The 121,896-nt window shown below is 42.7% G+C and overlaps 3 protein-coding genes and 1 non-coding gene across 9 annotated transcripts in view; 2 read left to right on the top strand and 2 right to left on the bottom strand.

The window, feature by feature from the left end:
* The first annotated feature begins 7,962 nt into the window (after positions 1-7,962).
* Positions 7,963-79,659, top strand: SH3D19 (SH3 domain containing 19). 3 transcript variants are annotated; one of them, XM_035114009.2, is made up of 22 exons: positions 8,538-8,580; positions 26,735-26,774; positions 35,239-35,279; positions 38,701-38,741; positions 39,866-39,908; positions 41,269-41,416; positions 41,609-41,816; positions 42,448-43,416; positions 48,912-49,019; positions 50,503-50,615; positions 52,349-52,407; positions 55,141-55,399; positions 55,831-55,899; positions 55,990-56,130; positions 56,870-56,942; positions 58,214-58,344; positions 68,469-68,527; positions 70,838-71,025; positions 71,291-71,334; positions 72,587-72,773; positions 74,467-74,564; positions 75,660-79,659. In XM_035114009.2, exons 4-22 carry the CDS (start codon positions 38,726-38,728, stop codon positions 75,774-75,776), a joined length of 3,030 nt encoding a protein of 1,009 aa, XP_034969900.1. In that variant the 5' UTR covers positions 8,538-8,580; positions 26,735-26,774; positions 35,239-35,279; positions 38,701-38,725; the 3' UTR covers positions 75,777-79,659. The 3 variants fall into 3 exon arrangements, with proteins under 3 accessions (XP_034969898.1, XP_034969900.1, XP_034969899.1); XM_035114008.2 differs by lacking the exon at positions 8,538-8,580 and adding an exon at positions 23,164-25,323; XM_035114007.2 differs by lacking the exon at positions 38,701-38,741 and having other exon boundaries at positions 7,963-8,580.
* Positions 79,660-80,868: 1,209 nt separating this feature from the next.
* Positions 80,869-86,328, bottom strand: RPS3A (ribosomal protein S3A). The gene is made up of 6 exons (XM_035114013.2): positions 86,183-86,328; positions 84,985-85,088; positions 84,424-84,611; positions 83,577-83,785; positions 81,328-81,437; positions 80,869-81,027 (listed from the first exon to the last, which is right to left on the bottom strand). The coding sequence occupies exons 1-6, from the start codon at positions 86,242-86,244 to the stop codon at positions 80,906-80,908; spliced, it is 795 nt and encodes a 264-aa protein (XP_034969904.1). The 5' UTR covers positions 86,245-86,328; the 3' UTR covers positions 80,869-80,905.
* Positions 81,204-81,270, bottom strand: LOC118084590 (small nucleolar RNA SNORD73). The gene has a single exon (XR_004692512.1). It is a non-coding gene; the product is annotated as a small nucleolar RNA SNORD73 (small nucleolar RNA).
* Positions 86,329-105,693: 19,365 nt separating the features above from the next.
* Positions 105,694-121,896, top strand: part of LRBA (LPS responsive beige-like anchor protein) — a 357,361-nt gene continuing 341,158 nt past the window's right edge. For all 4 annotated transcript variants that reach the window (XM_035113958.2, XM_035113959.2, XM_035113955.2 and 1 more), the window contains exons 1-2: positions 105,694-106,045; positions 106,484-106,846. In XM_035113958.2, coding sequence (XP_034969849.1) covers positions 106,607-106,846 — 240 coding nt within the window. In that variant the 5' untranslated portion in view covers positions 105,694-106,045; positions 106,484-106,606. The remainder of the gene's footprint in view (positions 106,046-106,483; positions 106,847-121,896) is intronic.

The raw sequence follows: 121,896 nt of genomic DNA, 5'->3' as shown, positions 1-121,896 counted from the left end.
CCCTGACCACTGGTCCTACTAGCTAGGGATCATGGGAGTTGTAGGCCAAAAACATCTGGAGGGCCGAGGTTGAGGAAGCCTGAATTAAGGTCTCTCCGTACTTATGCTGCTCAGAGTGTATGCTGCTTCTGAATGGAAACGAATCCATGTAGGAAATGTATCATATGAAATAGTTCTAATTTTCCTAACACATCAAACCCCCATCTCAAGGCCCGCTTCAAAGCCTTATTGTGGTGTTTCGCAAATCTGTAACTTGTCATAATACACAGGAATCCAGATGATGGAGGAGACAAGAAAAGGCTGAAGACTATGGATATGTCATTGTCAAGTTTGTTTGTTTTTATTAAATAAATAAAAAAGAGCCAACAGGCTCAGTGAACCCACTGAATCCAAACAAAAATTAAACCATCAGTGCTTGCCCTCACGGAACCAGAAGTTATTCATATTAGTTAATCTGCTGAACCAACCATTCTTCTGGACAAAGCCTTGTGTTTAATCAAGTAATATCATAATAGTATCAATATTATTGTCACATTCATAAGTAACATTTTCCATAATGGAAAGGCCCCTCTTATTTCTTGGCTTTTCTACTTTCTTAATCCATTAACCTTTTGTTCCTTTGTGTACAGGGATTTCCCTTCCACATTTTGATACATTAATTCTAGCTTTAGGCTGCCTTGGAGCCAGAAATTGATTTAATATTTAGGCTACGTAAGCAATTCTTAAAGGGTGGCAGCTCAACTCTTCCTGCCATCACTGCTAAAGAGACATTTTCAGAACTCTAGGTCAGCTTGTAGAAGTGCTATTATGTTTGCTAGCTCTCTCAAACAGAAGTAGAATCCTTATTTTACTAATTTCCAATTAAAAGTTTGAGGTGCGACTGCTTATACGGTTACGTAAAGTGCCACTACTGTATCGACAAAGGAAGCTCAAAAGAGTAAGTCTTAGTAGAACAACGAATCAGCAAAGTAACTATTTATACTTCTCAGACCACAGCTTTGTGCATTTTCCTTGTTCAGGTGATTGCAAGAACCATCAAAAAGTCCAGTCAATGGATGCTGGATGCCCTTTCTCAGAGGAAGAGAGAGCTGCTACAAAGCCATTCAGCACACAGTAATCTACATTAGCAATATAAGAAGACATACATCATTACTATCATTATTATCATTATTACTATTATTTATTAAAGTTCTGTACAGCCCTTCCTCCAAGGATCACAGGGCGGTGTACAATTAAAAATAAATACATATATACCATAATAACAAACGAAAACATAACGTTCCCCCCAGTTTCAAAGGCTATAGATGAATTAGACAAAGGCCTGGGAGAAGAGAAACATGTTTGCCTGGCACCTAAAGATATGCAGTGAAGGCGCCAGGCAAGCCTCCCTGGAGAGAGCATTCCACAAATGGGAAGCCACCATAGAAAAGACCCATTCTCATGTTGCCACCATCCAGACCTCTTGTGGAGGAGGCACAAGAAGGCCTCAGATTATGATTGCATGGGCCGGGCCAGTTCATATAGGGAGAGGCTGCCCTTGAGGTATTGCGGTCCTGAGCCATTTAAGGCTTTATAGCTAAAAACCAGCATTCTGAATTGAGCCAAGATACTAATTGGCAGCCACTGCAGTTAGGCCAGGACTGGTGTTATATCCTCAAACCATCTTGCCCTGATAAGCAACCTGGCTGCTGAATTCTGAACCTGCTGAAGTTTCCGAACAGTCTTCAGGGGCAGCCCCCCACATTTAACATGTAGTAATCTAAACCTAGAGGTTTCTAGAGCATAGGCAACAGAAATTAGGCTGTCCAGACAGGGGCACAGCTGGGTCACTAGCAGAAACTGATGGAAGGCACTCTGCACCAGCACCACTGAGGCCACCTGTACCTCAAGCAACATAGGAAGCTGCCATATATGGAGTCAGACAACTGGTCCATCTAGCTCAGTAATGTCTTTGCTGAGTAGCAGCCACTTCCAACTCTGTGCCAGTTTCTCCCATGGAATTGCCTGCCCTCTTTGGGCTGGCTCATCTACTTTCCTACAGTAGCACTAGAATTGGTAGCCCCTGCTCTACAAACAACAGCTGTGACCATGCAGTCAGCAAACCACTCCTTGTGGTTTTTATATTCATCCCTTTCCAGTGTTCCCTTTTTATTCGGGTCTTTATTTTATTATTCTTTTCTCTTGTTTTCTGCATTTGAAAACCGTTGTAGCTTTAAGAGACACCTGAACTAACAATTCCTATCTGAAGTACTGCGTAGTAGAAATTCTTAAGCGTAAAGGTTGGTCAAAGGATCAAAACCAGAATAAACAAATTCTGTTTTAACTCTCTGTCTTAGCTAAGTCCTGTAATAACATAAATAGAATTTATTTGCATTACTGCTACGGGTCCAGACAAAGAAAATAGTCTATGAAGGCTGAAGCATAAGGTTCCGTGACAATTATAAATGGGAAAGAGCAACTTTGACAATCTCTGCGATCAGTTCTTTTGTGTCACTTTTGAGATTTCTATGGCTTTTATGATTGACAATCTCTGGCATTAGAATTGTGTTAGAATTGTGTTTGAATTTGTTCCAGCTTGGCCAGCAAATGCATCAGCTTCTCTTCGTCCGGCTCTTTTTCGTCATCTGAAGTGTCCAAGTTCCTGACCTCCACCTCGTCGTCCTCTTCTTCATCCTCCTCATCATCTTCCTCCTACAACTCATTTATTTCGACATTGGGGGTCTCCACCTCACCTTGGAGTCTCTGAATCTCCGTGAAGATCTTGGTCTGCTGTGCACAGGCAAATCTCTCGTCTTCCAGCAACCCTGCTTGCAATTCGTGGGAATCCCCTTTATGCTTGAGGGCCACCTCCCGGATTTGTTCCAGCCTGGCCAGCAAACACATTAGCTTCTCTTCATCCGGCTCTTTTTCGTTGTCCGAAGTGTCCGAGTTCCTGACTTCCACCTCGTTGTCCTCTTCTTCATCTTCCTCCTCCTCATCTTCCTCCTCCAACTCGTTTATTTTGACATTGGGGATCTCCACCGCACCTTGGAGTCTCTGAATCTCCTTCGTGAAGATCTCGGTCTGCTGTGCACAGGCAAATCTCTCGTCTTCCAGCAACCCTGCTTGGAGCCTGGCCACCTCTTCGGAGGCGCAGGAGAGACGGTCGTCAAAGTGTAACACCACCAGCACCTTGGGGGCAGACTGGCTGTCCCCGATGCCCGGCCGCTTCATCTTGATCTCGGCCCGCAGGGCTGTGACCTCCATGTCGTACTCATCCTGGTCCCTCTGCACACTCTCCAGCTCGGCTTTCAGCAAGCAGATCTCCTCCTGCAGCCTGGCCACCTCGTTCTCGTGCAAGGCGGCAGTTTCCTCGGCGTCCAAGCGCAGGCTGTGGATCTCCTCATTGGCCTCCACAGCTTTCCCCTCCTGCAGCAAGTCATGCTCTTCCTTCAAGGAGCACATCTGAGCTTGCAATTCGTGGGAATCCTCTTCATGCTTGAGGACCACCTCCCACTGGACCGCTTGGAGTGCGAGCTGCGGGAAGCCAACGAGATCCACAGCCTGCGCTTGGACACCAAGGAAGCGGCCACCTTGCACGAGAAAATGCTATCCACCCTGCAAACTGCATTCCCAGTGAACTTTTGGCTGCCTTGGCCTGTAACTACTTCCAAGAAGAACAAGAGACATATCTGCATGCTACGTAATTAAGTGAACGTCATTATGGCCTTCTGAATCTTTTAACTCTACTAAATGAAAACCAAAGTAAACAAAACCTTACTGCTTCGGTAATCACAAGCTCTTGGAATTTTTATGGGTGTTAGAATCATTGCGTTCTTTAGTTTTATCTTAGGAATGTAGACTAAACTTCTACAAATTTGTTTTGCAAATCTATGAGTCTCTGGGTGTTGGCAGCTTCTGTGCTAGTTGTGGAGCAAGTGGTGAGACTGGGATTTATTTTGCTGTGTTTCCTGAGCCTTTTCTGATTTTCTTTATACAGTATGTCATCTTGTAGGTGTGTGCAGGTACCCGCAACAGTAAAGCTCACTTTGCCAAGACAAATGCTAATGGAAGCAAGATATGTGGATGTATAGAAAAATGAAATAGAAGCTTCTGTTTGCATTTCCTGGTAACTTCTTGTTATCACTGAATGGCTCTGGAGAATATCTCAGAAAATGCTACAGTTATCAAAAATTCATTTTTTGATGAGCCTCTTACAAAGATCAGGAACGCCAGACTGTAGCAACATGAAATGCAACTTGTCACCCTCTCAAAAATACTGTCTTCACCCAGTGGCACCTGCTGCCTACTAGACTTGGTGGAGCTGCCAGGAGGTTACAAGGATATGGCCAATGAGGTAATGGAGACATTGCCAAGTTGCTCTGGTTTTCTCCCCATCCATGGGCGTAGGCAGGGGGGGCGGGGGGGGCAGCTGCCCCCCCCTAGAAGCAAAAAAATTAATGTATTTTATAGACCATAACCAGCACTTTTCCCCTCCAAAAACTGAAGTGGAAAGGGCTTTGCTTTAGCAAGAGCAGCTAAGTCTCCGCTTGCTGGGGGGGGAGGGGACACAGCAGTAACAAAAACACATCAAATAAATAAAGCAAAGTGGCTACCAGTAGTTAAGCAGTTAAGACAATGGAGCATATATCCCCAGGCAAGATTCGATAGCTGACCATTTCACCCTATTGTTCTTAAGTGGGAGTTGTTAATGAGCATTCAGGAGCATTAAGAGTTCTATTGGCGATTTAATGAGGGTGCAGACTCAGAGGATTCAATTTGACTAAGGTGGCTCTGCAAGGCTAAAAAGAAGTGAATAAGAAAGGGGGGAGGCTGTAGCTTTGACAGACACAGTGATGTTTATAAAAAGCATTGGTGTTCCAGTCTGCCCCTCCTCCTGCAACTGTATACTGTAAATCAGGGGTGGCCACCTCCCAAGAGACTCTGATCTACTCAGAGTTTAAAACTGGGGGTGATCTACCCCCTTTTGGGGGGTTCAGGTCAAAGCTGTTGAGTTTTTTTTAAAGGAAGGGAAGCCCTGTTTTGGGGGGTTTAGGTCAAACCTGTTGAGCTTCTTTTAGGAGGGAGGGAGGCCCATTTTTGTTTAGGGCTTCAGGTCATAGTTCAACTTTTTTGAGGGAGGAGGAAAATTTTGGGTGAGCTTTTTTTAGGGGTGCCAGTGACCTACCAGTGATCTACCACAGACATCCAGTGATCTACTGGTAGATCACAATCTACCTGTTGGACGTGCCTGCTGTAAATCAAGCAGAGAGAAAGCTGCTTACAAGGCTCCTGTACATGCAGAGTTCCAGCATCACAGCGTCACCCAGAGGCACCCACAAATATGAGTTATCCCTCTCTCTATTTCTTCCTTCCTTCCCTCCCTCTTCCATCCTTAATAAAATACGGGGGGGGCAGATAAGCCCCACATAGAAAGCCCATCAACATGGGGGGGATGACTCTTTCAAATACGGTATTTACCAGTAATTGGGGGGGGCACCTAGGCCTCTAGGAGTTGGATGCTATGCCTAGGAGTAGGACAATTCAAGAAAGCAGAATGATGCATATGCTATGGTAATATATCAATAGAATCATAGAATTGTAGTCGGAAGGGACCACAAGGGTCATCTAGTCCAACCCCCTGCAATGCAGGATTTTTTTCCTAAGGTGGGGATTGAACCATGGTTGAAATATTATGCTGATATGCAGCAACGCCTCGGAGCCGTCGTGGCTGCGGCCGTGTCTTGCCTCGCCCTCGCCCGCCCTGCCACCCCCTCTCGCCTGCCCGACCCTCCCGTCCTCTCCAGCCAAGCAGGGTAGCCGCCAACGCTACCAGCCCCAGAAGCACAAGGTGGCCGCTGCTGCCACCGCCACGATGTCATCAGGCCCGCTGGCCCTTTAGCCCCGCCCACTTCATGGCCCCTCCCCTTCCATGCCTTGGCCCCGCCCCTGAACGACCATGGCTTGGCCCCCCCCCCTAGTTTTGATCCTGGCTACGCCCCTGTCCCCATCCTGCTCCCTTGCAAAAAAATTGTACAACTACTTGGCACCTACACTGAAAGGTATCTTACTTTGGTTCAGAAGGCATCTCTGCTGTCACAGTTGCTCCTCTGCTGGGAGAAAAGTTATAGGGTCTCCACCTCTTCTGGTTCTCTCCCTATCTTCCTCCTTTGCAAAGAAACAGTGGCTCCTTAAACATTTCCGTTTTATTAACACTTAACACCTAATATACCGTAAGTGTTTTTCCTCAGTTCATGAGGACTGTAATCTCATCCACATTATCCCAGGGAAAATGTATCAGTCTACTTAATTTGTATTTACTGTTCACTGGGACCAATACAGCCACAAATACCCATACCATGTTAACCATGGGCTGCTTATTCCTTTATCTTCCTTGCAGATATTGTGTCGGCTGCTGGGCTTTGCTTACTCATTTACCACTGGTAGAACTTCACAGTGTTAATGAGCTCATGACAGCCACCTCTCCTGCTTTGAATGGCGTCTGCCATACTGTAGATCAGGGGTAGGCAGAGAATTGGTCTACTGGTAGTTTTCTGGGTGAGTGAAAGTAGTTTGGCAAGTTTTTCTGACTCCCAAATATTTAACAATAGCAACAACAAAATAAGTATCCCACCACCTAATAAAGACAGTTTGGTGTAACAAGGAGCTGGTTTTTCTGTGAATGGACAGTGAGCTCAGTTCAGTTCAGGTACTTGAATATATATATATACCGGTATATATCAATCTCTGCACTCAGAAGCCACCATGCTTTTTAATTCTAAGTGCATGTTTTTTTCAAACCTGGCTGTAGTTGGCAGCTCTTCAGGGTCTAATAAAACAAAAAGCAAATTCCACAAGCCTGAAGTCTGCCTCTCCCTGCTCTGGATACTGGAGAATAAGTGGTAAAAGGGATAAGAAGCCTCATTGGAAGGAACTATATGTTGTTGGAATAAGCTAGAACTGGCGTGATGGCACAAAGAACCCTCTAGGGCACAAAGCCTCTAGGGCACCACCAGTATTTCTAGGTTCTGTGCTTTGCAGTTTAAGAATTACATTCCGGTTTTTCTTGCAGTGTTACACATATCTTCGCATTCCAAAAGATCCTGAGGCTGGAGTGGTGCACCTTTGTGGGGACATCAATGGGTTGTACTAACATGGTGGCAAGCAGGATGCCACTGGTGCTTCTTATGGGAAACTATGTTAATTAACTTTGGAGGGTTCTGGTTAACATCTCTTGGGTAGCAAATCCAGGGCACAACACTTGAAACATGTGAAGAGAGCTAGGAGACCATGCCATGAAATCCAGAAGCCTATTATGCCAGGCTTAACCACATTATAGCCAAATCATACCCTTCTGTAACCTCCTTAAAAACAATAACTGAGGGTTATTGAGCATTGACGTGTTGGCAGAGGTGGCTTTTGGTTAAATGTAAACAGCACAGGTGTTGATATGATGCCATGATTCCAAAACAGGTAAATTCCTGCTTGTGGGCTTCCCTTGGGCATCTGGTTGGTCACTGGGTCAGCATATTCACAATCAGTAAAGTGAAAAAAGTAACACAGTAATCGCACCCCTTCCTAGCCGGCTGATATGGTCTTGAAATAAAATTGTCAGCATAACTTTTGTGAAAATTATTTATATACTTACTTATTTATAAGACTTCAGTGATCCCCCCCCCGGGGGCGAGCACATTATCTGCCTGGCCCGGGCCTCTGCCTGGTTCTGCGAGGGCCTGACTGAGCAAGGGCCCTTCCCTAAGACTAAGAGCCTCTCAGGACAGGAGCCATTCACGATGGCAAGGCCCTGTTTTATTTCTTCAAGCGATTCAATCACTGCTAAGGAGTGCTGTTGTTTTTGCGTTGGGAGGAGCTTTCTGAAATGCCTTTGGGGAGCGCGCATTGCCAGAATCCAGAAGAGCGAGAGGGGGGAAGAGGGGGTCCCAGATTATACCATTAACTGGGGTGGGGTGGTGGGGATGCGCTTCAGAGACCACCTCTCGTTGTTGCCTCTTTCCCTCCCTGCCCACCTCAGCCACGAGGCCGCTCTCCCCTCGCATTCCGCCGCTCTGATTGCTGCTCGCTGCTCCAGGTACCTCCCCCTCTTCGCCTTTTGTTTTAGTGTCAGGCAGCAGCCCAGTTTCCTGTTGATACCGGAATGTTGTGAATGGCCAGGAAAACGCCACCTTCTTCTGCTTCCCGCTGCCTTTCTCTTTCTCTCCCGGCCACAGCTGGGAGAGCCCCCCTTTGCCAGCGCTCTCCCAGCTCTTGCAATTCCCTAGCCGAGACCAGAAAGAGAGAGAGGCCTTCGCAGCCTCCCCGCGAGCGCGCTTGAAACTTTCGAGGAAGAGGAAAAGCAAGAAGCGGCGGCGGCGGCGGCCGCGCAGGAAGGACGCTTTGCCTCTCCAGGCGGCGGGAGAGGCAGGTGCAGGCGAAAGGGCAGCTCCAAGCCACGCCATGGAGGAGCAGACGGATGCCTAAGAAAGGGGTCGTCCTCTTTCTCCCTGTCGTCGATGGCTGAAGCCTGGAGGCTGGAAGAAGAAGAGGAGGAGCTGAAAGAGCTCGGCAGGAGGCACAGGAGACCCAGCTTGAACCCAGCAACAGGTAGGCGCGAGAGGGCAGGGAAGGTTGCGCCGAGGGAGCCCGGGAGGCGAATCCCGGGGCAGGGGTCCGAAGTGGGGAAGAGAGGCATGTGCTGGAGGGGTGGGGGAAGAATTCAACGCCTTCAGGAGTCAGGTTCACGCAATCCAACGAGCTGCAGAGTTTACTTCGATGCACGTTTTTAGGGGTTCGGATTGTCTCTGGTTGCCTTTCCCGACAGCATCTCCACATGCTTAAGTCTCTCTCTGGAAACTGAAGGGATTGCAATGTGACATGGCAAGGGGTTGGGGGACAGTCAAGGTGTCTCTGGTGATAGGATCAAGCATCCTTTCTGAGTCTGCCCTCCTGTTTCTGAATGTGCATTTAAACTCCTTGACATCTGTGGACGTGCAGTGCAGAGATCAGAACACACTTGTGGTCATGTGGGCCTGGCCCTCAAATCCAGTCAAGACATGGGCTATTACGTTGCACCTTAGCTGTGCCCCAGCAGCATACAGTTTGGACTCTGTCAGAAAGGAGTGCAGGCGCACTGTCTGGAATATATTTGGGGTTCCCCCCACCCCATTTCTCACTGCATGCAGCGGTTTGATCTAGGGATTGGTTTGAAATTACTGCCTTCCCTGTGGTGCCCTCCAGATGTTTTAGACAGACATCAGCTTCAAGCAGAATGGTCTGGCGTAATGGGAGTTGTAGTCCAAAATATCTGGAGGCTCCATTTGGGGAAAGGCTGCTGTAATAGATAGGCAGAAGTCTTGTGGATGGGCTCAGTATAAGTGTTTTGACTGTGGTGTTGCAAGCAACAGAGGGTTATGATGTCTGGGTCAGGGAATATCCCTCCCAGTTGGCTGTTAAAGGGGGGGAGGACGTTGTTAGGTCTTCATGGAAGAACGTTCTGGAACAACATATCTTATCTCATGGTGAGTCAGATGTAATTCATGGTAACTCATGGTTCAGTGAAAGGATCATATTCCAATACTGTACATTTTTTCTTCCTGGTTGGTGTAGTCTACTGTACACTTGAACTTTCCCTTTAGTTCTTTAGAATTCTGAACATTTATGGCACATCCAATGTATCTCTAGTCAACATTGCTAAGTTTTTCACCAAATATTTTTGTCCTTAACTATTTCTCTGTTTTAAGACCAGAATGTGGCTCTTATGTGAAATAGGTATTCCTCCTAATCTTAGCAGGAGAACACTTAGTGATATAGGACATGTTTTGCATGCAGAGAATTTCTGGTTTAGTTCCTGGGATGCAGGTTGGGCTAGGAATCTCCCCTGTCTCAAACCCTGCAGAGCCACCGCCACTTGGTATAGACTCTGAGAGTAATGAGCTAGATACGCCATTGGTGTATTTGTGTAAGCTTTCTATGTAACTGCATGCCTGAGCCAAGCCACACATAAAAGGAGAGGGAACACTGAAGGGTCATCTACTTTGCAATTTGGCATACTTCAAGGTTTGCACTCTGTTGACTTTGGACTGCTAGCTTTGCTGACTTCCCAGAATTATCAGTAGTTTCTGTGTTTGAACAGTGGTAGACTATTCCATACCCGAAAGGTGTTACTGTATTTTCTTTCCTCACCTCTTTGGCAGGGAACTTCCCTGTCTGATACCCTCAGAGGTATTTAAGAAACCTTCACTGATAGTTATACAGCTGTGGATTCTTATTAAGCTGGAGCAGCATAGTTGCAGAAATTCATGCTATAGATTGCAGACTTGTAAAGAGATTGTCAGATTTTTACACACACACGCACACACACACAGAGAGAGAGAGAGAGAGAGGGAGGGAGGGAGGGAGAAGGAGACCCCTCTGTCCATTCACTGGCTAGAAGACTGACTTGGGATCCTTTGTGTTTATGGTGGATCACAGGCAGAATCTATTTTATGCTCTTGTTGCCTACCGGTAATTAAACAGCCGCATTTGGAGCATTTTGCTGGAGCCACCTTGGGCTCTGTGTTGTAGAAGGGCAAATGCAACTTCAGCAAACAGTTTTAATTAATAAGCCTTCTACGCATACAGTTTACTTTCAGCTGTGGAATCTTGTTCCATCCAGACCATTCTCTGGGTTATTAGTGGCATGCCTTGAGGAAACAAAGTCAAGAATCTGTGCTAGAAAAAGGTACAATCCAGGAGCTACCTGTAAGTATCAGGTGGTCAGTGACTCATGCCACTATCAGTAGTAAGTGAAGAGTCAACTGGCAAGGAAGCAGGCCATGAGTAACTGCTATGCATTAAAACAGAACTATGTGTAATGCATGACTGGGAAAACTCAGGCCTAAGGCAGTTCTCGAGGCTGCTCTTCCAGATCCTAAGGACTTTCTTCAGACCGCTCCCCAGGTCACACCCCCTTATCCCAGACCACAACCCACACCGGACTTGCTCCATGTTCCTTCCCAGTAATTTTATCTAGCTGGAATGTGTCCTTGGACTGTGATACCGCCTCTTCCTTGCCTAGATGGATTGTGAATGTGTGTAAACCTCTGGCTTTTTGTATGGCCTACTTTAAGGGTCATGTTCATTGCTGTCTCAGTCTTCCCTCTGGCCCTGTCCACCGCTGATATGTGGCCTCCTGAAGATTGTGAGGAAATGTGGCTCTCAAGCTGGAAAAACGTTCCTCATGCCTCATGTAAAGCTGCCCCATGCTGTTTGTGCAGATGTTCCAGGCTGCGTTTCCACAGAAAATTTCCTCAGCATGATCATAACTGCTTGAATGTGTGCAGAATTGTTGCCTAAATGGTTGTAGTCCTAAGCATACTTACTAAGGAGTAAATCCTTTTGGCCTGGTATTTATTTATGAGTAAACATTCTTAGGATTGTGAAGTTAAATGTGTTGATGGATGCATCTGTTGTCGTTTGTTTAATGTCCTGGATTTAGCTCTGGCCTTGTGGTGTCTATGAATGTTGCAAAACAGGCACTTGCTGTGCTTATAAACCCCCTGTTTACATTATGCTGCTGTTCTAAGGCTGTTATTTTTAAAAAGTTATTCTTTATAAACTCATCAGTCACCTTTCTGTTGTTCAGTTTTGTAAGGGCTAGAAAACTGGCAAAATGTGTGCTTATAATTTGTGTCCAATTTCCTCTAAAGCAACATTCAGTTCATAGCAGCATTATTTTATCTTAGCTCCCACATCAAACTTGTTCTAACTTGATTTCTAAAATGCTAGCTGAGTCTTGGACAGCAAAACAAGATTATATCAGAGAAATTAACTCACCAGTCAAAATATAATCACAGAAATTGCACAGGTGATGGTAAGTTGGCTGAAGTGAAATCAGAGTTGGAATAGAATACAATTTTGAAAAGCAAATTTGCTCTATGTTTTAAGCTACTTGGTGGTGTATTATTCTAAGAAGAATCCTGAATTCTAGATATACGTATATTCCTGTGTATAAGACTACTTTTTAACCCAGGAAAATCTTCTCAAAAGTAGGGGGTCGTCTTATATGCCGGGTCATATTTCTTATACAGTGGTACCTCTACTTACAAATTTAATGCGTTCCAAACATTCCATTGAATTAATTAATGCGTTCATTGAAAATGCCTACAGTCCTTTGCACACTGGGCTATATGCTTGTGAAGATTTACAGAACTCTTAGTTTCTCTAGCATAATCCAAATAATGGAGCAAAATCACAAATGATAAAATTGCATGTAAAGAACCAGACTGGAAATCGGATATAGTTATAAAAACAATTGTTTACAAAGGTTTATTTGAACCATTTGGCAGTGAAAAGAACCTAATAACGTTCAAGTCTGAGAACTCATATAGATAATTAAACCAACCTATGGCAAGTTGTCTCACTTAGGGTTTGCTTGAATTATGTTTCCAAATGATCAGCGGCAGAGCTTCATGCTCCACCACCGGGGGCGGAGAGCAGGTGCGCTGCCCTCAGGGACATGGTGTGCGTTATGGGGTGGGGCGCAGCACGCGTTTTGGGGGCGGGGTGGGCAGCTGCAAGGGCGCGTTCTGGGCCCGCCCCCACCGCCCCTATCTTCCTACGCCCCTGCAAATGATAAATGAACTTTCTACAACCACCAGGAATGGAAGATTGCAAGATGCCCATTTGTAACAAACCAGAGCTGAATATAATAATGATTTTGAGTCCCATTCCCAACACCCACAGTTCCTCCAGAGCAGGGGTTGAGGAGCTGATGTGCCTGGTAGTAGCTTCTGTGGTGCCCGCAAAAGTGAATATCTTCTCAAATATACACAAAAGACTGTAACTCTTCCTGAGGTTCCTGTTTGAACAACCCCTCCTTAGACATGCCTACCTTGCGTTGGATGCCAGGATTGGACACCCACCCTCCATTTTTTCTGAACAGAGGGAAGGTGCAAAGACTTTCCTTCTGTGAGTAAATATGGCAGGGGCCATTGTTGATGCCTCCCTGTTTCTAATTGATGGGGGCTACTGGGGGACAAACCCATGCCATTTTGTGGTTCTGCCTCCTTTTATGGCCGCCTTTTTGTTTTACGCCACAATCCATGGCAGCTATTTTGTGACTAGAGCCTTTATCACTTCATCAAGTGCCCACTGGCCAAAAAAAGATGGCAGCTCTTCTCTGGAGCACCAGAACCTTCTTCTACCAAGGAATAGGGCAAGGTATTTTGCCAAATAATTTATTTGGGGCGGATTTTGCTTCTGCTTGGGATATGGCTGATGACAAGTCAGACAATGATTAGAGACTTTGTGCCTGTGTGCAGTGTGTTGTTGTTGTTGTTGTTGTTACATCTTCACCTCCAGCATGTGACTGAGCTATTTGGATTTGTTCTGCAGCAGTAATTAAAAAAAGATAGGATCAGAGAGTTGCAGAATACATGATGCACCCCACCTTCTTTGCTGCTTTGTAACTACCTTTCTGCATGGCACATGGTCCTTCCTCTTAACATTTATGTGATCCAGATTGTATGGGTTGATTTGTGAGGAGTTGCTTGGTAGATAACCTTCCTTTTAGGCAGAGGGTTAGATGATGTGTGCCTTTGATCCCTTTCAGCTCTTTGATTTCATGATTCACTCTTGGGTAGCAGTGATTATACATACGTACTGAATACCTGGCTGCATCTAAGCTAAAAGAATTATACTTGTGAGTCTGCTCCAGAATCCAAGGAAGTCAGTAGGAAGAATCCATTGAAGTCAACTGGCTGCAGACCAAGCACTGTTGGAATAAATTAAGGATGGTAACAGAGGCTCTTTTGCTGTTATCTGTTTGCAGCTTGTCCTTGGAAATGAACCAACATCACTAAGCATAAAGTCTGTTTTTATTTTACAGAAAAGCACTTGTCTGCTGACATTTGTACCAGGGCGCAAATGGAACCATAAAAGTTGCATTTTTCAAGCATCTGTTAAAATAAAAAAAAAATCATGCTGAAAAATGAAATATTCTTTTTTTAAAAAAAAAGGTTAAAAACTTATTAACTAGGAGAAAGCTATCTTTTTAAAAAGAAAATAAACGCAAATCAAAGTTGGCCTCTCCTATATATAATGAAAAGTATCTTGTTTATCTGGGCAGAGTCAAATGAGTTGTCAGGTTGCCCTTTTGGAAAGTGTTGGACTATGAGGAGTATGACCGTGCTCCAGATAAAGTCTTGTTCACTCCACATGCGCACTCCAATAATTTACATTAGAACGCTCTTGCTTCTGTCCACAACAAGTATTTTAATGCTGAAGAGATAGCATGGAGTATTGAGAACATGGTTTATTGACGTATATTCACAAACAGATGCTGCAATATGAATAAAGGAGATATAAACAGTGGCATAGCGTGGGTTGCATTCTATTGCCTAACAGTGTCTACATCACCCAGGAGATCACAGCTGCAGAGATAAGAAAAGAGTTGTTCCGTTGTCTGGAGAGGTCATTTCCTAGTTTGCATGAATAAGCCATTTTCAATGGAGCCTAGAGACGGAAGTGCACAGCTGTATTGCAGCAGCACTGGGTGTTGAAATTTTGCACCCCTAAGAATTTTGCACCCAAGGCAACCGCCACTGTGGCTCCCCCGCATGCTGCACCCCTGGATATAAAAGCTCATGTAGAATTAATTCATCTTCCCCTTCTGAAGCAAGCCATCGGGTCTTGTGAAGGTGTTGGCTGTAATCTAACACTAACCCGGGCTTTCTTTCAACTGGGATCTCTGACCCTTGGACAGGCATTCAGCCAAACATGTAAATACTGCAAGTGTTCTTAGTTCCAACCTTGGCCTTCCCTGCTAGAACTGGAAGGGACTCCTAAGCATGTTTAGCTGAATGTGCTTAGAACCTTCGTTGCAATCTGGAACCTTGAGTACGGACCCATTGTGTATGGAACCATGCCAATTGCACTGTTTGTGCCCTCGTGCATTTGGCTGAATGCCTGATGTCTATTCCACTGTAGCCCCTTGTTATATTTAAAAACAGTTTGGGGAGGTTCATGCATGATATGGAAGAGGCTGATAGGAGTGAGCATGCAGTTGTGCATTTTAAGCCTGATCACCATGTGTATTAGATTTGGAATTTTTCTAGTTTCTGAGCTGGTTCAACCTTTGGTACATCACTTAGAGGTGCATTACTTACGACAATCAGCTAAATGCGCGTGAACTGCTTTTCTTGAAAAGCACTGTGTGTTTTATACTATGAGGTGATACGTTGGCCTTTTTCAACATGCAAGTTGAAGTTGCTGCCATTGTGTGTAATACTGCATAAACTTGGTGTTTCTTTTCCAGCGCCCCCCTCCCATATCACCTGCTCCATCATCACCTGCTTCTTGACAGGTGGTTTCAAGAAAGTAAATTATGAGGTGCTCCCTGGTTAAAAATACAGGGTGGATTTCTCTCCCCTTTCTGCCTGCTCCATGGGTTTGGTTGCCAGTTAGCAGCTCAACAGAGCAAGTTCCATGCCACTTCAGGAGAAGTCTTGTTAAATAGTTTATTTCAAAGCCTCAGATTGCCTGCTTTTAATAAACCCTTTAAGTGTGCGAACCTTCCTTGTTAATGCATGTTCATTTGAGATAGGTGGGAGATTAAGGATCCCTCGCAGCAAAAGCATAATGAATGAAAGGCTGTTAAAATAACTGTGCATTGTGGACTTGTGCAGCAGCTTTTTCAAAAGATCCCAACATTTTTAGTAGACTTCTTTATTTCTCCCTGCAGAAAGAAGTCTGCAATGGTTATTTCAGTATCTAAGTTTGCATACCTCTCTCTCTTTCTCTGTTTTTCTGAAATATTTTAAAAAGTATGTTTACATTTCTGAAGTTCTCTTGTGGTCAGAAAGATCAAGTTCAGTGTTTTATATAGGACTTTACAATTCACATTACCGTAAATTCAGTTGAAAACTGGTAAGTTGGTGTGTTAGGTGCAAGTTTCTAATGTTTCTTTCATAGTCTAGTGTAGGGGTGTCCAACGCCCAAGAGACTGTGATCTACTCCCACTATAAATAAACTGGCAGTGAGATATCTACCCATTGGATTGACCAGAGTTGTTGAGCTTTCTGGGGGGAGGCTTCGCCAAAGTTGTTGAGCTTTTTTTAGGGGGAGAGATCAGAGTTGTTGAGCTTTTTTTACAATAGTAAGTCAGTGGTTCTGAAAAGTAAAAAATTAAGGCATTTGTGTGGTTGTCTTCAGGGAGTTCCATTACTGATTGCTGGAAAAAACAGACAGGTGTTACATTATTCACTTCACAACTTAATCCTCTAGAAATATGGCAGACTATTGTAGCATTTGAACAGATGTAACAGCAGGTTTGTTTTTGTTTTGAATTTGCATGCTTGTTAAGTATAGCCTATGGCATTGTAACATAGACTGAAAAAAGAAAAGCTGTTAACAGAACACTTTCCTAGTTTTCCCCCCTCTTGGCAATATTGTAGCTTTACTGCAGGGGTCCCAAACTAAGGCCCGGGGGCCAGATGCGGCCCAATTGCCTTCTAAATCCAGCCCTCAGATGGTCCTGGAATCAGCATGTTTTTACATGAGTAGAATGTGTCCTTTTATTTAAAATGTATCTCTGGGTTATTTGTGGGGCATAGGAATTTGCTCATACAGTGGTACCTCGCAAGACGAAATTAATTCGTTCCACGAGTCGTTCCGTGTTGTGATCATTTCGTCTTGCGAAGCGCGGTTTCCCATAGGAATGCACTGAAATTTAATTCATGCGTTCCTAATGGGCCGGATGTTTTTCAGGGGAAGCAGGAGGAGAGCAAGGGAGAGGCTCCCTCCCTCCTTCCCCAGCAGCCGGAGCCTCGCGCCCAACCAGACAGACAGCCCGTTCGCGCGCAGGCAGGCAGACTTAAGGTGAGTGAGGGGGGACCCGGCTGCTGCGGAAGCCGGGCGATGACGGCGGCAGAAGCGCGAGGCGGCGGGCTCCGGGCCATGGCAGCGGCGGAAGCGCGAGGCAGGCAGGCTCCGGGCCATGGCAGCGGCAGAAGCACAAGGTAGGTGGGCTCTGGGTGATGGCGGCGGTGGAAGCGCAAGGTGGGCAGGCTCTCTGTCTGACTTTCTCCTCCTCGCGGCGCCCTGCTTCGTCTTGCGAAGTTTTCTATGGCACGGCCATAGAAAACTTCGTCTTGTGAGTCTGCCAAAAAAATTGCAAAACATTTTCGTCTTGCGATTTTTTTGTGCCGTGAGGCGTTTGTCTAGCGAGGTACCACTGTATTTTTTTTTTCAAAATATAGTCCGGCCCCCCCACAAGGTCTGAGGGACAGTGGACCGGCCCCCTGCTGAAAAAGTTTGCTGACCCCTACTTTACTGCTTCCATTATTGGCCTCTTTCACACATAAAGTAAACCATAATCAATATTTTACTGCAAATATACTGATCTTGTCCACTTTTCTCCTCCCTGCTTACACTGAGAACAAGCAAGCAACAACCCTTGGCTTAGCATAATGTCCAAACTACAGTTTGCGGTTTGTTTCACTCTCCAAAAACCACAATAGTTGATCCTTGGCTTGCTTATTCTCGTTCACTGGAGCAAAACAAACCATAGTCTGTGGCTTGGATGTAATGCTGAAGTAAGGATCATCAGCTTTCCCACCCCTAGTAAACTATGGTTTACTATTATGTGAGAAATGGACCATAGTGACTGTGGACTAATTCGCAAGATGCCTGGTGTGGGTGGTACTTTCCATTGTACTCATCACAAAGGAATGCCAACTAATGTAGCTACATAATACCATTGCCCATTTTGTCATGGTAAATAACACTGTTGGTCAGCAGCCATACTGAAGCAGATGTTTAGATATTCTGTGGAGGAGGCCCACGGAATGCCTGTTTGGGACTTTTAAAGGAATGCCATACTTTTCTTTGGTTTCCTGATGGGTAGGTTGCCAGCTTCTTGGAGGCAAAATAATTAGTAAACAATGGGCCTTGTTAGAGTGAGCTGTCACCATTCATTTAATTAAGGAGTCAAATTCAAAGATATAAGCTATGCTAAAGGTCAGTGTTGGATAGTTTCCTTGCTTTTTATATGTTTGGTAGAACATTTTCAGCAGTTCTGAGATAATGAGCAGTTTGTAATCCACAGCTCTATGCTACTTCGTTCTTATTACCGTAATTTGAGGGGAAACAGCAGTTGGTGCATCGTGCTAATAATTGTTCGAAACCTATCCTTTTATTCTCCTTCACCGTATTGTAGAATTTATTAAGAGGAAACTAAAGTTAATTGTGAACATTTTGCAGACTCACTTAAAATTGCATCTTAACTCCCTTCCTCCCCATCACCCAATATTCAAATAACTGTTGTAATAGAGTGCAGGAGTGTAAGTGATTTAGCTTAATTGGAAACCTGTGAGGTACTATAGCTCAGTGATGTAACTCTAGCACAAGTCCTGCTTATGGACAGTCCAGGTCCAGCAAAAACATTTAAGGTAGCAAACTTTGGAAAGATCTGAGGTCTGAGACCTTGGAACTGGAGCAGCTCCCCTATGATGAAAATTTACTGTACAACATTTTGGGCTTTTTAGTCTGGAATAGAGGAGGGATGTTGGTTATTATGCATGGTCTCGTCTAATGAAACTTGAATATAGGACAGACAAAAGGAACGTCGGGTAGTTAAGCTGTGGGATTTGCTGCCACGTGGTATAGCGATGGGCACAAACATGGATGGCTTTAAAAGGGGTTTAGAGAAATTCGTGGAGAATAATGCTGCCAATGGCTGCAAGTCAATATTGGAGGCAGTATACCTCTGAATACCAGTTGCAGGGGAGCATAAGTAGGAATGATGCTGTTGCCCATGGTTTTGGGCTTTCCATGTAAATCTGGTTGTACATTTTGAGAACAGGAAGCTGAAATAATGTGCCTTTGGTCTGATACAGCAAAGCTCTTCTTATATTCTTATGCAGGCAGTCAGCTGTCTACTCTTAGGCAATATTCAATGGGACTTGCGTACTTCTCAGTGGAAATGTATCACTGTGGAACCATGAAGTCCCCCACTCCAAGTCATGGTTGTGCTATAAACTCACCTGGTGAACATAGGCACCCTATCCTCTCTGTCTCCAAATCCCAATTCCCTGCCGCCAATAATAGCACAATATCATACGTGTGGCAAAATTTTCATACCTTACAACCACTATGTAATTAAATGCTAAGCCTGAAGTTTCCCCACCCTGGATTTAGAGTGCTGTCTGCACTATTAACTATGATGCTGTCTCTCCCTGACTGTGCTGCATTTTTCAGCAGAGTAACCCAATCCCTGATAGTGGTCCATCCAGGTATTAAGGGGCTACGTAAGAGAAGATGCATTTGGTGACCTTTAAGGGGGGAAAGATGGGGTCATGCTGCCCTCATAGGGCCAGTGCCATATGGGTGGGATCTAATTGGTCCTCACAGCACTGTTGCAGCAGCAGAGCCATCCATCCACTAACAGACGAGGCAAGGGGAATTTTTGCTCAATTTCCTCTACCTCTGTAGCTCCCCCTTCCCTGCAAGTCTTTTCTCTCCCTGCCTCCTTTGTCAACAGACACTTCTGCTGCGTCAAAATACCAATTGTTTATATAGCCCTGCGTCTGTGGAAACACAGTCCTTGTTAGTTTAAGGCAGGAATCGGAAAGTGTGGAAGGCAATACTTTCTTGAAACTTTCTTCTGAGAGATCTGCACTGGCTCCCAGTACGTTTCCAAGCACAATTCAAAGTGTTGGTACTGACCTTTAAAGCCCTAAACGGCCTCAGTCCTGTATACCTGAAGGAGCGTCTCCCCCCCCCCATTGTTCTGCCCGGACACTGAGATCCAGCACCGAGGGCCTTCTGGCGGTTCCCTCATTGCGAGAAATGGGGTTACAGGGAACCAGACAGAGGGCCTTCTCGGTAGTGGCACCCTCCCTGTGGAACGCCCTCCCAGCAGATGTCAAGGGAATAAGCAACTATTTTACTTTTAAAAGACAACTGTTTAGGAAAGTTTTTGATGTTCGATGCTGTATTGTTTTTAATATTCAGTTGGAAGCCGTCCAGAGTGACTGGGGAAACCCAGCCAGATGGGCGGGGTATAAATAATAAATTATTATTATTATATATGTTGTGCTGCTGTCTGCTTCCCTGCAACATCTTGTTTCTTCACTGGGTGGACTGAATACAGGTAGGTAGCCGTGTTGGTCTGGATCGAAGTAAAATAAAAAAAAATTCCTTCAGTAGCACCTTAAAGACCAACTAAGTTTTTTATTTTGGTATGAGCTTTCGTGTGCATGCACACTTCTTCAGATACGGGTGGGCTGAACTAATCCTTGCTTGCAGCGAAGGAAGATGAGTGAGGGATGTGCCCTGGGCTTGCATGAGCTGGGCGTTTGGAAGAAGTAGATCTGGTCTCCAAAATCAGCCTTATGAAGATCTGTTCACACAGTGCCAAAATGTAACCTTTGTCCAGTTTTAGCAGGGTATGTTCTTAGTTGTCTCCTGAAAAAGGAACTGTTTTCATGTGATAACTGATTAAAGCCACTGTCCTATAGGGTATACTGTTTCCTATAGGGGGAGGGGAGAGAGAGAGTTTGCAAACATGTTATGGCAAAGCCTGGTTAAAGTACAGTGTACACAGCATGGTATCAGAAGCATTAGGGAAGTATGCTATAATGTTCCCTTCAGGGCAGGCTTTATCAAGGGTTGCAAATTAACTAATCCTGCCCACTGTTCAGGTTAAGATTTTGCAAAACCCCTGCTGGTACACAGCTTTCTAGTACAGTTTTGCTCTTGCAGTATACAGAAACTTACAGTTTCCCTCTCCTCCACATTAAGTTTTTAAAATGAAAGTGTTGTTACATACTAATCACCGTAAGACCAAAATGTGTAGATGAGCTATACAATTAGGATGCAGTTTGTTCCAGTTAATGTTGTGTATAATCTCTTATTATTTATTTCTCATAATTGCACCATCTTGCAGTTTGTTATATGTAGGCTTGTCCACTTCCATAACCAAACAGAAATAACTGGTGTCCAAGTTCCTTTTCTGTAAGTATGTAAATTAAGCAATCACTCCTAGGTTGCAGCATGCAACTTTAAAGAGACACCACAACACATACTTACAGTACTCGTTGGAGACTAAATGGGATTCATTTATGAGTAAACTTGCATAGGATTGCTCAGAACAGAAATTTCCAAAAGGATACAATGTACTTTAAACCATGGGCCAGATCTAGAGAACAACATGCTATCCCATCTACTTCTCCCCACTGAAGCCCTGCCCCACCTGAAAAGCCTCCTTGGAAGGTCAAATGCAATGTAAGATGGTGTACTGGTAACTACTGGTGGAAGGAGTAACTGACCAACATCACAGTAGAGGAACCGTGCATGAACAGCAATATAGAGACATAGAAAGCTGTTGTGCTGAGCCAGATCACTGGTTTGTCTGGCTCAGCCTATGATAACTTTCCAGAATTTCAGACAATAATCTCTCCCGGTCCTTCCTGGACATGCCAGTGATTGAAGCTGGGACCTTCTGCACGCAGAGCTGTTGCACTACCACTGAGCTACAGCCCAAACTTCTCCTACAAACTTCTTCCATCCTTTTGGACAATTTTCCACTGTCTCATCTTGCACTGTTCAGGAGTAGTATCAACCAACCTGCCAAAAATGAGTTTCAAGGGGGCTGCAAACTTAGCTTTCCCCACCTGCTTTACAGTTCTCATCACTGGACCAATTAGGGAAACAATGGATCATACTTGTACAGAACAACCTTATGCATGTTTTCTTGTAGAAAATCGTATTTAGATCCCAAGTAAGTGTGCATTGGATTGCAGCTTTAAGCAGCATGTTACAAGCCAAACTAAGTATATATGGTATTCAGTAATTTCTTTACAGAAAGTAAGATTAATTATTTTAATAAGATACTGGAAATAAATGCCGAACTTCCTTCTGCTCCAGGTTTTCTGGATCCAGCCCAATGTCAACAACAAAATGGACTTTGTTGTGAGCTGGCCTTGGAGTTTTATGAACTGAATGTTAACATACAATAACAGAACTACTGGGATCTGCTTTGTAGGTTGGCACCAGCCCCATCAATTTGCACAGGGAGAGTATTTCGTCTTTTATTAACTGCGTAGTCATTGTTTATATGCTCCATTTTTTAAAAAAAGTACTCAAAGAGGTGTACAAAAAATAACAGTATAAGTACAATAATAACTTACTACTTAATAAACTTTAGAATATTGGTAGAGCACTATCGGTTTGACAATTAATTTAAAACATGTCAAAGAAAATTAAGTGAGCATAAAGCTTACCAACAGGCTGTTTAATTTCCAAAGCTGTCTTAAAACTAATTACAGCAGTAGCCAGCAACCCACCCATTTTAAATACCTCCTAGACCATGGGTAGGCAAACTAAGGCCTGGGGGCTGGATCCGGCCCAATCACTTTCTAAATCCGGCCTGTGGACAGTCCGGGTATCAGCATGTTTTTAAATGAGTAGAATGTGTCATTTTATTTAAAATGCATCTCTGGGTTATTTGTGGGGCATAGGAATTCATTCATATCTTTTTTTTCAAAATATAGTCTGGCTCCCCCACAAGGTCTGAGGGACAGTGGACCGGCTCCCTGCTAAAAATGTTTGCTGACCCCTGACGTAGACTCAAAAGTCCAGAAACCCCCCCCCCCTCACAGCACTTCTGGCAGCTGTTCCCTTATCAAGGCTCCTGTAACAGGTAGATGAGGCATGACAGGTGTAAGCAGTATGTGTCAGGGGCTGGCAGGACACTGACAAGTGTGCACCAGGAGAAGGGGGGATGGAGTTTGACTCAGGAGATGAGGGCAGTGATCTGTGGGGGCCTGTATAAGCCAAGAGGCAGGAATCAGAGGCAGGGGAAGCTTCAGAGCTGGTGGAAGAGGAGGAAAAGGCAGGCCAGGCAAGTGAAGGACCGGGTGCTTCCCACCCTTCCCTGCACCGCTGTCTCTTCGAACCAGGAGAGAATTGAAGCAAGAAGATCAGAAGCAGCTTCCATGCAGGTGTTGTCTTCAACAATGTACAACACATACTATAATCATTTGCTAGGAATGGAAAGATAACATGTGATATGCTCTGCCAGAACTTACTGGCGTACTGCTAAGATTGGCACATGCCTGATAGAAAATCCTGAAGAATGTTTGCATACCATTGAGAAATTATTATTATTATTATTATTATTATTATTATTATTATTATTATTATTATTATGGTGGTGGTGTATCACCTCCATTGATGTGAAAAATGCCAACAAGAAACTGTTTGCAAAGTTGAAGGTGGCATGGTGGTTCCACTAATGGATGCTGCTGCAAAGCAGCATTTAAAGAGAGTAGCCTGTGAGAGGCTGGTCACACCTGGGGCCAGACAGGGCTTCCTTCATTCATTCTCCAACACACTGGGTCTGCACTCAGATGATGGGCCTTATAGAAATCAGTCCCTGAGGTTTCTCAGATTTGCTATGAGCTGCCCTCTTGTGGCCACACAAAAGGCTGTCAGAAGTGCTGCAAGAGGGGGGGGGGAGAGCTTTCCATGCACAGTTCTGCTCCCTTGTGAGGGAAAATGCTCCAGCAATTAAGTTCAGTAACCTGAAAACATTCAGCATAGATGCTTATTAAATTAAAATCTAATGTCGCCTTTTAAGTGCCAAAGTTTTACTTTATTTTTATGAACCGGTGCAGAATTATATATCCAGTTCACATGGGCATATTACCGTATTGCAATCAAATACTGTATCTGCAAATGACTATTGTTTGGTTGTTCAAAGATACCTTGGTGTGTTTTAACTATTTCAGGAACTGTGACCATATAGTCCTGCTTCATACATGAGTCACCCTGTGATATACCACACTCAGAGAGAGAAAATTATTTCAGTTGGCTGCACATGCACATACATATGTGATTCACGTTGTTGTTGTGGGCACACCTCTGTCTTGAGAGACAATGGAGTAAGCCTCCAGGGGTGAAGTGAAAACGCTGGGTTAGTAGCGCCAGTGCCTCCACAGGGTGCAAGCCTGGGCAGTGTGTATGAAGGTCCTGGGCTGACCAGACCACAAGATGCCCTGCATTCAGTCTCATGGATGTCGTCCAAAGGAAAGCGGAGCAACACATTTGGCCTAAGCTTGGCTGCAGGAGTTGCTGGAAAGAGGTGTAAAAGGCACCATCCAACCATTTTTGGGACTCCACTCCAGATTTGTGTAGGGTATTGGTCTCGTCTGCTCAATCCTCCGGAGCTCGTCGTCACGTGCAGGGGAAGTTCCTGATGGTTTGAAACTCGGCGGCTACCCTCACATGCACCATTGTAAATATATGTGGTGTATTTGTTGGTTTGCTATTTATGAAAGGTTTCCCGTACAATTTCACTTTATTGTATTGTCAGACCTATACTGACTCTCCAGAGCTGTAGTGCTGTCTCCTCTCAGCATGACCCAAAGCCACCAGGGGTGGAGAGCATAGCTGCCAAGTTATCCCTTTTTTTAAGGGATTTTCCCTTATGCTGAATAGGCTTCCTCGCGAGAAAAGGGGAAACTTGGCAGCTATGGTGGAGAGGCTGCCTATGTATTATGGTGTACATAGCAGTATCACTATCTAATCCTTTGGACTTGACTTTTGGCACCGTTGTCAAAAAACCTTGGCCGCTGCTACGCTTCTTGAAGAAGTACATTTGTTTTCCAGATATGGGAAATATTTCAGATTCCAATGTGTCAGACTCACATTTTTATGTGCCTGAGATTTATCTGTCCTCTTTCTGTATATATTAGCAGCAAGTTGTGGGACTAGTACAGCTATAAAAGTTTGGTTTTATAGAATGATTATCCTGTGTAAAACTGGAAATCTGTGTGACTTGCCTTTAAAAACAACATTCTTTCTTGCCAGAATCAAGTTAAGTAAAATGTATATGCATTGTTCTGAATGCATATACTGTAAGCTGCACAGATTTTTATTTCTTGAGTAATTCTCTTTTTTTAAACTCATTTTTTCTTTAAAAAAGAGTTTTGACACTGTTGTGTTTCACGTGCTGTCCGTCCTCCCGTTTTAAGCAGCAAATTGCAACTCCATCTGAACCATTTCCTGTTTAAACAAAGAATGAAAGGGGAAAGGGAATAACATTAACTTCCTGAATGACAGCATTCCAGTTCTGAGACTGGCCACGATGCAGCTGCCAATCAGAAACAGGCCTTGGAGGGAAGCTCTGGGATGCTGTTTACACGTTCTGTGATTTCTCCTTCTCGCTTCTGATGTCGTCCAACTTGGAAAGTTCTCTTGGTTTGTTGCTGTTACATGTCTGTGTAAACATCTAGGACTTTAATTCCCGCATCAAATGGAAATCAAACTAAAAGGAAAGGGCTGCTTGTACCTCTGTAGCTTCAGGTAAGATGATTGCCAGGTTAAATTGTTGTGATGAAAGAGAGAGCTTTTCCTGTGTCTCTGAGCAACTTTTTATGATTGTGGCTTGAAAAGTTGTCGTTAAGCAGTAATGTTAATTTTGATGAAATACAGTGAAAAGCATGTCAGAAATAAAAGGCAGAAGTGTCGTGTTGCTGTAGTATAGATGTAATATTGGTGTTTATAAACTGAAAATGTATTGGTTGCCTAGGAATAGGTGGTAAATCAAAATAGACAGACCAACTAGACTGAAAACTACAGCAGAACTAGAGGCAATATTTTGTCTGTGCAGTGTAGATGAATGTGCTTATATGTTGTCTTTGTGTGCATAGTGTCAACATTTATATTAATGCAAGATAGTCGGGTTTTTTTAAAAAAAAAAGAAACCTAATTTGGCATGAAATAAAAGAACTTTTTTGGTTAAGAATTTCATTAAGTTAGAAAAGCATTTTTAGAAGATTGGTTTTGATATAGAAAAGAGACATTGATTGGTATGCATCTATTTTTGTTGGATATATAAAATATAACATACTTATATAGCCTTCCAAAAAGGAACAGAGGGGAAAAATTGTGGGCTGATGGAAATAAAAGGCATTAAAAATAGATGAGCCTTTGTCAATAAACTGAGGGATCCAACCAATCGAATTTGTTGCAATAGAACATTGCGTAATTCTCTTGGGATTTACATACTGGGAAGAGTATCTCCCCAAAATCCCTATCACACTATAGTGATTGGGTGGGTCCAGTTATAATGAAATGAACTACATACCCGGTATTCCGTCGCCTGTGCGATGAAATCATTGTTTGGATTTCTGAAAATAAATTTTAAAATGCTTTGAACCACAGCATGCCTATAGAAGCAACAACGGTGCAAGTTAACTGGGCTTCATCCGAAGTCTTGTCAGACAAATTGGAAATGCCTGTTAATGGTGGCTGTCTGTGCAGAGATGTTTTTAAGAACATAAAAAAGGACTTCGGTTAAGGCAGTCTGTCTTTGCAGGAGTTTTAGCAGAGTCTGCCAGCTGTGATTCATGGAATGGTGTTTTTTTTTTTAATGTGCTGACTAATCCAGTGGTTTTCTTTTCCATTACTCCCTCGCTTTCTTTGCGAAACAAAAATCTGTTGCTTTTCATAACGGCAAATGTCGAGCACAAAAGGCAAAGTTGGTAAACATGGGCAAAGTTGCGTTCCAAAAGGCTGCGCTTAACAAATGCTGAGATCGCAGGCCTCTTCTTTGCTCTCAGGCAAACGGCTCTTAAAGAGGGCAAGCAATCTCTACCTTCTTCTTTACATTTTTTTAAAAAAAGAAATGTAAAGTGAATCATGATGGTGTGCTTTACTTAAGCAGTGCTAAATTTAAACTAACACATTTCCCTGTATGTCTTCTCTCTTCCAGATCGTTCTGAAAGAAATAAGCCCGACCACCGCTCTTCAGGGTGAGATCTCTGTTACTGCTTTTATTTCTTTTCAGTTGTACTTTTTGTGTGCTTTTGAATAGGATGGAAATCTGGAAAGTATATATATATATTTTAAAAATCAGTTTTCTGTTCTAGTTTTCTATTCTGTTCCAGTAATTTAAGTAAGTACAGACTGTCGCATTGAACCTTTTAATTTTTTTTATAAAAGACTAAATGTTTCATAGGGTCCAGATGTGTTCTCTTTGTACTTCCTGCCCCCATTTTGACTTTCTCATCACTGTACAGAAAAAAACACATAAAGGCTTACTTTAAAAGGTGCACAGATTTAGCAGTTGGTGACCAAATATTTTTTGATAAGGTAAGAATTGAAATAACAAGTGGACTCCTCTTCCTTGGGGGTTTCAAAGCAGAGGTTTGATGGCCATCTGTCATGTATGATCTCATTGAGAATCCTGCATTGCAGGAAGTTGGGCTAGTTGACCCTCCGGGTGCCCTTTCCAACTCTGCATTTCTGTGATTGTAAGTTCTGTTTTTAAGCCAAAGAGTGAAACTAGGCAGTAATTATTGGGGTTCAGCATTAAGGTCCACCACAACCCCAAACCCAATATTTAAGCTATAAGAGGAGTGTGCACATCAATAACATCTCATAACTTTTGGATTCTCATTTGAGTTACTTGTTTACCTCAGAATAATTCAACTAATTGTTTTAAGACCTGAGGCTGTATCTAACGCTGCAACTCTGCAGGTACAAGGTACTTTTGTGTATACAGTGGAATTTTGACCCTTTGGGTTCCTTTCCAACCCTACAATTCTGTGATTCTTCTTCCTCTCCTCCCCACTCCAGACCTGAAACAGATTGGGGGGGGGAGCAGAGCTGGGGAGGAACGAAGCAGTGCAGCACTCTATACATTTATCCTAAATGATCATGTTCTTTCTTTTGCTCCTGCTTCTTACCGGTACTTTTTGTACAACATTGCACTTCCTTCCCCCTATTCATTTACCTCTTTTTTCATAGTCAAACTCTTCCTTTTTTGCAAGAGAGTAAATGAAACAGAATTAATATGGAACTGAGAAAGCTGCACTCACGCAATAGTCAGCTGACATCCTCTCCCTCAAGGCCTTTCCTCTACTAAATTCTGGGGCCGAGTTAAGTTTGGCTTCTTTCCAAAGTCTCCAGCAAATTCCTCTTGGTCAAATCTCACAGCCAGCACCCGTCTAAGCTATGGTGGACAAACAAATTGTGTATTTTAGGACAGGGCCGACCTTTAAAAAGTGCTAACAGGGTAATGATGCATGCTGTCACAGGTCTCTGTTGTTGGTGGCAATATTGTCAACGAAGCAGCTTGAGGTGGCAAGACTAGGAGGAATGTTAAAGCAGCAAAGAGATCTATGCCTGCTGCTTATTCTCCTGCTTTGTACTGCCCCTATCCCTCTCATCTTTAGGATTGGGTTTCCGTACGTATTCTGTGTCTTATAAATATTCATCCTGATCATGCAGATTTTAATATGGAAAAATGATGGAACACAGTGCGCCATGCTAGAATCACAGTGTTCGACTGAAAGAGCCAAGGATCTGTCTATTGCCATAGGCTTTTTAAAACCCCAAAGAGCAAAAACAGGTTGGGGTGATCTGGCTGGGGTGGGGATTTGTTTCTGTTTCCAGTAATGGTAGTTAACGAGGTTCTGAGTGTGATATGTGTGCTATTCACAGGAATGAATGCTAAACAGTTTTAATGTATTTATTGTAAGTCAGCTATGACACTTGTTGTTGACATCATCTCTCTCAGAAGACAGACAGGAAGAATGTGCCTTTGGGGGTAGAATCAAACCATTGGAGAGTTACAGTGCCTGCTGTGGCTATAGAGGAAAACATGTTTTGTTGCAGTGGGGGCAGATGAAGGCATCCAATTTTGCTGCTATTGGTGGTTTTTATCTCTGTGCGCCTCCCAACAGTTATTCCTCCTCTGGTTACTGCTGTGCATACATGACTTGACTGCCTGTCTCCAGGCACCACAATTGTCTACAAAGGATTCTCATACATCAGGGTTAATGTTGCCAGCATTCATGTCACGCTTGCAGACATAATTGTAACACAGAGTTGTTCTGCCAACAGACCTAGTGCCTGAAGCCAGCTCCCTGCAGAGCATGTCCTTGCTGTTCCTACCATCTTCTGTTCTGCATACATGACCAAGCTGGCATAGACATCACTGAGACAGAAGTGTGAACATGCTTGGAATGTGGGCTTGGGATAGAACAGCTTTGTTTGAGACTCTTTTATGTGATGTGAATCTTTCTGACGCAGCACATGTGGAAGGCATTGAGACCTCGCCTCCTGGCGGGTGTAGGTTGCCCATGTCTCACTTCCATAAAGCAGCATGCTCAACACACAAGCCTAGTAGACCTTGGTCTTGGCCATTAGTATAACATTCTCTCATATCCTTTTGTAGATACAATTTGTCTAGACAATTGGTTTGTGCTTGTAAAAGTTTCCGTCAAGGCAAGATACGGCTCATATTAGTGAGAACACCAAAGGCATAAATGGACAGTCTGCTTGTCTGGAGAAGAGGGTTGTTTTGGAATGTTTTTTGCACAATCTTATGTCTACATCTGTCAGCCGAAAAGCTAGAACCTTAAAGGAGGGCGTGGAATCCTGTAGGGAGAAACATAACCAAGCTATAAGGTGGTATTCAACTGAGTAGACCCACTGAAATGAATAAACATGACTAAGGTCCATTGATTTAAATAGATATATACTCTGAGTGAAAAAAGCCCTTAACAACTTGTGAGCAGTTTACCTATGAGATCATCTTACTACATGTGCCCACTCAACTGCTTCAGTTGCTGGAATAGGCACTACTATAAACCATTCCATTGTGTAATGTGGCAGAACCTTCACTTTGGAACGCCCTGCCTGTTGATATCAAGCAGATGCCTTCACAGTATTCTTTTCGGCACCTGCTAAAGAGACTCTTCTTCAGGCTGGTCTACCCAGATACTTATTGGGATACGGGTGGCACTGTGGGTTAAACCACAGAGCATAGGGCCTGCCGATCAGAAGGTTGGTGGTTCGAATCCCCGCAACGGGGTGAGCTCCCGTTGCTCGGTCCCAGCTCCTGCCATCCTAGCAGTTCGAAAGCACCTCAAAGTGCAAGTAGATAAATAGGTACCGCTCCGGCGGGAAGGTAAACGGCGTTTCCGTGTGCTGCTCTGGCTCGCCAGAAGCGGCTTAGTCATGCTGGCCACATGACCCGGAAGTTGTACGCCAGCTCCCTCGGCTAATAAAGCGAGATGAGTGCCGCAATCCCAGAGTCGGACACGACTGGACCTAATGGTCAAGGGTCCCTTTACCTTTACTTACACAGGCGCACGCTCCCCCGTCCTCCGGCCCGCTGCGCGATCGGCGCGGTGGGAACCGGCCCAAACGCCGGTAAGTCTGGGGACCCCTGACCTAAAGGATAAATGATGAATGAAGTGGGGGGAAATGAATGTGTTGACAAAGTGCAGACTTTCAGAATGTAATCTCTGTAATGGCTGCTCCTATTGTTAGGCATTCCCCCCCTCCTTTCTGAGGCAATGGGAAGTTCAGAGATATTGCTATGGGGTTTCTTGAGATATTACTGGAGACTGTGCCTTTTGTATCATGTGCTTATTTATAAGCATAAAAATCAGCATTGAAAATGGTCAAGCAGCATTGATTCCCCAGAGAGCATTCCCCTTTATGTCCTTCAGTCAGCCAAAAATCTCAGGCTGTGTCTATCTAGTTGGCTATTTTGCAACTCCACACTGCTTTTCTTTCTCTGCCGCATAAGCATTTGCTGCAGAACTTTGGCCTGTTCCCCCATCCTGCCTTGTAGTAATCTCAATCTTAATGTGCCATGTAGGAAACATTTTTGAGAGATAAGTGCTTTCTGAAGAAACATCATCAGTAAGCAAGTTAAAGCAAAGAGGCTTCCCTTTTCTGTCTCCTCTAATCCGTCCCCAAGAAAAAGTTTGTTCCAGAGGGTCTCCCAGTCCAGTTGGATACAACCCAGGGATTTGTACTTTTTAAACAGACACTTAAGCTTAGAACTAGAATCTGCTTGCCTTTTGCTTTTTAAACAAAATATATTTGAGTTCTTTTAAAGCTTAACATTTTAAGGATCCCCAAAAGTTTTTGTTTTGAAAAGTGTACTTTCAGAAATCACTTTGTTAAATATAATCTGTGGAGTACTGTATAATCTATGGAATTTTTTTAAAAAAATACAATATTTGTACCTATTAATCTTATTTAATGTTATTTTTAAAAAGCAATTGAGAGCTAAGAAATACGCAGGAAGGGTGACTTGAAATAATTTTCAGAAAATTCAGCTCCATTAAGAAGATGCATACTAAACAATACTGTATCCACTTTCCAGTTTGCTTTCAGCATATTATTAGAGATACATGATGTTTTCCAGGACAAAAAAGAATTGTGATTCCTTGCTTGGTATTTTACCTTATAGTACAGTACTGTATATTATTATCTAGTCCAGATGACTTTCAAATAACTGGAGTTTTGTTTGAAAAGCATCGCTAAAATGAATGGAGAGCTGTAATTTAGGAATGCAGACATTGGAACAGAAAGAGAAGCAAATTTCCAAGTCAGATTATTTGATGACCTCCTGACACCATAGAATAGAGGCCCTCTCATAGCTAACATTTTAGGAAATTGTTTACTGCAGGCAAAATTACTTTCTAAAGGCTGCATTGAAAGTACATTTAAGTGCCCAAGAGGCACCTCTGCTTTGTATATTTTGATACGTGCAATTAACATACCGTATTTTCCCGTGTACAAGACTAGATTTCCGCCCTAAAAATAATGTCAAAAATTAGGGGGTGTCTTATACATGGATATATCTCCCCCATTTTCTTAAATATTAGTCCCCCAAAATAGGGGGCATCTTATACATGGAGGCATCTTATAGACTGAAAAATACGGTAATTTGGCATTTCATTTCCATAACCACAGTAGGTATCAGATGCAGTTCAGGGACATGTTGTTGGTATATTGATCTTGAATAGTCGCTGGAGGGTAAGGAGATGAGTTGGGGGTGAAGGAAAACCAGTCTTTAAAACTGTCAGTATCAACTGGGAAATCAGCTTGGGCTTCTTGTATTTGCTTTTTGTTTCTGATTCTTTAGCAGCAGCATCCCTCCTTTCAAACATCTCTCTACGACCGTGTGCTGTCTGTTCAAAATTTGATGGTGGATTTTATGTTAGATGCTTTTTATGTTCTCCAACCAGGATGTTTGTAAGACCTGAGAATTCCCATGCCCCCCTTCCTCCTCCCAGACAGGTGCAACTGACGCTCATAGGGTTACTTCAGCCTAAATAATTTCTGGCTGTCCTGCTGTAAGTGGAAGTGGAGGAAAGATAGTCAACATTAACAGTTTTGGTGATTGCATTTCAAGTTGGGATGTAAGAGGGTTTTTGCTTTGTTAGAGGTATTTTTCTTTCTGGTGAAAATTCCTTTCTGGGGCATGGCATGGTAGAAATGTAGTCATGGAGAGTTAGCACAGCAAAGTTTGGCCTTTCATTAGTACAGCTCTGCATGCAATGTTGCTGCATCTGGAAAGGCAAGTTTAGAAGAGGTGTGGTTGTGTTACACTAATTTAGAATTTCTGAGCCAGGCGTCTTCTTCAAAGGTCACACGCTTACAAGTTTGTGTTTCTAATGTCATAAAGGGTGTAACTCAACTGAGTCTGCAGCTATTTGGAACAAGTTGTTACTGTGTGGAGAGACAACTTTTGCTTTTTGAAATACCGGTTCATCTTAAAGTATCACTGGTAACAGATTCCAGAAGGCTAGCTAGGTTAGTCTGTTGCAGCATAAACAGTGTCTCCTTTAAAGAGAAAATTCAAAGGCAAGAGGAACTGGTTGCTGGTTGGTTGATCTTGCAAGCTCATTTAGAGAACTCCTATTTGCACGTGACAAAGACATGTTGGGCTCTGGTGCACAAAACTATGCTGCATGGTATCATAAATCTGCCAACATTTTATAGTGCCATGGGACTTTGTTGCTAAAAATAATTTGTTTTTTTTCTTCTTTTTCTTTTCTATTACGTACAAATTGGGCGGAATACCATTTTTGTGTGTGTGATGTTGTTGTTTCTAAGACACATATGTGTTATTGTGGTGATGTTGGCGTGCAACACATGGTGTCTAATGTAAAGCTTTTATCCCAATGATTACTGTTATTGTTGCACGATGTTGAAATGGGTGAGGGCTTATGATTAATGTGAGCCTTTTAATAGTGTGCTGGAACCGCAAACGATTCAAGCCCTCTGCCCTCTGCTTGAACTAGTGTTTAAAAGCTAAACTAATCAGGGTAGACTGCAGCTAACACTCATGAAGGGCAATACATAATTATATACGCTCACAGGAATATTGGTATACAATGGAAACATCAACTGGAATATAGAAAGTAAAAAATGCTTACGGCCCTTCTTTGCAAACAAAAGTTTAACTGGAGTTATAGATTGAATTGTCCAAGAGATAAAGGGCCAAGAAACCACCCAATGACTCACTCCTGTGAAAGCCAACTCAAATCAATCACAGGGCTGCTTAACCCTCTCGTTCATAATGTGAACATCAGCAGATGTTTTGGCATAGTTTTCTCCCCTGTCGCTTGGGTCATGCTTGGAAAGGATCAGCTACGGTTTGCAAGGCTTGTGTGTGTTGCTGTTGAGGGGAAAGATCCTTTCGTCTGCATCACAGGATCTGATTTTTGCCTAGAGCTGGCAGACTGTACCATCTGTGATCGATGGTGAGAATACCATTTTTTGGGGTGTGTGGCAGGAGGGGAATCCTGTAAGAAAACAAGAAAACACTTAGCACACCTGATTCTAATATAGACTGCTGCCTGTCGTGCTACTTTTCTACTTGCAGGGAGTTGGGGGTTCATTAAAGGAGCATTCAAAAACGTCATCTACTTTCAATGTTCTACCTCCACTGTCAGAGGTAGTATGTTTCTGAATACCAGTTGCTGGAAACCACAGGAGGGGAGAACGTTGTTGCATTCTGCTCTCATTCTTCAGCAGAATGCTGGACTCAATTGGTCACTGGCCTGATCCAGCAGAACTCTTCTTATGTTCTTAAAATGTGCTACTGCACTTTCAATCTGAAGTGTTGCATTCCATTGTCCCATCTTAAGATTTCTACCATTCATTCTGCTGCATGAGAGAATAGTGATCTGGCAGACCTTCTGCGCACATTTAGAGCAGGAGGTTTTTTTTTATAAAAAAAATCTTCCCGTGTTTTGGAGTACAAAACTGAAGTTTATTTAAAAGGGAAGGCACTGACTGTCCCAGGCTCCGTTGCTCTTCACTCTGGGGACAAGGAAATTAAAATACATTTTGCTTGTGCATCAGTTGTACAGGGGAAGATGGTTAAAGTAAAGGAGGGTGTCCTTGGGATCTGTTATTATGTTTTGGATCCAGTTGCTTTTCTCCTCCTCGAAGCAAAGGAAATAAAAACTGAACCTAGTACTGAACAGGCCTAAAATAGGACTTTTATCCTTGTAAGATAGATATGGGATTTTAATTTTAAGTCCTTAAATGACTAGGGCATCAAGAACTCATAGGGGTGCAGAGGTAGAGCAGTGAAAGAAGGATTTTTTTATTGCCTTTCTTCTCCGTGTGAGGTCAGGGGGACCTGACACACCAAAAGTTGAGTAATTGTTATTGTAATAATGGGGGAAAGTAGCTCTGGTCCAAATTAAGTAAAGAGACTGAGGCTGCCTGTGCTCATTATCTCAGAGCAATCCCTGCTTTATTCCAAGGATTTATCCCTGAGTTTAATGTCTTGTTTCATGCTGTTGCATATCCCATTAAAATACTGGTTTTCCTGGAGCAGCAGGTTTTAAGATTGGATGCATACAGCTTTTCCAGTACCCAGTGGAACAATCACTACATATTTGCTGGGGCTTTCATAGGCAGTTTTGGTCAGTTTGTGAATTTCAGTCCCATAAACAGGTGTTGGCAAGCTTGAGCTCATAAAGGAGCCTTAGCACACGGGTATAGGGGAGATGGAGCCCATTATTTGAAAGAATAGTTCTACATAGTTCCATTTTTCCTTGCACCATACCCTCTAGATTTTCCATTGAATATTTTTTTTTAAATTTCCCATTAAAGGAATGCGGGCTTTTGAAGGAAGTAGTAAATGGAAAATGTCATATTAGCTGAAAAAATGACTTTGGACTGCAGTCAACCACACTTGTTAAAATTATCAGAAAGAGCTAAGATTGGTCTTCTTTTGGTAGTGTGCAATGATTCCACAGTGGTTTCCCTACTTTTACTTACTACAGTAAAAAAAAACCTAGAATTTCACTTCGCTACAAAATGAACATTTTTATAGGTAGTGATAATTAGGGATCTGTGTAGAAGAATTCCCCTGTTTTTCCATTACCTTTTTAGGACAATGGGTACTGACGTTTTGTTTTGTTTTGTTGTCTTGTCCTTTTCAAGCCAAGGCCCCCTGTCATCCATTAAAGCAGCAATCAAGAGAAGTAAGTATACTTTCAGACTGCTCCCTGAACTGAGCAGGTGTCTTTACTTTTATGACAACAAAAAATGACTGTAGCTTCATTAAGCAGATTGCAAATGCGTTTGTTTTGTCTTGTAGTTGTTGAGAAGTATTGCCGAACTAACATTTTTCTTACCTGTAACCATGGCTTGAAGTTGGCTTGCTTCCACAGTTAAGATAAATACACAAAGGACTCAGCCAGTTAGTCTGAACTGGAGACTAACACAAGCACAAAGTTTCCAAACTCCTTCTCACTGCTGTGCTAGAGAGGCAGGAGGAGGAGGGAGTGTACAAGTTCAGGGCTCATAAGAACCTAGGAGCCTAGCCAGACTGATCTTGTCTCACATTATTTACCCACTACGGCTAACCACTGTGCTTTTGAGAAGCTTAAAGGAGCACAGGCTGCTAGGTAAGTTAAAATGATTGAAAGGAAAGGTCTGTCCCTCTGTGCTAAGCAGAATGGTTGGCTGCTGTTGGGAATCCAAGAAGGCAAGGGTTGGGTGGTAGCTTGTCTAGGTAAGCTAATGGAAAGTCCTTACTTTCTCTCCCTGTCCTAAGTGGCTACATTAAAGGCCATTTTCTATTCTTCTCATGAGGGAAAGTGGGAGTGATGCTGCTCCACTTCGTTTTGGCTTGACATAAAACTATCCTCTTACTTTTCAGTCGATGTAGAACTACCTCAGGAGCACTGTTACATCAGTATTGCAAAAGGTCACTTACATACAGGCTAGACCTGTTTGTGGAGTTGGGAGAAGAAGGTTCTTCCAAAGAGAGCTTCCTCTCCTTTGAAGGAAGGAAGGAAGTTCTCTTAGTGCTTGCCTACCACCTCTTCCAGCTGTACAAACAGTACTCTGGCATGAGTAAAGATGAAGCAGCTTTGGCCTAGAAGATTGAAATATGGTCTGTGCCATCTTTGATATGTGGGATGGGATCACACCCTACTTTGATGAATGAACTGTAGGCTAACCCAAGTCTGGCCAAGTTTGAAATGAAACTATCCCACTTCCTTTCTCCCTTTTCAATCAACAATTCTGAATTCTCCCATTCTTTATATCAGTACTTCATTCTCTGTAACTAGCTGGAGTTCATGCTTACAAGGAATTACTTCCCTTGTTTCATTTGTTTTGTCTTGTACTAACCATATTTTGCATGTATCACAAATGTATTCCCCACGACTGTTTCCATAGAAGAACAATTTTTTCCAAACTTTTTTTTGCCTGTGTCCAAGAGTTACTCTAGTTTTTGGTCCCTATCATTACTCTTTAGATAGGTGGTGCTGTGGTCTAAACCACTGAGCCTCTTGGGCTTGCCGGTCATAAGGTTGGTGGTTCGAATCCCCGCAATGGGGTGAGCTCCTGTTGCTCAGTCCCAGCTCCTGCCAACCTAGCAATTCGAAAGCACGCCAAAAAGTGCAAGTAGATTAAAAGGTACCGCTCCAGCGGGAAGGTAAATGGTGTTTCCATGCGCTGCTCTGGTTTCAGTGTTCCATTGTGCCACAAGCGGCTTAGTCATGCTGGCCACATGACCCAGAAATAACTGTCTGCGGAGTGGACAAACGCCAGCTCCCTCGGCCTGTAAAGCGAGATGAGTGCCGTAACCCCAGAGTCGTATGCGACTGGACTTAACTGTCAGGGGTCCTTTACCTTTTTAGGTGAACTAAATACAGTTTCATAAAACTAGGTATTGAAATACCATATTAAGATGTATAGACAATTCAGTACGAAAAAATCTATGTTCTACAGGATTCCTGTTCTGGATATTGAATAAATTGGCCTGGAAAGAAAAATGTTTCACATTCCTTTTATCATGCACCAAAGTTCCTTTTCCCATGGATAATATTATGAACTGCCCTTGCAGTAGCAACTGATATTGGTAATACTGTACTTATATGCCACTTGCTTATAGACGACTTAATCCATATGCCATAGAAATCAAAGACTATACTGTGCTACTTTAATCTAAGATGTGGTTTGGCTTGTTATAAAGTATGTGTCTGAACCTAGTTTTCTGGGAGCAGGTTCAGCATTGATTTGAGAAGGTTTGAATCCAGGAAAAATTGCAAAGTACCTGCCCAGGTCTTAAGGCATACTCCGAACTCCCAGCCTTCATCTCTTGTATCATTGCCAACCAGGCCACAGAACAAAAACTAGAAAAGAACTTCTGCTTCAGAAATAAGAGTATTTATTATTTATTTGAATTCATATCCCACCCTTCCTGCCAAAGGAGCTCAGAAAACAGATCCACAACTTAAAACAAAAACAAAGCAAAATTACAAGGCACTTAAAGCATTCTAAAAATGGTTACAGCTAAAAACATTGCCCCATCCAGTGATGTTTGGGTTGTGAGGACCAGTATATTTCAGCCACCCAACACCTGGGTAAACAGAAATGGTTTCAAATACATCCTCAAAGTTAATAATGATGGCGGCAGAAGCACCTCACTAGAGATGGTATTCTGCTAATGGGGAACTACCAAAGGCCTTGCTGTGAGTCAATGTCAACTGGGCAGTGCCTCCAACAAGGCCTGATCTGCTGCTCATTGGGTCAATATGATTGATATTGGGGGAAGGTACTCTTTGGGCCGCAAGTCATTCAGGATTTCATATGCTAACACCTTGAATTAGGCCCAATAGCTCACTGGCAGCCAGTTCTCTACTTTATAAGTCAACAGGCTCCTAAATGGGTGATGTACATCCAGCATCACATAGTCCCATTGGTCAGTGAGTATAAGGGCGGCATAAAAGGAATGTTTTTAAATCCTCGTCTAAATCCAGAAAGGCTTCTATGAGACAAAAGGTCAGTAAGAGAAGGATCTAAGCATCTGTTGCTGATACCTGCTTGAAACAATCCTTTTATCTCCAGTGGCCTGTTGCCATTCTTCTGAATAGCAGAATCAAGCACAGCAATTTTGAATCATATTAGATAACTTTTTTTTTATTCTTGGGAACTCCAAAGCAAGGTCAGTTGAACCTGATGAATTATACTGTTAAACCAAATAGGAAGGTGCTGATCTCTTTTGAGGTGGAGAAAAAAGCCATACAGTATATTCCTGCGTATAAGACTACTTTTTAACCCAGGAAAATCTCCTCAAAAGTCAGGGGCCGTCTTATACACCAGGTCATATTTCTTATACGGCGACTATATCCCAAATTCTATATTTTAACTGGAAAAGTTGGGAGTCGTCTTATATGCCCAGTCGTCTTATACGCCGGAATATACGGGTACATATTATTATTTTTCTAAATTTTAAAATTGGCAAATGATTGCTGGAGTGTTCCTTGGAGGCAGGGGGAATATTACGGTGACGTCTTTGTGTGACTAACAGTAGAAACCCAGTGGATCTTTACTACCAGCATGTTTTATTCTTTCTTTCCTCTGCTGTAACCCCTTCTTTTTTTCCTTCAGCACTCATGAATAGTGCACATCAAATATGCCCCGTGGAAGAGGTATGTGTGCGCTGTCCTTTCCCAGCTGGTGCGTTGCTGATTTTTGCTGATCCATCTGCAGTGGCATAATTAGGCTGGCTTGCTTGTGCACAAGAAGACCAAACTTTCTCTCTTAAATTCTACTGCTGCAGAAGCATCCTCCTGGTTAATTCTTTGTTGTATTATTTATATATTAAGACGTATGCAAAAGGATGCATTCAAGTACGGTCAAAATAATGCAAATAAAAATAGGGTGAGGTGAGGCTATAGTGCAGAGATGCTTGGACTACACACATCTCTCAGCATCCTCACCATTGGCCATGATGATGGGGCTGGTGGAAGCTGTAGTCCAAAACATCTGCATGGTACTATATTGTACCTACTGTAGTGGAATTGTTTTACTTAATAAAAATGCATTAAAAACATAGCTATCATTAACTTTGTTTAATAATCGTGATAATGCCTGATATATAATAGAGCTGGAGTGACTGCCATGCTCCCTCTCTGTCTTTTGAGAAGAAGAGCATTAGGAGGAACTTCTGAAGAGTGGGACGAGTGTACAAAGCAAAACAGACTCTCTCTCTCTTTAAATTTAGAAGTCTGGATTAAAATGTAAGCACCCCAAATTCTGGTGATTTCTAAGGGGGAATTGTGAACTTCATACATATACCCTCCATTTAAAGCGTTCTCTCAATAATTTAAATGATGGAAAGCAGTTCTGGGCACACGTACTTTTGCAGTTAAAGATTTTCTGTCTGTCTGTCTGTCTCTTGGAAATTAATATGGCTTCCTGACTGGAGCATTCCTTCTGTGTTTTTTCATAATCTTGTTGTTCAAGCATGCTGCCTTGTCTTTTAATACCACATTATAAAACCAGTTTCAGATTTAACATTTTTATGTTGTTCTCAAAACCATGAGATGTGCTTTGTGAAAATTCTTTTCATTTCAGTCGCGATGCCATTCAAGGACTAGCCTTAACAAACATATTTTATGTTGAATTTAACAATCCCTGTGAACGATTCTTACTGATAAACAAATTTCACTACAATCAGTTTTTCCCCAGTAATTTGTCAAGAATTTGGGTATTGAAATATAAATGTTAACTGTTGACGTCTAAATTAACTGTTGACATCTTTTCAAACTAGCTTCTCGGACATCTGGCCACAGTGAACAGCAAAGAGAGAGAAGGTAGGATGTGATAATTGATATTTCATTCAGTTCTCCTGGTAATAAAATGTGTTTGAGAATGTATGTCTAATCCTGCTTTTGTTGTCAACTGGTCTCTCTTTCTCTCTAATCTGTGCTCGTGTTTCTTTATCACTCTCTCACAAACACATTTGCCCTGTAAAATTCTTCCAGTAGAGTATGCACTGGACTGAATTAACTGAAAGTATGCCTCAGTGTGAAAAGAGTTGGCCCTGTTTCCTATGCTGAGTTCCTTTGGAACTCCCAACTGCTCAGATTGTGTTGGCTGCTTCCTGATGCATGCTTCTACAACCTTTTGTTCCAGATTAATGACATGGAATTAACCAGGAAGAACTTCACCTGTTCCTAAACCTGCCACTTGGCAAACATGATTTTAAAAGGTTGTGGAAGATCATCTTTTTATCCATCTTTCTCATCTGCAAGTAGAAAAGTGTGCTAAGGGACAAATAATCTACATTTACATGTTTTGGTTTTGTATTCCTTGACTTCTCACATTTCCCCCTTTTCCTTTCCTTTTCTCTTCACTTACTACTTTCCTCCTGTTTTCTTACGACATAAAAACTTTTCATTGTAAAAATTGAGCTGTTTGATTGTTGCCTTAGCCTTTATAGCAAGTGCAGGTGGTTTTGTTTTGTTTTTTACATATGAGTTCATAGGAGGACTTACTGTACTATCAGTCAACCAATACTTTAAAGAACAATAATTTTTTAATATTCATAATAAATCATTTTTCTAGTGATAATATTTTAAGCTGCAGTGCAAAGTAATTCCTGTGTTCTTTAACCTGTTAATACCATTATCTGATGCTCTCTGTTTTCATCCTGTGGACTCCGTTACACTCCTCAAGTATGAAATATATAATTTGAAATGCAAATACTTAATATTAGCATGGGTGGTTTATTAGGAGATAAATACTCTGTATATTGCAGGGGTTCGTGTGCATGCAATGAGTGCCAATGTATGAAAAAAAGTACTGAAATCACCCTCCGGAGGCTCTCTTTTGGTAGTGTCTAGATGCATCATTGCAGTAACCACAAAATGGTTCTCCAAGTACCATAGCAACAGATGTCCTTAACCCCAGATAATTTGCTTTTAGAATTGTTATGGTCTTTCATAGGTGGACATATCAAAATGTATGGTAATCAAAATGACAGAGGGCAAAGATCTAAGAATTCTGTTGATATCTGTGGAGTTCTTGGTTATTTGCAGAAGGTAGGAAACTGTCGACTGATAGACTGGGTGCCCAGAGGGGTCCTGTTCTTGTCTGAAGATCTACATAATACGTCTCCAAATTACACGAATAGCCATTGGTTTAATCTTTCCTTTTTTTTACCTTTTTCAGGCGCCCTGAAATCACAATAGTTGCAGCTGAGCCGCTTGGGCCATCCTCCTGGTTTCCTGGTGGAAATCATGTCCCTCAGCAAGGGCTAGGTTTTCAGTCGTCTCACACCCAGGCCCCTTGGAGAACAAATGATCTTGTTTCAGCCGAGGTGAGGAAGTCGAGGGTTTCCCTCTAGGCTGATTTTAATATGGTGGCTACGGTACGGTGATATGACTTCAATATCAGAATTAATCATTATCCTCAGCACTTGGGGCATGGAACAGATTTGTATGCATGGGGAAATGCTCCATTTGCAAAACAAAACCATGCCATGTGGGATTTGCATGTGTTTCTTTTGCAGCCCCCTTCCTATGAGCAGGTAATCAAAGAGATCAATCGAGTGCAAGTCAACACCCCTAGCAACAATAATGCTGCCAGTGCTGTTCATGCAAGATGCACCGCTACATCTTCAACACAGACTGACTTTCCAGAACAGATAATCAGCAATTTGCCAGGAACAAATGTGAAAAGTAATCTGCAGGGTCTCTGTGAATGCGAAAGCACTCCAGGTATATAACTCTTACTTGTAGCTGAATTACGTTTGGAAGCAGCTGCGTGGGTTCAGCTGTATGAGGAAAACCCTATTATGAAGAGTTCCCTAAAGAGTGGTTGGGGATCCAGTTCAGACCAACAGAGCATCCCTCTCTTATTGTTTTATATGAGTGTGTTGCATTGCTGTGGTTGAGTTTTCACAACTGGAGCCCATTCACACAAATGACTTGCATGTGAACATGTGCCGACAAGAGCCAAACCACTGCTCACAAAAACGAATTAATGGCATCACAGGGGGGGAACGGGGCATAAATAAATGTGATTAGTTAAGATGTAGCAGAATTAGGGATGCCACACAACAAAAGAAATGTTAGCTGATTAATATGAATTTTTTAGTTTGTAGATTAAATTTGCATATAGGTGGAAAACTATTGTTCTGAAGGAACATACCTATTTATTTGTTTTTATGTCTGTGTTGTGTTAAGCATTTTCTTGAAAGAATACCCTTCCCTTCCATGTGAGAAAATGAAGAATGCCTCTTTTTAGATGGTGTTTGCAATCTGCAAGTTTAAAAAAAAAATAAGATCTTGTATCTTTTCCCCCTCTAAAATTTGTTCAATGAATTGGAGGTACCGTTTTGTTTTGCAGCTGTACCCATTCCTCGAAAGCCACCCAGACCTTCATCATCTCTGCTGATCAGCAATCCTCCCAAAAATGAGGAACTTCTAGTTGTGTTGGAAGAGGAGCAGGCATGTCAGGAGAAGCCTAATGCTGTAATATGTCCTGTTCCAAAACCAAGATCAAAAGGCAATCTGAAACCTGTTGCTAGAGATCCACAAAGCAACGCACAAGACAATCAGGAAGAAGAAAGCCAGTCAAGGACTGAAAAGGACACATCGGCAATTCAGCTGCTGTCCTTACTAGATGACAGCCTTTGGGACACTCCAATGGACAATATGGATAAAGATAAGAGCCAAAGTAGCATACTATCTCGGATTAAAGCTTTTGAATCGCAAACAAACACCGAAACAAAGAAGCCAGAAATATCTCCACGCTCCTTAGGCCCCAAACCCATAATAAGTGCAAAAAAGCCTGCGGTGGCCCCAAAGCCAGTGGCCAACAGAGCTTCGGGTGAGTGGGATTCGTGGACAGAAAGCAAACTAAAGGTCATTTCCCAGGAAAGGCAACCGCAACCTCAAGAAGCTGGGAGCAACATAGCCAAGCCTGAATTGCCAAAGAAACCAAAATCAGGCATTGTAAAAAGCAGTAGCAATGGACTGCTTAGTTCAACAAGCAAGTCAACTTCAGAAAATAGTAATGGACAGAGAAAATCTCCCATTCCTGCTCCTCGGCCACTTGTTCCCAAGAAGTCGGTTTCGTTTGAAAGTCCTGCCCTTCCCATGCTTCCACTAAAGCCAGTAAGTGCTACTCCTAGGCTCTCTGTAGCTACCCAGTCTAATGCCTTTCGATCCCTGGCGGAGCCCCCTGCAAGCAGCCTCTCAGCACCTCCAGGGCAGAGCAAGCCACCTGCGGAAGGAGACCTGATTAGCTTTGATGATGATGTTTTACCCCCTAACTCAGCTGGGACTCCTCAGGAACTTACGCCGTCAGAATCCGGTAAGATTTAAGAAGAGGAAAAGATATCCTATAAGAATGATTACAATTCTGAATATGCATGCCTATTTTTATCACAACATTGGTACTGTATGTTTGGGGAACTTATCAAATCAAGGTCAAAAATCATTCATTTGAGCTGTATACAGGTGAGTGTGTCTTCCTAGAATCTGGAATTAAAGTTTGATTCCATAAGCTTGCAGGCTTTTAAGGTAGTGGAACTGAAACATTACCAGTAAAATAATATTCCCCTAATGTATTTCAACTTCTTCTCAGGCAATGTAGATATGGGCTTGTTAAAACCGTGTGTTAAAACCATGTTTATGAAAGACAATCTTACTCGGCTACGAGTGATTGCCAAAGAAAAAGAAGAAGTGAGATATGCAGTACAGGAGAGTTCCGCAGTTAATAACAAAACCCCAAACCCTGTGGTGGCAAAAGCAAAAACAAAACAAAACCCAAAACACAGCCCAGTGAAGATTGAGCATGCTCAGAAGCCATTGAATGTTGAGTGTCAGCTGCAAAAGAAAAACAGGGAAACGGCCAGGGCTCAGAATGGAATGTGCTGCTTCTTCCTGTTACAGCAGTGGTGGAGAACCACCAATCCACAGCCCAGAGTCCTAATTTGACCCAGCAGTCTGTTTTCCCAAACCACACTCACCTGTATCACACTCGACATCAGGTATGGGACGGGTAAGGATGTGGCTGCGAAAGAACAATCAGGAGCTTAAAGTTAGTCACTTAGAGACCTTTTTTGTAGTAAATAACTAATAAGTCAAGTAGACAATAGTAGTAGCAGCAGTAGCAATAATATCTACCTTCCTAATAATAATAATAATAATAATAATAATAATAATAATATGCACTTCTAATTGTTTCTTGGGAAGTGGCGCTCTTTCTTATTTGAAGAAACATACAGGACAAGATCCTGTGTCACGCCAGCAAATGAGAACTTTCCCCACCTCCCAGTCTGCTTGGGAGGGTCCGCTAATGCTCTGCAGCAAACTTTAGGGTGCACGGGGGGGGGGGGGCAACAACATTCCATTTGCTGCAATAGGATCTTGCTCATAGGATCTTTGCTGCAATAGGCTCTTGCTCATAGTTTTCCAAATACTTTATAGGGGCCATATGGTGCCCCCCCCCCAATAATATTGTGTAGACTTCATGCAGAGAATCTATGTTTTCAAAACTGATGGGGGGAGGCTATTTTAGCTTCTTGCCTCATTTGCTACTAAATGCTTTCAGTTGTGTGGGTTGTAAATCTGCGCTGGTAATAGGGTATAGTTGTCACAAATGCGTCTGTATTAATGATGTTTAAGGATTGTGTGTTCTTATTATGTCCTGTGCAGTGAGTAAGTAGATGGAATTTTGATGTACTACAACTTCCTTTCCTTATTGCCTTAATGAGCCCTTGGCAGATTACAGCAGGAAATAAACTCTTGATGGTTTTTTTTGTATATACTTGAAACCGGTAACTTGAGTCTGATGGTGTTTTTTGTTTATTTTATTGCTGTACTTTTAAATCAGATTAAATATAGCTGGTCCACATTTCTTAGGAAAATGAAACATGCATCGCAGAGCAGTGTACTGAAGAAGAAAAGCCATATGCACCTCCTCTCATCGTAGTCAGCATATATTTTGCAGAGAGATGGTGACTAGAAGTCTTGGGTGCCATGGTTGTGAAAAGCTTATATTGTGATATAATAATTATTATTATAATAATACTGTGGGGTTATTGTTTCTGCTTGTTACTATGCAGAGGGCAGGGAGCTCAGTATGACTGGCTCAGCAGTGGCAAACATGTGGTCTTCCAGATATTGCTGGACTCAAACAGCCAGTAGCCCCAGCCAGCACTGCCAATGGTTGGAGATTATGAGAACTTTAATTCAACAACATCTAGAAGGCTACAGGTTTCTCCATTCCTGATCTAGATAATGGTGCCAAAATAGGAATAGAGCATGCTGAAAGATGGTAGGATATTCTGCATCTGTAGCTTGTAGGAAAGATAGGAAGCACCTTAATATCTTATAGAAATGTGGCAAAAAGCATTTGGGAAAAGCAGCTATTGTGTGTGGGCAGGGAAATACTTTTTAGGAAAATTCCATACTACCCCTTCTCAGACTTGCGCTAAGTGCTCTCAAAGCTTCATACAGTAATAACCCTTTGTTAGTAAAGGTAGTCAACTCCAACCTGTGTGAGGTTCACACTCCTAAATAGAATCAGATTATTGCTAGAGAAAAGAATTGATCTTTTGCTGGTTATCGCTGGATTGGAGAAGTCTTTAGCGAGTGCATTAAGCATTTTGCTTTCTCATTTTTATGGATTGTGCTCAAGATAGCACTGAGTATTTATAGGTTGCCAGCCCCCTTTGTTTGCAGCTGCATTCATCTCTCTAATAACACACTTAGATGATGAGTGCCAACAGGAATGAAGTTTAAAATGGATCCACTGAGAAATAAGGAGATAACAGCATGTTCAGAGAAATCCCAAAGTTTGCAGAAATAAACAAAACTTTAATTTAATTTTATTTATTTATTTAAAAAAACCATAAAGCTTAGTGGGTAGCTACCGTGTTTCCCCTTTTTTAAGACACCGTCTTATAACTTTTTTCCCTCAAAAAAACACAAGATGTCTTATTTTCAGGGGATGTCTTAATTTTTTATCAGATTTTTATTATGGACCCACCCTGGGGAGCAACTTCTTTTAAAAAGAGACAAGGGAAAAAGTGCCCTCTGTTTTGCAACACGCTGCCTAGGCTGCAGGAGGGAGGGCACTCTGTACCTGCCCAGAGACCACCACCATCACCCTCACTCCTAGCCACCAGAACGCCAGCCTTGCAAAATACATCCTCCCTGAGAGATGATGTTTATGTAAGGAGCATTCACCGTGCATGTCCAAAGGCAACCAGTGCAAAGGCAGTGGTGAGGGAGGCACTTTGTGCATGCTCAGAGACCACCCCATCCCGAGCTATAAACCCACTCCGGCTTTCCAAGATGCCTTTTCCCCGGCACTGGACTGGGGGATGGGAAGGGGGTGTCTCTCTGTGCATGCTCAGAGGCAGCCCCGTCCCGGCGTCGCTATGGAAGGGGAGGGCACCCAACCAACCACGATCCAGATCTCGGCCACAACGAGGTGCCGTGCGCCGGCAGTGGACTGAGCCGGAGCCCCTGGCGCAGGCCGGTGCAGGCCAGCGTGGAGCCCACTACTGGCCCCACCGAGCGCAGCCACGGGCCTATCGCCCAGCCCGCCTGCCTGCCTCCCGCTTCCCTGCCCACAAAATTCCGGCAGCGGCCATGCAGCCCACGATGCTCCAGCGCCGCGAAAGGGGCCAGCAGCGCTCCTGGTGCCGTCCGGCGCCCTGGCAGGGCCAGCGGGCCTCCCGCCGCCGCTCTGCCTTGGGCTGTGCAGCCCACAACGTTCCGGCAGCGCAGAAGGGCCAGCGGGCCTCCGGCCGCCGCTCTACCTTGGGCCACACAGCCCACAACGTTCCGGCGGTGCGGAAGGGCCAGCGAGCCTCCGGCCGCCGCTCTGCCTCGCCGCTCCGGCTGGGCACTCCGTCCGGCGCTGCAGAGCGCTCCACTCTGCAGCCGCCTGTTCTGGCGGCGGGGCAGCAGGCCGCCTCGGCCGGGCGAGGAAGACGTCAGGCCGCTGGCTGGGTGCTTCGCCTGGCGCTGCTGGGCGCTCCGAGCGCTCGGCTCTGCGGAGCGCTCCACTTTGCAGTCGCCTGTTCCGGCGGCGGGGCAGCAGGCCTCCTCGGCCGGGCGAGGAAGACGTCAGGCTGCTGGCTGGGTGCTTCGCCTGGCGCTGCTGGGCGCTCCGAGCGCTCGACGCTGCGGAGCGCTCCACTTTGCAGCCGCCTGTTCCGGCAGGTAGCTCGCCGCTGCAGCAGCCGGTTCCAGGCCCCGCTCGCTGGCTGGGTCCCGCTGTACACGGTATGGAGGTATGTCTTATTTCCGGGGGGTGTCTTAAATTTAGCAACTGCTACAAAATGCTGCCATGGCTTACTTTATGGCTACGTCTTAAAAAAGGGGAAACACGGTAGTAAAGATAGCCCAATGTTCCTTAGCCATGGATTGTTAGGTGTCAATTGGAAAAGGAAAACAGAAAGGCAGGGCAGTGGAAATTCTTCTTAGGACAGAAGCCCTGAGCATATTATTCATAATTAATTCAGTGTACATGCTTCCCTTCCTCCCAAAGGCTCTCAGGGTGATAGATCATGTAAGGGGGTGGGCTTACAGGGAACAGCCACCCTCATCAAATCCAGCTCTTCGAATGGCTCGGACAACAGCGGAGGGACAGGAGACAGGAAAGAGGAAGTGAGAGGAGCGGACCGGGGCTCAGACAGCATACAAGAGCCCTACCTGCAGCCTGTGATATCAGCAAGGAAGGAGGGGCCGGCAGAGAGTTCCAGCGGGGAAACAGCAGAGGGGCGTCCTTTCAAATTCACCCCGGAACTGAGGCGATCAGCGGCTCGCAAACGCGGGGGGGGGAGATTTGGGGTCCCCAAACTACTCTGCTGGGGGAGGAGCCGAAAAGCGCCATTGGGAGAATCTGATAGTACTGAGTAGACATGTTTTCATGAAGCTCTTGCCTTGTAAATAGCTTTCACAATAAAAGCACTAAAGACAAGATGGTTTGGAGTGTCGTTGCTCGAGGGTAGCCAGCACCCGCCCTGACAGATCTCTTAGGAGGAGCCATAGCTCAGTGGCAGAGCACCTGCCTTGGATACAGGAGGCCCCAGGTTTAATTCCTGGCATCTTCAGGTCGAGCTGGGAGAAAACCCTGCCTGAAATCTTGCAAAGCTGCTGCCGGTCAGTTTAGGCAGTACTGAGCAAGATGAACTAGTGGTCTGACTCAGGGCCATGCAGAGCTTGTTCGAGACCCAGCCGGGGGCGGCAGGGTTGTAGGCTTGGTAGAATCAAGTTATAAACTCGAAACAAAAATGCAGCGGGTCCCTGGCAAGAGCTCCCAGCCAACTTAGCCCTCTGAGGCCTGGGGCAAGTATAGCCGGCTGCCTGCCCCCCTGCACGGGCCTGGTCTGGACCCACTATAAGACAGCCTCCTATGTTCAACATTTTGTTTTATTTGCAGTTGTTTACGAGCCAGTTTTTGTCACTAATCCAGTTCCGGAAATGGAATTGACAAAAGTAAATCAATTCGTTTTCCCCACAAAATCGTTTGATACAGCAACATACATTTACAGTAGTTCAAATGGGAGGGCAATAGGCGACCTTCAGCAAACATTCAGGAGCAAAGGGTAGGATTGTTTTCAGGGGTAACTCTCCCTCATACAAAAAAACTCTGCATGTCTCCACAGTCAAGATGGCTACAGAATTATTGTACAGTAAGGGTACCTCTCCCCCCAATTTCTGGCACACAAGTTTATCCTTGCAACAACATTTCCATAATGAATTAAGTTCATGGCATTTTTTCTGGAATCATGGCATTTTCTCTGGAACCGGAGCAAAATAACATGCTAAATTTTGTGTTTTCCCTAGATGTTGTCATTTTGCCCTCCAAACAAGAGCCTGCAAAAGAACAGGCAGTTCAACCAGCTGTTGTGCGCAAACCCACTGTGATCCGAATCCCAGCTAAACCAACAAAAGGTAATATCTGAGGGTGAAATCCAATTATATTTGTCTGTGAGCAGAACAGATTTTCTCTTCTCCTACAGGTGCCTGTGTTCCCTAAAAAATCTGCTCTGGAGGGTTGGGGACGACGACGACGACGACCATCCAGAGCAGAATTGAGTTGGGCACAGGAGGATTGCAGGTGGAAGAGAGAAGGAGAGGCTCTGCTGCACAAGTGGAAGTATTCTGACATGACATTGGATGCCACCCCTAGCGCTTAACATTTTCCTGCTGTATTATGCAATGGTTTAATTTAGGAATCCATTGTATGCCACTGGCATATGCTGAGACTTCTTACACAGTTCCTTGCACAATGCTAGTTTTCTAACACATGGAGAGATCATTGCTCAGTCACAGAGCACAAGCTTTGTATGCAAAAGGTCGTAGGTTCAATCTTTGGCATCTCCAGTTTAAGTTTACAGGAAAGACCCTCTCCTGAGACCTTTGAGAGCCACTGATTGTCAAAGGAGACAGTTCTGGGCCAGGAGGACAAATAGTCTGGCCTGACAAAAAGCAGCTTACTAAGAGCTGTGTGCCTCCTTTATTCTTTAGTGCACTGGTGTAAAGATTTAGCAAAAGCTTTCTCATAATGACAGAACAGTGAAAGGCTTCTGGGTAGAGATACCTTAAAACTTACCTATTCTGTCTTAGAGTTCATTCCATGCAGTGAGCTGTTGCTTAGCAACATACACATCTGCCTTCATTAGAACGATACCTCTATTTCTAGGGTCTTTAGAGTCACATTTAAACAAAACTGCATTGTTTTTTAAAGTTCAGGTTGACTGAACAACACTATGAATACTGAGTATTTTATTTCTATTTTTCATGTGTGTACCCTTGCTCTTTATCTAAAGAGTTCAAAGTCACTGCATATATTTGGTAACATACAAACAAAGTTTGAAAGTGGAATATTTGACCATGTGCCTATAATGTTTGTGGTTACATTTTCCTTTTTTTCCACAAGAGGAAAAATTCATCCTATATTTATCCCTTCAGATCTTGATGATCTACATTTCTTGCTATAGCTTTATGCCCCTCTTAGGACCTGTTAATATTCATTCTTTTCCCTATTTGCCATCCTCTGGCCCAATAAAACAGTCATGCTCCAAGAGGAAGCAGGCAGTTCATTTGTGAAAGACACACTCTTTATAGTTCTGAAATGGGAGGTGTGGAGTAGTATCTTTATGACCCTTTCCAGCATCTGATGAAAAGTCTGACATAATGCATCCTCACCAGGGCATCCGTATCCCTAGGGAAGAGGTCCATACCTTTTTGTACATGGGACATTGGTTTTGTTGTGGTGTTCATGTGTCATTTATTGAAAGGGTGAAACAACCTGGCCAGGATGAAGAGATTTTGTGATTCCATTTGATCGATCAGATCCACTGATGTTTATGTTTTTGAGTGTATCTGTATGATGTTTATGGCAATGTTTATAAAAGCACTCATGTTTTTTCAGCTTTAAATGAAGTTCCAGAGAGCCCTCCTCCACTTCCTACAGAAAAACCAATAGGGAACACATCTGGCGTTTCGGCTGGGAAACCCAATAACAACAAAGCAACAAAAAATGTGGTAACTCAGTCTTCTTTGTTTATAATCCTTGAATTATCCTTTTGTACATAAGGTGCCATTTTAAGAATTAAGACTAAATTGTTTTCTGTTGAACTAATGGAGAGAATTCTTAATCATAAGAGCAGTTCAACAATTAAACCAATTACTTAGAAAGGTGGTGGTGGACTCCTTCTTGCTGGGAGTCTTCAAGTAGAGGGTGAATAGCCATCTCTTGGAGTTGGCATAGCTCTGAAATTTGTCCATGGATATGTATGTGTGTATGTATGTATGTATGTATGTATGTATGTATGTATGTATGTATGTATGTATGTACCAGTATGTATGTATATCCTGTAGCTTACAGGATGACACACACAGCTCCATGATTCCATCTTGGTTTAATTTCTCTTTTACAACCCTGTTATGCTAGAGCATTAAGTCCCAAGCTGTGTGTCAGAGCACATTAATGTACTGGTGCGAGATCTTCTACTGTAGGGGTCACCAGCATAGAGGCCCTCCATATGTTGTTGGACTACAGTCCCATCCAACCCTGCCCTTTGTCCATGCTGGCAGGGGCTGATGGGAGTTGGTATGAGAATGAAGCCATCAACTATTTTTGCCTCAGAAAAGAAAGGATGCCTTCATGGAAACAACTGCTTTGATACAGAAGGCCATTCTCTGTGTTGGAAAAACACAGTTGTATCATCTGTAGTTTCTGTTTCCATTCTTCAGCGAAGGCTGTCCCCATATCCTACAGTAATGCACAAGATTCTACTAAGAATTTTTATCTCTAATGTGATTTCTTTGAACTAATTCCACGTACTCTTTTGAAAGTGCATCATATATCTTTAGAAAGAAAGATCTTCTGTCCACCCCCACCCCCTGCCCTGCCCCACTAAATATCACAAAGATGGAAACATATTAGTCTTTTCTTCACTAGGGAAGAATTTGGCAGTAGCTTTTCTTCAGTCACATTGGGTTATTGTTCAACATTAGACGCTCTTCTTCTTCTTCTTCTTCTTCTTCTTCTTCTTCTTCTTCTTCTTCTTCTTCCTTCTGTCGTTTAGTCGTGTCCGACTCTTTGTGACCCCATGGACTATAGCACGCCAGGCACTCCTGTCTTCCACTGCCTCCCGCAGTTTGGTCAAATTCATGTTCGTAGCTTCGAGAACACTGTCCAACCATCTCGTCCTCTGTTGTCCCCTTCTCCTAGTGCCCTCAATCTTTCCCAACATCAGGGTCTTTTCCAGGGAGTCTTCTCTTCTCATGAGGTGGCCAAAGTATTGGAGCCTCAGCTTCAGGATCTGTCCTTCCAGTGAGCACTCAGGGCTGATTTCCTTCAGAATGGATAGGTTTGATCTTCTTGCAGTCCATGGGACTCCTCCAGCACCATAATTCAAAAGCATCAATTCTTCGGCATACTTAGAGACATACTTAGAGTAGACCAAATGAAATCAGTGGACTACTTGGACTGACATTGCCATTGTGTATTGAGGCCCCTAGTTTACAGTAAACGGGCTTTACTACACTTTATTCTCAAATAGTTGCCCTACATCTCTCAAAATACTAATAACACAAGTTGTGCTAATATTCACCAGGAAACAGTCCCGGGGGTGGGGGATGGGGGACGACACATGCAAATAATAAAATCTCTGTAGTGAAATCTTAATTTAAGTTTTCATTTGAAGTAATAATAATGTTCAACTTTCAAATCGTGTTGTCCAAATAATAATGCAGATTTTATATCCCAATAGGAATCTGAGCATTCTAGTTTGAAACAGTCATCAAAGAATGAACCCATAATGCCCCCAAGGTGAGTAAAGTATCAATTTGACCAATAACCATACAAAAAGGAGTAGAAAGAGATGGGGGAAAGTCTGGGTGTAGTACAGATGCTGCCGTGTGTGTGTGTGTGTGTGTGTGTGTGTGTGTGTGTAGTTCACACACTGGTCATGGTCACTGATCCCTCATAAGAACGCATTCAAATCTTTTTTCATACTGCAACAGTTTCATTTCCTTTTAACTGCAATGGGAATGAACCCTCTATACTGTTGACACTGCCTCTTGAGTGGAATATGAACTGCTTCTGTTACTCTCTCTTTTGTCCCCATACATTAGCAAAGTCAGAGCTATCCCAGGCTCCCTTGAAATGTATACGGGAATATTAGATGGAGAATACTGCATGCCCAACTGGTTTTGCTCAGGGGGACAGGAATAATTAAACTACCTTTGCCACAACCTCTGGTTCAAATGCAAAACTAAGTCAATATTCTGCAAAGGTGAAACTAAATTCTGGCAGTGTTATTCTCCTGGGGAGGAATGTCTATACCAGAGGCTTTGTTTGGGCATGTTCCAGTTCATGCACTAGCGCTAACCCATGGTTTAGCCTAATACACTTGCCTCTTTCTATAGCTAGGAATAGCAGCAGATTACTATTGGTCAAGTGTGAATTAGACAGCAATAGGAGTGCATCTAATAGTAAGTTGCTCAGTTTGAGAGCAACCCAGAAAAGAACACTCCGGTCATATATATTATTTAAAAAACAAATCGTATAAACACTGTTACACATGGGAAGCTGCTTGCCTGAAGCTGCTTCGAAACAAGATCCTCATGATTTCAGCCATGCCAGTGTGCAGTCCTTCTTTTTCATGAGCTCCCCACGAGGGGAGCTGCTTCCACACAAAGCAGAACAGCATTTATATGGTTCCACTTTCAAATTGGTAACATAGAGCTAGTGCAAGATAGGAATTGGGCCCTAGGGAAGCTTTTATGATGTTTAACTCTCTAGCAGATAACCTGTTCAGCCAGCTATTCCAAGCAAGGATACAGTAAATTAGAAAGTCTACCACGGCTCTTCTGACACGACTATCCTGGATTAGACAGCTTGAACCGATCATGGAACTGGATCAGTCCAGTCTTGCATAGCAAGAAGACAGAGCTGTCTTCCAGCTCTGAAATCTTAAGTTGCAGGAATGATGATAATAGGAGTAAACCCGAGAGCGTTGTTTCAGGAAGACTCAGCTAATCCCAAAGGAGATGAGTCATTGTTGCTGTTGATATAAGCATGGCTTTCTCCCTCTCTCTCTCTTTTGTCAGCTTTGGTTGTATTACTTGTTTAACCTGTTGCTTTTGTGTTTGTTAAGATCGTAATAAAAATATACTTTGCCTCTCTCCTTTCGGCTTAAACATTTTGTTTTTAAAATATGTTTAAGATGGTGGCGATGTTCTTTAAATATTTTTAGAGAAGTAGTTTTAAATGTTTTAAGGATTATAAGGATTTTTTTAATGATGTTGTGCAACTGCCCTGGTCAAATATAGAGAATTAGGCACAACAGGCATCATTATTGAAATGAACGCTGTAAAAATACGTATCAAAGCCCTGCCGCATTTTTCTTATTTATTACTATTTTGACAACTTCCCATTAAGGTAAAGGTAAAGGGACCCCTGACCATTAGGTCCAGTCGTGACCGACTCTGGGGTTGCGCGCTCATCTCGCACTATTGGCCGAGGGAGCCGGCGTATAGCTTCCAGGTCATGTGGCCAGCATGACAAAGCCGCTTCTGGCAAACCAGAGCAGCACATGGAAACGCCGTTTACCTTCCCGCTGTAGCGGTTCCTATTTATCTACTTGCATTTTGATGTGCTTTCGAACTGCTAGGTTGGCAGGAGCTGGGACCAAGCAACGGGAGCTCACCCCATCACAGGGATTCGAACCGCCGACCTTCTGATCAGCAAGCCCTAGGCTCAGTGGTTTAACCACAGCGCCACCTGGGTCCCAGTAACTCACATCAATTGAATTGTTTAGTGGCCAGCAGAATGGCATTTGTGAGCTAAAAAAACTATTTGTTCCCGTGGTGTTTTAAATACTTCAGTAGATGGGAACATATTTACCAGTACAGTGGTATCTTGGTTCTCAAACTTAATCCGTTCTGGGTTCCACACAGTCACAAAAACAAAAAGACGCAAAATAAATAGCAAAAACAGACAGACTTCAGCATAACACTCAAAACAGAAGTATGGCACTCAAATTGGAAGCCTAACACTCAAAATAGAGCACGTTCGGATGCTGAAAACAGTTCGCAAACCGGAATACTTACTTCCAGGTTTGCAGTGTTTGGATTCCAAGTTGTTTGAGTGCCAAGGCGTTTGAGAACCAAGGTACCACTGTATGGTGTAAACATTCTTTCTAACTGTTGATAATCTGATATTCTGTCTAGCTGGTTCAGCAAGCTTGCACATGAGGCAGCTCAGACATGAGACAGCTCACTGCCCTCAGCAGCTTCAAACAAAGCTCTTTAATTATGGTCTGTCTTCCTGTATTAGCTGGTTGTCTGTAATCAAAACTGGTCAGCAGAAATTGAATTTTCTGTTTAAGAGACTAGGCTATTGGGGATAGTGCAATGATTGTCCACTGCCCCCTCAAAAAATGCTTCTTGCTTTTTTCTAGGAGTTTCAGATAATCCAGCCCTGCAGTATTCTTCTACATATCTAAATGAACTATACTTTCTGTTGCATGGTTTATATTCCTTGTTAATCACCTTCTAGGCCTGGTGATGGAAAAACCACGCCAGCTCGACCTCCTCCACCCAAGGGTGCCCCTGGAAGGCCACCACCACCAAAGTCCACCAAGGCCTCATCACAAAAGGGGAGGTTTTCTCGCTCCTCATCTGACGTGAACCTCCATAAACAACCAGGCAAATCAGGGCCAGGAGTCAAGAGAACAAAGAATGATACTGCTAAAAATCAAGATCCAGCTTTACCTCCTCGACCCAAGCCAGGCCATCCTCTCTACAGTAAATACATGGTGAGGAAAACAACAAAACTGGGGTTTGATAGAAGCCACCCTGTAGTTTTGTAACTTATGTAAATCATAATGTTGTCTGCTTTTAGGTTGTTTAATGGATTTGTGGGTTTTAAAATAAGTGTTATTGTTCCTCACTCTGAGATCTTATGATGAACAGCAGGATAGACACATTTTTAAGAAGCAAGCAAGCAAACAAACAAACAAACAAACAATGAATTAATACATTGCAGTTTTTGCACAGAAATTTGTGCTCCAAAAATATGGTTGATTCTGTATCTTTCAAATGCTTAATGCTTTTAAAATATTTTGTATATTTTATTTAAAATCCTTTAAATGTATTTTGATTTTCTTTCCAATGTAATAACATTAAATTGTGTAGCAAATTGACAGGAGCTATTTTTGACTGAAACGTTTGAGTTATTTGTCTTAAGCTTCCTGTGCCTCATGGAATCGCCAAGGAAGATATCTCTCCACAAGATCCCGGCCATCTCTCTTGCAAGGTAAAGCTCTTTCTTGTGGCTTATTCATGCATATGCACATGCTGCTTGCTGAATCGTGAACCATCTAACGGCCTTTTGTTAACTTTAAAGCGTGGAGATGTGCTTGTGCTGGTAGACCATGTTGACAACAGCAGCATTGAATGTCAAAAGGGCGAAGAAACTGGCAAAGTTCATTCATCCCAGATGCAGATAATAACTCCACTGGATGAGAGTTTGAAAAGCAGACAGAGGGTATGAATTTTAATATATATATCAAAAACTGCATAATTAGAAAAATATAGACAATTATAGAGAGCTGTTCTGCACAGGACCTATAGCTTCCTATACATTTCTGCAGATCCTAGCATGCTTTGTATTTAAAAATTTCTTACTCCAGGGCAACACTATTTCACTGGAACAGCAGTTGGTAAATCCTAATCCAAAACATAATTTTACTATCTTAGTATAGGATGTTAAGCATCTCGTGCTATTAGGCTACTCTTAGAAATATACCAGGAGGCCTTTATCTGTGGCTCTTAACAAATTAAAATGGATTTTGTGTTTTGAAACGGTCAGCATCTTTTGCTCATACTTCCCAAGGGGATTTACTGTTACTGTTGGTGCTGTGGAGTTAGCCTCTCCGAGAATTAGTTAGAAAACTTTGCAAATAAGGAAAAGGCTTAGACAGGCACACATCTCATTTACAGTAACAAAGCAGCTGCTTGCAATTTTCAGAGATGCGATTTTCTTTTCGCTGATGCATGTACTGCACTGGTTTAAGATCATTGATTTTCAATGAGATCAGGTGGTATTAAAATCCAGATTAAATGAGAAAAGAAGCAGGCCCCACATTTTATGTCTTAACAGCTAACAACATAAATCGGTGGAAGGTTATATTTAAATCAGTGATGGATGCTCCACACAGAAATTAGGTCTCCCCACAAATAACAAACACCAAGCATCACAATTTCCAAATCTACTGTGTTTTAAGGATTCGGACAATATGCGGAAGATTTCTGACCCACGTGTTCCTCATGCGATAGTGCTGCATGATTTTCTAGCAGGTAAGTGCAGTTCAGTGGTAGCAGTGTAAATGGAAACAGTTTAAATTTTGGGCTCTTCTTTCTTTTTGAATCATGTTTACAGATTTTAGTTTACTGGTCCTGCTGCATGCCAGAACATATTGACAGTGCTAGGCTGTAAACAGCAACATGCTTGAAGCAGATTCCATTCATAGTTTTCAGTTTATTGCTTATAAGCAAACACAACTAAAGTGATTGCTGCAAGGGACACAATGCAGTGGCTAAGTCAGAAAGTTTCAAGGGGATGAGGATGATGAAGAAGAAATTGAAAGGATACCTGTGTAAGGCAGAAAGTGTACACAGGTCTGCGATGCCTAGAGAGTCACTCACCTTTGTAGAAATGGCTAGATAACCATAAACATGGTTACAAACCTGGTTTGCCTGGGGGCATCGCAGGTTTGATAGGCTTCTGGGGTTCCTTTGTAGGCAGTTTTCAGAGGGACATGGTATCAGAGATATATGGGTATATGGGAGAACAGGGGAAGGAGGCCCAGTACGAATTACTGCAGCTTGCCTCTTGTGCACAGTTACTGTTTTGACATACAGTGGTACCTCGGTTTAAGTACACAATTGGTTCCAGAAGTCTGTACTTAACCTGAAGTGTACTTAACCTGAAGCAAACTTTCCCATTGAAAGTTATGGAAAGTGGATTAATCCGTTCCAGACGGGTCTGCGGAGTACTTAAACTGAAAGTACTCAAACTGAAGCGTACTTAAACCAAGGTATGACTGTACAACGTGGGTAGATGTGATGTTCTGGAACTGCCAACACAGAAATGGTCCATGGCTTAAATAAAACTGCACATTCTGTGGATTGCAAGAAGGTAAGTACAGAAGGACGTGCCCCCCAAATTTTCCAAACTCCACCTGCCTGCCTCCCCCATTTCCCCCCCTTTAAATGTAAATAATTGGCTTCATTTTGTTGATATTAATATGCCTAGGAGAATCTTGGGAGGAAATTTAGAATCATAGGATGACAGCCAAGTAAATTAGACCCATTGATTTAGCAGGCAGGTTTTATGTTCGTAGGGAAGATGTAACCCAGCCCCTCTCTCTGTGCCATTGTAAGGGGCTGTGCTGGCTCCAAACTCCATTATTTTCCCTTCTCCCAACCCTAAGTAGTTTCATGTTATAGTATTTTTCAAACTCTGGCTTGTTTTTGCATACAGTGTTTGTTTTAAATGAGGCTTTTCTTAGCAATATTCAATATACCAGGCTACAACATGAACAGGTATACTTTTTTGTTGTCCACAGAACATACTGATGATTTGGACCTCTATTCTGGGGAGACCGTTTATCTTCTGGAGAAAATAGATGACGAGTGGTACAGAGGAAAATGCAAGAATTGCACAGGGATCTTTCCTGCCAGCTTTGTCAAAGTTATTGTAAGTAGGCCACTTCTAGTGAAATATGGTGCATTCCATCTATGTACACATCCCAGCTCTAATTTAATTTCTCCCCTGTGCATTTTATTGAGCATGCCATATAGATAAATCTTGCTTGAGTGCACAAAACCAGATATCAAGTTGCTTGTGAGGTGCAGCAAATCTATTTAATCTCACAACTCTGCCTGGCAGTTTATGGGCATCATTTTCATGATAATTTCAAGTTAAGTGAGAACACATCCTTTACTTAATTCAAGTGTGCTCATAAATCACCCAAGAGCATATTGTGCAGTTTCTCACAACAGCAGCTATGTTACTTTAGGGCTTCTTCTTGGTACAGCAGATCAGATTGTCTTCCACTCCTACGCTTAAATAATATGGCCACCCATTACGGGCTTCAGTGTGTCTGTACATCTCCTAAAGAAGGAATGGGAATGTCAAAATCTTACAAAACCAGTTCTCTGCAGCTGATGCTGTGGTTGTAACAAGCTGGGTTCCAAAATATGCAGCACTGGGAGAAACAAGATGTACTGAAATTTAAGGGACTCTTGTTTGTGTTTGTTATTCATGCAACTATAAAGCAGGAGTGGCTAACCTGCGCTGTCATGTTCCTGCCTTTCAGTACCCTCAACCTCTTCCCCTATAGCACCGCCAGCTCTCCCTCCGGAGGCTACTGGGGCTGCTTGCTCTACCCGGGGAAGGGTCTGGCTATACCTCTATGGCTAGAACAGGGATTTTAAACACTTCTTTAACCGGTATCGCTGCCACCACCCGGGGGGTCCACTTAAAGACCACCGGGACAAAGTATACACGTTCTGCCTGGTAGGGGCAAAGCAGCCTAGGACTGGGTTTAGCAGTGCGACCAGGAAGGACCAAAATCCACAAGAAATCTCTTTTAACTATTTATTATAAAATAGCATAACAAAGTAACATGCAACAGTTCTCAAAACAAAGGGAATACAAAGATAAAACAAGAAAGCATAGCTAACTTACAAGTACAAACTTAGAATAAGGTTGATCCAAGACTGCATCTCTCCATCCGGCAAATTGCAGTCAAGAGCCACGCAGACCTCAGTCTTTCTCAGGCTCTTTGAAGATGAGCAGGACAGCAGTACCTTGCTGGGTCATTTTGCAAGACAAAAGAGGACAAAAACCCTCATCTCTAACAGACTTAAATCCCCACAACCCTTGAGGTGTTCCACGTGGGCTTATGGCTCATTATCCAATCTACGTTAGAGTTGAGGTTTGAATAATCCAATCAAAGAACCCACAACCGTTAGTCTTGTCAATCAAATAGAGGCTACACAGATGTCTTGTGTTTACCCATTAATCAACCTACAGGGCAATTAACGCCTTCAGTTCTCAGAGCGCACCGGGCAGTTTCCTCCCTAATTTCTTATCGCACAGGAATGGGAGATTTCACAGCTGCAAGGTTACACGGGATCAAAAGAACCAGAAATCTTTCTCTTTTAGAGTTCAGAAGTTTACTTTCCCAGGCCGTTCTTCCTCTCAAGAACCAAAGTCCCATGAATCTTCGCAGTTCCCATAATGCTCTGCACCTAAATCCATGACACCCCCTTCCCTAACGGAAATTTGGGGTCAAGGCGTCCCACATTTCCGCACACCCCTGTAAGGTAGGACACCCAGCCTGTGAGAATCATAATAAACATAACAGTTACTCAACAGACTGATACAAGCGACTGAGGGCATCCGCCACAACATTCTGCTTTCCAGGGATATGAACCACAGTAAAATTGTAATCCTGCAAAGCCAGACTCCACCGTAACAGTTTCTGATTGGAGTTTTTCATGCGTGATAGCCAACATAAAGGCGAGTGATCAGTCTGCACTTGAAACTCCGCCCCCCAAAGGTAAACTTTCAGCCGGGAGAGAGACCATAAAAGAGCATAACATTCTTTCTCCACGGTGGAATAATTTTGCTCACGGGGTAGTAACTTCTTACTCAGGTAAACCACTGGTCTCAGCTCCCCCTCGGGGTCTTTCTGCAACAGGACTGCTCCCAGTCCCGTATGACTAGCATCCGTTTGGACCACAAAGGGTTTCTGCTGGTCCGGGGCTAGCATCACCTTATTACTGGTCAGGGCTTGCTTCAACAACACAAAAGCCCGCTGACACTCTGGCGTCCAAGTTACTTTGGTAGGCAACGCCTTTTTACACAGATTAGTCAGGGGAGCGGCAATGGTGGCAAAATGTACAATAAATCTACGATAATAATTAGCCACTCCCAAAAAAGATAACACATCCCGCTTGGTCTTGGGTCGGGGCCAATCCTGGATCCCCTGGACTTTTGCTTCTAGGGCTTTAATATAGCCTGAGCCAACCTGAAAACCCAAATAAACCACTTCACCTTGGGCAAATTGACACTTCGCCATTTTTACAGTAAGATTGGCTTCTTTGAATCTAGTAAATACACTCTGCACATGCTCCAAGTGCTCCTTCCAGGTATTTGAAAAAATGGATACGTCATCCAGGTACGCACAGCAGTAGGCGCTCATATCTGCGATTAAAGAATTAATCAAGCGCTGAAATGTGGCAGGGGCATTCTTAAGTCCAAAAGGGAGGACTTTGAACTGATATAAACCCATATGGGTAACAAAGGCTGATTTCTCAGAAGCCTCAGGTGATAAGGGAATCTGCCAGTACCCCTTAGTCAGGTCAAAGACTGAGATGAACTTAGCCTGACCCAGTTTCTCAATTAGAGTATCCACTCTAGGCAGGGGGAAGACGTCTGGCGCCATCACCATATTAATTTTTTCTATAGTCCACACAGAACCTAACCTGCCCCTCCCCTTTCGGAACCAACACCACTGGGGAACACCAGGCGCTGGTGCTATGAACTATAACTCCCAATTCAAGCATTTCCTTGATCTCTGCCTCAATGCACTGAGCATGGGCTTCACTCACACGATATGGTCGTGAGGCAATGGGAGCAGCAGTACCAGTTTCAAAATGATGTTGGGCCAAATGAGTCCGACCTGGTTTTGTACTGAAAACGGACTCAAAGGGCAACAAAACTTCATATAGTTCCTGAGCCTGTTGGGCGTTCAGTGTATGGGATCTTAAAATATCCTCAAGGGAGCCAGCCTGCTTAAACTCCTGCAGCAGGTCCAAAGGCAAATGAGACTCCCCCCCATGCCCTCCAGCAATAGCCAAGACCCTCTTGGAGTCAGGTTCACAATACAATTTCATGGAGTTGGCATGATATTGTCGAGGAGATGGGTGTAGCTCTGGACATTCTACCACATACCTTACAGAGCTAAGTCTCTCTTTAACCACACCTGGACCACTCCACTTAGGCGACAACTTATGTGGACGTGTGGGTCTCAGTACCAGAACCTTATCTCCCACCTCAAAACATTTTTCCACAGCTTTCACATCATGTGTGCGGGTATACTCTTTACGTGCTTCTTCCAGGTTGGCTTTAGCTTGATCCCAAATCTCAGCCAACGTCTGGGTCAAAGCCTGAAAATGTTCAGCCACAGAGGGTAATTGGAGGCTATCCTCACTCTGGTCCCACTGCTTTCTAAGCATGGACAGAGGGCTGTTCAGCAATCTCCCATAAACCAATTGATTAGGAGCATACCCCAGACTTGCTTGGTAGGAATCATTATACGTAGCTACCACCAGGGGCAAGTCTTGATCCCAGCTAGACGCATGGATCAATGCACATTTCTTTAACATAGACGTCAGGGTGGACTGCACCCGCTCCACTAATCCATTCATACGATGTTCATAAGCCACCAAAGTGTGGTGATGTATTTCCATTAATTTCAGAACCTGTTGAACCACATCAGACAAAAGATTGGGTCCCAAATCACTCATCAAAACCTGGGGAATCCCCATGGAACAAAAGGCAGTAAACAGAAATTGTACTAGACCTGGGGCTCTGGTATTAGTAAGACTGGCAGCAAAACAATATCTAGTCGCATAATCAACAATCGTGGCTATATATTTTTTCCCCCTGGGGGTCCGAGGCAAAGGACCTACAAAATCTATAGCCCATTTAGCAAAGACTCCCGCTGTTAAGGGAATACTTTGAAGGGTGTGAGGCTGAGGGAAAGACACTATGCGGGTGGGGAAACTAGAGCAGCCAGTCCCCAAGGGGTTAAACCTTTGGAAGATTCTTGGGAACTGCGGAGGCGGCCCCCCCCTGCATATGAAAGAGAGAGGATGCCCCGGGCTGAAGCTTTACGAGTTGCCCAAGCAGAACTTCAGCGCAGACAAGCAAGAGGCCCCAGCTCTCTTCCTGCTCTAGAGTATTACGGTGATTGGCAAAGAGCTGCAGTGCCTAGACAGAGGGAACTGAGTCTCCAGGACATTAATCTCAAATATTTCCCGACTCACGACCCAAATATGGATGTCCTATCCTATTTAACCCTGTTTGAGACCACGTGTGAGGAAATGGCAGTTCCATATCGGTACTATATGCCGATCCTCAGGTCCCTTGTGAAAGGACCTCTTCAAGAGCTGATGGGGACGCTCTCACGAGAGCAGATGTTTAGTTATGAAACATATAAGCAATTGGTCGAACAAAGGTTTTCGTTGGACTCTCAGCATTATCAGCAGGCGTTTAGGAAGGCTGTTAAAGTGCCGCCGCAGGAGAAATTCCAGTTATTCGCTGCGAAATTAGAACAAAACTTTGGGCTGTGGTTAGCGGCTGAGAAAGTGCAGACTTTTGAACAACTGAGACAACTGGTGCTTTTAGAACAATTCCAGAGAAGTTTGCCATCTGAGATTGCAAGTTTGGTTGCGGATAGGCACCCTCAAAACCTGCAGGAATCGGCTACTGCCTGGTAGGGGCAAAGCAGCCTAGGACTGGGTTTAGCAGTGCGACCAGGAAGGACCAAAATCCACAAGAAATCTCTTTTAACTATTTATTATAAAATAGCATAACAAAGTAACATGCAACAGTTCTCAAAACAAAGGGAATACAAAGATAAAACAAGAAAGCATAGCTAACTTACAAGTACAAACTTAGAATAAGGTTGATCCAAGACTGCATCTCTCCATCCGGCAAATTGCAGTCAAGAGCCACGCAGACCTCAGTCTTTCTCAGGCTCTTTGAAGATGAGCAGGACAGCAGTACCTTGCTGGGTCATTTTGCAAGACAAAAGAGGACAAAAACCCTCATCTCTAACAGACTTAAATCCCCACAACCCTTGAGGTGTTCCACGTGGGCTTATGGCTCATTATCCAATCTACGTTAGAGTTGAGGTTTGAATAATCCAATCAAAGAACCCACAACCGTTAGTCTTGTCAATCAAATAGAGGCTACACAGATGTCTTGTGTTTACCCATTAATCAACCTACAGGGCAATTAACGCCTTCAGTTCTCAGAGCGCACCGGGCAGTTTCCTCCCTAATTTCTTATCGCACAGGAATGGGAGATTTCACAGCTGCAAGGTTACACGGGATCAAAAGAACCAGAAATCTTTCTCTTTTAGAGTTCAGAAGTTTACTTTCCCAGGCCGTTCTTCCTCTCAAGAACCAAAGTCCCATGAATCTTCGCAGTTCCCATAATGCTCTGCACCTAAATCCATGACATGCGCCCATCCAGATGTTACTGGACTCCGGCTTCCATCAGCTCCAGGAAGTTTGGTCAGTGGTCAGGGATAATAGGAGCTTGGAATATAAAAGCATCTGGAGGGATTCCAGGTTAGCCACTCCAGCTACAGGCAAAGGAATCCAGAATGACTGGTGGCCAGGGGAACAAAAGATTGCAGCTTGCAAGAGTCTTACGGCTGCTCTATGATTTATCAAGCATTCAGGGACAGTAAACTATTATTATTATTTATTTATTTATACCCCGCCCATCTGGCTGGGTTTCCCCCACCACTCTGGGCGGCTTCCAACAAATAGCAAAATACATTAAAATATCACAGATCAGGGCCGGCTCTATGTAGACCCCCGGTAGCGGAATGCGCGAGGGCGGGGGCGCCGGAGCGATCTCCGCCCCTCAGCACCAGGGCGCGCGACCTGCTTAAGACTGTCCTGTCACAGATTAAAAACTTCCCTAAACAGGGCTGCCTTTAGGTGTTTTCTAAATGTCAGGTAGTTGTTTATCTCCTTGACCTCCGATGGGAGGGCGTTCCACAGGGCAGGCGCCACTACCGAAAAGGCCCTATTAGCTCTTGCTCCACGATTCACCTTGTGCCTTACCACCATGGCCACACCTTATGAATCCATTGAAGGATTTAAGAACTTAAGAAACAAGAGAGGAACAGAAAAGTGTTTCATGTGTAGGGGAAGTATACTGAGCTGTGTGCCCTTGTCTACAACAATCTGTTTTTCAGGGTCCGTCCATCTGTCTCTGTGTCTGTCTGTCTTATCTATCAATCATTTGCTCTTGTGATGGTCTGAAAACAACGATAAATTGTAAAACTATGAGCGTAGAGTGACTTTATCTAATGTTCATAAATGTGTTTACTGAATGGTGGGGGGGAATATTTTGGGGGTGGGCGGAATGTTTTTAGAATCATAGTATTGTAGAGTTGGAAGGGCCCCTGAGGATCAGCTAGTCCAGCCCCCTGTAATGTAGGAATACGCAGCTGTCTCATATGGGGATTGAACCTGCAACCTTGGCATTATCAGCACCACAACCTCTAACCAACAGAGAATGGTAGATTTTAAATTAGAATATTTAACATCAGTCTCAGGATAGGGGTGGGGGTGGGAATACAGAGATTCTGTATTTCCAGCCTTAGAAACATTTGGTTTTAGTAAGTAGCAAGGGCCATAACCAAAATGATCCAAGGAGCTACGTGGGTCAGAAAAAACCCTGGCTCAACCCATCTGAGAACACTGGGATTCATTAGCCATATGCACTTGTTAGAATTCAGGAGCTAGAATTCAGGAGCTTTGGAGTGCATTTCAGAAATTCTTCTGTTTACACATTCTCCAGAATATTTTCACTTTTAACATATTTAACTCAATTTGAAATAGGAGTTCCATACAATTACTTTTTTTGGTAACTTGGGGTGCCTGCTATACAGGTACAGCAGATAAATAAAATAGTCATCTGGTTAGACATAAGAACTTCATACTATACATCATTTAGAAGCTTAGAGAAACAGCACTATATATTTAGGCTTTAACTCATGAACCCATTAAGCCATAATACACAGATTTAAGTCACTTTAGACCAGGCATCCCCAAACTTCGGCCCTCCAGATGTTTTGGACTACAATTCCCATCTTCCCTGACCACTGGTCCTGTTAGCTAGGGATCATGGGAGTTGTAGGCCAAAACATCTGGAGTTTGGGGGTGCCTGCTTTAGACCTTTTTGCCCCAGTCCTGTACCTGTGCAGAAGCGCCCATGTACCCAGAGAGTTTCTCCATTCACTTAAGTGGATTCCAGCAGGAGTTTGGTGGAGGCATCTGTGGTTCTAGGCCAGGCATCCCCAAACTTCGGGCCTCCAGATGTTTTGGACTACAATTCCCATCTTCCCCGACCACTGGTCCTGTTAGCTAGGGATCATGGGAGTTGTAGGCCAAAACATCTGGAGGGATGCAGTTTGGGTATGCCTGTTCTAGGCCATTAGCTTATATGGGATTAAATAGCTAAGATCCAAATACTTGAGCCTTCACAAGTTGGAAGACTGGGTTGTGCCTTGTGATGCAGACTGGGCATAGGGACACGGGTGGCGCTGTGGTCTAAACCACCAAGCCTCTTGGGCTTGCTGATCGGAAGGTTGGCAGTTCTAATCCCCGCAACGGGGTGAGCTCCCATTGCTCTGTCCCAGCTCCTGCCAGCCTAGCAGTTTGAAAGCATGCCAGTGCAAGTAGATAAATAGGTACCGCCGAGGTGGGAAGGTAAATGGTGTTTCCATGCGCTCTGGCTTCTGTCACGGTGTACCGTTGCACCAGAAGTGGTTTAGTCATGCTCGCCACATGACCCGGAAAGCTGCCTATGGACAAACACTGGCTCCCTCAGCCTGAAAGCGGGATGAGTGCCTCAACCCCATAGTCGCCTTTGACTGGACTTAACCGTCCAGGGGTCCTTTACCTTTACCTTTTTACCTGCAGACTGGGCATTCTGCCAAGACTCCTTCTGCTCTTCCAAAGACATCTGCAAGACATTTTGGTAGCCTCATGCCATTTATCTGGAACACCTTGTGGTACATCTGATGGTTCATTGTGTGGGCTGCTCTGGGCATATTTATGTATATTTTATTTGAAAGGTTTTTAGCCCTCCCTTCATCAGTAACCGATAACAGGTGAAGTACAACACAAAATAAGAACAACCCAAACAAATAAAAAGAAAAACAATTTTTAAAAACTGCCAACATTGAATGCTTAAAAACCGAGGTGAAAGTGTAAAATAGTCATTAACACACACACACACACACACACACACACACACACATAAAAAAGGCTGAGTAATTGGGTACGTCCTTCACTTGGCAGCAAAAGGACGATGTCAGTGTTCTGATGTACCTGTTAAAAGGTAAAGGGTTGCGGCGCTCATCTCACATTATTGGCCGAGGGAGCCGGCGTACAGCTTCCAGGTCATGTGGCCAGCATGACAAATCCGCTTCTGGCGAACCAGAGCAGCACACGAAAATGCCGTTTACCTTCCCACTGTAGCGGTTCCTATTTATCTACTTGCACTTTGACGTGCTTTCGAACTGCTAGGTTGGCAGGAGCTGGGCCCGAGCAACGGGAGCTCACCCCGTCGCGGGGATTCGAACCGCCGACCTTCTGATCAGCAAGCCCTAGGCTCTGTGGTTTAGACCACAGCGCCACCCACGTCACAGATGTACCTGTTAAGGAACTGCATTCCACAAAAGAGCATTGCCACAAAGAAAGCTCTATCCCACATCACCACCAAAGGGGCCTCTCCTATCAGTGAAGACCCCCCTCTGCTGATCTTAAAGCACAGGCGGACTGATTAGTGCATTGAAAAGCGGCATAGAAATGAACCAATTTATAAATAATAAATAATGGTAGTTCCATAAATAATGGCATTGACCTCATGGAGCTGCTAATAAATCCATTTCCGTACAATATGTAGGCTTCCAACACAGGTTTTGAGGTAAATGGGTGAGATTTCAATGTGGACTGTTATGATGCCAGTGGAAGTCCTATATTCCTTTGTGTGTATGTCTAAATATGTATGTTATTTTCCATTTCCAACCATTTAGATTGAAACTGTTCAGGTGAAGATTCATTGGTAATTCCAAAATATTTCTATTAGGCAGGTGAATTCAAAACCAAAATGAACACAGATTTTACATAGATTTCCTGATGGACGTGGCGCGCGTTTTGGGGGCAGCGTGTGCCGCCTGTGGGGGCAGGCCGCCCAGCGCGGGCGGGGGGGCAGCCACGATGGTGCCCCCAAAATGTGTGCCCTCACCGCCCCCATCTTTCTACGCTACTGTGTGGCAGAAGAGATTGCAATTATGTCATCTATTAAGAAATAATTATTTCTGGAAGCAGTTATTGCTTTGCAGTAAAAGTTTACAACACTCACCCTAGGGTTTCTATAACTGTTTATAGCATATCTCCTTGAGTATAAAACCAAATGCATAGTGGGAGAGCCTCTGGATAATAGATTGTTTCATCCATCTTCTTAAAATTCTGCTTTTGTATGAATAAAGTAGTACGGTAGGCTTTGCGACATATGTTTATTTGTTTTGGCTTGCAGATGTTGAGATCTAGGAGATCAAAGTCCTGGAATGGATATGTCTGAATAATTATTCTGACTTTTGTGACGCGAACAAGCAGATAATAGACTGTAATATCAATTAGGAGAAGGAGCCAAAGGCAACAGCATGTAATTACTCTCAGTCCTGATTTCTGCCAGTTGTGTGTGCAGCCAAGAGAGGACTGTTGATACTGAAGTATGGTATTGGGAACAAAAAAAAAGTATAGAACATGGTGTGTCTACCAGAATATTGAATCAGAGACTGATCCTGCAAGAAATCCCTTCGGTTTTGATCTGTGACCAAAACATTCTAATAACTGAGCATTGCCACATGAAGGCTGCAGGTGGAACTGCAGTTTTGGCAAGCAAGTCTGTAATGTTAAGAATTCTGTTTTTTTTTTTAAGCAGAGCAAACCTCTGAAGCTGGACACTTACATTTTCCTACGTCTTCTTCCTAGGTTGATATTCCAGGAGAAAGCAACAGGAAAAAAGGGCACTTTTCATCATCAAGTATCGTGTAAGTTTTCACAGCAATATGCAGTAAATGTCTAGAGAACCACAAGCAGAGTTTTGCTTTGTCAACAACAACAACAAAGCAGCTGCAGCTCCACACACACACACACACACAACCCCTGCTATTCCTCTGCGTCATGGAATTATGTAGAATAATGTCTAACGTCTTATAGGCGACCACATCTGGAGATAGCAGTAAGAATCAGACACCCACATGAATAAAAATGCCTTTCACTCACACTAGGGTTTCTATGAAACCTGCAACCTGATTCTAAGATCTCATGCACCAGCACACAAGTTCCTTAAAATGCCACAATATTACAAAATAATGTAGCGGGACTCCAGGCTCTCTCATATTGTGTCAGAAGGTATGATTAGTGAGACAAATGATACAGTGGGAAATGTTCCACCTGACTTTGTGGTGCTTGATTCCTGCAAATTACCTTTTTTTTAAAAAAAAATCAGTATTGTTAATTCAAAATCAATTACAACGTAAGGTAAAGAACAAGATGCTTTTTGTGTGCAGAATATAAACATTAGTTTGATTTGCACTGATTAAAGGAACTGGCAGATGGCATCATCCCTCAAACGTGTTTTTCCAAGGATTGATGTTAATTTGTTCTAGATGTAGAGCCTGTACTTGCAGAAGATAGGCAATAAAATGTCTGAAAGTAAAAAACAGTAACCTATTTTGATCAAGATTCTCATTAAAGACTGAGTTATGTGAGGAAGGTAACAATTGCAAATTTCTTATGTATATGTGAGGTCCCTGCTAAATCAAAACATTTGCATATTTTCAGTGACACAGTGGATCTGTCATTTGAAATATCGTTACATAGCATTTTAGAATTGCAATTAAGGTGCTGGATTGATTACACTCAGTTGTAGAGTGCCTACTATAGGATTACTTTTTACAAGTCTTTCATTTTTAACTCTCAAGTTGTAATTTATTGTTCTTTGGTAGTTTGCGAAAATTTATTTATTGTGTACAATAATCATTCAGTGGGTTAATGGGAACATCTGTCTTTTTATTTATTATTAGAATTTTCACTATGGTAGGAAAATATTTAAGAAAGCTGGACATTTTACTTTATATTTCAGGCTATAAAAAGTTATTTGAATTATTTCCATGTGTTATCAAACTTGAGATAAACCACCAGCTGCTAATGTCATTAAAATAATATTTCAGTGTCATCTGCCCTCATCTCCAACATGGCTTTAACAATACTTTACTTTGAATTTACTGTGCTGTTAGTCTCCCCCCCCCCCCGCCCTTTCACTTTGCAGATATCCTTTTTTGTTCAGCCAGTGATGAAAACAGAGACTGCAAATTGCATACAAACTAGAGATATCACTGAAACTTTTTTCATTTTCTGGCTTGGAAATCAATACCTCAGGGCTATAGCAGTCACTTAAAATATCAAACATTATGGCCCAATAATTATTTCCCACCTCAAATTTTATGAGCCAGAGAATTCATGTCCTTCCCAGCCAATCCATGAGTCCTTCCTGGCCACTTATCTGGCTGCTGGCTTGAATGAAGGCAGGAGCGCTTCCTTGGAACCCACCCCCACCCCCCGGCTCAGGTGCATTAATAGTAAATCATTTTTCCAGCCTGGTTATGACCCAAAGTGATGGGTTGTCCCTCTGCTCATAGTACTTGCTTTGCCAGCTGCGAATTGCAGAAGCAATGTTGATTTCCAGCATATCTGCACTTCCTGTTCTGAGCCAAATAACTGGACATGATACAAACTGTTTTCTTTGTTCGGGGCCACTTTGAAAATCTCACCTTTCCACACACATTGAGATCATGTAGGTTGGTTTGCAATCACATCCAGAAATGTTAAGTGTTAAGTTGAGCTGTGTATTGAGGTAGTTGCATCAATTCCTGCTGGCAATGTCTGTGCACTACCCAGATTACATAAATGGATTTATATGCAGCCATATAAATGGCTGCACCCATGATCCCAGCAAGAATTTGCATGATATAAACCAGCTGCTCAGGTCTGAGCATTACGGCCATCTTTACAACCTGGCCTCACCGAAGACTAGTTACTGCATTGCTTGACAGCTGTACCTACATAGTACCCGTTTGTGTCAGAGATGGGTAGAGGTTTCCTGGAATAAATGGAAAGAGGCAGACTGTTTTTTCAAGTCAGCACTCAGACCATACATGTGATGAAGGGGGCTCATTTAGAATAAAGCTGTTGCTCCATTCTCAATGTGGTTGATGGTTTGGAGCAAGAGTTCAGGGGGGGGAAAGGCTATTACTGCTGTTCCTTTCAGCTTTGTTTTGTTATCTTTGTTATTTTAGAGGCCCTAGATGTATAGCTCGATTTGAGTACATCGGAGATCAGAAAGATGAATTAAGCTTTTCAGAAGGTGAAATTATTACTTTGAAGGAATATGTCAATGAAGAATGGGCTAGAGGAGAGCTGAGAGGCACACCTGGAATTTTCCCCTTGAACTTTGTAGAAATTATTGAAGATCTCCCTGGACCAGGTAATGCAAAAAGCAATTCTAAGTGAGTAACATCACAGTCCAAACCCAAGGTTCACTGAGATGAGATGCTGGATTCGCGGAGCTTGGGCTTTCCTAGTAGAGCCAGGGCATAACTCCCTGATCCTGATTCGGCCAGTGGAATGTACACTGCTGCAAATCTTGGAGCAGGTACTGCCTTAACTCTTAATCTCTGTATAGGGCTTAGAAAAGTTTAGGTGATTTGTAAGTGATAAATAATATTTCTCTTTATCTCCCTCTTATGTAGATGGTGGAACATCACTGAATAAGAATTCTGTGTCTGTGTCACAGGTAATCCATTTAACATTGTCTCACACTAGCAGTAGGTATTATAGTTTCTGCTATTCACGTATGTTCAGTAAATATGCCAGTAGATATGCCTTTAATTAACATGGCTGGAATCCAGTTTTCATACTCTGAACAGAAGCAGAGGGTAGGGTCGCTAAAAGTGGAAGGGAGATAAAATGCCCTAGTACAGATGTGGGTTGGAGGTGGTGAAATGGGGTTTGAAGCATTGTGAAAATAGATGAGAGACATAGGGAAACCCACCCACCCCCATAACTCCTGACTGATTCAGTCCAGTTGCTTAGAAAGTTTTAAATTTCAAGGAAATAACAGATTTGCAATTAGCAAGAAAAATCCACACTTTTTTTCTGGTTTATTTTAAAACACTTTTGTTCCTCCAACAGTTCTTTGAGTTGCTTAATTTCCTCTTGATTTTCACTGGTAATTAGATTTTTGTTTCCGATACTGATAAAGATGCCCTAGGTGTGCTTGTAGAGAAGAGTAAAAGGCAGTGTCTCTTTGGTGACAACTGAGAATTTATAGCTGCACAGAAGCACTGGATAATTAATATAAAATGAACAGAACTCAGAGCTTGGCTTCTAAATCAACAAAACCATTAATAATAGCTTTTATCAAATGAACAAAATGTTATTTTTAGGGGGTGGAGAACCCTCATTATCATTTTGCAAAATAGAAAGCATTATTATTCCTGGGCGCTTCTTCATAGATTAATCCTCAACATGCTCATTTATAAGTAAAGCACACCAAATTCAACAGCTCTTTCTTCTGGCATATATGTTTAGGATTAAAAACCTGCAGTGATATTCTCAAATATGGCCAACATCTTCAGATGTGATCATAAAAGGAAAATGAGGTCAGAGAAGAAAGAAAGCAAGAGTTTCCTCTTGCTGTTGTGTGCCCAGGGGTCTTGGTTGGAAAGCAGTTATATTTTTGTACTCATTGGGCTTCCACTTTCTCCATGAAAGTCAATGAAATAAGATGTGTGTACTCAGAATGCCACATTACCTCCTGCCTTTTAGTGTAAGGAGCACACAGGGAAATAAGCTACTTAAACTGAGCTGAAAGATATGCTATCTTTTCTTTGTGCTTCACAGGCCAGGATTGATATAAAGCTTTTCTCACCAGTAATCTGCTTTAAGCCTATTAAATATTATGTACATAAGTAATGGGGGGCTGGGTTGCTTTCCATACAGTAGCAGAAAAGTTCTTGCATATGCACTCTCTTCCATTTTTGCAGCTGGAAGGACATGGTGGACAGTGGTGTGATGCACTCCATGATTTTATAGCGGAAACGCAGGAAGACTTGTCTTTTAAAAGGGGAGATCGCATCTTGATATTGGAACACTTGGACTCAGAGTGGTACAGAGGGAGGCTGAATGGAAAGGAAGGAATTTTCCCTGCAGTGTTTGTTCATGTTTGCTCAGGTACAGTGCCGAATGGAATGGAAAATTGGCATTTCAGGAAACCTATCTGTGCAACCTGCCATGTGTCCATTTATCTTAGTAGACCATGCAAATTACCCATGTCCTGAAGCCCCTTCCCATGTACCCGCTAAGACGTCAAAGGCCTAAAAGAACTATAAATCCTTCATGTTTGAATCCGCTTCGTACATTTCTAAAAATCTTAGAAGTTTACACAAACAAATCAAGAAAATCCCATTCTACGTTATGTAGTTTGCTGCCAATAAGCTTTCTTCAGCAAGATGCTGCCATTGAAAATTTTGATGCAGAAGCTCCAATACTTCCAAGGCAGATGAAATCCCTTTGAATTAATTTATAAATAAATAAATACTGCCACACTTTGTGCTGTTCTAGATCTCTACTATGCAGATGCTACACCTTAGGTAGCCACTTCAAAATGGAAGGCAGTTTCCCAACAGTCAAATGTGCTTCGTTGCAGTGAGTTTGCAGATAAGCTTATTATGGTAGCAATTAGACGGGGAGACAGCCTCAGCCTTGAAGCGTGACACATTCTGCCATGGATCTAACAATTAGTCCATCCCTGGGAGAGGCTTGGTTACATTTCTAAATAAATCATCACTCTCACACACAGGGCTTAGTATCACAAAAAAATAAAAATAAAATGCACTCTTAAGGGAAAACATTTGTTTAAACAGAGAAAGCGACTCGCTAAATTGACAGAGATGAAGAGTGTACCTTGGTGATGTACAATTGTCATACATTTCATGGTATTTTTGGTACCCAGATCCTGTTTAGGGAGGCTTTTAATGTTTAATAGACTATTGTGTTTTATTTTTCTGTTGGAAGCCGCTCAGAGTGGCTGGGGAAACCCAGCCAGATGGGCGGGGTATAAATAATAAATTATTATTTTATTATTATTATAAAGCTGCAGCATCATGTGGGATACAAGCAGCAGAGTCCCAACCTGTTGTGCTTATAAAAATCCCACTAACCTGCTGTTTGAGTGTCTTGGACAGTGCCAGTTACTGGCGCAATAGCACTGACACAGGCCACAGGTTTGGCATTAACTCAATGTTTTGGGTGCAGTCATACCTCGGTTTAAGTATGCCTCGGTTTGAGTATTTTCAGTTTAAGTCCTCCACGGACCTGTCTGGAACGGATTAATCCACTTTCCATTACTTTCCATGGGAAAGTTCGCTTCAGGTTAAGTACGCTTCAGTTTAAGTCCTCCACGGACCGTCTGGAACGGATTAATTCACTTTCCATTACTTTCAATGGGAAAGTTTGCTTCAGGTTAAGTACGCTTCAGGTTAAGTACAGACTTCCAGAACCAATTGTGTTTGTAAACCGAGGTACCACTGTACTATCATGCTCACGTCTCTTCAGCTAGGGGCCAATAGGGAAAGAGTGGTTCCTAACCTCACACAATGCCTCAACTTGACTTCAACTAACTCCGTGCTTTTAGAAACCCTGAACCGTTTCCAAAACTTCCACTCGTACTTGTGTTTTTGCTTGGAAAAAAAGATGGGGAAACAAACTTTTTTTCTTAGGTATACAATACGCATCCTGCTCTCCTCTCCCTTTCCACTCAATCAAATTTTAAACGAAAGTAAGAAATATGGTAGCTAATGGGAAACAGTATAATACAATTGCCATCTTTGGGATGAAAGAATAGTACTATCATTCTGTTTCACAGGAGGAACACAGTCATCACAACCTCCAGGTACTAAGAAACGAAAAGCCAAGGCTTTATATGACTTCCACGCTGAGAACGTAGATGAACTCTCCTTCAAGGTATCTTTTTAAACCCATCCCTTTTGTTTATTTGCCATACTGCAGTGCTAGAGGTGGTAGTGTGTAACTCTTAAAAATATTGATCTGCATCTCTTTTTCAGTTGATAAGTTGAATAAGTATATCCAGAACAATTCTCCACTTGATAGAGCTACTTCTGAAGTACCTGTATTATTGTTACATCTGAGCCTGGGAGCTGATTTAAGACTGAGTCAGAATATTGGTCTATCTAGCTTAGTATTGACAACCATAGCTGAAAGCTGCTCTCTAAGGTTTCAGTCTTTCATCTTGACCCGAGGGATTGAACCTAGGGTCTTTTCAACCACTAAGCTACGGCGCCTAAAATATGAGGTCATATACTTGCTGTTTATTGCTTAAATGTTTGGGCCTCCCTAAACTGATCCAGTGGCCATGGGCTAAGGGACATTAAGTGTGCATGCAGACAAGAAGCCTCAGATTTAGTCCCTAGCATATCTTCATAGGGTTGGGGAAAGACTCGTTTGAAACCCTAGAGCACCTCAGCTAATCAATGTACACAATGCTAAGCTAGATATACTGGTGGTCAAGGCAGTTCCTATAGTATGCTGAATACAGTGGTACCTCTACTTACGAATTTAATGCGTTCCGAACGCACATTTGTAAGTTGAAGAAATGTGTAAGTCGAATCCCATAGGAATGCATTGGGAGAAAAAATTCGGAAGTCGAAGCAACCCTATCTAAAAATTCGTAAGTAGAAAAAATCCTATCTAAACTGCATCCAAGATGGCGGACGGAGCTCCATTCGTAAGTAGAGTTATTCGTAAGTAGAGGTACCACTGTACAACTGAAGATAAGAGGTGCTGTTGAAATTGGTGCCACGATCAGCTCCTCTCAGTTGACAAAGAACATATTGGTAAACAAAATACCGCCTGCAATTTGGCTAGTCAAGGAAAGTCTTTATTTTCTGCAATAAGATTCATGTCATCCAACCTAAAGGAATGGCAAGTGAATACAGAACTTCAGCAGAATGCCACTAGGAGAAGACCATCTGTGGGAACTTGACAATACTGAAAAATGACACCCTTCCAGATTTATATTTACTTTAACTATTCCATCAGGTTGGTGATATCCTAACTGAACTGGAGTCTGTAGATGAAGAATGGATGACTGGAGAGCTACATGGCAAAACTGGAATATTCCCCAAAAACTTTGTCCAGATTATACATCCCTCCTGAAGATAAAACCCAGTTTTGGACATCTGCCTACAGAAGCCTATACAAGCAAATACCTTACTAGCACAAAAGCACATTACTGCAGGCAGCAAAGGTTGCCCTCTATGATCATATGATCTACTCTTTGACTATCAAATGCATTTTTGCACTATTTTTATAAAGGTATACTAGAATATACAATATTTTGTAGACTATACAATATTTTGTTTCACGTTTACACTTATTTAGAAGTCTTTGCTCACTCATTCTTCCAAGAAACGGAATTTGGTACAATACTTGACTGCTGGCAAGTTGCATTTTAGCAAATGCAGCTAAATATTCAAGCTGCGTTCTTCCTTTCCAATGCCATACTATACTTAAATCAGTAAACACTAAATAGCCACTGTGTGAAAACATTATCCCTGATGTACAGTCTGATCACGTTTGGTGGGTTGGGTTTTTTTGTTTCAGAAACCATGTTAAACTACTTATTGCTTACTCCATCACTTAGTGTTAAAGGATTAAAATATCATGAAACACGATTCTAGAAGAGTGTTTCTCAAACGTGGGTTTCCAGCTGCTGTTGGACCTCACCACTGATCCTGCTAGCTAAGGATGATGGGAGCTATAGTCCAAAAACAGCTGGAAACCCAAGTTTGAGGAAACGCTGGTCTAGGTGGTTACTCAGTTATATGAGCAGATGAAGGTTCTTATACCAACCATTGTTCTATTTAGCCTAGTACTATCTACTCTGACTGCCAGCGACTCCAAATGGGTTCAAGCAGTAGTGTTTTTTGGTTGCTATCTGATCTTAACTGGCTATATAAAGGATTGAATCCAGAACAATGTGTGTGCAGGGCACATGCTCCACCACTACATTATGCAGACAAGTGGCTCAATATCTAGTAATTACAGTATAAAAATTTATCCTATTCAGAATGCTGCCTTCAATTCAACCTGGTGCTTTATACCCTTCATTCATTCATATTGTATTCAATTTTTAAAACCTTTTGCTGACTTCCCTTGTCATCTTTTCACCATATTTTCTTGAACTACCAGTAAGAGTACTTTTGTGTTCGAAATAATGTTGCATGTGAAAATATGCCTCAATGCTATAGGTGACATCCAACTAAGACATACTCATAGCAGATCTGCAGAAATCAATGACTTATTTCATTGAGTCTACGCTATGGCTTAGTTGGATACCACCCTATATGACCACTTCTTTATAACAAGTTAGACATAGTTTTGTTAAAAAATCTGTTGCTGCCCATGGATTTTGTCTTCCTGTGTGTCTCTAAAAAGTGTGTAACTTACATCTAAGCTGCATGGTGGTTTGTTCTTGCCTGCCTTTTTCAGAGTTCTAAGATGAATTTTGTTAAGATGATAAAGGAAAAATAGCAATTCCATGGTTGTATTATACTAATCCTACATCTGTAATGCAGGTCTGTGCTGAATAATTTTCATTACACCCTCCCCCCCCCAAAGTTAGTGTAGGAAACAGCACTTTATGCATATGCATTAAAAATCTGATTAAGCCACGGGCAACTAGACTGAATCTAAACTGATCAAGAAACCGTGAAACCGCAAAAGGAATTACATAAAGATTTAAGTCTTTATGTAACAGTCTTTCCCTGGGCCGTTCACAGACACTCCAAAATTGTATCTTCAAAAGAAGGAATCTTCCAATTGCATCCAGAGCAGGCACTAGGCATTTGAATTTTAGCAATGTTTTTCAGAGACTAGAACTTTTGACTACTTTTTCGTAACATCTTGCTCATAACAAGTTGAGTTCTTCATAAGTTAATGTCTTCACTTTCTTCCAGCCAATTTGGTAGTTTTATGACATAGGTACAAATAATTTATTTCTGCATGGGCAGTAGATGCCCAGTCTTCTTCAGATCCTTGCTATATTCAAATTCGAAAACCAAACCTTTGTTCAACATGAGGATACTGAAATTACAAATACCCTCCCCTGAACAATATGAAACAGAATTAACTGTGCCTGGAACTGCAGGTGGCTTGCTTCTCATCCAAGTACAGTGGTACCTCTACTTACGAATGTTTCTACTTACAAACGAAGCTCTGTCCGCCATCTTGGATGAGGTTTAGATAGGATTGTTTCTACTTACAAATTTTTAGATAGGGTTGCTCCCAATGCATTCCTATGGGATTTGACTTACAATTTTTTTTCGACTTACGAATGAATGTGCGTTTGGAACGCATTAAATTCGTAAGTAGATGCACCACTGTATACAGAAAGCTTCAAGCAGCTACAGGTTGCTTTTAATTGTAATTCTTTTGCAATCTGGTCAGTTGAGGACTGAGGTGATTAATGCTGATCAAGAACTTATTCAAATTGACTTTGTAGGTGGCTTTCTCCAAATTTTATCTCCTAATCCATTTCAAAGTTCCCCTTCAAAAACAAGTCAATTGTCAACTAGTCCTTTTACACAGGATTGCCCCTGGACCCAGGATAGTAAATCTTGTTGATGTTAGATGAACAGGTCTGGAGAAACCCTATACTGTATTCAGATTACCATAAATTTCTTCCCCCTTCCCTTGAATAAACCAGTAAGCTGAAGAACTGTTCATTCTGTTAGAGAAGTGACTTTAGGCTTAGCACTGTACTAGGAAAGGTAAGGTAGGCAATATTGTTTAATTGTACCTAATATGTCATGATTGACTTCTTTGGAAAATTTTATGTATGCTACCTAAAATGTTTGTTTCAAGAAAATTCTGGTTATCTAATCTTTATAAGAACAAACTTCCTCTGTGCCTTTCATATATGAGTCACACACACACACACACACCCAACTTGCTTTCAGTGCAAAATTTATATGGACTACCATACAAATTCCCACACCTAAAACAGTATATGGGGCTTTGCTAGTACAAAGACAATACAGTGGTACTTCGGTTTAAGAACAGGCCTGTTTACGAACAATTCGGTTTACGAACTCCGCAAAACCAGAAGTAGTGTTCCGGTTTGCGTCCGTCCGAGAATGGAATCCGACGGTGGAAGGGCACCGGCAGCAGGAGGCCTCATTAGGGAAAGCGCACCTCGGTTTAAGAATTGTTTTGGTTCAGTAACGGACTTCCGGAATGGATCAAGTTCATAAACCGAGGTACCACTATACCAGCCTTTCCATCCAGCTATTATGGATTCTATAATAACAATAATAATTTTATTATTTATACCCCACCCATCTGGATTCTAGTTGCTTTCATACTTTAGCAGAGCAGTATATGTCTTATAAAGCCACCTTTTTCACCATATAACCCTGGCTGTTTGATAGCAGTCATTAGCAGATCCTCATTCTATCAAAGTTGTATCCTGTGCAGTTACTAGCAGTTACTGAAGGTCACTTGAAGTGCCCACTGAAAATCAATTCCAGATTCAGGGCAATGTTTACTTATTTGTTGAAAATGCCTGCTTTTCTAATGATTTCAAAGAAATATTGCCAACAAGTAGAGATTTAAGTATTAAGGCAGTTGGGAATTGCTGACGTTTTTGGCCTCTTTAATAAAAATGCATTAATTGCTTTTTCCTAAATGGTTATTATATCTATTACCATCTGATTAATTTAAATAGACAACTGGCTGAGCGTTCTTTTATTCTCATTGTTCTGCATACCAAGATTGCCAAATGCAACAATCTCATCCCAACAGTGCCATCTAAGAGGGTCATAATACAGCTTTAATGATCAAAACTTATATATGCAATCATAAATGTAAACCAGTAACTGTTATGTAAGAGTATATTTTAAACCTGCAGGGATTTTAAACTTACAAAATCTGTACAATATACAAAAGCCACTTTACCTCTGGACATTCAGTGTAGTCCCCCTCCACTTTATGGTACACCATGTTTGTTTAAGCAATAAACTTTTCTGTTGGACTGAAACTGTGTAAAGTGAAGCAACTGACTGGACATGGTGAGCATCATGGGAAGTTTGGTTTCATAGATTTGTGGAGCTGGAAGGGACCAAGAGGATCATCTTTCTAATCCAACCCCCTGCAATGCAGGAATATGCAGCTGTCCCATACGGGGATCAAACCTGCAACCTTGGCGTTACCAACACCAAGCTCTAGCCAACTGAGCCATCCAGGCACAAGTAATCGTAAGTTCAGCTAATGTGGTCCAGAAGCTGCTACGATGAAGGCATTATTACAGAGTTAAGAGTGGGTTTATTTATACCAGTGGTGTCCAAACTTTTTTCAGGGGGCCAGATTTGATGCAGTGAAGGGCTGTGGGGGCCGACCAAAGTTGTTGAGCTTTGGACATACTTGATTTATATATTATTAAACCAACGAACTTTCCAATTGCAACATTTCTAATGTTAATAGTCATGCTTCTGAAAAAGCAAGTATTTAACTGTGCTTCAGTAAAACTGGTTTTGATAAACCTAGAAGTACAATCCTAAATCTTTCAGCGCATAGCCAACATGCCCTTTTGTTGCAATATGCTTACACACAAGAGACAGAATGTCTGCCTCTCTGTGTGGATACCAAGCAAAATCACTTGAGGAGTAATTGACCTTGTTTAAGTTACTACCTGAGCTCAACCTTTATATATTATGTTGGAAGCCACCCAGATTGTCTGGTTCAACCCAGTCAGGTGAGTGGGGTATTAACAATACTGAAAGTGGCTTGATTCACAGACTATTTGCCCAAGGTGTAGGGTAGGAATTTCAAATACAATAGTAAGTAGAAATTGCAAATTGGTTCTTAACATACACTGCAACCCTTTATAGCAGCATTTGATTGACAGTTCACAATTCAACTTGTTAACGTCCATATTTTCGTCCCAACTAGTTTGGTTGATCCAGACTAAACTAATTTCAATGGGACCTACAACCCACCTTACTGCCTTTAGAATCTTCCATGTCTCAAGTATTAATTGACAATATGCTTTCTAGATAAGAGAAGCAAACACTGAATAGTTGTACAAGCATTTTTCTTCAAGTGGTTTTATTTTATTCAACCAGATATTCACTTTGTTCAACTACTCCTACCTACAAATCACTCAAATATCTGCACTCCATCTTCTATACCTTGAAGTATGCCAATTGTGTTTATACAAAAGAAAGACACAAAGCCCATAACCATGCCATTTATATTAAATCTTTTTTTTATTTTTGTATCTGATTTTAGACAGACTCTTGCACAGGGGGCTCATACCCATCAGCTCGCTCTACCTTGGCACCAGTTTCATCACCTGATGGCTTTCCAGCACCACCACCTTCACCATGCAGCTCCATCAGCTTGCCCACTACAAATAATAATGCAACAGTTTGAATTAACAGAGAGACAATTTTATGCTAAGATTCTACCTTTAAAGTTAACTAAGTGCTTCTTAAGAATGAAGCCATGCTTAATATTAAATTGAATGGCTGCTCAATACACTTTTTGAAAACAATCAAGACTTGACCTTTTATGATTTATGGGAATGTCAGAATTTGAAAATAGTAATCACTGTTTCATCTGGGACCGAAACAAATTGTCATCATTCATTCCCAACAAATGAATATAACAAAAAAATATTCTTTTGATAAAAAACCAAAATGCTTACATTCAAACTTGGGCTTCTTAAGCATCTTGACTTTACGAACATAGACATCATGAAGAGGATAGATGGACTGACACGCTTTTTCTATGTCTTTCCCAATGCTGTCTGGGATCCTAGAATGGCAGGAAATAAAGTTTGACTTACTATGTTCAAATTAAAAATCACAGTATTGAATACCACCCCCCCCAAAAGAAGTGCCATTGTTTTTGGTGTCTACCTACAGTGGTACCTCTAGATACGAACGCTTCAACTTAAGTTTTTTTGGGTTACAAATGATTTTAACCCGGAAGTGAGTTTTTCGAGCTCTCCTAGGCCTTGCTACTGCCTGGAGCCAAGCCCGGACAACCACAGGGCCTACAGAGGCTCTGCTATCGGCCTCCAGCCGCAGCAGCTCTCCGAGGTCTCCGCGAATGCCAGAAGCCAAGTTCCGACATCCGCGGGGCCTGCGGAGGCTCTGCGACTGGGATCCAGCCGTGGGAGCTCTCAGGCTTCTGCAACTGCCCCGAGCCAACAATGAGTATAATCAGCACAGGCAAGGGGGGGGGGAATCACATTTTCATTTTGTACTGTTTGATTGATTTCATTTTATGGATCAATGGCCTCATTAGGGTTTTGTTCTTAGTGGCTTTTTCGGTTTTTTGACTGTGGAGTGTTCTTCATTTTATGAGACTGACTTGTGACTTTGCTTTTGTGACATCATTTTTGTAACTGTGTGGAACCCAGTTCAGCTATTGGTTGACTGTGTGACTGCAGAAATGGATAAAAGCCCCCCATCCAAACTGACTATCATCAGTGCACATGAGGAAAAAAAATGTTAATTTTTTCATCTAAAATACTGTCTAATTTATAGTGCAGTACATTATTATCTTCATTTTATGGATCAGTGGTCTCATTACACAGTAAAATTCATATTAAATTGCTGTTTTAACGAGTGTTTTTCATCGTCTTGAATGGATCAATCCACCTTCCATTATTTTCAATGGGAAAGTGCACTTCAGGTTAAGAACGGACTTCTGGAACCAATTACGTACTTAACCTGAGGTACCGCTGTATTACATATCCCAGAAAGCAGCCATTCTTGTTAGAGTCTGAATGGAGATGACAGTCCTCCTCCACTGACTCTGCACAATGATAGAAAAGATTGCAACTGAACCTGTGACTCCACATTTGAGCCAAAAACTTAAAATGTTAGACCAAATGCCCACAGTAGCCATCCAAATGATTATGGGAAAGCAATAAGCAGGACATGAGCAAAGGAGCACTCTCCCACTCTGAAGAAGCCATACTGCAGGGGTCCCCAGACTTACCGCGCGGCGGGCCGGTGCCCGCCGCGCCGACCGCGCAGTGGGCCGGAGGGCAGGGGAGTGCGCGCGCAGCGGGCCGGAGGGCAGGGGAGTGCGCGCGCAGCGGGCCGGAGGGCAGGGGAGTGCGCGCGCAGCGGGCCGGAGGGCGGGGGAGTGTGCGCCCGTGCGCATGCGCACACGCGCGGGGAAAAAATCGCCGAAAATCGCTTGTGCGCATGCGTATGGGCCTCCCCCGACCCGGAAGTGCACCAGAAATGACCTCTTCCGAGTCGGGAGAGGCCCATACGCATGCGCACAAAGGATTTTCGGCGATTTTTTGCCGGTTTTTTAGATCGTCGCTGCGCCGCACGCCGTGAGAGCGGGCGGCGGCAGCGGGCGTCGTCGCGGGCCGGATTGGAAGGCCGATTGGGCCGCATCCGGCCCGGGGGCCGTAGTTTGGGGACCCCTGCCATACTGCCTCTGATTATGGAGGCAGTGCATAGCCATCCTGACTGGCACATTGGCAGCATTATGCTCCATGAATTTGTCAGAAAGATCTCAGGAAGCAAAGTCACACTGCAACATACCTCCACAACAGGGTAAATCTGGTAAGGAATTTTATGGTGCCTGTCTCACAGACACTCCATCACAAACACATGAGATTGCTACACGTGACTAGCAAACAATTCAAGGAAATTCAATATATTTGCCTAATATTTGGATAATTTTGGATAAAATTTGATGATTTGGATAAAACAAATATTAAGAAAATTGGATAAATTATTGTACTGAGAATACTGTTTTTGTAATACAGAGGGGCTGACAGAACAACTCTCCCACCATAAACTGAAGCTGACAGGAACAGCTAAAATCTGTTGGAACATTTATATACAGTACACTGCTATGAAAATTAAAGCTAGATGGAATAAAAACTGTTTTCCTAAATATGGGACACAAATTTTAACCTACAGTTTATTGACGACTTCTTTCAGGTCATTTGTCTGCACTTCTCGTGTCATGATTTCCACCATCTTCTTGCGGATTTGGCGGACTTGCTGGTGTTGGGCATAGGAAGTCTTGCGAATCTGGTTAGTTCGCTTCTTGGTGAAGCCAACACAGAAAAGGCGCAGAAGATATCCATCTGTAGTTTTCACATCCACATGGGCTTCAATCATTGTCTGGAAAATATTAACAGTTGTTCAATCTACCAAAATAATGTACTTGAGTAAAAGTATCTACTATAAAACTTGGACCAAGCAAAAGAACCAGGTGTTCAATGTTCAGTGGAACAAAGGATTATGTCAGCACAGTCATCCAAGCAGCCACATCTACAAATCAACTCCCCACACACACCCAGTTACCGTGTTAGAAACAGAATGCCTGGTTTTTATTTTTGATCCAGACAGCTCAAAAGTTGCATTTTTCAAGACAACTTTAGTTCTTGAAATTCATTCCGATTGTGCAGATAAAATATAACTGATAGAATTCTACAGGATGTATCGCTAGTGTGTGAAAATCCCCAGGCATGCACCTCCAGATGGTGGAAACATCAGGCGCCAGCCAGCCTGGCGCCTGGGCACCTTCACTTGGTTGCAAGAGGCCAATAGCCAGGTGCAAGATGTGCCTGACAAATTTCGAATGCTGCCATTAGCTAGCAATCTTTCATGATTATTAAATTTCTAATCATGAATTTGACACTGTGGGTATGCTGTCAAATCTTTATTAATTATCCAGTACCTAAGATTTCCACCACCCTGCAACAGCAATGAAGTACAACATTTACAGATTAGCACAATTACACGCAAATATTACTAACCTGCCATTTTTTGACCATCGAACACATTTTGTCACGTGTGAGATCCATTCCATGAAAGTTTGTCAGACAGTTTTTCCCTTGCACATCTTCTGTAATCAGTTTGAATTTACGGAAGGCAACTTCGTCATTCTGCAGGTCAGCAAGACTTACTTCAAATACTCGACCCTTAAGTCCATCTGAGGCAATTTCTACAAACACAAAATAATGTTAATGTGTCTTTCATGCAGACTCATAATAAACTATTAATAGCTAGAAACAAAAGTGTTTTGCCAATTTATTTCCTCCAGGGAATATGCACAGGAGTGCAAGCTTTCCAAACAAACTGCCCTATAGACACTTTCAAGCAGTGTTGAATTCTTTTGCTTTGCATTTCACAAAACTCCCAAGGCAGATAAGAATTCAACATCTCTGCCGTTAAAATTAGAAGGTTTGAGGCCTTGCTTTTAGAGCTGAAACATGGCACATACAACAATAAGTAGCAGCACCTATCGGCTCAGCATATTTTTACCTAGCAAGTCTTAGAATAAATCTTTTTTAAAAAATTATGTAGCAGTAACTTACTTGTTCCCTGAGTCCTGGTGACCAATGTCTTCCCAATGTTTCGAATATTGAACATTGCTGGGGCCTTGACATCATACCAGTCCTTCTTTGAAAAGGGATCAACCCTGATTTCCAGGAAAAGAGAGAAGCTTTGTCAGACCTGCAACTTCCAGAAACATTCCAGAAACATTTGGAATACAGGAAAAGAAATGTCTTAAACAGAATAAAGATTTCTGGGTCCATCTAGCGTTATCTGTTTACAGGTAGGTAGCCGTGTTGGTCTGAGTCGAAGCAAAATAAAAAAATTCCTTCAGTAGCACCTTAAAGACCAACAAAGTTTTTATTTTGGTATGAGCTTTCGTGTGCATGCACACGAAAGCTCATACCAAAATAAAAACTTAGTTGGTCTTTAAGGTGCTAGCGTTATCTGTATTTGGCAACAGCTCTCCAGGGTTTCAGGGGGAAGTCTTCACCAGCCCTACCTGGAAATTCTCACAACCAAGCCTGGGCCTTCTGCATGTGACTCCCTTGATATCCCAGCAAAACGCAGTTTTCACCCATCTACACTGTATGCACTGGGCCTGCAAGCAAGTCCCAATGCCAAAAACTTTGCTTTTCACCCTTCTGAGTTATATCAAGAAACGTGTAAACTGTGCTGAATTTATAGCACAGTCCTAACCATGTCTACCCAAAAGTAAGCTCAATTCAGTCGGGTTTACTGCCAAGTAAAAGTTGGGTGAGGCTAGCAGCATTAGTCAACTGCCACTTTACACCCCCGAACTACACTACGTGAGCTTTGGAGCCACCAGGGGAAAAGATCGCCCTTCTCTCTGAGAAGAGCAGCTGTACGAAAGGCAACTGCAGAAGCCACTGTAGGAGTCGACAAATTTCAAGCTCCATAAGCCCTGCAATGGAGGGAAAGGCCGGACGGCGCCCCCCAACTCAGGCCCCCAAAATCGGGGCTGCAGGCACGAGACTTGCAGCCCTGCCCTTCCCCGCCCCTGGGAAACTCGCACGTGCCCGTTCTAGAATGATTCCCGCGCGCTCCCCCGCCCGCCCGCTTCCCTTAGAGAGCCGCCATGTCAGCAGCGCTTTGCCTACAACCATCAACCGCTCTCCTCAATCCGACCAACATCGGAGGCATCCGACGTTTGCGGGCCGCGGCTCCTCCTCGGCCGCGATCCCGCTACCCCGAAGGTTCTGCCGCGGCCTGACTTACACTTTCTTCTTGGCGCCTTTCTTGCCTCCTTTGGTGAGGCGCTTGTTCTTGCCAACCGCCATAGTGCCGCGCCGGGAGAAAAAGAGGCCGGAAGCTCTACGCCACGCGAGATTATACGAGAACCAGGCTCGCGCGAGATCTAATGCTGCTTTCCGCGCGTATCGCGAGAAACGGAGGGTCTCGGAGGAGCAGCATGCGGCGGGAAGTCACAGCGGCCTCTGGCGGTAGGTTGTCTATTTCGCACTCTGAGCCGAGTTAAGGAAGTACGTACTGGACGCCTTTCCCTTGCTGAATCAACAGTGTCTTTTCCACGTGGTACAGGCTGATAATCCTCAAGGATTTATCCCTGATAAAGGCACGCGACACCCATGAAAAAAAGCTGTATCTCTCCCACAGAACTCCTCTCCAGCAAAAACCAGGAAATTCTTATAAAAAAATACAACCCACGACGGGAAGTTCGTTAGTACAGTCAGCGGCTTTTATGGCACAATGCTACTTTCGATTACAGTGGTACCTCAGGTTAAGTACAGTACTTAATTGGTTCTGGAAGTCCGTACTTAACCTGAAGCGAACTTTCCCATTGAAAGTAATGGAAAGTGGATTAATCCATTCCAGACGGGTCCGCGGAGTACTTAACTTGAAAGTACTCAACCTGAAGCGTACTTAACCCGAGGTATAACTATTCTCACAAGGTACCGGTATTTTATTCGGGGGGGAGGGGGAATTCCTTCCAGTAGCACCTTAGAGACCAACTAAGTTTGTCATTGGTGCACACTTCTTCAGATTTTATTGGTGCTTTTAACTACAGAGCAAAATGCCAGAAACTTGACCATAACAAAGGGAAGGGGGCATGTACGTTAATATTCACATTTGTTCAAATGTGTTTTTGAGTTGCACAGAGTGGAGGTTAAAGTAAGAACGGCTGGACATTAGCATGATGAAGTAGGGAAGGCTGAACATTGTCAGCCAAGCCTTGATTTTGATAGTTATTACAGTAGTCGTTAGAATCTGAGCTCCTCAGAAGCCCCCTTGAAGAATTTATATTGAGGGTTTACATGCAGGAGGAGGCAGGGAAGATGAATATGCTTGCTCCTCCACTAGTTGGTGTGGGCTGCTGTCTGAAGTGGGAATGCTTCTTGCACTCTGACTCGGTGGACGATGCACCCTGATTTCCAGGGTTCTAGCTATACCATGAAGAGCAAGTACAGAAAGTTCCCCGCTTCACATGCTTTGTGGAGGGTGAGGAGAATCTTGCAAACCTACAAAAATTTACTCTAACTAAAAAATCAAGAGAAATGTCACTTAGGGGGAATTACATCATTTCCCCCAACTTTGTATGCTGCCCCCAACTTTTTTTCCTAACGAGATAATAGGTCTTCTTAATTTCATTACTATTTTTTTATTAAATATTTCCTTAGGTAGCACTTCAAACACTGCTGCAAATTCCTAATCCAAGATTCAAAAGTTAATAACCCCTATTCACTCACTCGCTGGATCATCACCTTGCTGTGGTGAGTGGGCCTGCATGTTGAAAGACCACTTGAAGCGGGTTGTGCAGCCACACAGGCTTGCCTAGTCCCAGTCACATTGGGTTATCGTTCATCATTAGACGTACTTCTTGTTGTTGTTGTTGTTTAGTCGTTTAGTCGTGTCCGACTCTTCGTGACGCCAATGGACCATAGCACGCCAGGCACTCCTGTCTTCCATTGCCTCCCGCAGTTTGGTCAAACTCATGTTTGTAGCTTTGAGAACACTGTCCAACCATCTCGTTCTCTGTCATCCCCTTCTCCTTGTGCCCTCCATCTTTCCCAACATCAGGGTCTTTTCCAGAGAGTCTTCTCTTCGCATGAGGTGGCCAAAGTATTGGAGCCTCAGCTTCAGGATATGTCCTTCTAGTGAGCAATCAAGGCTGATTTCCTTCAGAATGGATAGGTTTGATCTTGCAGTCCATGGGACTCGAGTTTCCTCCAGCACCATAATTCAAAAGCATCAATTCTTTGGCGATCAGCCTTCTTTATGGTCCAGCTCTCACTTTCATACATCACTACTGGGAAAACCATAGCTTTAACTGTACGGACCTTTGTTGGCAAGGTGATGTCTCTGCTTTTTAAGATGCTGTCTCGGTTTGTCATTGCTTTTCTCCCAAGAAGCAGGCGTCTTTTAATTTCGGGACTGCTGTCACCATCTGCAGTGATCATGGAGCCCAAGAAAGTAAAATCACTCACTGCCTCCATTTCTTCCCCTTCTATTTGCTAGGAGGTGATAAGACCAGTGGCCATGATCTTGGTTTTTTTGATGTTGAGCTTCAGACCATATTTTGAGCTCTCCTCTTTCACCCTCATTAAAAGGTTCTTTAATTCCTCCTCACTTTCTGCCATCAATGTTGTAACATCTGCATATCTGAGGTTGTTGATATTTCTTCCGGCAATATCTGGCAAATCTGGCATACAGTTGCATTAAAATTTCAAGTTAAGTAACTTGGAGGGAAGGTGCCATTTTGGCTCTCTTATGGACACCCAGCATTTAGTCCAAGCGCTTCAAATTATGTCACTTGAAGAAAAGGGAGAAATGGCCTGAGTTGTTGATCTGATAAGATTTTATCACTCGAGGAACCAGAATTTCCAGTAGGACTGGGGAGAAAACATGGCTAGTAATAATTCAGAAGTAGTAGCACTTTTGGTAGTGTTAAACATTATGGCTTCATGTGAATGGAATTTGGTTGATTTCAAAGAAACAGATTCCTTGCTGCCTTTGATCTCCATAATTCTTCACAATAAAGCTTCTTGTTTTATAATGTGTGGGTTCAAGTTTAAAATATTGGTGAGCTGTACTTAAAGGAGTTTCCTGAAATTAATGGTCTGTTTTTAGGACAAGAATGGGATAACCCATGATACATGTGAGCTTTAATGCTAAAACCTTTATAGTGGTTTACATTCCAATGTACCGTAAACTTGTTCAAGTGAAACACCTACAGAAAACAACATGCTGCAACACTGCTGAATCAAAGCAAATGCTAATCTCAGGAATGCAATCAGAACTCAGCTTCTTACCAGTCTTGTCCCACCCCCAGCACCATTTGGGAGCCCAACAGTGGCACTGTGCTGCTGTAATTGCAATATAATTTTTTCTATATAATATGTCAGTATTATATAGAAAAATATTTATTAGATTGGGGGTCTTCTAAATTCTCAAATGACAAAACCAAATTCGCATATTCTTTCTTCATTCTTTAGAACAAAAAGAACAGTTCAGTTGAGGGAAGGATAGACATTATTTTCCAAAATGGATTACCTGCATTCAGTCATAGCAGACCTTTTTATCCCTGGGTGGGGTCTAAGCATATACACCTGGACTGGATGTCAGCACTGTAGGCATTAAAAAAAAAAAGCTCTGGCTTTTAAAAAATGGATGATTCACAGCTATGAAACACCAGAATTCCAGTTCTGTTTGCTCAGCTTCTAACAAACTATATATGCTTCCTTTTTCCGCACATTTCTTGAAAAAGAGCTGGACGCTGTGCTGTGTACATCTCAAAGGCTTAACTGACTGATTTTGGTGGATTAGTTCAGAGTGTGTTCTTATGTAAAAGCATTTGTCCTTGCAATGCTAAACAGTGCAAGTATTTTATATACCTCCAAGGCTTTGCAATCATGTAGCACTCAGTGCTTGAGTCTCTGCATGTACGGTATACTACTCAGAAATATAGGGTCCAGGTCAAGGAAAGTCACCACTCATTTTTGCCTTGGTCAAACCACACCTGGAGTACTCTGTCTGGTTCTAGGCATCACAATTTAAAAAGGAATATTGACAAGTTGCAATGTGCGCAGAGGAGGGTGAGCAAAATGATCATGGTTCTGCAAACTAAGCCCAATGAGGAACAGTTGAGGGAGTTGGGCATGTTTCGCCTGGGAAAGAAGAGACTGAGATGAGATGTGATAGCCATCTTCAAATATTTAAAGGGCTGTCACATGGACGATGGAGCAAGCTTGTTTTCTCATGCTCCAAAGAGTAGGACTTGAACTAATGGATTCAAGTTACAAGACAGGATATTCCAACTAACAGGAAGAATCTTCTGATCGTAAGAAGTGCTTGACAGTGGAACAGACTCCCCTGGGATGTGGCGGACTCTCATTCTTTGGAGGTTTTTAAGTTGGACGGCCAGAAAAGATAGCAAGATCAAGGAAATAGAAGAGAAAGAAACAGAAAGGTTAAAATGCTATGAGTTACATGTTGCCAGGCAAAAAGAAGCAGTGGGTTCCCCAAGTTTCACAACGACCCAGGAGTTGGGGGCCACAGCTGTATAGCAGGGATCTTGAAATGGCTACACATGGACACAAGACATAGCCTTCCCTTCAAAGTTTGCAGACTTTGCTTCATCCAGGAAACACTGCGTGGTAGAGAACTATGTTCTGATTCCGAAACCACTACAGGTGGTTTAAGGATGTAAAAGTTGACTCATGGGAGAACGCATGACTTCATGTCCCCTTAAGGGCCTCAACTAACTTGGAGAAGCATACACAGAAAGAGAAGAGGCAAGGGAAGAGAGTAGAGGAGCTACTAGGGTTTGAAATTGTTCTGGAGCCTCCCATTGAGATTGGGCAGTGATGGGGCCCTTGGGGACAAAAACCTAAAGCCCCAGTTTAATGAGAAGTGTGTGTGTGTGTGGAAGGGGTCCCTGAGACAAAACGTGAACATGATTGAGACTGAGGCTAAGGAGGGAGGGGATTCAAATCAAAAGGTTGCCAAGTAACTGGAGACCTGTTACCTTCAATTTTTTTTGCGAGTGGATGGAAGCATAGGTGAGCCAATCCAGATACGTAGGTATAAATCGACAGAGACTGTACTTGACCTTGCATGTCAGGTGTTAAAGAGTGGTGCACCAATAGGGGTTGAGGTCCCTGTGGTTGATTTAACCAGAAGGGGCAGCATTCATCAGGAAAATATATTTCTTCAGGGGTGATTAATTGCCAAATAGAGGTTCGTGCCAAGTAGACCAGATGCAGAGTTGGGCATTTGCATGCGTCCAGAACCCTTGCTCCTCCTCTAGGGCTTGCCAGTCTTTTTGGGCCACTGGGCAGATTTGTAATATGCTTCTGAACTCACTCCCATTGGAGGCACTGATCACTGATGGCTTTCCATCACCTAATTAACAACACATCTGTTCTCCCAGGATTTCGTGGGTTTTTGTTTAAGCTTGGTTTTAGGATTTCCTGCACTGTAATTACTGTTGCTGTTAATTTTTGATTATTTTAATTGCGCTCCTGGTTTTAAATGCTGTGTGATTTCATTATCTTGGGAACCACTTTATGACCAGTGTCATGAAACGTGGTCTAAAGAATATTACTAAATAAATCAATAAAATGGGCAAGTGATTTAAAAATACATTTGGAAGAAAACAATCCATTTTAAAAGATATGTAATAAATAAACTACAAATGCAGTCAAACTGATGACACCCCCCCCTGCTTTTGTTTCTGGAGCAGACATCGCATGCAGAGCATTAACACAACTGTGTTTGGATTTGCTTGCAGTTCAATATCTTACGTGCTCATGCTTTATCCATTGGTTTTTTTAAAAAAATGTATTTGAAAGGGTGCTCCACTGGGTACGGGTGGGGTGCTGCCTCCTTGTTACTTCTAAAGTAATTGCCTCTTGGCAAGCCAATGAAATGTATGTGGGTATTGCAGCTGGTGTAGATCAGACCATCTTTAAGAAATTCCAGTTCAGTGTCCTGTATGTTTACACATTCCTTCAAGAGGTTTTATAACATTGGGTAAACAATGCATAGCAATGTATTCATTTTCCTTTTGGCTATTGAAGTGATAATTTATCATTTTATTTACCACACCACTTTTGTCAGCTCTGAACCAAGAGAGATTTTTCCTTTATTTTATTTTTGTACATGGTGTACTCACATTCTGGGTGCAGATTTCCCCAAAGGCAGAATAGCACGTCTTTTTTAAAGGACTCACTTGCTCTTGCAAATGTTATTATGCTTGAATTTGTTCTTTAAAACAGCCCAACTGTAAAAAGTGACACTATGAAAATGTCACACGTTGTGATATAGCACATTAGCAGCTGATTGTTTTGTTGTAAAGTGAACTTTTGTAAGCCAGATTGAAGTCACTATACTCAACCCATAAACTGCTTCACCTCCAAAGCTGCAATCCTACCGTATATTTCGGCGTATAAGACGACCCCCAACTTTTCCAGTTAAAATATAGAGTTTGGGATAGACTCGCCTTATAAGAAATATGACCCGGCATATAAGACGACCCCTGACTTTTGAGAAGATTTTCCTGGGTTAAAAAGTAGTCTTATACACAGGAATATACAGTATGTACAGAAAGTAAATTTCCAATGCATGGATCAGCTTTGATCTCCTTGCCGTGAAGAAGCTGTGTTATCAAAATGGAACTGTGTTATCTTAATTTTAATAGGGAACACTTCCTCTTACATTCTTGCAAATAAGATAAAATGCTAAAATGAACTTTTTACATATTTGTAGCTAAATCCTCAGAATGTTAACTCAGAAGCATATCATATTGCGCAGAGTAGGGGGTTACTATCAAGGAGCTGTGCACATAACTGCAGCCTTAGTTGCTGTGCTATGAACTCCAAACTTTCAAAAACGTACATTACAAAATTACACACAGATCAAAATGGGTCCCCATATTCAATTGAAAACCCAACCGAAAAGCTCCATGGACACAGGAATGAGCTCACAAATTGATTTTTCATCTGTAGTTCATAGGGACCAGTGGTCCTCCATAGGTTGATGGACTACAACTCTTATACCTGAGCTTGGCCCATAGGAGCTGGAGTCTTATTTTTAAAAATGGTTTTTAATATTTGTTTTCAGCATACATAAACACAACAATGTGCATCAGTGCAATTTTTTGTGTGACCCCCCCAAAAAAACCCCTCAATTTAAACATTTTAACTGGCCACTCCCATGGATTCTCTGCTGTGATTCTGTGATCATTAAAGGTTTTATCTTTTTTATTATTTATTATTCCTTGTCTATACTAAATGATTAATGGTAATAAGTGGGTCATAGTGGTTTGAACCTGAAACACTACAGAATAGGTAAACTCTTTCCTTTATTCCAACAGACACATTTCCATAATCACTAATTCCATATAAAGGATTAAGTTTATGGTGGGCAGACATAGGTCTTCATCAAAGTTTGCCCGTCACCAATCACTAGTGGTTTTTCAACTCAGCAGGAAAGACTGAATTTTATAAAGGTTGACTTTAATCTTGTCATTGTTCATGTGAAAGTTCACTTGCATAACTATGCTGGATGTGACTGGGTTCAAAATTATTCTTGCTGCACTGCATTACTATATCGGCTTTGGAACAAAAATCCACCCTGGCAGTTTGTTAACACCTTCTTCTGCCTCTACTGCTGCCTTTAATGATCAAATTTTGTAAGGAAGCATTTATTTAGCTCTAAGAAATCAGCAGCAGATGATGCAATGAAAGCTGGCATTGCTGTCTGAAAAGGTAAACCGTATTAGATAGCTACTGAACTGTGAAGCTTGGAGGACTAGAGCACACTGAAAGCACCTGAACTACAATAAAGTCCTCTTTTTGTAAGACATTTTTATAGTTCCAGCTTTTAAAAACTTTTTTGAACAGTAATGATGGTGAGGTTTCATAGAAGCTCCATCACATGTTGGAAACATGTGCTAGGGGGTTGTGTGGCTAATATGTCTTCTGCCCTGCTACACATGCTGGCCACAGAGCTTACTATTAGCTGCACATCTGGCAGCCATGAGACGCAGCCCTGCACGTATTGGGTCCTCTGTATGAGGGGGAATGCTGATTGACCCAGGATTCCCTGTTGCACACATAGGCTTGCATCACATAGGGTGGATCTAGACGGGGGGGGGGGGGCGCTATAAATAAGTCAGAAATTGGATTGTTATAACAAAAGAAAGAAATCCCTATGGAAAACAGCATTTTAAAATTTCCTGCTCTCTGGCACCATCTGGTGTTGCATGTTTATAGCGCATTCAAATCGCTGTTTCCTTACTAATGTAGCTGAGTCCATAGTTTTATAATGCAGGGGTTGTCAACCTGGTCCCTACCACCCACTAGTGGGCGTTTCAGGATTCTAGGTGGACGGTAGGGGGTTCTATGGCACAATCTGAATCCTCTTTCCATCGAGCACTGGTGGGCGGTAAGGAAATTTTCCCATCAAGAAAGATGCATTAGTGGGTGGTCGGTATAAAAAGGTTGACTACCCCTGGTCTAATGTGTGGCTGGCAGGGAGAGGGTGACCTTTCTGCAGTCGCCTCACTTCAGTGCATCAAGAGGCTTCTGTGAACCCCATTAAGAGATTATTTCAACACACACAAAAAGGAAGGACAGATCCTGAAGCTGAGGCTCCAATAATTTGGCCACCTCATGAGAAGAGAAGACTCCCTGGAAAAGACCCTCATGTTGGGAAAGATGGAGGGCACAAGGAGAAGGGGACGACAGAGGACAAGATGGTTGGACAGTGTTCTCGAAGCTACCAACATGAGTCTGACCAAACTGCGGGAGGCAGTGCAAGACAGGAGTGCCTGGCGTGCTCTGGTCCATGGGGTCACAAAGAGTCGGACACGACTAAACGACTAAACAACAACAACAACTTGGTCACTGAAATTTGCAACACACATGGCCCAACACATTACTGGAAAAGTTTGGAAAAAGTTATGTCTCCAGCCCATAATTTCTGACATGCAGTTTGCAATGTACCCTAAGCGCAACCAGGCCAATCTGGAAAACAAGACAAGCCTCACCTGCAGTACAATGTAAATGCTCCACACAAGGTCCTGGTCCATTCAGAGGCTCTTTACATATGCACATTCGTGCATGCATAGAGCCCCTTGTCATATGCAAAATAACAGGGAATATGGCTGGCCCCTGAGGTCTTCCTCACACATTCCTTGAATGCTGCTGCTGTTGCTGGTAATCTGGACTCCCATATTGTAAATTGGTTGGAAAGGCATGCGAATTTGCTGATGAAAGAGCAGAAGACAGCTGAAAGAGATTGGCTGTGTCCCAAATCCCTTACGGTAAATGAACCAAATGGAAACAAAGTTGTAAGAGAAAATATAAAACATTTAAAACATATAAATAGAAACATAAATCTGGGTGACCTTCCAATATTGAAATGTCAAGTGCACAAACCAGAGGGAAATCATATCAATTCTGTAGCTCTTGAAAAGCTAAGAATAGATAGAAAATTATGTTGTGCTTGAAGTTAGACATCTGTGTAATTTAGCTTACTAATACTGCTATTTGAGAGAAAATGAGTGAAATGTTTAGATTTGGATTTGATTACCAGATACAAACATATTCTTGATAGCAAATTCTAATTGGAGAATATTTATGAAAGTACATAAAGTACACATAGTTCTTCATAGTATTGCTGTGAGGGTTTTTTGTGTGTTTTTTGTGGGGTTTTTTTGGTGAGGTTAAGCGGTAAGCCTGGGTCCTTTCTAATTCCTGGAGCCAGCAAGGGTTAAAATCCAATAGAGGATTTCATTGCTTGAATAGCCAGGCCAGCTTCTTTGGAATGGCTCCCTAAGTATTGGTTATTAAAGTAACAAAGGTAGTGGCTCTGTGCTAGAGAGAAAATAGGTCCCCCAACTGTCTGGTATAGTTAGAAGGACAATAGACAGAGTTGAGGTGCGTGAGCTAGAACCTAGAACCTAGAAGCAAAGAAGCAGGCCAGGCAGTTAATAGACAGAGCCATAACTGATTTCTGCTGGGATCCAAGGCTGTGGCTGTGGAAGAAGCAAAACCCTGGGGTATTAATGCTGTGAATCCCTCCATTGCAGGCTCAGGTTGTATATATGCATAGATAAACCACACCTCCTAAAGACACCAGAGCGTCCACTGTCCCTCATTCTGAGAAATCAAACCTTGGGTAAGCACCTGGAATCTTGCACCACTTGGAGCTTAGGGTGACGTGCAACAGAATATATAGCCATCTGTGATCCGTGGGATACAATAGAACTTTTCAGAGATGCTGAACACTTAGCCACACTATTGCAACCACTGTATTTTGCAGCGTTTTGTCACCTAAAATGCATGTTTTGTGAAGTGTGAGAATCTGATACTGCACAATGAAGGAGTTTTACAGGAGGATGGGGACAGATGAAATTACAACCAGCAGAAAGTCACAGCAAGGCCAGAACGTCACTTTTAAACAAGGAAAGACACTGGCCCCATCCATAGCTTTATCTTTAATAATAAAGGCAGTTTTCATTGTCTTGGGCTGCTGCTATTGTTATAAGATGGTATGGGAAACTCTTAAAGTGCTATGGGTGCTGGATCCAGAGTAGCATGAGTGCACACTCTGGTCGTAAAATGGGGGTTCCCCACTCCTTCCCCAGATAAGTGTTGAAAAACAGCTCCTGAAAGGTGGTGGGCTTTCTGGAATGGCATAGGATGTGGTACAGAATGCTGTAATGGGAGAGGAGAATTGGTAGAACTGGGACCAGGCACCTGCTCCACCTGCCACTCCAGAAAGTCTCTGGACTGTTGGGACTCAGGAATGATTATTGGGGACCACAGGCAGCACAGTGGTTAGGGGAGAGAGGAAGAGTGCCATTGCACGAATGGTGTTCAAGCCCCACTCCTCTGGATCCATGGGCATAGCCAAGGGGGCAGCTGTCCCCCTAAATCAACCAAAAGCAACGCAAATCTGAGGTTGTGCCCCCCACCCCCAACAAAAGCTGGCTACACCCATGTCTGGATCCAAGCTTATCTTCTTGATTCTCCAACTATAAGTAGGAATATTGAGCATGATTCAGCTGAAGGAATTTTTGACCCAGTGATGCCTAGTGATAAAGGAAATTCAAAAAATCTATAGTCTGTATCTGGCAAAGTTTTCCCATCAACCTAACTATTAAAAATATACCCATTAAAGCTGTATGTTGAAAGTTTGCCCCCTTTTGTCCTATTTGTATAGTATATAATCACATACATAACAGAATGATTTCCCATACCTCAAAAGACTGCATCTACCTGTACAGTTTCAATATTGCATAGATTTATGGGTACAGCAAACACTATTTTATTTCCAAGGAGCAAGGTAATACAAGGGGTGGGAAGGTTATTTTTCAGGATCGAGCTCTTGATTTAAGAATCAACACAATAATACAACAAAGAAAGCATAAAGGCATAGAATAGTGAACAAGGGTAACAATAGACAGTGGTTAACTTTAGCAGTCTAAGAAATCATGTTAGACACAGTTCTGATTTTAAAGAGCAAAACTCAGAAAGAAAGCTACGTAAGTATGTTTATCCATAGGCCCACAGGAAACTGTCTGATTACTGTCCCATTTATCAAAGGCATCACACAGAGGGGAGTTCTGGGAAGAAACATTACAACTGCTGTAGAACAATACTATCTCAATATTGACGTGTCAAAGAACATAAAGTATGTCCAACACATAATAAGATCTGGACAGGGAAGATCTGGATAAATGAAACTATACTGCCTACACATACATTTTAAATCAGCCTTGCACGCTGGGAATCTCTTCACCAGGCTTTATGGGGAAAATTTATGTCAGACCTAAATAAAATTATGGCAAATTGTCAAAACAACAGCGCTTGTGGCACATTACTCCTGCCTCTAGAGTGAGAATGTATTTCCATATACACTGTTCGTCTTTCCACAGACACTATTTGAATTGCAGCTTCCTCATTTCCTATTCTCATGACAAATTCTGACTGCAGATGTACTAATCCAGACTTACCAAGCCTTGGAACTATTTATAGCTTCCAGATTTCTGCAATATAGTTTCTGCAAGAGGCTATGGACACTAGCACAGAGCCCTTTCTTCTACCCAGTGTCTTGATAAAAATATATTTTGCCATCGTAAGAGGTGAACGGGCAACTGTCATTTAGCTGTGACGGTTAGTCGTCACGCTTTGGTTTAGTTAAGCTGCTAATCGTACTAACCCATGGCTCGCAATATGCTGCATAAATCTTTGCTTGTTTCTAGATATACTATGCTTGACTTAACATATACCATGTTTCCCCCTTTTTAAGACACCGTCTTATAACTTTTTTTCCTCAAAAAAAACATGGTGTCTTATTTTCAGGGGATGTCTTATTGTTATTATGTTTTTATGGTATCTATGGTTCCGGGCGGTGGGGCGGCAGGCCTCCTCGGCTGGGCCATGAAGAGGCCAGGCCGCTGGCTAGGCGCTCCGCCCGGCGATGCCTTTGTCTCGGTTTTTAAATTCTTTCTTCTATTTCCCCCCTGCCAACCGCTCCAAGGTTCCTGCTACTTTATTTTTGGGGGGGGGGTGTTTCGCATGAGGATGAGCAGGGCTGAGGGATCCCGCCCGGCCTTAGACAGGCCACCCGCGCGCCTTCAGAGCTTGGCCAGCCGAGCTTGGTGAGGCGGAAGGCCTCCGGGGAATGTGGGACCCGGGCAAGGCGGTACTGAGAGCCCCCACGGCCGCGCAGCCATCGCCCTTGTTGCTGTGTTCCTTTCAAGCCTCTCACTCAAAACGAGGCGCTCACTGCACTTGGAAGGAGCCGCGCGCCCACGGCTCATGCAGCAAGGGCCCTCCCGACTCCTTCCCAGGCGCCCCTTTCCCCTCCTCCTTGCCGGTTCTGGGCGGCGGGCGGCAGGCAGGAAGAGGCCAGGTCGCTAGCTCGGCGCTCCGCCTGATCGGGCGCCGGGGTGGCAGGCCTCCTTGCCGGGCGCTCTGGCGGCGCAGAAGGGGGCAGCAGCGCTCCCGCCGTGTGTCGCCCCAGTGGTGCGGAAGGGCCTGCGGGCCTCCCGTCACCACTCTGCCTTGGGCCATGCAGCCCATGACACTCCAGCGTCGCGGAAGGGGCCAGCAGCGCTCCCGCCGCCATCCATCACTCCAGCGGTGCGGAAGCACCCGCGGGCCTCCCGCCGCAGCTCAGCCTTGGGCCATGCAGCCCACAGGGGCGAGCAGCGACCTCGCCTCTGCCTGGCCCGGCAGCAGCAGCAGCAACAGCAGCGGGAGGACAAGGACGGCGCTGCTGCTGGGTCCCGCTGCCTCGAGGCAAGCGGCGCTGCTGCGCGGAGGTATGGCTTATTTTCAGGGGGTGTTTAATCTGCACAAATGCTTAAAAAGCCTGCTATGGCTTACTTTCTGACTACGTATTAAAAAGGGGGAAACACGGTACATCCAAGAATGTACTTTAAGCACAGCTAAGAATTAAACCAGGGATGAGCACAAAAAGCATACACTTGCCTGTTCAGAAGGAAATTGCATCAAAATAAACAGCATTTGACCATGATTGTGGTGCTTGTGTATTTATATGCAATAAAATGCTGCTGAAATAAACTGGGCCATTTCCAATTAAAAACAAAAGATGAATCTTCTCATGCAACACAGGCACTTTTATCCTCAGATCCCATAGAATCACAGTGCACCTTTAAAAATAATAATATATTTTTTATTAAAGATTTCTTGAATTACAAAGGTGTATGCAGTAATGTGGAGTTTTAATCCTTATAACAGGACCCATTATTCTACCTCTGGTTTCACAATCTTACAGCAAAAATAAAACAAATCCCTATTTGTTTTTCTACAAAAAAGCAAGTCACACCTTTTGAGACAATGTTTAAAATCTCCCCTAAACCAGTCATATTCTAGGAAATCCAGTTGATAGGCAACAAGATTATGCATATGAAGTGTTGGGGTTTTTAATGCCTCATTACAATTAACCACTATCAGACTATGAATCATAGGCTTCAGTTAACCCACTGTGCTAATGAAAGCCAGAGCAAGGGCTCCCACTAGTGCATTGTGACTTTTCCTCTTCTGCCCCTTCCCCAAATCTGCTCTTGTGGGTCAGGGGAAATCCCAGAATAGCACATAGGGGGAAAGAGGGGAAAACATTCCACCTGACAAGTAGAAATGATTGTGCTGACGCAATGAAAAGAAGAATACAACATTGAATATGGAGAGGACACCATTTGATACAGGTGACAGCATTGATTTGGTTTGTACCAGACAATACAGACAGGTAAATATGGTACATAAAGGCTTGGGGAAGAAATAGATTTAAGGCTGTAAAAGAAGTCAACAGAAGGCTCAAATGCAGATATATGTAAATCAATAGCAGCACCAGCTCTCAGGAAGGTCAAAACTGTGGCTCAGGAATGCTTCAAGATAACATTGAGATGAACCACAAAAAGTGCATTCCTTAATCTATTTTCTGATGTTTTCCAAGCATTCAGGAGACTACTGCAGAAGTTGGGAGGGAGAAAGTGTGACTTGCACTGCAGGAAGAAGAAAGGTCTCTTGTCCAGGAGTCAAGGTTTTGTATCTAGTTCTGGTATCAAGTGAATGAAATGAAATATGAAGCCAGCATTTGGTAAACTAGATGAAGAGCTTCCAATGGTCAGCATTTCTCTTTCTCTAAGGATTTCTATGGAAACAACTGAACACAAGAACCAAAGATTTTCTGTCACAGCATTCTATTCTCACAGTGGTCTTGGGAAGCCTGTGAGCAGAACCCGAGTGCAACAGCACTCTCTCAATTTATGACTCCCAGAAACTGGTATCCAGACGCATACTGCCTCCCAACAGTGGAGGTAGAACGTAGATATAAAGGCTAGTAGCAACTGAATACCCTCTACGAATCTGTCTAATCCTTTTAAAAAGCTATCTAAGTTGGTGACCGTCACCACCACTTGTGGCTGTGAATGCCATAGTTTTACTATGCACTGTGTGAAGAAGAACTTTGTTTTGTCTGTCCTGAAACTTCCAACATTGGCTGAAAAACTTCAAATGTTGTAACCTTTCCTCATAGGGGATTTGCACCAGCCCTTTGATCGTTTTTGCTTTCCAAAGGCAGCCAAAACCCTTTTCCAGCTTTTCCAGTATGGTGTCACCAGAGATTTGCATAACATTTGGATTCTGGCAATTTAGGAATTTGCTTGTTTCATAGTTGACGCATACTGACTCAACATCTCCATCAAGCTGTTCAATATAATTGCCTGGTCTTTTTCCTGGTCACTCACTGTTGTTTTAGACAATGTTTGTGTATATGTGGAATTTGTGAATGAATCCACGATATATGTGTTTCCTATCTCATGGTTTAGAGTTCAGCATATAATGCAGAGCCTATGATAAATGTAAACACACACCTCATACATCCAGGATTTAAATGTAAGGTAGGAGAAAAATGTATTACAGTGGTACCTCGGGTTAAGAACTTAATTCGTTCTGGAGGTCCGTTCTTAACCTAAAACTGTTCTTAACCTGAGGTACCACTTTAGCTAATGGGGCCTCCTGCTGCCGCTGCACGATTTCTGTTCTCATCCTGAAGCAAAGTTCTTAACCCGAGGTACTATTTCTGGGTTAGTGGAGTCTGTAACCTGAAGCGTTTGTAACCTGAAGCGTCCGTAACCTGAGGTACCACTGAACATGGATTATTTCATGGACCTTAAAAATTTTTATCAATACTGCTTTTGAAAACAAAACAAAAAAATCAATAATACAATAGCATTACTAATTTTCAACATGATAAAACCAGTAACACATAGGAAACTGCACAAAATAATCAGCTACAAAACAATAAAAAAAACTTGAAAGCAGCACTTAAGTTAGCCTCACTGATTATTAAAAACCTAGGCAGATAAATGATTTTAATGTGCCCAGAACTACAGTTTTTGGTGTCAGGTGAGTTTTCTCTGGGATGGGGTCCACAGTTGATATCACCACAGAAAAGGCCCTCTCTGTGTCACCTGCCCAACTTTCAAAGGCAAGGTGACCTAAAGAAAGATACTAACAAGCAGCAAACTCATATGGGTTTAAGCACCTAGGTCCCAATAATGGAGCTTTGAATTTTGCCCCAGAATGCTGAGGAAGACTGTGCTTTCTTTAACAACAGCAACGTAAGTTCCATGCATGTAGTTCATGAAAAACATTTGGTTGCCATATTCTGCACCAATTTAAGTTTCCATGTAGAATTCAAAGGCAGTCCTATATGTGACATGTTGCTGTAGTCTTACCTGGATGTTATCAGGGTATAGATAACCAGAGTATCCCTGTCTGGGGTGTGTGTGTGTGATCAATTAGTGCACCAGCCTTAGCTGGTGGAAAGCACTTTGAATCAGGGATGAACATAGCCTCTCTGGTCATACTGATCACCCGCAGGGTTGTGTAGGTTGACATCCGTCTGTCTGGAGAGACAATGGATGACTGCATTGTTGGGGATGAGGTCAAGATGTTGGAAGGTTGCAGTGCCTGCTGTGGCTAAATCTCGTTGGGATTAACATTCAGTTTATTTATCCTCAATGGGTTTATAACTTTCTGCCTTACCTACTTGACAGAGACCCAGAGAACAACTGTCTATTGATAATAAAAAGGTGAAGGTAAAGGACGCCTGTCAGTAAAGTCCAGTCGCAAACGACTCTGGGGTTGCGGGGCTCATCTCGCTTTACTGGCCGAGGGAGCCGACGTTTGTCTGCAGTTTTTCCCTTACCTAAAATCTCCAGATTGGTTTCTGTGGGGGTTTCATTAAGATGGTAAACAGAGTATTAGGACTTATCTTACATAGTAATGGTGATGATGTGGTAAAAACAAGTTCTGACACAGCTTATCTTTATCTTTTAATACATCAGTTCGTTCACACACCTAGTTTAGCTTCCAATACATAACTAGTGGGATACTACAGTATTAGAAGAGTTAGTCACTGATTGGTAAGACTGATAGACTTCCTTGTTTTTCATTTAAAAACCTGGACAAACATGCATAACTTGATTTACTAATATAATCCTCATTATAACATATAAAAGCAGACCTTGCATAGAAATAAATCAATTTAAAAGTCTCAGCACAGATGATATTTGCAAGTTCCTGCATATCGTGCTGAAGATCTGCAGACTTTTCAACACAGGAAAACAACAACAGGAAGTTCAAGGTGACAAGAAAAGGCAAGCTATGTGGTTTTGCACAGGCTTATAGTTTCCTCAAGATGTGCAATAGGAGTATGAATGATTACATTGGAATAAATGAATTATATACAAATATAGCTTTGCAGGTCACATAATTCCTTGCCATATTATAAAGAATATGCAGATAATAGTTTAAGTCTTAAATATTGACTGCATATTCTTTATATTTTTTGTGAAGATTCTTAGGCAGGCCACTATAGTTTGTGATTCTGTTTGTCTAGAAAACTAACTTGAGCCTAAGTAGTATGTGGGTAAAAGACCTCAAGGGGGAAAATCAGGACCAACCCACCCATAAGGCAAGAGGAGGCAACTGCCTCAGGTGGCAGGATCCACAGGGGCAGCAAATCTGGCCTCCAATGAATGTGTCGCCCACTGCTTCTGCCGCAGTGGCAGGGAAAGCTGTGGTGCGGTCCTTGGAGGTTGGATCTGCTGCCACCTCGGCAGCCCCTCCCCGCCTCTACAGCAGCACTTCTGGTCTCCTCCCACCCTTGTTTCCAATGTAAAACTTTATTCTCCCCTTATTCCTGTTGTAGATCTCCACTCTCCCCTTCTTCCCTGATGGGGGGGGGGTTTCTTGTTTGCATCAGGTGTGAAAAAATAATACCAAAAGTTAATGATGATGAGACTGAAACAATCTTTGCATGGTGTAGAAAGGCTACTAATTTAGTAGGACAACTTTATTGCAGATGAAAGATACAACAAATTTATAATGCAAATAAGGATATGTTCAGATACAGTAGTAATAAACATGTTTTAGTATTTGCAACCACAACATTTTATTGCAGCTCGTTTGACTTAATATTGGGTCGTTTGTACTGCAAGCAGCTACACTGAACAGATAAACCATTGCAACTATTGCAAAAATAATAATTTGTTATCTTCTCTTTCTCCGTTAAGTATTTTCCCTATTACAATTAAGGGGGCAGGGGGATAGAAAATCAATTCTATAGAAATCTGCAATGATATGAACCATAGAATTGTAAAGTTGGAAGGGGCCACAAGGGTCATTATTACTATTATTATTTATTGAATTTATATATCACCCTATACCTTGAGGTCTCAGAACATATATTACAACCCCCTGCAATGCAGGAATTGTTTTGCCCAACATGGGACTTGAACCCACCAACCTTGAAATTAAGAGTGTCATGCTCTACCAACTGAGCTGCTCATACTGATTTTGTGGATTCTGGTAGCTGTAACTTTTTATTATTTCAAGTGCACATGTATTGGAAACTAGACCAGAAGTAGCCAACGTGGTGCTCTCCAGATGTTGTTGGCCTCCCAACTTCCATGAGTCCAAGCCAACATGCTTAGTGGTCAGGGTCCAGGGATGGTGTGAGTTGGCAGTGCAGTACCATGCTGGCTGTCAGGTGTTGATGGCAACATGCTCCTTGGCATACAAGCATCATTGGAATGTGTGTTGTCTTATAAAAACTAAGAACAGTGAGTCAAAGTGTTGTGTTTTTAGTTTTTTCAAAACTATTGTTTGACAGGTATGCAACTTTACAGACAATGTGAACAAAGTATCAAAGTGGTGATAATAATCTAGCAATAAACCAAAACAAACCACCACAAACTGGCTACTAAATATAAAAGGGAATTTACTGGGATAACAACTGGACTAAAGATAGACTGGGACCCAGGTGGCGCTGTGGGTTAAACCACAGAGTCTAGGGCTTGCTGATCAGAAGGTCTGCGGTTTGAATCCCTGCAACGGGCTGAGCTCCTGTTGCTCGGTCCCAGCTCCTGTCAACCTAGCAGTTCGAAAGCACATCAAAGTGCAAGTAGATAAATAGGTACCGCTACAGCGGGAAGGTAAATGGTGTTTCCATGCGCTGCTCTGGTTCACCAGAAGCAGCTTTGTCATGCTGGCCACATGACCCGGAAGCTGTCTGCGGACAAACGCTGGCTCCTTCGGCCTATAGAGCGAGATGAGCGCTGCAACCCCAGAGTTGACTGGACCTGGGGCCCCTTTACCTAAAGATAGACTAACGACCATTCAAACAAACAAAAACATGTTACAATGCCATGTACAGATCAATACTAGTTTTGCCAAAAACATGGAATGAATAATATGCTCAGTAAAACGTTCACTCCCCCCGCCGCCTCCATATCTCAATCTACACGGGGCCACGTTTCCCCAGAAGTCCTGAATTCGACACCTCAAGTCACCAGATGCCCATAGTGCGTGAACACACAACAAATATGTTGCCGCTAATTCCTTGCCGCTTAGGTTTCCTGGACCTATCTAAAAACGTAGGTATGCAGTTTCCTGAAACTGCGCTTGCCCTTCAGGTGCGAAACTAAAAGAAGAAAAGAGAGGAGATAACACACAGCTCCCCTTCGCAGCAGCAACGGCGCAGCATTTCCATTGCCTAGAGGAGAACAGACGGGAACCTTCTTTCGGGCTACGCCTGCGCCTCACCTGGGCACACCTGTGCTCACCTGAGCCTGCGCGGGCGCCTCCCCCCCCTCCGCCTCCAAGCCCGCTGCCCTCTCGCCTCCCTGCCCCGCCCGCTCTTGGCTGACGCGCAGGCGCACTTGCCGCTCGCCCGGCAACACTCCCGGGGCTCGGCTCAGCGCTGTCATGGCGGCAGAGAGTAGCAGCAGCAGCAGCCGCCGCCGTAGCAACTGCTAAGGCAGGCAGGAAGCGATGGAGGAGCTCATCGCGGCGTCGGCGGAGTGAAGGAGCTGCACAGGAAACTTCAAGCTGCTTGCCTGAGGTCGAAGTTCTTTCCCCTGCCCTCTTCCCTACCCCGGGCAGGTAGAAGCCAGGCTGTTGGTGGGGAAGCACCGGAGACACCTCCCGCCCCTGGCTGGAGCTGCCTGGTGTCGGGAGAGCCTCGTCCCTCCCTGCCGGCCCCGTCCGCGGCAGAGGCGAGGAGCTGCAGGGCTGGGTGAGTGGGAACTTCTTTGCCGGCCCTACTTTGTCCTTGCACCTGTGACTGTGCGTGAAGGGAGGAGCGGAGCTTGCAGTTACCTCAGCTGCTGGAACACAAGGACGGCGGAGGGAAGCACTGCAGAAACAGAGGGGCAGGGGAGAGGCGCGTCTCTAATAATAATAATAATAATAATAATAATCCAGAAGTAAATGCCTTCGGGAGTCCCACGCTCTCCTCCTTGCAGGCAAGTTTAGTGCCTGACAAAGAAAGGGGCTTACCTGCCTGATGCAGTTACACCTGCCCTCATTTTCTGGGCTGATGGGGGGGGTGAGTGCAAAGAGAGAACAGCCTAGTGTTTCATGATTACCAGTAGTTAGATGACAGGCTTTTTCAAATGTTTTTGACAAGCTGCACCTTCTACTAATTTTTACTATAATTGTCTTTTTCTTTTAGTTTTCAGATTAAAGAGGCTGCTGTCCTTGTGCCGAGGAAAGGAAAACAAGATTATCTTAGCGCTCAGAAACTGGACCTGAGGCTACGGATTGAACTCTTTTATTTCTGGGTTGCTGGCTTGCTATGGCGAGTGAAGACAAACGGGTTTCTTCTCCTCAGCCAACAGGTGATGATGGAGGAGGGGGAGGTGGTGGTACCGGAGGAGGAAAAGAAGGAAATGCGGCCGAAATGGAGAGCAAGCTGCAGCCTTTGAATCCAGGAATCCCTATTCGTGGTATCAGGATGAAATTTGCTGTTCTGGCAGGACTGGTAGAAGTCGGAGAAGTATCCAACAGGGATATTGTGGAAACTGTGTTTAATCTGGTAAGGCAATCACCTTTCTAACTCTTTAAAGGAGAAGGGTGGCATGTGGTGAAACATAAGGAAAGCAATACATTCTACCCACATTCATATTACTTCATTCTTACAGTTAAGGCTGCCCGCCTACCTATTTGTCACAAGGTGGTGCATCTGATAAGCTATTCTCCCGGAAGGGATTCTTACTTAGGCCTTACTTTAGTAACCATGAGGCTGCAATACTTTTTCCACTCACAGTTGTTCTGTTTCCTTGCTTTCCCGAGATATAGGATATAAGCATATATTTTCCAAACATCACATATCATTATTTCACATCTTATACAATGTTTTGCTTTGGACTTCCATCAACCCTGCCTGATGATTTTCATTCTTCCTCATTTAATCATACATTTTATTAATTTCACTATTACTTTTAACAATCCATCACTAATTATCCTTTTCATATATTCTCCTTGTAATATAGTCCTCCTTACAAAACTTCTTGCAATCCTACTAGCGTGATCTGTTGTTTACAGTTGTTGTTCAAATACGTAGTTCACAAATTTACTCCAGTTTTCCAAGAACATCTGGTCCTGTCGGTTTCGAATTCTCCCTGTCATCTTGTCCAATTCTGCAAAGTCCATCAGTTTCAGGTATACGTTCTATCAGGGAACTTTCCTGCTATTTACACCTTCATAGAAGTCATTTGAAAGCGCTTAGGTTCTAAATAATTGTGCTGCTATATCTGTTTGCAATGCTTAAATGTATTTTGGGATTTTAGGCTAATTCACAGTTGAAATATACCATTGTTAACACACAATTGATGGTGCTGCAAATTTTAGGCCTCTGATGTAAGGCTTTGATTCTGCAGAGGTATGCCTCTTTTCTCCCATGTGAAAATTTTAAGCCCATTTTCAGTAACCATAGCAATATAACTCTTTGTAGATATTTCTACCGATTTGGGTAGAACTTGAAACATTGTGCATCAGTGTTACTTTTCTTGGGAGCACTCAACTTTTCCTAGTAATAAGAATTTCCTTGGAAAATGACAGATGCTACACCAGAACAGAAGGATTTGTTTAACGGTGAGATTATATTTGAATATCACAATTGTAATGGCACAGTAATTATGTGATATTCTGAATGGTGGTGCCTGTTCAATGTACATTTACATAAACATTAGATGAGGATAAGTTATATTGCTGTCTCAACCATAGGTAAGAATGGTTGAGTTGAGAAGGCTGTACTCTAACACTGCTTAAATGTAATCTGGCTTTAAAAAGTGGAATGGAAAGCTCAAAGGCACAGTGTATAGTGTTCCACAAGTGTGTAAGTATCTGGAGACAGAATTCTTGATCCTGCAAGAATTTAAGTTCTTTGGCAAATGATTTGTGGCCCTGCTGAGGGTTGGTTGATGCAAATAGAACTGATATCCCTTTAGAAGTTAAATGTAGGCAATGCCTTCACAATGTCCATACAACTTGGTTGGATAAGACTGCAGACTTTTATTTGACTTAAATATTGGTAATGTATAACTAGGGTGGAACGAAAACGCTCTGCTAAGGAAAACTGAGGTCTAGACCTGCTATGTAGAATAAATAGAAAGCAATTGCCATATTCTGACTAAATAGTGCAAAAACATATGTGCACTAGGCCTCTTGTCACTTTTTACAGCTGCCTGTAGCTTAAAAAGCAAAACAAAACTTTTACATGTTTCCCTGGCACAGAAGAAAAAACAAAGGAGTTGTGCCACATTAAACTGATCAAGAAGCTATAGACAACCAACTGTTTTATAATACAAAAATCTATTTAAGTCTCTGAAGCATTGCAGCATCTGTACAAAGTATTGCTAGCGTGTGTGATCAGGCATACTACAGAAGTGAGGTACTGCTCTGAAGTTTCCTGCCCACTCATTGCTCTCCTATGTGTAGTGAAATAACTATAAAATCTCTTTGTTTTAAAATCTGACTTCTGTAGATAAGTGCCGAAATGCTGTACATTGTGGAAGCTGCAGAAGAAATAGCTCCCATGTTTTGCACTGAAATAAGAATACAGTTTTTCTAGGAAATAGAAAGCTGTCTTCAAGAAATTCTGTGTGTGACCTAAATAACAGGATGTTCTGCAAATTTGATTTTACATCTGTCTGGAACCTGAGTAGAAAGATAGGAAGAACAGTTTCCTTTAGAACTGAGTTTCATTAAATACATCCACAACTTTATTAGAAAATTCTGCAGGATGTGTGGGTGTAGATGAACATACCAGGCTGCACTAAGTTGGACTGTTGATTTAACCAGTGCTGTCAACTCTGACTGAAAGTTGTTCTCCAAGGTGCCAGACAGAGTATGTGCCTCCCCCCCCCATCCCTGCTACTTCAGAACATTGTAATGGAAAAGGCCAGGGTTTGAAACTGGGGCCTTCTGCATGCAAAACATGTCCTCTGTCACTCATCTGTGGTTTGGATGTGGATAGCAGTGGCAATGTATGTCTTGTTTGCTACTCTCTTAAAATTCTCCACCCTATTTGTGGGTAGAAAACTGGGTGGACCATCTCACTATTTTTAAAAAAAGAATATTTCCAATATTTTCATGAGGGTTGGACTCCCTGTTAGTACATAGCTGCCAAGTATCCCGTTTTCCCCGGGAAACCCCCGTTTTTTCTTACCTTTTCCCGGCGGTCCCCCATATCACTTCGTCTCCCGTTATTCTCCCTTATACTCACCTGCCGGCAGCCAATTTTTTTCCTGATTTGCCCACCTGTGGGCACCGAAAATGGCCAGCGCCGGCTTCGAAAGTCGCATCTACGCATGTACGAAAGTGTGTAGACGCGACTTCCGGTGTCGGCGGCGCCCATTTTTGGTGCATATAGATGGGCAGAGGGACACCGGAAGTTGCGTCTATGCACTTCCGGACATGCGTAGACGCGACTTTCGAAGCCGGCGGCGGCCATTTTTGGTGCCCATAGATGGGCAAAGTGACAATGGAAGTTGTGTCTACGCAACTTCTGGTGTCAAGCGGCTGCCGGTCCCGGATTCTGCAGTCTGGGGCTTGGCAGGTATGCTGTTAGTAGTGGCTGTAGCACAACTTCTTTCTCCACCCCCCAAACTCCACCCCCTTCGAAAACCGTATTGTCAGCCTTGCAACCATTTTGCATTATGTACAATGCTCCTGACCCAGCATCATTCTGGAACAGGGTGTTGTGGGGTGAGGAAGGGGTGGCAGCCATCGTTAAAAAATTGAATAATACAGTGGTACCTCTGGTTATGAACTTAATTCATTCCGGAGGTCCGTTCTTAAATTAGCTGAAACCGTTCTTATTCTGAGGCGCGCTTTCGCTAATGGAGCCTCCCACTATGGCATGCAATTTCTGTTCACATCCTGGGGCAAAGTTTGCAACCAGGAGCAGCTGCTTCTGGGTTAGCGGAGCTCAGAACCTGAAGAGTTCGTAACCAGAGGTGTTCGTAACCAGAGGTACCACTGTGTTTCGATGTCTGGCAGGTGTTCTTTTTCTAGGGGAGGTGAGGGAAAAAAACCCTCCCTCTTTCTTTTGGAAAAAGTTTTCTGAGAAATGTCACCTCTGCTTTAGTTTGAGGAAGCAGACTTTGCATAGTTGCTGGTGATAGTAAAAATGGGTTGAACACATGTAGTGTTGAACTGGAATCCTATGGCTTTGACACCCAACTTTAGCCATAGCATTGTAAAACCGCAAAGGAAGAAAAAAGATCCCAAACATGTAGTAAGAAGTAAGCCTTACTGCATTGAAAGGGGCTTTCTCTTAGGTTTCAATCCTAACTTCATGTACCTGGGACTAAGCTCTGCTGATTCAATATGTTTTTTTTCTTAGTGGACAAGGTTAGGACTGCAGTCTTGGACTTTTAGCCACTATGTTATGCTGAGCTGGCCACTAAAAAGTTACTTTTCAAATATGATTTAGTTTTGTGGGGGATAAAGTAAACAGGAGAAAGGTATAGTTGAGCCTCTGTTCCAGTAGTGTCACTTACTTTTTTTGAGGAAAAGCGAAGTGTTGCAATTCAGGAAAGTGTTACACTGGGAGATACACAGTGCCCCTGACCCTTGGTGCCTACAGATGAGTTAGGCACAAATTCATGGTGCCCCCACAAGACTTGTTGCAGTCCTTCCTCCTACACCTGTTTTGCCTAGTAGAAACTCCTCTTTGCATTTGCCATAACATAATTTTCGTGTTTGTGTATTTGGGTAGTTCCTGGAAATAGCTCTTGTGTTGCTCGTGTCACATTGCAAGTAATCATAGGGCAGGAATGGCCAGATATCACCATAAACAAAATGTTACAAGACTGATTCCAAAATTTACGTACATTTTTATTTTCGTGAATCTTAATAGATAGTCCTATGAGTACTCTCACTGCCTTTTTATAGCTAGTGCCTATTTAAAGTATTTTGATTTCATGCCATACGTATTCTCCAAAAGCAGGTTAATTACTCCAGCTTTTTTTTTTGAAGTGACATTTGGGTTGTGAAATTAGATGACTTTCACTTATAAAGTGACATAGAACTGAACCTATGGTCTTCTGAAAATAATATGTGATGCAAACCTTAATAATGACAAGTTCCTAAGTAAAGGTATGTTTGCTCTCTCATCAAGTACAAAGTGAGCATGGGAGGGATGGGGAGCCACACAGATCTGGACATGAAAGAATAGCAAACTTGACATATCTCAGATGTGGCTGTGTTTGGCTACACTATAATGGCAGATCTGCAAGCCTGTTATCTTCATGTCTCAATTATGTACAGGTGTGCTTGATAGAAATGAGCCAGCACCAGCTGAAGTGCAACTTACTGCTATTCAATGGCAGACATTGTTCTGCGTTTAGCCTCTTGCACAACTTCACCATTGCCTAAATGTAGATGGGAAGCTTTTGAGCAGGGATTGAAATTTTTTATTTGCACCTCTCTGCCAAGTTGTATAAGCTGCTTGCCAGAGCATGACTTAAGTAGGCTGTCTAGTTCCCTGGTTATGCCAGCGGTGTATTCAGTTGCATTGCAGGCTGCAGTAATGCCACACATTGCACCTAGGGTAAGAGTTTCTGATGGAAGACTCTCCAGAGTTAGCATCACAACTACTTGATGCATTCATATTGCACAATGTTGTACTGCAAATGAGGCAGTTCTGCCTGTACTTGGATTCAACCTCTTTAGCTAATCTTTCCCTTGTTCCAATCATGAAAATGTCAGTTATAAAAATATTATATGAGAAACCATTTTTATTTTTAAAAGTCCTCAATGAAAGGCTGCTATAAAAGACTAGATTTATACTAGACTTATAGTCCAGGCATCCCCAAACTTCAGCCCTCCAGATGTTTTGGACTACAATTCCCATCATCCCTGACTACTGGTCCTGTTAGCTAGGGATGCTGGGAGTTGTAGGCCAAAACATCTGGAGGGCCACAGTTTGGGGGTGCCTGCTCTAGTCCAAGGGTGGCCAGCTTCCAAGAGACTGCGAGTTTAGGTCAAAGTTGTTGAGCTTTTTTTAAGGAGGAAAAGCTCGTTTTTTGGGGGGGGGTTGGGTCAAAGTTGTAGAGCTTATTTGAGGTGAGCCAATGATCTACCAGTGATCTACCACAGACGTCCAGAGATCTACCAGTAGATCACAATCTACCTGTTGGATGTGCCTGCTCTAGTCTTTAAGATGAACTGAGAGAGTTCTGTAGATATCACTGTATATTTGAAGTAACACATGTACTTCAAAGTAATTTTCAAAAATTCTTTTGCTCCGAAATCCCTTCCCCAAAGGTCATGTCCAATGTAAAAGACTGGTCTTTTGCCAATACACTTTTGCCCTTTATCTTATCTTAATGGCCCATCCATTTCTTTGAAGTGATAGACTATGTGACTCAAGACTCTTTGCTCTTATAAGAATCGTGGTTAGAAAAAAGTATTTTTATCCCATTAAGAAAAGTGTAGCTTCAGATCAGTGCTATCATTCTCTGAGACATGTTAAGATTGGCTGATCCTAAATGACTGGCTGAACCTTAAATTAGTTCAGTATCCAAGAAGCAGATTGGGGGCAGGACCCTTAAACATAGCACTTCCTTCCTTCCTTAACCATCTCTTTGAAAGCAACCTTTTGCACCTTGCCATCATTACAGTGCAATAGCTATATAAACAAGCATTTTGGTTTCCCTGCGAGTGTCCCAGTCCTCAAACACTCTGCGCTTCAATTGGGAGAAAGCTGTGCTCATAGAGCAGGGTCAGCAAACTTTTTCAGCAGGGGGCCGGTCCACTGTCCCTCAGACCTTGTGGGGGGGGGACTATATTTTGAAAAATAATAATGAACGAATTCCAATGCCCCACAAATAACCCAGAGATCCATTTTAAATAAAAGCACATATTCTACTCATGTAAAAACACCAGGCAGGCCCCACAAATAACCCAGAGATGCATTTTAAATAAAAGGACACATTCTACTCATGTAAAAACATGCTGATTCCTGGGGGCCGGATTGAGAAGGCAATTGGGCCGCATCCGGGCCCCGGGCCTTAGTTTGGGGACCCTGTTGTAGAGCTCAGGTGATGCTGGATTTTGGCATCAGTGTCGGTCCTTGTGGAAATATAACTGCCCAGGTAGGAAAATAGGTTGACATTTTCCAGTGTTACACCATGGTTGGATTTGTGGTGCTGTGGAGGGGTTGTTTTTTGCTTGTTGGTGCAAAACTTTGGTTTTTTGGATATTGAGCTATAGGCCAAGCTTTTTGTAAGCTTCTGCAAGGATATTTAGGATGGTTTGGAGGTCATCCTCTGAGTATGTACACACTACGTTGTCATCAGCATATTGAAGCTCTATGAATATCACTAAGACAAATGAATATATAGGGAAGGTGTGGGGGGAGGAGGGAACTCATGCCCAGAGAAACTGTAAATGTTGGAGGGCTTGCCCAAGGCTGTAACTCCCAATCAGGTTGCTGTGATCATGATGTGAACAAAAAATTACAAGAACTCGGGCCAGAAAGGATAATTTCAAAAATTCTTCACAAAGTTTTATTCAGGATAACTTCCAGTGAACATCAACATCAGGACAAGGCCCTGTTTCGATGATTCTTCATCAGCGAGGTTTCTCAGGTCTAAGTGTACCAAGTATGTTTGCTTTGCTCCAAACATACTTGGTACACTTAGACCTGAGAAACCTCGCTGATGAAGAATCATCGAAACAGGGCCTTGTCCTGATGTTGATGTTCACTGGAAGTTATCCTGAATAAAACTTGGTGAAGAATTTTTGAAATTATCCTTTCTGGCCCGAGTTCTTGTAATTTTTGGTTTACTTCTGAACTTACCAAGAAATCCAATTTCTACTGTGATCATGATGTGGGCTGGTATAGATGGCCCAGGCTTTCAGCTTTTGTTACTCACCCTTCATCATATGGTGCCATGGAGGATTACATTGAAAAGATAATGTAATGCTATTAATAATAATAAATTCCAAAATACTATACCACATAAATACATATCTGTCACCAAACCAGATGATATATAGGGGAATAATAACAATAGTTCATCTGTCAGAAGTTATACGCATGAGCATGGCTTTAGCCCTTTACTGAAGTCTTCTCTCTAACCTTCGACATTGTTAGAGTAAGTACCATCAATAGCATGTGAAAGAAGCACAGGGGCAAGCTCCTGTGCCAATGTGATACTAAATGTAATACTAAGACTTTGTAGAAGAGTAGGGAGGTGAAGTTTTAACAAAAGAAAATTGCTGGACCTTTCTAGAACTTGGTCTGAATAATGACTTTTTGTGAAGTAAGGCGCATTCCTTACTAGAAGTCTGTTAAATAATTAACCCAGTAATTGTGCTTCACCTCTAAAATTTGATCTGGAGTGTATTCTTTGCATGTTCTGTGCATTGTTTTTCCTTGGAAATGTTTTACACTAGCCTTTTCAAAATGAGAAGCATTTTTTTGGTACTGTATCTTTAAATATTATGTGCAGTTTTCTAATTCTGTCTTAACTGTTTTCTATAAATAATTTAACCATTAGTTAATATAAGGTCTAAAATGCTATATCAAGTATATTTCTAATTGAAGCTGCAAGTCTGTGCACATTTACTTGGAAATAAGTCCTCATTGAACTAGATGGGCCTTACATCCGTGAAGATATGCATAGGAACATGAGCTCGCTTCTGGTTTACTCCACAGGTCTGAGGGGGAAAGTGGAGTGGGACTTAACTCCTGTTTTTGTGTCTCCTGCTCACTTACACCCCTCTCCAACCATGTGTTGAGGGCGTATCTATCAAGGTAAAGCTTGACAAATGCAGGGCTCTAGAACATGGAGAGAGTCTATGTTTGTTCAGCAGCCTTTCAGTCTGCTGGTATGCCCCCAACACCTAGATGAGAAGGGGGAAGGGTTGGCAGAAGATGCAATGCGTGTGTCACCTTGCGTGGCCATGCAATTGTAAATAATATAAAGGGGAATGTTTGAAATGTGCAGTACCTGTAGTCTAATTGCTGCAACATAAATCCGTCTACTTGTATTAACACTGTTTCTGCTAAACTACAACTTAAATTTTTAAAAAGTGAGAAGATGTACTTTAGCAGTGGAATGTGCAAGGGTGCTATGGAACGGTGTTTCACCTCTCAAAATGTTGTGGGTTGTGTGTGTGTGTGTGTGTTTTGCTATCCCAACTTTTAAAATAAATCCATACATTCTTTAGGATGCTATTGTACCTTTTCCATAAAACTTCTGTAAGTTATTCTTTTCATTGTGTTAACAAGACTTTCTAATGTTGGTGCTAAGTGAGGAGATCCAACTAGTATTTGGCCATCACTTCGTATTCAATGGAAGTGTGCATCGCTGTCATTACATAATCTCTTCTAGGTCATTGGTGAAGGCACCTCTAGCTCTGGTTATCCTAGTTCTGTCACTTCAGTCTATGTATTGTGCCCATGATAAAGTAACGCTGATCTGAGGTAGGTTTTGTTTCTTGAAAGAAATTATAGTGGGCTTAGTAAAGGGTCTGGTAGTGACTGACAGTTGTGGACACAAATTATTGCAGGAGTAAATGAGGAACACTACTGAATAAAGATGAATCTTCAAATCATCTAAAGGTTTCAGTGAATCCCCCCAAAATTTGAATCCTTTTTGTTAAGCAGTGTTAGTTTTGGGCAACATGATCGCTTCACTCTGGGCGGTTTCCAACAGAAAAATAAAATAAAATAATCTATTAAACATTAAAAGCCTCCCTAAACAGGGCAGCCTTCAGATGTCTTCTAAAAATCTGGTAGCTGTTTTTCTCTTTGACATCTGATGGGAGGGCGTTCCACAGGGCAGGCGCCACCACCGAGAAGCCCTCTGCCTGGTTCTCTGCAACTTGGCTTCTCGCAACGAGGGAACCGCCGGAAGGCCCTCGGTACTGGACCTCAGTGTCCGGACAGAATGATGGGGGTGGAGACGCTCCTTCAGGTATACTGGACCGAGGCCATTTAGGGCTTTAAAGGTCAGCACCAACACTTTGAATTGTGCTCGGAAATGTACTGGGAGATGTAGATCTTTCAAGACCCGTATTATGTGGTCTCGGCGGCCGCTCCCAGTCACCAGTCTAGCTGCCGCATTCTGGATTAGTTGTAGTTTCCGGGTCACCTTCAGGGTTCACCTGAAGACTGCATGGCAAGTCTTCAGAAAGCTATATGGGAAATCTTATTAACTGCTAAGCCTACTTTTTTTTTGGGGGGGGGGGAGCTTTATGAATAATCTGGTTTAGTTGTAACATTTCCTAACAAGTGATACTTTTTAATATCTACTTCTCCACTTTATATGTCTTACATTCCATACAGTCATCCTGTTTGTCTGCTTTTGTGACTCCCATCTTTGTATCTTTGTATCTTCTCTTGTATTGCTCTCCACCCATTTAATTGCTTTTTCTTCTTTTCAGGCCATTTTCCTATTCTTTGTGGAGTTTTCTTCTCAAAAATCCACTATATAAATTTGATAAATAATAATAAATATAAATACAACAACAACATGTGTGTGTGTGTGTGTGTGTATAATAATATTTACAGTAAAGATTTCCTTAATTTACTGGCTCTCATCCTGGATGCGTTGCCACTTCCTGGGTTATCCAGTCATGCCAATCTTAATGGCAAGCTCAGGTGGTTAAGCGCCCATGGGATTATTGGAGCCAGTAAAAGAAAATGGTCTTGACATATGCTGGTGAATCCAAGATTTTAGCAGAAGTACAAACAGACATTTTTAAAAATAATAAAAAACAACTTTCGGGGGACAACCACATTCAAACAACTCAGTAAGGATTCAGTATGCTTACCACCCATGGAGTGTTGAAAACAGAAAAACAGGAAATGCAGGGAGAATAATGGAATTGTCTGTTACTAAAGGACTGGCAGGAAAGAGCATGGGGGAAATACAGTGCAACATTTGTTGCATGTTCCACTTGTCTAATGTAAAGGTAAAGGGACCCCTGACCATTTGGTCCAGTCGTGACCGACTCTGGGGTTGTGGCGCTCATCTCGCGTTATTTGCCAAGGGAGCTGGCGTACAGCTTCCAGGTCATGTGGCCAGCATGACAAAGCCGCTTCTGGCAAACCAGAACAGCACACGGAAACGCCGTTAACCTTCCCGCTGCAGCGATACCTATTTATCTACTTGCACTTTGACGTGCTTTCGAACTGCTAGGTTGGCAGGAGCTGGAACTGAGCAACGGGAGTTCACCCCATCGCAGGGATTCGAACCGCCGACCTTCTGATCGGCAAGCCCTAGGCTCTGTGGTTTAACCCACAGTGCCACCCGCGTCCCTCTTGTCTAATGTAGATTGTCCTTTTTTGAGGAGAGCAGGAACCCTTTTTCGTTGCTATATGGTGCTTTGCATGCTCTTGGCATTAAAAACTTCTGGAAATCTTTAACTTTTAGCAATAGACAAATTAATATGATAATAAAATTGCAATTAACCAGCACAGGCAAGTTATGCATCCCTTAGTTCAAGAGTTCTTCTACTGTGTTTCGAGACGCAAGTCAGAAGTAGCAAATAGATCAGGACAGCTTTTCAGACCACATTTGTTTCTTCTGTGAAAGTAATGGATGTGATGCTATCTAAAAACCTTCTGAATATAATAAGGTTATATGACTCATTGTACTGATGGTTATATGCAAATAACTAAGTAAAAAAAATACAGATATAGCCAGGCTAATAAAGGATGGAAAGGCAGACAAAAAAATACTTGTCAGTGACGTACAAAATATTTTTACTTGTACTGAGGAAGTTTTTAGAGTTATTTCAGCAAACTTCATTAGGACGGCCTTGAACTCCAAAGTTTAATACATTTTGGCTTGAAACCATCGTACAAGTAAAATATATTGGGTATAGTTTTGCATTGTAAATCCTATCAAAGGGAACTCTGTCTACAAGTGAATTGTCTGCTTACATGGTTGAAGTTTAGAACTTTTGTGCAATGGGGCATGAAAGATTACTGATTTCCGTCTACTGTATTAAGATTGCAATAGTCCTGAAATCTTGCATAGCTTTAGTTATGCTTTTTATCTTGAGAATTTCCAGTTTGGGGCAAAATAAGTGGTGTTCCAGTGACTCTGAATACTTTTGTGAAAACTTGAGTATACTTTTTAAAGTTGAGATGTATAAAACAAAACATATTACTAGATATAATAAGAATTTGTATTCCTTGAACCTGCTGTGGATTAAATTCTTGCCTATGTTGTCATATATCTCCATCTCCATGACTTTTTTCATGCCCCTGGATTCTTTAAATGGAACTATTAAAATTGTGGATTACACCTTGTTCTAAATCTAGAGGGTGATGAGACTGGAAGGTAACAAAATAGTTTTTATCCCCTGATTGCCTTCATGTTTGCAGTATTTTAGAAACTTACTTCCTCAAGCTACTTGTCACTATCTGTGGTGCCATATGCAACAAATGTATGATACAGTATTAAGTTAGATCTTCACAGTAAACATACAAAAATAATAATGCTGTCATTAAGTGATGGCACATTTTCTTTTTTTTATTAGTTTCCTTTTTCCTACCCCAGTGGTAAAAATTGCTTAGGCTATGATCCGATCTATCCATTTCCACAATTTCTTGAAACCTATAAAGCCATGGTAATGACAAGGATGATTTAATTATTGGTTTTTTACAGTTTGTAAAAAAGCAGCTCACTCTTTCAATTTTTCTTGCGAAGTCTGTTCTTTCTGGAGTACACAGATGAAGCATAGATAATTGCTCTTATTATTAGCCTTTTACTCTAGTGTCCTAAAGAATTACAGTAGTCTCTTGAGTAAACCATATAAATGAGATCCATATACTTGTCCATGCTGAAAACGCGTTATAGTTATTTCAGAAATTAAACTAGCCTTGAGCACTTATTGTCATGAAACATTGATTAAAAAAGTATTAATTAGACTCTCTCTAGGCCTTATAACTAATCCTTTTTCCAGCAACCATGGGTTGCATCCAGTACTGCGCTAGTGGAATTCTGCTTGCACAGTGGGACTTGTCCTGCCTCTCCTTCCTGCACATGCCAACAACTGCTTCAGAGAATCTGTTCCTCTTGTGCAGTGACCATGTTGGATCCAACCTTATTGTTTTTAGACTGCAATCCTAGTTGATTTACTGCAGATCAAATCATATTGAGCAAAGGGTGAGTTACATCTGCATAAATATGTCTAGGGTTGTGCTGCTGGTGTCTGAGTGACAGGGCCGTCTTAAGCATATCCGGCGTGTCCCCCCCCCCCGTTTCCCAGCACCCGCCGCGCAGCTGGCGCAGGTGTCGCAGCACGGCGTCACCCTGGCGGCCCGGCACCCTGGCGCCCTGCACCACCCAGCCTTGCCGTAGGGCCAGCCCTGCTGAGTGACTCCATACAAAGTGCACTAAGGCTGCAGTCTTATAACTGCTTATCTGGTAGTAAGACCTATGCTGAGTTCACTTGTATAAGATTGCATTGTAATGCTATCTGCTTTGTCCAACCTAGTGCTTTCTAGATGCTTTGGACTACAACTCCCATCAGCTTCTGCCAATATGACCAATGATCAGGGATGATGGCAATTGGAGTTAAAAATATCTGGAGAGCACCAGGTTGGGAATGGCTAGGCTAAACTATAGCAATTAGGAATTACTTTCCATTTTCTGATAGATATATTTGAGTCCTGTATATCCTAAACAGACACCAGTATTTTAGGGAAAGACACCTATTTTGCTGGGATGATTCTATAGGAGCATAAAAGCTGTATTTGTTTAAATATAATCGTATCAGTTGTTTAATAGTACAGTCATACCGCTAGTTATGTATGCTTCAGGTTGCGTACGACACGGGATGCGTAAGCACCGAACCCGGAAGTAACAGAACAGGTTACTTCTGGGTTCGGCAATTTGCGCATGTGCAGACGCGCCAAATGACGTCACGTGCGTGTGCAGAAGCGCCGAATCGCGCGGGGAGAATGCGCAGATTCGGCGCTTCAGGGTAAGTACTACTCTGGATGTGTACGGGGCTCCAGAATGGATCCCGTTTGTATCCAGAGGTATAAGCTAAGTTTTTCTCTGTCTTTAGTGAACTGGTTTAACAGACAGTCACATACGCCAAACACCAGTCAGCCTAGATGTGTGGGGCTGCACCAAGGTGTTATCTCTGATTTCCAGTTGTAGCAGCTCAGGTTGGATGTTAGCATGTACTCTGTCAACTTTACCTGAAGTTTCTATCTGCCCCACACATGGCATCACATACAAAGCCAAGTATGAGGTAGGTGGCTGTGGTTTGGGGCAAATGGCCTGGCAGACCAAATGGAGGCACCTGGAAGGTCAACTTGGGTCTGTGGACTAGTCTGTGCTGCTGCTATACAGGAGAACCAAACTTGCTTGGCATTCTACTGCCTATTTTTTGCTTTAGTTTCACAACAACACCTGCAAATGCCTTTTGAACACCAATAGGTCAGATTCATAACAAGCCCTCTCCATAAATGCTTCTACGTTAGGCTGTTGATAACTATACTAATATATTTAAAATAGTCGGTTAAGAATATGAAGTGTTACTGAAACAAAACTTTGCTAATTTGTCCTTATGCATATAGTTTAAATTTTGTTCTGGACTTTTCTCCAAGGAATAAATAGTCTGGTGTATTATCCATAGAAGATACACTCCAGTTCTCAAATACATTCCTACTAACTGTCATCAATATGGATAAGACATGTTTCCTGATTTTGTGTCTGCCACATCCATAAATACTTAAGTCATTGACAATTTATTCTGGGTGTGGAAATTTGATAGCATGCAATGAGCTCCTCTACCCAGACTGGCTTCCTCTTTGGTTTCAGTGGTTGACTTCTATCTGTATATTCCTTCTTATGAAATAATTTGAGTACTGTAATACTCTTGAAATATGTAAGTGCTACCATGGTAAAAAATTAAATAAATCACTAGGTCACTTTTTTATTTGCTGTTTTAATTTCAACTTATGGTGGATTCTTTGAAAATATTTAAATTAGATGACCACTGATTATTAAGTAAATACACTGCAAATGGCTATTAATTGCTACCATTATCAGTAGGGTACAGAACATTTTTTAATGTCATTGTGAGCCAATAGAACAGAAAATGATATGAGTTCTAGGTTTGTCTTGCATAAATTGCACCTCAAGGCATGGCATGGTCATGTATTGGGTTTGGGGAGGTTTCTGTGAGAGTGGAATATTTAACAAGCTATTTTATTTATTTATTTTGCATGGGTTGAGGGTTTTTCAAGCAGCAAGAGACCTAAAAAGGCAGTAGAACAGGTCACTTACTAATGACTTTCAGAATATCAGCTAGTTGCCACTTCCTTTGCCAAACTGAAGAAGTTACAGTCCCCACCTACTCTTTTTAGCACTACTGACTTTCTAGCTTGCAGCTAGTTTATCACCAGTCTTTAAGGGGCTACTGTATTGGTCATGATGTCACAAGATACTGCATTTTCACTATTAAAGCACAATGGACACCAGTATCTTACAGCAGTATGTCTCATTATACTAACAATTGTGTAAACCCAACCCTTGAAAACAAAATCCAAGATGACCTTATGTGTTATAAGGAAGACACAGAAGGCAGTATGATCTC

This window comes from Zootoca vivipara, chromosome 9 (assembly GCF_963506605.1).
Source record: "Zootoca vivipara chromosome 9, rZooViv1.1, whole genome shotgun sequence".
Classification (NCBI taxonomy): Eukaryota; Metazoa; Chordata; class Lepidosauria; order Squamata; family Lacertidae; genus Zootoca; species Zootoca vivipara.
The sequence above is the reverse complement of the archived record's forward strand: the minus strand, read 5'-3'. Positions and strand labels throughout refer to the sequence as shown.

Bases quoted from the DNA above. Each gene is read 5' to 3' on its own strand.
- RPS3A (XM_035114013.2), bottom strand. From the start codon at position 86,244: ATGGCGGTTGGCAAGAACAAGCGCCTCACCAAAGGAGGCAAGAAAGGC. The intron at 85,089-86,182 runs GTAAGTCAGGCC...CCTGGAAATCAG, and splicing joins AAAGGCGCCAAGAAGAAAGT to GGTTGATCCCTTTTCAAAGA. The intron at 84,612-84,984 runs GTAAGTTACTGC...TTGTGTTTGTAG, and splicing joins CACCAGGACTCAGGGAACAA to AAATTGCCTCAGATGGACTT.
- SH3D19 (XM_035114007.2), top strand. From the start codon at position 8,490: ATGGCTGAAGCCTGGAGGCTGGAAGAAGAAGAGGAGGAGCTGAAAGAG. The intron at 56,943-58,213 runs GTAAGTGCAGTT...TGTTGTCCACAG, and splicing joins GCTGCATGATTTTCTAGCAG to AACATACTGATGATTTGGAC. The intron at 71,026-71,290 runs GTAATGCAAAAA...CCTCTTATGTAG, and splicing joins TGAAGATCTCCCTGGACCAG to ATGGTGGAACATCACTGAAT.